The sequence below is a fragment of the Ammospiza caudacuta genome, chromosome 5 (genome assembly GCF_027887145.1).
Source record: "Ammospiza caudacuta isolate bAmmCau1 chromosome 5, bAmmCau1.pri, whole genome shotgun sequence".
NCBI lineage: Eukaryota > Metazoa > Chordata > Aves > Passeriformes > Passerellidae > Ammospiza > Ammospiza caudacuta.
The window spans coordinates 7,772,554-7,915,805 of record NC_080597.1 but is presented as its reverse complement, the minus strand read 5'-3'; the positions used below and the strand labels follow the sequence as shown (position 1 = coordinate 7,915,805).

The 143,252-nt window shown below is 42.4% G+C and overlaps 6 protein-coding genes across 9 annotated transcripts; 4 read left to right on the top strand and 2 right to left on the bottom strand.

Annotated features, from left to right (window-relative positions):
• The first annotated feature begins 7,648 nt into the window (after positions 1–7,648).
• On the top strand, positions 7,649–11,540 carry LOC131557515 (uncharacterized). Its single transcript, XM_058804816.1, has 2 exons — positions 7,649–8,424; positions 8,835–11,540. Exon 2 carries the CDS (start codon positions 9,678–9,680, stop codon positions 11,295–11,297), a length of 1,620 nt encoding a protein of 539 aa, XP_058660799.1. The 5' UTR covers positions 7,649–8,424; positions 8,835–9,677; the 3' UTR covers positions 11,298–11,540.
• Positions 11,541–23,387: 11,847 nt separating this feature from the next.
• Positions 23,388–45,941, top strand: LOC131557559 (zinc finger CCCH-type antiviral protein 1-like). Of its 4 annotated transcripts, none has more exons than XM_058804885.1 (16): positions 23,388–23,668; positions 25,517–25,649; positions 28,239–28,491; positions 28,599–28,709; positions 29,081–29,149; positions 30,102–30,188; positions 31,142–31,222; positions 31,743–31,844; positions 33,221–33,344; positions 34,538–34,703; positions 36,274–36,394; positions 36,948–37,044; positions 37,457–37,535; positions 42,132–42,262; positions 43,412–43,563; positions 44,140–45,941. In XM_058804885.1, exons 1-16 carry the CDS (start codon positions 23,388–23,390, stop codon positions 44,493–44,495), a joined length of 2,343 nt encoding a protein of 780 aa, XP_058660868.1. In that variant the 3' UTR covers positions 44,496–45,941. The 4 variants fall into 4 exon arrangements, with proteins under 4 accessions (XP_058660868.1, XP_058660867.1, XP_058660870.1 ...); XM_058804884.1 differs by having other exon boundaries at positions 37,454–37,535; XM_058804887.1 differs by lacking the exons at positions 42,132–42,262; positions 43,412–43,563; positions 44,140–45,941 and adding an exon at positions 39,005–39,391.
• A 1,003-nt stretch (positions 45,942–46,944) lies between these two features.
• TTC38 (tetratricopeptide repeat domain 38) lies at positions 46,945–64,405 on the bottom strand. Its single transcript, XM_058805367.1, has 14 exons — positions 64,215–64,405; positions 60,352–60,429; positions 59,826–59,907; positions 59,300–59,471; positions 58,161–58,334; positions 57,248–57,323; positions 56,068–56,187; positions 53,911–53,970; positions 52,800–52,838; positions 51,969–52,050; positions 51,006–51,171; positions 48,922–49,081; positions 48,580–48,653; positions 46,945–48,122 (listed from the first exon to the last, which is right to left on the bottom strand). Exons 1-14 carry the CDS (start codon positions 64,236–64,238, stop codon positions 48,029–48,031), a joined length of 1,401 nt encoding a protein of 466 aa, XP_058661350.1. The 5' UTR covers positions 64,239–64,405; the 3' UTR covers positions 46,945–48,028.
• A 161-nt stretch (positions 64,406–64,566) lies between these two features.
• PKDREJ (polycystin family receptor for egg jelly) lies at positions 64,567–78,465 on the top strand. Its single transcript, XM_058805215.1, is given in 7 exon segments — positions 64,567–70,522; positions 70,690–70,753; positions 70,755–70,857; positions 70,860–71,004; positions 71,433–71,951; positions 74,300–74,370; positions 78,397–78,465. Coding segments are annotated over 7 exon segments (6,927 nt in total).
• Positions 78,466–79,596: 1,131 nt separating this feature from the next.
• CDPF1 (cysteine rich DPF motif domain containing 1) lies at positions 79,597–87,348 on the top strand. Its single transcript, XM_058805214.1, has 3 exons — positions 79,597–79,709; positions 81,798–81,909; positions 87,205–87,348. The coding sequence occupies exons 1-3, from the start codon at positions 79,597–79,599 to the stop codon at positions 87,346–87,348; spliced, it is 369 nt and encodes a 122-aa protein (XP_058661197.1).
• Positions 87,349–90,124: 2,776 nt separating this feature from the next.
• PPARA (peroxisome proliferator activated receptor alpha) lies at positions 90,125–123,441 on the bottom strand. Its single transcript, XM_058804720.1, has 9 exons — positions 123,339–123,441; positions 122,981–123,135; positions 120,557–120,679; positions 106,564–106,808; positions 104,567–104,727; positions 103,482–103,620; positions 100,896–101,098; positions 97,652–98,099; positions 90,125–97,475 (listed from the first exon to the last, which is right to left on the bottom strand). Exons 4-9 carry the CDS (start codon positions 106,769–106,771, stop codon positions 97,228–97,230), a joined length of 1,407 nt encoding a protein of 468 aa, XP_058660703.1. The 5' UTR covers positions 106,772–106,808; positions 120,557–120,679; positions 122,981–123,135; positions 123,339–123,441; the 3' UTR covers positions 90,125–97,227.
• Between the last annotated feature and the right edge of the window lie 19,811 nt (positions 123,442–143,252).

Below are 143,252 nucleotides of genomic sequence, written 5' to 3'. Positions count from 1 at the left end.
CAAGGTTAATCATCCAGTGCTGCAGAACCCCAGAAGGGGCAATGTGTGTATCTCAAACACTGACAGCCTGATGGCTGTGGAGCCAACCAAGGATTGCTGGAAATAGCAAACAATAACATGCTGTGGGAAAGAACAAAGTGTGGATAGCAAAGGGGGCCATGTGGAGCTAGGGCAGCACTTCTCTGGGCCAAGCACCCTTGTTCTGGCTCCTGGAGAGAAGCACAACACAGCACAGAGCAAGCACAGGGATGAGGCTGAGTGGTCATGGAGTGTAGGGAGGAATCAACACCAACAAGACCCCCTTAGCCCTCCTACCCATTTCAAGAAGGGTCTGAAAGAAGGGACTGTGCCTGAGAAGTAATTTGCACAGAAAATAAAACTCTGTCTTCAGGGTAGAGAAAACTTATCTATAAAAAGGTATCCCCACCAATCCCAAGCAGCGTGCCCCAGGACCCTGGGCATCCCATGGGCTGGATCAATGCCAGATCTCTTTCTCTTTCCTCCTTTTCATCTTACCCCTTTGTCCAACCCTCACTGAGGTGTGCTTATATAGTAGCTCAGGGACTAACCTACCAACTTCAATGCCAAAGGTGTAATTTACTAATGTGTTTTTATGTTTTTGCAGACCCTCTGACTTTCATTGTTGCTTTTGACCATGAGCATCTATGAATCTTGGGTGCTCCCTTCCCTTATGGGTGGGATGTCACAGGTGCATGCAAACTGTGTCTTACTCCCAAGAAACATCAGTAAAATCAGGTGAGTGTAGTGTCCCCAAGACACTGCTGGCATGGGATAGCCAACAACATCATTGCTAAGGTCACCCCTCCAAGCCAGCCTGAAAAAAACTACAAGCTCTTAAGACATTTAGCTATATAAACATACATTAAAACCTTTCCAAGAAATGATAAAATCTAAAGGAAAATTGTTGGAAAAGTAAAAACTTTAAATGTTGATTCCAATTTTGTGCTGCAGGTCTAACCTGGTCTATGTTATGCTGGCTTGGTGATTGTCTGCATGCCTGAAAAACATCACTGCCTAGTCAGAGTTAAATGCTGCAAGGATGTTCCCTGTCACTTCAGCTTTCCAAGAAGAGAACATTGGTAACATTTTTCAGGTAAAATGCTGATTACTGCTACATCATTCTCAGACTGAATTTCTGCGTCTTGGAACAGTCAAGATGTTTCCAGGAAAGGCTTGCAAACAATTATCACACTCTTGTGCTCCATCAGTCACCCACAGCTTAGCAAAACTTGTGGGACACCTTTTACTTTTTGTGATATCCAATTCAGACCAAAACTTCCAGTTTTACCTTTGTTAGTCAACTATACTTCATATTTCATATTTGCCCTTTCCTGGAGGCAGAATTATTCCAAAATAGATGGAAGAGGATTAAACAAAATGTGAAACCTTTATCACTTCTGAATGTTGCACATCAGTAACTTGTGCTCTCCCATAAACAAATGCCTGCCTATCACAAAATAATCAAGCCCAAAGTCTAGGAAAACTGTTTTCAGCCAGGACCATGGGGATTTTATAATAAAGCACAAATTGTGAATGCATGTTAGTAGTATCAACCTGGAAGACACTATTTCTGCACAGTCAGTGCAAATGGCTTTATGAAAGTCAAGAAACAGATGAATGGGCATTTATTATTTACTCTTAGGAGGATCAGCAATGAGTTGCTAAGTGTTAGTTACTGTTTTAAAGTTTTGCTATTTTATATCATGTTAATAAAATTTATCATTACAAACACAGTCTCTCATATGCCAAGAGTGCTACAACTCTGCTAATCCCCTTTTACAAGTCACTTGTTTCTTCATTTCGTTTATGTCCTTATTTCCAAGAATATTGCAAAGCCTCTGGGGCAAACTGCTTCTTTCCTGGAGCAGGAGGATGGATTTGTTCAGTCCTTAGCATTTGTGAAACAGAAGAAGTGCACTGACCAAAGCCAGGAAATTCAGAATTGATGTGCAAGGCAAGACTCCAATTAAAAACTCCTCATCTACCTATTCTCAATCCAAGTAGCTCATTTGACTCACCTTCTACTGAGAAAAGGTTTGTATCTTGCTTGATTAACACCACACAAACAGGAAGAAATGCCAAAAGTGGGAACTGCACTGTTCTTAGCTTGGGTCAGTGAATCAGGAGGAGCTTTCCATATGGGGAGTGCCCATTCTCTTTCTTTTTCTGTACCTTTTTTGTGTGACCCTACCTGGTATTGAGAGGACTAAAACACTGTACAAACTTTTAAATTACAGATTTGGATTGTTCTGCTATCAATTTCTGTATTTCACATAATGTATCGATTATGTATTTATGTATTTCACATAATGTATCAATTAATTGATACATTAAATTAGGAACCAACTTCCCTACTACTTTCCTTGCATGCTTTGGACAATCAGCAAAATGTACTTGTAAGAAATCTGTCTTTTCTTTCTCTGAAGCACTGTATATAAGAATATCATTAATCTCCTACTACCAGGGCAGGTTTTCCTTCTCCATTTTCAATATTCTGATGACTTTCACTAGTTTCTTGGTGTTTATACATACAAGTTGATAAAGAAGAGTCTTTTTCTCAGAATAGTCACCCTTATTATCGCTTCTTTAATTTTATATGAATGGTAAAATAACTACTGAGAAATATTTTGGAGCCTCCCATGTGTCTTGAGAAATCAAATATCTCTGCATTGCTCTGAAGGATATTGCTACTATTAATATAGTCACAGTATCACCTCAATGCAGGTAAGGAAAATAATCTCTATTGACTTTGAAGGTGGCTAATGCATTTGGAACAATATATTCCATTAATACACAACCTACTTATCTGATAACAGCTAAAGATACTGTGTTTGCTGAGAAAAGACAATACTTAATCATTAAGCATCATTTAGAATATGAACTATTTTTAAAACTTGTTTGGTAATAGCAAGAACTCTACTCTCCTTCCAGCTGGTACTCCTTTAAAACAATTAATTGCAATTTTTCAGTCTCCTCTGTTTCAGATCTGAACTAGTCCTTCTCTACATTACTCTGTGCCCATCTAAAATCCCAGCTGGACTGAATGCCACACAAGCTGTGGGCAGTGATGTTTCAGCTGAGCAGCACAATCTGAGACAAGCAAGGGGCTGCCCAGTGAGGAAGCAAGTGCATGAACACAAAGCCTTGTGATCAGGATTTGGAAGATCTGGTTCAACTCCAGGCTAGACTTTGAATCTGACATTAAGAAAGACACTTCCCCTACCTGAGGCACAACCTCAGCTGGGATAAACTGCTGTAAACTCACAGCATCCATGGTGCTATGCCAGCTTTACACCAGCTGCTGAGCTAATCTCTTACCTCTGAATTCCCTCATGTCAAGTGATGGCTTTTTCTGCAGTTACTGGGGCACTGCTTGCTTTCTTTGTCCCCAGGTACATTTTTTCCTATGAAAACTGTAACCTGCTTAAGGGAAGAAATTCCTTTTCCTCTGTTTGTACAAGACACAGCACAACACTTGAGCTGATCTTGCCTGGGGCCTCTAGGCTTTATAATACTGGTTATTCTTTAATTCTAATTAAATATCCTTAGCCTTTAAGAAAGGAACAGTAGCTGTCCTTTAGTTTGTTTTATTTAATGGGCTGTAAGAAAATAAGTCTGGAGTCTCAGAAACTGGAGGACAGCAGAATGTAGGATTGGTGTAGATGACTGCATTTTTGTTTGCCCCTGTATACTGACAAAATATACCCCTCCAAGGAGTATTAAAAAGCTTCAAGAATAACTATACTGGATGCTCAAGCACACTTTAAGGCAGACAGCTTCAAAACTCAGTTCAGCAAAGGGGGAACCAAGCCACAGCCAGGTTAAATGACTCACCCAAAATCATGTGCTGGTGGTGTGTCTAAGGAATGATGTATCCCAGTGCTCTCCATCAAGTCATCAGAGGCTTTTGTGCCACTCTGTAGGTGCCAACAACATTACCTTGGTTTAGACATAAAATATTCAGTATCCCTGCTCACTAGAATGAATGAATGAAATGATTCACCCATATTTTAGGAGATCTTGCTGTATTTCCATAAAAGGCCTTTGCTACTGAGCACAGGTGTTGTCATTGAGCTACCAGACCCACAGCCTTACCTAAAACCAGGATGAACTCCCTGCAGACGATCAGTGAATTAATGCAAAGTGTTTGAGTTCCATCTAGTGGTTACAAACTCACCAGCAGATTGTTCAGCCTGGAGGAGGCTTAGGGGAGAACTCATCACGGTCTTCAACATCCTCCTGAGGAGCAGCAGGGGATGGGTACTGATCTCCTCACTCCCAGGACAAGACTCAAGGGAATGGCTGGAACTGGGTCAGGGAGGGTCAGACTGGATATCAGGAAAAGGTTCTTCCCCCAGAGCATGAATGGGCACTGGAAAAGGCTCCCCAGGGAATGGTCACAGCCTCAAGGGTGCCAGAGCTCCAGGAGTGTTTGGACAATGCTCTCAGGGATGCACAGGGTGGGATTGTTGGGGTGAGCTGTGCAGGGCTAGGAGTTAGAATCCATGATCCTGGTAAGTCCCTTCCAATTCAGCATATTCTGTGTCTCTCAAATGGGTTGTTCCTATCCCCTGCCCTCTCCCAGGGGCCCAGAAGCAGCTGGGCAGCCAGGACATGATATGCTTTTTCCTATGGCATCATCACCTATTTGTCGTTTAATTTCTGACCAGTCTTTTAGCCTTTGCCTTTCTGAGGCATTGACACCCAGAAGCATCACAGAGGAGAAAAGCTCCAGCCTGGTACCACAGCTGTGTGAGACACCTGGCCCTGAGAGTGGGAAAGGAGAATAGGAAGATCCAAGTGCTTTGCACTGACACCATGACATGTGGTGGGTCTGATTTTAAGCAGAGAACAACCCAGAAATGTCGTGGATCTGATTTTAAGCAGAGAACAACCCAGCCCTCCCTATTGCTCCTGACATTTTATGTCTTCATTCAGCTTCCATCCCTTATGACTGGAAATTTTGTGGATTTTTTTTAAAATAATCTAAACATTTACTTTATGTTGGAGTTTTGCTTCATTTTCATTACCTTCATCAATCCTTCTCTTTACACTCTTATAATTTTCCTCTGTTATTAGCTTTCTCCACAGGCTCTAAGTCACAGTAATCTTTCTCAAAAAGCTGCAAGCAACTCCTGCTGATTTTCAGCATCCCACTACTTCACAGCAAGGAGGATTACTGGAAAGTAATCCAAGGGGCTCAAGAGACTCACTATGCTGTCTTCACTGTACTATCAACTCTTGTGAATTCAGGCTTGTGCTAACAACTGCTGCAGTTTAGGTAATGCTTGTAAAGACCACCTGGGAGAATGAGCCACTGGTAAAAATGGCTGCTGAAAAAAAATCTCCATCTTCAGTGGGAAGAGTTTTTACCCCATATCTAATTAGAAGATCTTTTGTTTGTGTCTGTTTCCTCTTGTCCTTTCCTTGTGCATATTGAGAGTCTGGATCCTTCTTTCAGGTAACCATTTGCTTTCTCCATGCTTTTCATAGTAGAACACACAGCAAGGTCTCACCTTCACCTTGTCTGTCCCAGGCTGGTCACGCTGAGCTCTTCCAGCCTTTCCTCACTTGTCACGTGCCAGAGCTTCAAACAGCTTGGTGGTCTCCCATCACTCTTGTGCCAGTATGCTGTCATCCTTCTCATCCTGGGGAGCCCAAAATTGGGCACAGAACTCCAAAGGTGGTCTCACCTGTGCCAAGCAGAGAGGAAGGATCAGTTCCCTGGGTCTGCTAGTTACATTGTCTAAATCATCCCAGGAAGCCAATGGGCTTTTTGCCACAAGCCCATTGGCTGATGGGCAATGGGTTGTCACAGACATCTTTTATGAAAAATCCTTTCCTTAGGATTTTTTCCTCCTGAGAAGCTGAGAGACCTCAGGAACAAAATGTAAACATTGATTATCTGCTGCTGTGGAATGCAACAGGTGCATCTGGGATTGGTCTCATAGAGTTGTTTTTAATTAATGGCCAATCACAGTCAGCTGGACTCTCTGTCCAAGCCACAAGCCTTTGTTATCATTCTTTCCTATTCTATTCTTAGCTAGCCTTCTGATGAAATCCTTTCTTCTATTCTTTTAGTACAGTTTTAATGTAATATATATGACAAAATAATAAATCAAGCCTTCTGAAACATGGAGTCAGATCCTCGTCTCTTCCCTCATCCTGGGACACCTGTGAACACCATCACAACTGGTTGTTCACTAGGAACCTGTGGTAATCACATATCCTCTGAACAGAGAGAGTCATAGCTGTCCCAGGATTTTCCTGGGAAGCTGTGGGAAACTTAGAGAAAAGAATTAAAATAATTATTATCTCTCTTTCTGTAACTGTACTTTATAGATATGGTTCTCCAGAGTGTGCTATTCATAGTTCACCAATAGTGTGAGAGGTTTTTACTTTGAGACCAGTCAAGTTTCACCTTAGCAAGTCACATTATAGAAGACACACTACCTTCATTAAATTGCCTTCTGATCCACCTTCTGAAGACTGGAGTCTTTCATTCCATCCCTGACTCCACAGCATCAGGAACCCCCAGGTTTTTTTCTGCAGATCTGCTGCCCAGACAGTCAGCCCCAGCCTGGATGTTTGCAAGGGATTGCTCCCTTCCAGGTTCAGGACTTACAGTCACTCATTCAAACCCCCTCACAGGGTTACTGTCAGCCCATTTACCCCCCCTGTCAGATCCCTGTGAGTAACAAGCCTAATTCTCTGCAGCACCTGCTCCTCCCAGCTCCACACAGCTTGAGAAGGGTGCACTCCCTATTTAACAGGATGGTAAATGAATTTCCAGGAGAGTTTGGTCCATAATCTTCTAAAAGACTGCAGTTAGAACTGAGGTTATACCCACATTCAGAGTGTTTCAATATTACTTCACTTGAAGTTTGCATTAAGTTTTCCCCCAGTAACTCTGCTCAGAAAGGTTGAGAAAAACATTACCCAGAGCTGAATATTTCCCTTTGCCTTTTCCTACTACCAGCAATCATGAGAATGCCATTTGCATTGAAAAAAAATTGATTTTTAGTTTAACTCTCTCAGCACAAGGTCTTCTCTGGCTGACCTGTGCTTACCTAAATGATTTTCACTCCTGACTATTACAGTGAGGTCCTTTCTGTGTGCTTGTGTCCAGCCTTGGAAATGACCCAAAGCAGCACACCTGCTAAAAACAAAAATTTGAGTGTACACAGGGAGTGTTTGGATCAAATACATAAATTATCTGGGAGGCAGGTGCCCCCAAATTGATGATGTTAAAGGAGATTTTCACCATCACCTGTATCAAACAGATTTCAGGGAGCTTTTTCTGAACAAAGCAGTGGCATGAAAAGAACAAAAATAGAATCATGAACATTTGTAATAACTTGTTATTACAATAGCTGTAAAAGGCTTTTGTAAAGACATGATCCCCACACTCTCCTCTATAAATTTGAGAGAGATGGATTTGATGAGTTGGCTGTTAGACTGGGTAAGAAAGTGGTTGGATGGTCAAATCCAGAGGGTTGTAGCCAAGGGCTCTGTGTCCCAATCGATATTAGTGGCAACTGGTGTCCTTCAGGGCAGGAAGTGTCCTTCCTTCCTTCCTTCCTTCCTTCCTTCCTTCCTTCCTTCCTTCCTTCCTTCCTTCTGAAGCCATTTATTATAATGGTTAATAGCTTCTGAAAAATAAAAGAATTAAAGACACTCAAAAATATATTAAGGGAATTGCAGCAGTTAATAAATAACCTAAAATACACTTTCAGGAAGATCTTTGATCAGATACTTAGGTAAGGCAATGTAAAAATACACTCACAATATTTGGATAGGTAATCTAAAATACACTCACAGAAGAAACTTTGGAATTAGAATATTTGAAGAAGAAGAAGTGGAAGCCAATAAGTTAAAGTGACCTGCCAACCCGTTAGGATCAAGCCAAGTATAACAGTTACTTCAGCTAAGTCATGGAAAAACATGCCAAGGATAACAGGAAGAAGACCAAATTAGGAAAAGCTTAAAATTTAACTGAGGAAGACCAAGAATTCCCAGAAGACTCCGCCTGCCTATGAATATGCATGTAATAAATGATGTAATCCTTGTTTAAAATTGTATAAAAACCCGCTTTTGCGGTGCATAATTTAGAAATCCATTTCGTGATTTCTCCGACGCGTCGTAATAAAATACCTCCTGCTTATCTGACTTAGGCTGAGTCTCTTAAGCAGTTGTTCTCGCCTTTTGGGGCAAATTCGGCATCATTTTCTGGCGACCCAGATGGGACCAGACAGGAGATCCGGGCCCTGAGGTCCTCCCGGGCCGGGTCCGGGGTCGGGATTCTCTGGGCGCCCCTGACGAATTTTTGTCAAGAAGAGACCCCCCCTGGACTGGCGCCTTGGTGGACGGAGGGTTCCCTGCATCTCCTGCTTCAATTAAGAGGTATTTTAATTGTTTATTGGTTTTATTGGTAAGGAAACGGGGGTCAGACGTGACCGCCCGAAGGGAAAGCTGGGGGACGCCCCGGTAACGAATCCCATTGGGTTGCTAGCGTTGGGTTGCCAGGGTTGTTGCTAGCATTGGTTTGCCAGGAGATTCCCGGCATTGTTTTTGTAAAGAAAAGGACAAAAGTCCTGCTGAAAGAAGTGTTTGTTTATCTTGGTATTTTTTGGTCTGTATGGGAAACTGTTTTAACATTGTGCTTGATGTTGTAATACTGTGAATTAAGGGTTAAGAACTGAAACTGCTATCTGAAGAGGTCTGTCAGCCGGTGATCTTTTGTGTCTGTTCTATGTGTTTGTTGCAAAATCTTACAAAAAAAAATATTTTGCTGCTCTCTCTATAATTTTTAGAAGAGAATAAGTTGATAGATATCCGGAAGAAAATTGTGACCTCCTGCAATTGTTACACTGTCTACGGTTGCGATTGCACGAATCTGGCTAACCGGTGTCTCACGGTCTGTAGGTGACCTCGCGTGACCAAACCCGGTAACAGTCTGTTCTGATATAGACCATAAGGTAGGAATTCCTTTATAAAGGTGCGCGTGTATGGTTGAGAGTGAATAAGATGCAGCATCGCTGCGACGCGAGAAGCCAGGACAAAAGCGACTGAAAATTGTGTGTGAAGTGTTAAACCAACACAGGGAATAACTATGGGAAGTCAACAGAGTAAGGACGTAAATATGAAAACCCCCTTAGGATGTATCCTAAAACACTGGAAGGACTTGGGAGGGATCCCGGGGGGAAACATAAGTAAAAAGACACTCCTTAAATATTGTACGCAGTGGTGGCCGTTGTACAAGTTAGATGACAATGAGAAATGGCCGCCGGAGGGAACAACTAATTATAATACTATTTTGCAATTGATGCTTTTCCTTCGCCGACTTAACAAATGGGACGAAGTGATGTATGCTGACATGTTCTTTACCCTAAGAAATAAACCGGAGTGGCAAAAAGAGTGCGGGGTAAATGTAGCACCTCAGGACCCCAAGGGATAGTGGAAAGGAGAGCGAAATAAGCCTGTGGGAATACCATCCATTCGCCCCAGGACGGGAAGGGCCTCTTCCCAGGCCAAAGGAGGAACAAGGGGATCCTAGCCCCTTAAAGGAGCTGGAATGATGGTGGAAATCTAAGTTTGGGCACAGTCCTCAGAAACTAGATAACACTTGGGAGGAGGATAGTCCATTAAAATCGGGGATGGACAAGAGGGAAAGCAGCCCGCAGGGACCAGATAGTCCACAGGGGTCGGGAAGCTACAGGGATGCTGACAACCCACCCAGATTAGAAGTTGAGAGGGAAGAAGGCAGCCCACATGGAACAGAGAGTCGAGGGGAGACACGCAGCCTCCCCGAACTAAGTCCATATGGGGATGGTAGTACACCCAGAAGTGGAGGTTTTGGGAAATCAGGTACCTGTAGAATAGAAACTAGCACACCGAGGACTGGGGATAACTCACTGGGAGGCAACGTCTCTAAGCTAAGGTATAGTGAGAAGAATGACACTGAGACATGCGAAAGGGAGGCAGAGAACAACTCACAGAAGCTGAATATAATAATTCAGATAGAGGATAAGAGAGATGGAAGGGGAACAGAAGATGAGGACAGTAGCCCGGAACAGGATAGGCGCCGGCAGATGCGGGAAGAAAGGCGACAGATGCAGAGCGAGGCGCGGCTGGACTGTGTAAACCATGCCAGGGGGGTAGTAGGAAAAGAGTTAACAGAAATAGAAGGTGAAGATGAAGAACAGGGAAAGGGAAAGAGAAAAGAGAAGAGAAAGAATAGGGAAGACATTGAGGCACAGGAAGATCCTGGGGAAGGGACTAGTCATTCGTATTATACCAGATCTGTGGCACGGAGGGAAGCAAAGCAAGAAGAGGAACGGAACCATACAATAGCTCCTCTCCGACAACTTATGCCAATGGTAGGAGAAAGGACCAGGGTAAAGGTACCGTTCTCCACAAGTGATCTGAACAATTGGAGGGATGAGGCAAGGAACTTCAGGAGGAATCCAGAGGGAGTAGCGAAGAGGTTTGAATTAATGGCAAAGAATTTAGATATTGATTGGGAAGATATAGAGGTGATGTTGTCAGAATTGACAGATACAGAAAGGGAACTCGTATTGGAAACAGGAAAACGACATGCTCAAGTATTATCAGGGAGACTAGAAGATAATTTCCCCAGCAGTAAACCAGAATGGGATCCGGGCAACGAAGAGCACTATCGACGATTGGTACAGTACAGAAAGCTGATAGCGATGGGCTTGCGTAATGCGATCCCTAAGGCTGTCAATTGGTCGATGTTATATGACATTAGGCAGGGAAAGGATGAGACCCCGTCAGAGTTTTTGGATAGACTTAGGGCAGCCATGAGACAATACACACCCCTGGACCCAGCAACGGAAGAAGGGAAACAACACCTGTTAGGATTAATGATGGGACAGAGTAACCCAGACATCAGAAAGAAATTGCAAAAGCTTGAACATCCAGAAAATAAAAACCTGGAGGCCTTGTTGAATGAGGCATGGAAGGTATATAATAATAGAGAAGTTGAGGAGAAGAAAAGGGAGGACAGGAGGATAGCTCGAGTAGTGGCTGTGGCAGTGGCAGCTCAGAAGACAGGTTGCTCGGAACCTGGAACCAGGGGTAGGGGTAGAGGCTACCCGGTGAGAGGGGGAGGAAGGTTCCAACCCCACCCAGCTAGAGTAGGGCCAGATCAATGTGCATACTGCCTACAGACGGGACACTGGAAACAGGAATGCCCCCAGTTAAAGAGAAGGTTAATGGTCACCACTACCACCACACAGCAAGAAAGTGAATGAGGGGGACCGGTGGGCCATACCCTAGCAGACCCACTGGTTAAAATGGAGCTAGGGGAAGGTAAAAAGGAATTGGACTTTTTGATTGATACGGGAGCAACCTTTTCAGTTTTAAATCAAGAATTGGTACCTAAAAGTGATGAATTTGTACAAGTTGTGGGAGCAACAGGCCAACCAGAAAAGGCTTACTTTTTGAAACCTATCAAATACAAAATTGGGAAACAAATGGGAATACACCAGTTTCTGTATTTGCCAAATTCGCCAAAACCTCTACTAGGGAGAGACTTATTAGAAAACTTGGGAGCTATAATAAAGTTCAAAAAGGACAGATTTGAATTTCAAGTAAAAGAAGAACAACTGATTACAGCCCTAAGCCTAACAATCAGTTGTGTGAAACCTAAACCTGAGAATCACAATTTTGAGCGAATCCTGAGCGAGGCATACCCATTAGTATGGGCTACTGATATACCTGGAAAATCAAAACAAGCAGCACCGATTGTTGTTGAACTTAAAGATGGGGCAAGACCGGTGGTAAGAAAACAATACCCTTTGAGAATAGAAGACAGGAAGGGGATTGAGCCCATAATCAAAAGGTTTTTGGAACTGGGGTTATTGGTAGAATGTGAATCGGATTTTAATACACCAATCTTGCCAGTAAAGAAACCTAATGGAGCTTACAGACTAGTTCAGGACTTGAGAGCAGTAAACGAAATAACCAAGATATTACATCCTTTAGTTGCTAATCCATACACGCTTTTAACTAGACTCAAGGATAATTTGACCTGGTTCACTGTATTAGACTTGAAAGATGCATTTTTCTGCCTTCCCTTAGCTCCCGAGAGTCAAAAGATTTTTGCCTTTGAATGGGAATCTGTAGATAAAGGAAGAAAGACCCAACTTACCTGGACGGTATTGCCCCAAGGATGGACAAACTCCCCTACGATTTTTGGGAATCAATTAGCCAAAGAATTAGAACAGTGGGAAAGGCCGCTGGGAGATGGCACCCTTCTGCAATACGTAGATGACCTTTTAATAGCAACAGTGACAGAGGAAGAATGCATTGAATGGACTATTTCCTTGTTGATTTCCTGGGTTTAAGTGGATACCGAGTCTCTCAACAGAAAGCACAGCTGGTGCAAAAAGAAGTAGTGTACCTGGGATACGAAGTCTCCAGAGGACAGCGATCCCTGGGAGCAGCTAGGAAAGAGGCCATCTGTCAAATGCCCAAACCAGAGACGGTGAGAGACCTGCGCGCCTTTCTGGGAATGACAGGTTGGTGTCGGCTGTGGATCTACCAGTACGGGATACTTGCTAAACCACTGTACGATTTGTTGAAAGAAACCAAGGATGTTCTAGTTTGGACTCCCGAGGCAGAAGAGGCCTTCAAGAAGTTGAAGCTGGAGCTAATGAGGGCACCGGCTTTAGGTCTCCCAGATGTATCAAAACCATTCTGGCTGTTCTCCCATGAACGACAAGGGATGGCCCTAGGAGTCCTGGCACAGCAGTTGGGAACACACAAGAGAGCTGTGGCCTACTTCTCCAAGCGACTGGATGAAGTAAGTAAAGGATGGCCAGGCTGTCTGAGGGCAGTGGCTGCAGTGATAATTAACATAGAAGAGGCCAGAAAGCTCACACTGGGCCAAAAGATGACTGTGTTAGTATCTCACACTGTGTCAGCCGTGCTGGAACAGAAAGGCAACCATTGGTTGTCCCCATCCAGATTCCTAAAATACCAGGCCATCTTGGCTGAATCAGATGACGTAACCATTCAGGTAACTAACATTGTGAACCCAGCTTCATTTCTGGAAGGGAGAGCCCTAGCAGAACCCATCGAACACGACTGCCTGGAAACAATTGAAGCCGTCTATTCCAGTCGCCCAGATCTCAAAGAAGAGCCGCTTGAAGGTGCGGACAACTGGTTCTCAGATGGCAGCAGCTTCGTGAAGCAAGGAGTAAGAATGGCTGGCTATGCAGTCACCACTACAGAAAGGGTAATTGAGTCAAACCCCTTGCCTGCAGGGACTTCAGCTCAAAAGGCAGAGCTGATAGCTCTGACCCGAGCCTTGGAATTGGCAGAAAACATGCAAATTAATATATGGACAGACTCTAAATATGCCTTCTCTGTTGTACATGCTCATGGGGCCATCTGGAAAGAAAGAGGACTATTGACTACACAAGGAAAAACAGTCAAACATGCAGAAGAGATTCTGCGATTGCTAGAGGCGGTCCAACTCCCAGCACAAGTGGCCATAATGCATTGTAAGGGACATCTGAAAGGTAACACTATACCAGAGATAGGGAACAGGAAGGCAGACACAGAAGCTAAATTGGCGGCCACAAGAAATAGGGAAGCGGAAATAGCGGCCCTAATACCAGGGGAGCTGGATATCAATATCCAGCCAGATTACCAAGAATCAGATCATAGATGGATTCAAAGGAATAAGGGCAAAATACTAGAAAATGGTTGGGGTCGATTAGAAACAGGACAGTTAGTGATACCAGGAAACGTGATGTGGCAGTTTGTGAAGGCAGAACATGAGAAGGCCCATTGGGGCCTAGATTCGCTTTACCAATATTTGCAGACCAGAATAGCAGGACCAAAATTATTTACTACTATAAAACACGTTACGTCCCAGTGCGAGCGGTGTCTGAAAAATAACCCGAACACAGGAACCAAAGTACATCAAGGAGCCATAAATCGAGGTAAATTCCCAGGTGAAGTATGGCAAATTGATTTTTCTGAACTCCCAAGAAAAGGGGGGTTTCGGTATTTGTTGGTAATAACTGATACATTTTCTGGGTGGCCTGAAGCATTCCCTTGTAGGACAAATAAGGAAAGAGAAGTGACTAAAGTACTGTTGAATGAAATTATTCCACGGTTTGGGGTACCAAAGAGCATTTCTTCGGATAGAGGTACACACTTCTGTGCAAAAGTGGTGAGAGCAATAAGCAAAGCATTACAAATCAAATGGCAACTACACACACCTTATCGTCCACAGGCCAGTGGGCAAGTGGAAAAGATGAATCATCTCATCAAACAGCAAATTGCCAAAATATGCCAGGAGACTAATTTGCAGTGGTATCAGGCTTTGCCTATTGCTCTGCTTAGGCTGAGAGTCAAACCAAGATCAAAAGAAAAGTTAAGCCCATTTGAAATTTTGTATGGTAGACCTTATGCTATGCAAGTTGTAAATGGGGACGCTATAGACCAAATCGGTAATCAGTATATTTATGATTATGTAATTACGGTGGGGAAACAGTTTGATAAGAATGCTACTGTGGTGATAGGGCACTAACCTTCACACCGATATTACGTATTTGCAAAAGGGTTGCCAACCATTGATACAGCAAAGCCTTAAGGGATGGAATGCATGGCTAGCAACAAGGTCTCATCATAGAAGAGCACAAAGAGATCTAGGTGGATGGATTGGCACTGGATTTGGTATATTAAACACGATAGATCAAGAAGTATTAGTGAATAAATTAAGTACCGTCACGTCGAACTTAGGAAAGCTAAAAATGCCCCTCAGTTCATCCATGCTCACATTAGCAGAAACATAATCACTTGTAGTAAAATTACTAACCATGGTAGCAAACCATACTGAAGAGGATTTTTTGAAGTTCGCTAACTATACAGGGGAACTTAGCAGAGAAATTGCACTAGCTATCCAGTGCCCTCAGACACAACAATGGGTACAATCAGTAGCGGCAGGAATAATGAGAGAAGGAACGTCAGGTATATTACCTCAAGAGATAAGAGAAACAATACTAAAGGACAATCATACTACACAATTTGAGAAGGACCACCAAGCCTGGTGGCAATTAGTAAATTTCACTTATGAGCCTCAACAAGAACACATTGAAGCCTATGTCCTCACCATTAGTGCAGCAGAGGAAAGAGCTATCTTTCCTATCCTCACTCTAGGGACAATACATCAAGATGTTATTGTCAAGCCCATAGACCATAATGTCTGGGCTAGTTATGATAATACCAAAAATAGGTGGCAATCGGTTAGCACAGAAGCATGTATTCCTAGAGGACAATTAGGCTATGTCTGTGAAAACGCTGTAGTAGAAGCGGAAGATCTATGTTTAGATGCTGAAAATAGTGTATGTACCTTTGAAATGCTTCCGCATAATAGAACACGATCACAAGTTTATTATATAGGGAATGGGTGCGCTTGTGTGAGGACAGCTTGCGATAACGTCACCATAGATAATTGCCAAGAAAAGACTAACAATACTAACTTTTGTGTATGCAACTTCACCAAGATAGTAGGTTGTGACTTTCATTATACTGTCCCAATAACTACTCAACAGCTAATTAATGCAGATTTTGACCTATATCAAGAGATACCGAAATTACAAATAGGGATGGACGTCGAAGTCCTTAAAGCAATGCTCACACATCCTAAAGTAAGGGAATTAATACAAAAGGTAAATCAAACAACCAAACGAATGGTATGGCAGGTAGAACATAATTCAGAAAAATACAGAATGTCCTGACTAAAGTAGAACAAGTAGGCCAGCATCATTGGTGGGATATCTTTGTAGGATACTCCCCAACAGCTACACAAGTCTTTAACTATCTGGTGCACCCAACGCTAATAATAATCATAGTTCTGTTACTATTAACTCTTACAAATATTTGCATGTGGTGGAGACTGAGAATTATAATGAGAAGAACCCAAATGATCTGGGCTATGGTACGAGCATATCAGCGCCCTACAGGGTTAGAATTTGACGAAAGAATTCGTAAGTAATAAGAAAAGGGGGGAAATGAAGCCATTTATTATAATGGTTAATAGCTTCTGAAAAATAAAAGAATTAAAGACACTCAAAAATATATTAAGGGAATTGCAGCAGTTAATAAATAACCTAAAATACACTTTCAGGAAGATCTTTGATCAGATACTTAGGTAAGGCAATGTAAAAATACACTCACAATATTTGGATAGGTAATCTAAAATACACTCACAGAAGAAACTTTGGAATTAGAATATTTGAAGAAGAAGAAGTGGAAGCCAATAAGTTAAAGTGACCTGCCAACCCGTTAGGATCAAGCCAAGTATAACAGTTACTTCAGCTAAGTCATGGAAAAACATGCCAAGGATAACAGGAAGAAGACCAAATTAGGAAAAGCTTAAAATTTAACTGAGGAAGACCAAGAATTCCCAGAAGACTCCGCCTGCCTATGAATATGCATGTAATAAATGATGTAATCCTTGTTTAAAATTGTATAAAAACCCGCTTTTGCGGTGCATAATTTAGAAATCCATTTCGTGATTTCTCCGACGCGTCGTAATAAAATACCTCCTGCTTATCTGACTTAGGCTGAGTCTCTTAAGCAGTTGTTCTCGCCTTTTGGGGCAAATTCGGCATCAGCTTTCCCTATTACACTGTGTTTATCTCAATCCAGGAGTTTTCCAGGTTTTACCCTTCTGATTCTCTCCCCAGTCCCACTGGTGAGGGGTGAGTGAGTGGCTGCCTGGGCTGGCTGCTGGCTGTGGTTAAACCAGGACAGAAGTGCCAGGTTTCTCTTAGTGTTTTAGTAGGGCTGAGGAGGGTCTGTGGGATGGGGAAGAAGCACAGCAAATACTGCCTCGAAAGAGGGTTGAGGATTAAATCCATTTGAGATTAAGTTTAATACTGAAACCCTTTGGAAATGTAAGTTTCAGGGACAGTATCAAGTGCTCCCTCTCGATCAGGAAGTTAACCTTGAAAATAAAGCAAGTGGCCTGTGTTGCCTATTGCTGATGGCTGATTTGAAAGGCATGTGAAACTACAAAGTCACAGCCACTGTTCAGGTCATGAAGAGAGAACCACCTCCAGGAATAAGGCCAAGATGGTAGTGCCTGTGGTATGCTGTTTCTTTGTTGTTGAAGGCTATGTAAGAACCTTTTCTTTGGGCATATTTCCCCATATCTCTCCCTTTCCTGTGAAATTTGAACCAATGAAATGATTTTTAAAAAGCAATAGAAAAGAAGAGGTAGGAGGAGGAGTTTGCCACGTCATAGCTTTAGAGAAGTAAATTGATAGTTCTGGGTTGGTTTATGCTCTAGGCGTGGATATTGGCATTCTCAGGTTGTCAACAGATCAGGAGGATAATAAAACTCAGATCCATAGTTGAGGTAGTTTCAGGACTGACTGATAAGGACAAAAATAATCCAAACATTGAGTCAGCAATATATTACCATCTTTAAACAGTAGATAATAATGAATCAGGCAAATTGCACAGTAATTTGCTTATATTTATTTGTCTTTTGTTCTTTATCCATCCAGTTCCAGTGAAAACATACATTTCTGCATTAATCCATCCAGAAATCTGAACTACTGGCCTGAGGAGTTTTGCTGCATATTTTGTTGGAACAATATTAACAGTATGGAGCAGTAAAGTGAAGCACTGCAAGCAGAAAGAAACCACAAATGCAGTCTTGGCAAGCAGGTTCTATTCTCCACTTAAATACATTCAAGAAGGGTTTTGGATCAGGCCTGAGTAAAAGCAAACAATGAAATACTGCTGGATTTATCCTGTTTGTTACTATGTTTCGCAAATGCAAATGCCCAAATGCTTCCTTAGCAACTTTAAACAGAACCAATTTGTGTGAAACAACACAACTGGGTGAGGCAAAAGGGATCACTGTATGAAAGAGTCCCAAAATGGTGTTATTTTCATGGTGGTTCCAACCTCAAGTATCAAGCCCTTTGCTTAAAGTTAGAAACCAGTGTGGCTAGACTGCTGTAACCTCTTGGTACCCTGTAAACCTTTCTCTCTGGTGGCCTCCACTTGCAGCTGTAGTATTTCCTGATTTGCCCTGACTCTGGTATTCAGCTGACTTTGTAGTAAACCAAATCAGCTTTCAGAGACTTGAGACTGCAATATTGATTGGTATGAGAAAAGTATGAATGGAAGTGGCTGTACGTAAGCCCCAGAAGAAACAGCAGAGCAAAGGTAAAAAGAATGACCTGTGTTCAATAACCAAAAGCACAGCTTCAGGCAGTAAAATTGAGAAATGAATTGTTTTTCTCCAAGTGGAAGTTTTGCATTCTGTAGCATAGACAACTTGTCACCAGAAAGTCCTACCATCTGACATGCTGGACAGGAAGATACAGCACATCACCAATAACATTTATTTCTTGTTGGTTCAACTGGGAGCAAACCACAGAACATGGAAACACAGAAAATTACCAAAGTTCCACGATGTGCATGGAGGCAGCAGCAGCGAGACTGTGAAGCACAAGGATGCCACCACAGTCAGTGCTGGGTCCCACAAGCTTTCACAGGCACTTTTCCCCTGCCAGTGGAAAATAACACAAGCAATAACAAAAGGGTGTGGTGGTTGGTGCCCATCTACCCTTTTGTTACATGCAACATGGATCCTGGTGAAACCAGCACCCCTCTGGGGTTGTGAGTATGGGGATTTGTGAGCAGAGTTGGATAAATGGAATGAATGTGAATGAAAGCTGGGGAACTGAGTGAAATGAATGCATACCTAGATGCAACTTCTGCAGGGTACAGATGGATTTTGAAAAATATGTGCCTTGTCTGATGTTTCTGCAGTGGAAGCGCAGGATGTGGTCACACACTGGATTCTGTGGAGCTGCCTGCTCTGTGTGAAGTAGAGGCTATTCCTGCTCTAAGGTTGATGCAGCCCAGCTACCCTGGTGGCTCTGAGGGCATCAGCAGTTTTTCCCTGCGGGAGATCAATAAACTATGCAGAAACACCCTGGAATGATGCTGTCAAACCGGCTTTCCCTCTTTTTTCTAGCAACTTCTTCCTCTTAATCCTGACAGCGTCTTCAGGACTGAGCGAGGCGGGATGAAGTTGGTTTCTTCTGATGAGTGAGCAATGAATTCTTTTTCTCTGAAAGATTTAGGTGTCCTGTGGCTGCTAGCTCGCTGAGAGTACCTCATTCCTCTCTTTTTAAAAAAGTATCTTACATAGCATAGTTTCTATCTTAACATTATGTTAGAACCTAAAACTATATTTAACACAGTACTTAAGAGAATTAATACAGCATTACTTTCTAACACAACACATATAATATTCATTTTAATATTTGCAAAAAGCCAATCATAAAATATGCATTTTTCACACTCCCCTATTTCACCCCTAAAATCGCCAGGCAGGATGCAGAACATGCGGGGGGAATCGATGGGAACCACAACAGGCTGGGGTTTGGGGGTGCCCCGGCATTTCGGGTTTCCATAATTTTCGAGGCTCCCTCATCACTTTTGGCGGGTCTTAAATAATTCTTGGGGTGTCGCAGTCATTTGCGGGGAGGGCTCGCTTAATTTTGGGCAGTTCCCCTGTCATTTTGTGGGGATTCCCGATCATTTTTGAGGAGTCTCAGACACAGCGGCCGTGCTTTACGGCAGCGCGGCGGGGCCGTGGCTGGGCTGTACGGCAGTGTGGCGCCGTGAGGGGGTAACGCGCTTTACAGCAGCGTGGTGATCCAGGTGGTTACCGCCCAAAAAGCCCTGAAAATTCATAAATTCTTAGGGAGGGCGTGTGTGTAAAATGCTAAATCCTGTTAAGTTTCTCGTTTATATATATATATGAACACATAATAGTAATAATTTATATAAAAATTGATTTAAAAATACCACACACACACCCTCCGCCCCCCCCCCCCTCCCCCGGTACCGTATTACATACAAATTTTTAGAACATAAGAACTCCTTAAAAGATCCATAAGGCTGGAAAATGCAAATAAAACTTTTCGATAGATAAGTGAAATTAAAATTAAGGGCTTGAAAATGTGAGAATTTGTGAAGGAAACAGAAGTAGCTCTTTGTGGTGAGGAGAGGAGGAGCAGAGCAGTTGCTGAGCGTCATGAGGGGAACATTGAGGTGATCTGTAGGAGGCAGGTGGGGAAAAATTGGGAGATAAAGATTGTGTTGTAGAGAAAAAAAGAATAGCACACCTTGTTTTTATTTTGAGATAAAAACAAGGTAGTCATGGAGAAGTGGGGAAGGTTTGGGTGGTAAAATTTGATGTAATCTCTAGGGGAAAGAATGAAGGTAAATGAAGTTCTTAGTAGAGCACACTTTGGGGATAAAAATTGAGATAGGTTGGGAAAATGGGAAATGGGTAATAGTTGAGCTAATCTGTAAGGGACAGAATTAATTTATTTTGGGGGATAAAAGAGGTAATCAGGGCTAAACTGCAGGGCACATAATGAATACTTTGGAAGGACAATCTGATCTAACCTGTAGAGGATATTTTGAAGAAAGATTGAGACAATTAGGTGACATTTTGAGGGTAAATTTAAGGTTATTTTTAGGGGACAGGTAGGGAAAACCTAGGGGTAAAACCTGAGGAAATCTGTAAGGCACAGAATGAACTGGTTTTTTGTACAAGTGAGATAACCTATAAGGGACAGAATGAACACCTTGGGTTTAATATGTCAGGTAGTCAGTAGGGGATGGAAGTAAAATTGGAGTAATCAGTAGGGAACATCTTGGGAGAACAACCTGAGGTAATCAGGGGATGTTTTGGGGATAAAATCTGAGAGAATTTTCTCAGGGACAGAAAGAACATTTTTGAAGGAAAAGCAAAGGTGGATTGTGAGGGGGAGCAGAGGTGACGTTTTTGAGACAAGTGCTGAATTAATATAGATGAAACAAAACCAGCTTTTATGAGTGCAGAATCTGGGGCACTTTAGAGAGAAAATAGAGCCTTTCTGAGAGAAAGTAGGGGACTGAATATTTTGGAGAAGAAATTTGAGGTAACCTGTAAGGGATAGAATGAGCATTTTGCAGGGAAAATTGAGGAAATTGATGTAATTTATGGAAGGCTTTGGGGTCAGAATCTGACTTAATCTACAGGGGACAAGTATAGGACATTTTTTAGGGAAAAACTGAGGTAATGTGTTGGGGAGAGATACATAATCTGCAGAGGGGAATAAAATTAATATTTAGGAATGAAATTGAGTTAATTTTTTTGGAGAGAATGGAAATATTGAGGTAATCAGTAGACGACAGGGAAAAATTTGAGATAAAATTGAGATTATCTCCAGGATAGAGAATGGATATTTTGAGGTAAAAATGACAAAATCAGTAGTGGGAAGGAAGGAAGGAAGGAAGGAAGGAAGGAAGGAAGGAAGGAAGGAAGGAAGGAAGGAAGGAAGGAAGGAAGGAAGGAAGGAAGGAAGGAAGGAAGGAAGGAAGGAAGGAAGGAAGGAAGGAAGGAAGGAAGGAAGGAAGGAAGGAAGGAAGGAAGGAAGGAAGGAAGGAAGGAAGGAAGGAAGGAAGGAAGGAAGGAAGGAAGGAAGGAAGGAAGGAAGGAAGGAAGGAAGGAAGGAAGGAAGGAAGGAAGGAAGGAAGGAAGGAAGGAAGGAAGGAAGGAAGGAAGGAAGGAAGGAAGGAAGGAAGGAAGGAAGGAAGGAAGGAAGGAAGGAAGGAAGGAAGGAAGGAAGGAAGGAAGGAAGGAAGGAAGGAAGGAAGGAAGGAAGGAAGGAAGGAAGGAAGGAAGGAAGGAAGGAAGGAAGGAAGGAAGGAAGGAAGGAAGGAAGGAAGGAAGGAAGGAAGGAAGGAAGTGATGCCGAATTTGCCCCAAAAGGCGAGAACAACTGCTTAAGAGACTCAGCCTAAGTCAGATAAGCAGGAGGTATTTTATTACGACGCGTCGGAGAAATCACGAAATGGATTTCTAAATTATGCACCGCAAAAGCGGGTTTTTATACAATTTTAAACAAGGATTACATCATTTATTACATGCATATTCATAGGCAGGCGGAGTCTTCTGGGAATTCTTGGTCTTCCTCAGTTAAATTTTAAGCTTTTCCTAATTTGGTCTTCTTCCTGTTATCCTTGGCATGTTTTTCCATGACTTAGCTGAAGTAACTGTTATACTTGGCTTGATCCTAACGGGTTGGCAGGTCACTTTAACTTATTGGCTTCCACTTCTTCTTCTTCAAATATTCTAATTCCAAAGTTTCTTCTGTGAGTGTATTTTAGATTACCTATCCAAATATTGTGAGTGTATTTTTACATTGCCTTACCTAAGTATCTGATCAAAGATCTTCCTGAAAGTGTATTTTAGGTTATTTATTAACTGCTGCAATTCCCTTAATATATTTTTGAGTGTCTTTAATTCTTTTATTTTTCAGAAGCTATTAACCATTATAATAAATGGCTTCAAAGCCAAGGCTGCACACACAAGCAAAGCAAATCAAGGAATTAGTTGCCTGCTTCCCAAGGCCAGGCAGGTGTTCAGCCATCTCCAGGAGACCAGGGCTCTATCACATGTCACCATGGGCTGGGATGACAAATGCTGTAACTCCAAATGTCCCAGCCTTCCTCCTCCCAGCTTCCCATGCACCCCAGCACCTCTCCAGCATGGCAGTACAAGGAGTAGAAAAGACCTTGGCCTGTGCAAGCACTGCTCGGCAATAATGAAAACATCTCTGTTATCATTCCTGTGTTTGGGACAAATCCAAAACACAGCCCCACAGCAGCCACTTGGAGAAAATGAACCCTACCCCAGCCAAAACCAGCACAGCTTCACAGCCCTGCCACGACACTCAGCTGCAACCAGAGCTAATCAGCAGCTCCCTGCCAGCCGGGAAGAAAGAAAAGTAATGGCATTGCCACATAAATTAGTATTAGAGTCATTTGTGCATGTTATGTGTTTTATCCTGCTTTATATGCTTAACGCTCTGCACTGGATTCGTGTTAGTGTAGATGCAAAAGTTAGCAAGGTGAGGAAATGTGGCTGCCTCATCTTGGAAGTGTTGTGGTCTAGTGGAAGGAGACTCTGCCACACGTAGGCGCCGGAACGAGATGATCTTTAAGACCTTTCCTGCCCAAGCCACTCCGTGATTCCGTGATAATAACAAGGAAACCTCACAGTCCTTTCAGGCACTTCTGGCATTATTTACTTCCCGTGTGACGTTCAGCCAAGAAGGCCTCGATGCTGGGCAGGTCCCTGCCCCCAGCCGCTGCCCCGCCCGTGCCTTCGGTTTCGATTCCCGTCGAGCGCGGCCGAGGGGCGGTGACGAGTCCCCGCCTCGCTCCTGCTGCTGTTCCCGCTCCCGCCCCGCTCCCGCCTCAGTCCGTTCGCGTCCCGTCCCGGGCGGAGGAGCGGGATGTGCGATCCGGCCGTGTCCAGCTTCCTCACCCAGACGCTGTGCGCCCATGGCGGGCGGCTGGGGCTGCGGGAGCTGCAGGAGAACGTCGGGCTGTCGGCGCCGCAGCTGCAGGACACGCTGTCGGCGGCGGGCCCCCGGCGGTTCCTGCTGCTGGAAGGCGGCCAGGTGGTCCTGGCCGTGACGGACGCGCGGGTCTGTGTCCGCAAGGAGTGCGACGGCTGCGAGCGGCTGCACCTCTGCAAGCAGCACCTCTTGGGCAGGTGCCACCTGGGGCCCAGGTGAGCGCGGGGGCGCGGGCAGACCCCGATGCCCTCAGCCCCAAACCTCTCACACCCCCGAAACGCCTTCACATGCCCCCTAAACCGCCTTACACCCTGCAACCCCCATGTCCCCCAAACCCCTGACACCCACAGCCCCCTCCACACCCCACGCCCCGCTGGATGCGCCCTCCCGCCCTGGTGCCCCGGGAGGAGCGGGCAGGAATGCCCTCGGATCAGCCGTGGGGGATCCTTGCTCCGAAAGGACTCGTGTCCTGCCCCCGCCGACGATTTGGGTTTTTTTTGTTTCTTTCCTTTTTGTTTGTTTAAATCTGTTCGTCTCCGCACGCGTCGCTCAGCCCTTCCTGGCATCCGGGTGGAATTGTTTACACCTATTTCTCAGAAGGAAAAAGCAAAGTGCTGACATGCCCTCTGGTTTCGCTCGAGAGAGTTACAAAAGTTGAGTTTTGCTGGAAGTCATTGCTTGGCTTGTGGCCCTTTCTTTTGAGAGGCACTGTTTGATCACCCAGGTGCATCAGTCCCAGTTTCTGGAATAGGGATGGGCAGGCCTGGCAGCCTCTTCTAGCCACAGGTGGCCTAAGGTGGTGCCTGGTTTAAAAAACATGAAGGAAACCAAAGGCAAATGCAGAAGAGCAACCAGCTTTGCAACTAGAAAAATGGATCACTGTGCACTAAGATCTGGATAGCATGGAGGTGAAAAGCCATGTCTCTCTCTTATCATTAGGATGATAAGATTTTCTTATTTTTTGTTACATTACAGACAATAGAGCAAGCTCCCATGGGGTTCACTGTTGGAAATGCCTTGTGTGCAGACACTCATGATGGATGACTATGTGTGAATTAAAGTTTGCAATGACGCCATTACCTTCATAATGATCAGCCATCCTGCCCTCTCAATAGCACAAAGTATTTAAAGTCACTTTGGTATGCGTTAAAAATCAGTAAACACAGACACACCTTGGAGCAGACACACCTTGAGGTAAAACTGTCATGAGGAGACCTTTAGGAGTTAGCTAGAGGCTGAAAGAGAAAGGGAGAGACTTGAATCTGGTAAATTAACAGGTACTTTCACTGGTTGAGTATGTCTGATCTTAAAGCTGTATCACATTATGTGTTGAAGAGCGGGACATGAGGAAGCTGCATTTTACTGCAATAAATTAATGCACAGACTGACTGTATGTCTCTGTTACTGATTTGTTGTACCATTTCAAATAGATGAAAAAAAACCTGCAATCTCCCTCTCTAATTCATACTCATCAGACTTTTGGCTTTGTAAGTGGCAGCAGTGACTTCATTATTGTAGCTTGTTTCCTTAATCAAAACTCATAAGTTAAACTTTCTTATCTGTTTTTGATTTTTTTTTTAATAAAACATCACAGCCACTGAAGATAACAAAATATGTTGTTTTCAGCTTCACTGTTGCTTTTGTTTCGTGCAGACTCTTGCATGTTTCTCTACTTGCCATCCCTAGGACAACAACCTTCTATGTTCACAAAATGAAGGCTGCTGTAACTTCTGGCAGTTTTGGTGTACTCCTTTAAATTTAACTTTTCCTCGGGTTGTTTAGGTCATGTGACTTGACTTGGCTCTTCCTGGAGGCAAAGAATGCCTGGAGTCAGCCTGCATTGGAGTTTAAAAGGAGGAGGATGGGGTCACCACACTTCACAGAGGAGTTCTGCTGTTTGTCCATCTTCTGGCTAATTACAGACACCATCTAAATGTTCAGAGACTCTCACCAAGCCACGTTTCTCTCATGGCTTTTCCCAAGTTGTACATTATCTGAGGTTCTTCTGTAAATCAACTTGACTAAAGGAGTACATATTGATATTTTTGTGTCTTTTCTTGCAGCTCTTGTAAGTACTCGCATGACATCATGAATGCAGAGAACAGGAAAGTTCTAAAAAATCATGATTTGTCTGGCCTCAGTGAGAATGAGCTGCAAGTCCTGCTTCTCCAGAATGATGCATTCTTCCTCCCTGATGTGAGTTGTACAGGTTTCTTAAGAGAAAGTTTTCATTCATTAGGAATGGGAGAGGGCAAGAGAATGTGGAGTTCTGATCCTAATGTCCAGCTGTTAAGATATGAAATGGGTTTAGTCAGAATGAAGGAGGAATTGGAATGGCAACGTAAAACAACAAAAAGCCAGATCTGTGAAAGGGCTGTGTACTTACAATAATTTAAAAACCACCCCCACAGCAGTAAAACTGTTCAATAAGTACCCAGAGGACACATCTGGAGAAGGCCCTGTCATCTGGGATGTGTCAGGAGCAGACCTGCCCTCTGATAGCAGGAGGTGGGCAGCAAGGCTACAGCCTATCTCGTTGCCAGCTCTGTTATCCCAACAGGATGGCCATAAAGCTGCTCAAAACAGCAAACAGAAATGTCAGCAGCTTCACCAGAGGTTTACAGAAGGTGAGATAAGCAAGAGAGAGTTGAAAGATCACAATAATTGTACTTGCTTACTGAGTTAAAGGCATGACCAAAACCCAGTTTGTTGCTTCTTCTCTGAGATGAAGACTAGGAAGTGAGTGCCCCTTTCCTTTTCCAGTCCACGTAGGCCTGCACAGGTCTGCACACATTTTGGTGCTTGAGGGTGTAAGAGATGAGAAGAACCTGTGAGAAAATGACCAAATGACTGCAGTCAGTTTTGTGTCAAATCTGGCTCTTCCAAAATGCAGGGAGTTTTTGTACACTGGCTTTCTACAAAGGAATCTTTGCCCAGTTTGTATGCCACTCATTGAGTTTGTTAAATTTGGCTGAACATTCCATTCTGGTTCAGCATGTGTGTATAAGGGCAGTACTCTCTTCAAGGTATGGCTGTTTGAAAGTCAGTCATACCTTGTTCCTGGTGAAGAAACTACCAAAGTACTGCCCTTGTCTTTTGCAGGTTATAATCTCCACAGATTTGTTGACACAACAGTTCTGTTGTTTCTTTGTTCCCCACTGTGAAAGTGCTAGACTTTGACAAAGCAGATGTTTTTTTCTTTTAAATTGTGTAGTGTTTTAAAGTATGTTTTACTGGCAGACTGAAGGAATGTGGTGGTAAGCAAGGAGAATACTAATTGTTCCCAGTAGTGAGCAAATAGTAGAAACTGTTCTTGGTTGGTATTACCCTTCAGTGATTAATAGAAATCTGTTCAGCCCTCACCCCTGGCAGGCATCAATAATTACCAGTAATTGAGCACTTCAACTCCTATCATGCAGTAAAATGGCAAAACGAAGAGAAAACTGAGATCAGTGAAGGCCATTCATAAACCTGAGAATTTGGAGGTTGGATGTAAAAAACAGTTTGGCTGTTTCCTGCTTAGAAATGCTGACTGGTTGTGTGTGCCATGAAGACATGGCATGTAGGAAGCTCTCAAGAAAGAGGACACTTTGGAATTCTCTGACTTGAACTGGGGTTCAGAGTAAGAAAAACACAACAGCACCACAACATCAGGGGTTTTCACACTTTCCCTCACCTCTCTGGGTCTCATATTTTGTTTTTGTTTTGGTTGGTTTTTGTTTTTGTTTCTTGGCCGGTGCAAGGGGACAGTGTGCTTTCTTGATGTAGCTAAGTAGTGGATTCTCCATTGTCATGGTTTAAGCCCGGATAAGTACCATGCAGCCACTTGCTCTCTCCCACCCTGGTGGGATGGGGAGGAGAATTGGAAAAGAGGTAAAACTTGTGGGTTGAGATAAGGATACTAAAATAATTGAAATAAACTAATATATAATAACTGTAATGAGAAGGAGAGAAATCAATAAAACCCAAGAGAAACAAGTAGTTCCCAGTACAGTTGCTCCCACCCACTGACTGATGCCCAACCCATCATCCCTGAGCAGTTGGTGGCTCCTGGGAAGAGGGATTTGGAGAAGACCTGTGAGTGTCCCAGTGTGACATTAGGGCTCTCTGCCACATCTATGTGTCCTCCTCAAAGAAGCTTTCTTATTACAGGCTGCTCTGGGAGCAAAACTGTTACTGTGGTGCTTAGTGGTCAATGTGAAGGAGTTTTTGGTCTGTAATTTGATCCCTCATGATTCTCTGTGTACCTCTTTTTTAGTGAATAGAGGAATAAAGAGTGCATTGCTTTTTCCATATGTACTCTAATCTCAAAGCAGTTTCCTTACAATTTTGTAAGCTCAAATCTTCAATGCAGGATAAGCTTTACAAATAAGTGCAAATTCAGTTTCAGCTCCATGAAAAGATAACTCATTTGACACAGCAAACATGTTTTTATGGAGATATTTGTTCTTTGTTGTTCATTATGCTATAGGGGTTTTTAAAGTAGAATAACTGTAAACCAGTCTTTTATGCAACTGTTTTGCATCCATTTTATGCATCCATTTTTGGCACTCCTAACCTTGTTGAATTGGCTTTTCTTGGAAACAAAACATGTACAACTTCAAAGCTGAAAATGCATGAGTCAGCTTAAAATACATGCTCTTCTGTGCAAGAAATCTGTCTGGATTAAAGAAGTCACTGTAAACACATGACTTTTAATCACCATTTTTCTGCTGCATGCCTGTAGGACAAACAAAAATTCTAATTTTGCTTTTCCATTTCTTATTGTATCCTCTCCACTTTTAGACCTGCCAGTTATACAACAAAAAAGGTTGTCACTGCAGTCATCAAAGCAACTGCAACAAGCTTCATGTTTGTTACTATTTTCTCAAGGGGAGGTGTAAATTTCCTCAGTGCCTAATGTCCCATAACCTCTTGGATGACCATGCATTGAGAGTGTTGGAAACTGTAGGCATTGATGGGAAGATAGCTTCAAACTTCCAGGCCATATGTGATTACAAGCATATGGAATTCAACAGGGAACCAAAGAAGGTGTATGGTAAGTTGCAAGAAACAGTGGTCTTAATAATGATTTTGAGTTTGATAGAGGTAGAAACTGTTCTTGCCTTACCTAGCTAAACCCTACCATCCTTTTGATGCTTTCAGTACACAACAACAGAAATAATAATTTGAAAAAGCCAGTAGTTGGAAGGACTAAAGAAGTGAAGACAAGTTTGGAAACAGTGCAGTGCATGCTGGATGTGCCACCTTCAAAAGGTAAATACCTAGATAATAGTACCAACTGTTTCCTTGTGGAATCAGCTTTTGTATTTCTCTTCTTGCAATATATACACATTTTTTCCTCTCTGCTATTATGCACTTGCAAGAATGGAGGAAGTCATGGCAGAGTCATATGGGAGGGAGAGCTGCACTTTTATTGCCTGAAGTACTGCATTGAAAACAGCAGTTGAGTGTCTGGCAATAACGGTGACTAGCTGGGGTTTGTAACTGTAATTGCACCTCTGTGGTATCAGCAGTGGAATGCTAATGGAAAATCACATGTGTGATGGACATAATTCCTCACAGAGATTGGGATATCAGCTGGCTGAGCAGCCCAGCAGTGCTGCTCATTCAATCTTCTCACACAGGTCCCAGTAGCACCGGACCTGCCCAGAGCCGAGACCAGTTGCCAACAGGAGCAGGAGGTAAAGATAAAGGTATGGATTGTTTCTCACCCTCCAGTCTTGAGACCAGTGGTTTTCACTGGGCCTTGATTTCACACAGCCTGACAGATCCCACTGGTAGTTGAGTGCAGCAGCTTATGTGTGTGCCTTGCTGAGTGCTGAAATCCATGGTACCAGATGGCCAGCAGAGCAGTGTTGGAATTTCTGCCCAAGCATTGTGCAGTGCTCTGTAACTGTCCTGGACACATTTTTCCTTCCTAGCAAGATGACAGAATCGTATCAGTGCATGCAGGATCTTTCCTTGCCTTCTGTCCATAGGGAATTACTACAGCTTTGTCAGTAGAGGTGTTCTCTCGATACACCTTCCAGTGAGTGAATAGCAACTTGTAGATCTCTTGTTCTTCTGGGCAGAAGGACCTTGGCTTTAAAGCTTGTCAGAGTCCAGTACTCTCTGGAGTACTGGAGGTTTTTTAGATATCCCACACATGGATGGTGTAATGTTTCATATCAAATCACACGTGTGATTTTCCACACGTGTGATATCCCAATTCTCCACAGAGATTGGGGTATCAGCTAGCTGAGCTTGTGGCCCAGCAGTGCTGCTCATTCAGTCTTCTCACACAGGTCCCAGTTGTCACTGACATATTTTATGAAAAATCCTTTCATTAGGATATTTTTGCCTGAGAAGCTTCAGCTTCTCCATGTTTTGCTGCTTTGGAATGTGATTTGGAGAACTGTTCACCCAGCATGTGAAATTGTTTTTACTTGATGACCAATGACAGCCACCTGTGTCGAGGCCGTGAGCAGTCACAAGATTTTATTATCATTCCTTTCTACTCCTTTCAAGCCTTCTGATTAAATCCTTTCTTCTATTCTTTTAGTACAGTTTTACAATATAGTTTTCTTTTAATATAATAAATATCATCAAATAATAAATCAGCCTTCTGTAACATGGAGTCAAGATTCTCGTCTCTTCCCATGTCAGGGTTGTCTGCAAATTCAACACCCAGTAGCACCGGACCTGCCCACAGCCAAGACCAGCTGCCAGCAGGACCGGGAGGTAAAGATAAAGGTATGGATTATTTACAACTTTCCATTCTTGAAATCAGTGGTTTTCATTGGGCCTTGATTTCACACAGCCTGACAGATCCCACTGGTAGTTGAGTGCAGCAGCTTATGTGTGTGCCTTGCTGTGTGCTGAAATCCATGGCACCAGATGGCCAGCAGAGCCGTGTTGGAATTTCTGCCCAAGCATTGTGCAGTGCTCTGTAACTGTCCTAGACACGTTTTTCCTTCCTAGCAAGATGACAGAATCGTATCAGTGCGTGCAGGATCTTTCCTTGCCTTCTGTCCATAGGGAATTACTACAGCTTTGTCATTAGAGCTGTTGTCTCGATACACCTTCCAGTGAGTGAAGAACAACTTGTAAATCTCTTGTTCTTCTGGGCAGAAGGACCTTGGCTTTAAAGCTTGTCAGAGTCCAGTATTTTCTGGAGTACTGGAGGTTCTTTTAGTTATTCCACACATGGATGGTGTAATGTTTCATATCAAATCACACGTGTGACTTTCCACACGTGTGATATCCCAATTCTCCACAGAGATTGGGATATCAGCTAGCTGAGCTTGTGGCCCAGCAGTGCTGCTCATTCAGTCTTCTCACACAGGTCCCAGTTGTCACTGACATATTTTATGAAAAATCCTTTCATTAGGATATTTTTGCCTGAGAAGCTTCAGCTTCTCCATGTTTTGCTGCTTTGGAATGTGATTTGGAGAACTGTTCACCCAGCATGTGAAATTGTTTTTACTTGATGACCAATGACAGCCACCTGTGTCGAGGCCGTGAGCAGTCACAAGATTTTATTATCATTCCTTTCTACTCCTTTCAAGCCTTCTGATTAAATCCTTTCTTCTATTCTTTTAGTATAGTTTTAATATATCATTTTCTTTTAATATAATAAATAAAATAAAGTAATAAGTCATCCTTCTGAAACATGGAGTCAAGATTCTCGTCTCTTCCCATGTCAGGGTTGTCTGCAAATTCAACACCCAGTAGCACTGCACCTGCCCACAGCCAAGACCAGTTGCCAACAGGAGCAGGAGATAAAGGTATGGATTATTTACAATTCTCCATTCTTGAGACCATTGGTTTTCATTGAGCCTTGATTTCACACAGCCTGACAGCTCCCACTGGTAGTTGAGTGCAGCAGCTTATGTGTGTGCCTTGCTGTGTGCTGAAATCCATGGCACCAGATGGCCAGCAGAGCCATGTTGGAATTTCTGCCCAAGCATTGTGCAGTGCTCTGTACTGTCCTGGACACCTTTTTTCCTAGCTAGGAAGGTGATGGAATTGTATCAGTGCATGCAGGATCTTGCCTTGCCTGCTGTCTCTAGACAATGAATATGGCTTTGTCAGGTCTCTCACTGAGTCTCCTTCCAGTGTCAGGGCTTACTGTTCAGTCACAAAGCCCTGACTTCTCTGTTGGGTTGTATGAGAGATGGTCAGACCCTTAAAGTGCTTGACTTTGCTACTGCAAGGATTTGACATCTGTGTTATTTCTGGGATGAAGTACCAAATGCAGAATCTTTCTCCTAAAGCAAATATGGATTGTGATGTTCTTTGCTGTAGGGAAAAAGAACAGTTCCTCTGATGAAGCTTCAAAGGACAACAAAAAAGATAACTGTGATGAGATCTGTTTGTTCTATGTCTGGAAGTACTGCAGAAACAAGGGTAAGCTTTATGAAAAGTTGTTGAAGACTTGTCTGCAGAGGCACTCCTGCTCAGTGGCTCGGGCTAGTGGTGACAGTTGTGCCTCCTCAGTGGTTTCTTTTCTTTCCAAGTCATTAATAAACACTGTCAGAATTACAAACATAATCAGAAAAAAGCCAAATGGTATAGTTAAACCCTTTATCCTCTGGATAATCCAGCTTATTTCAGCCCTTTTGATGGGGGCAGGCTTTGGGTACGTTTCTGTGGCAAAGCACTTTAAAACACCAAAGTCGATGAAGAAGAAGTCAAGTCCCAAATAAGAAAGATGAAGAAATGCCTTTAGTTTTAGGCTAAAATTCTCTTGTAAAACTATAGAGAAGGACTCTTTTTTTTCCTATAACACTTTAAGTATGAGGAAATGAAAGTGTGCAAATTGTAAATATCAAGCAAAAACCTCCATACTAAAGTAAACAGGTATTAAAGTAGCTACAATCCTATAAGAAGTTTAAACAGAAAAAGATAGATGAGTGATAAAGATCCTGTATCCCAAAGAAAGAAAAGATCTCTAGTCCTGGAGATAGATAATTTCAGAGATAGATATTAAGAATCTCTGCTTTTAAACAACTCATCTTTAAACCAATACCCCATAAGATGACATAGCCCATAAACACAACTGTGATAAAATTTATAGAAAATGAGAAAGATTTAATGATTACAATTTCCCCAAACAGATGCTATTTGTAGAAATTAAGAGCCACAAGCGAACTATTTTCTTGTAGAGAAGGCTCCATAAAATGAACAAGTAAACTAAAGAAAAACTATTCTAGAAGTAGTAAACTAACTAAAAATTTTAGGTTTTGTCTCTCTACATTATCAATGAGAAAAAAAAGTTGTAAAGGGAAGTGTCCTAAAAATTGTGTTCTGATTCTTATTGCTCTTTCTTTTAGTTACTATTAATAAATTTCTATTTATTTTCTATTTATACCCTTTTAAAGTTTTCAGCCTATTTTACTTTTCTCCTAATTCTACCTCACAAGAAAAAAATAAATCAATACATTCTAGTAAGTGCACTAGTAATTAACCAACACTAAACCAACCACACTAATTAGTAGATTAACCAAAAAATCTCAAATTAGTGAACCAAAACCACTACAGGTGTCTTTCAAATAAATTTGGCAGTGTGTATATGTCTATATATATATATGTTGCTTTTCTTGATAAGACTGCAGAAACACACTCCCCTTCTGTTTTCAGCACTCTGTCTTCATTGCTTATACCAAAGCCCAGGAGAGAAAGCCTCAGAGTATAAGAGATGCTGGTTCTATTTTGGTTTTTTCTTGTCTTGCTCTCTGTGTTAATGACTGCAGAATTCTTGACTATGTCTGATTTCATTACAGATAGATGCCAATCTGTTCATTACCATTTGCCATATAAATGGGAGGTACATGATGGGCTGAACTGGAAAGAACTTTCCATGATGGAGGAAATTGAAAAGGCCTACTGTGACCCAAAGAACAGCAGGTGTAGTAATGCTGGACTCCTTGCTTGGAGTTTTGTGATTGAACCTGTGTAGGAAAACTTGTGTTTCCTTCCTAAAGATAGATGTCTTCTCAGCTTCTGGTTACTGAGCCTCTCAGAAGGGAGGATGTAAAAATAAGAATTTTTCCCTTTAGAAAAGCAAAGAAAGAATGATTGCATGAAAATCCCACTTTAGTTTTGTCTTCTAAAAGTAACAAAACTATATCTTGCATGTAAAACTCTGTACAAGGTAAAAAGCCAGTGTTTAAAATACTAGAATTTCAGGTCATTAATCAGTTTATTTACAGTAATGAAGTTGGGCCTTTTGACAACATTTCAGAGCTGGTCCTTCTCTACAGCTGTTTCTTTCCTACTACAGCTAATATCTGTAGTACCAATAATAGTAATCTATTATGTACCTGGAGACATTTTATGAAATGCCCTTTGTGTAAGCAGCCCATTTATTTTTTCTTCTTCTTTAATTCTATTTTAAGAGTGTGTTTTCCTTTTAGCTCCTTTCTGAAAAGTCCCACTCAAAGTGACCTGGCACCCCAAGTTTGGCTTCACAAAATAGTATTCTAGTTTTGGTCCATGCCTCTTGGGGCACCAGATGATTTTGATTGGCAGTTTTCTGGAGATCACAAGCAATATTCCCAAGAGGAGGCTGCCATCAAAGTCTTCCTGCCTGGGAATTTAACTTTTCAAGCCTTGCAGGAGTAAGAGCCCAGGTGGCTCCAGTGATGAATACAGTTTGCAGAACTCACAGCTGTGGTTGCTGTGATTGCATCCTTTGTAACCACAGAAAAAGAACAAAGTTGATAGGCTGCAGTTGTTTGCTGGCAAATTCAGTCACACACTTTGCACGTTCTGCTTTTGTACTGAGAAAGACTGTAACCACACCTAGTTACCACAGAAGTTCCTTTTGCCTCACTGTACTTGGAGCCTGACATTATCTGTAAAGCTGGCAGTGCCACATGTGATTGAGGTGGCATTTGGTGTCTCACAGGCCAGAGTTCACTTCTGAAGCTTGGAAATGGCTTTCAGAGCTGCCACGTGCTGTGGGAAATAAATACCCCTATTTCAGATCTAATTAGGTGTGGTTACTTTATGTTAAAGAAAAGGCACCAGCTTAAACTGGGGATGAGAGGATAAAATATGCATTCCTAACTAGAATAAACCTGAATTTGTCCTTACAGCTTTCCAAGTAAGAACATTAATTTCCAGACAATGACCTGCTCTTCTTCTTTGGTTCGACGCCTCTCTACACCATCATCAGTCACCAAACCCACATTCCTGCTGACCACACAGTGGATTTGGTACTGGAAGAATAACCAAGACAAGTGGATTGAATATGGAGAACCGGTGAGTTCACATCCTGTGCTTTGAGTCACTTCTGCAGGAATATGTGGGGCCTCTGCATCCTTTCCCCTTTTCTCAACAGCATTAATTAAGCAAGTCCTTGTGCTTGAATTTGACAGTAAGGTAAGGCAGTGAAGCTACATCTGTTCATAACAGATGTGATTTACAGTATAGCAGCACAAATGGTAGAACACAAAGGTGATCCAGGGCTTGGAAAAGTACACAGAGAAAGGTGCTGGCTAGAGCAGAGTTTAAAAGACTCAGAGTAACCTCACAGAGTACTCAACCTCAAGGAGTGACCCAGGTCCAGGAGAGATCACAGCTGTCCAGCTGCTCTTTAGCAGGGAGAGCTTGCAAGGAGCTCACTCAGGCTTTCCTATCTGTGGAATGAAGTGGTTGGCTCATAGTGAAATCACAAGCAAAGTAAAAGGTAAGAGTGAGACTCCTTACACCTGCAATTTTTTTGTTCCTTGGCAAATTAAGTCTTGGAAGAACCACCTGCTATTCATGCATTAATCACATCATCAGTGTTTGTTTCCAAGCTCATATGCATCAATGCTCACCATGTCACCCTGTTCCTTTGTGGGTTTTTAGACTAGAAAAGTGTTTAGACTAGAAAAGTTCTTGGCCTAGGCCTTTGCTTCCTTTGGAGCCTGAACCAAATTACTTTGGTTTGATAAGGAGTTGAGTGTACCCATCACAGCCGGTTGCAGCTCAGCCTCACCCCCTTCCCTGGCATGGAACTGGGCAGAGAGTGAGAAAACTCATGGCATGAGATAAAGACTGGGAGTTGCTGCCAGAGCAGGGATTCCTTCTCTGCCTTGGGAACTCTGCTCCCTGATAACAGGGTGGCAAATGCTCACACTCAGTGGGATTTCCTTTTCAGGCCTGAAGGTGAAAAATGCTAAAGCAAAAATGTGTGCACAAGCAAGGCAAAGCAAGGCATTCATTCCCCTCTTCCCTTGGACAGGCAGGTGCTCAGCCATCCCAGGGAAGCTGGGCTCCATCACAGCTCACAGGCTCTTGGGAACACAAACTCCATCTCTCCAAATGTCCCCTCTTTCCTCCTTCCCCAGCTTTGTATACAGGAGTGATGCTGTATGGGCTGGGATGTCCCTGTGGCCAGCTGGGCTCAGCTCTCCTGGATGTGCATCCTCCCAAGGCCTTGTGCCCCCCAGTCCTGTCCCTGGTGGGGTGGGAGAGGAGCAGGAAAGGCCTTGGCTCTGTGCATGCCTAAACTAAATAATAACTGAAACATCCCTGTGTTATCAGCACTGTTCCAGCACAAATCCAAAACAAATCCACAGCCACTACCAGCTACTGTGATGAAATTTAACTCTACCCCAGCCAAATCCAGCACAAGTTGTTACAGGAATTTAAAGTTACTAATTATTTATTTGTGTTTATGTTACAAATATTCAGTAATCAGCCCAGGCCACCGTAATTCCGGGTAGATTCCTTGTCATCCTACACTTGGCCTCTTCTTTCCCTCTACCTCAGCTAGTTATCCAGGGTTTAGTCCTGACTGTGATACTTCTCATTCCCTTCATTTTTTTCTCTTCTCCCCACAAAGGAAGAAGGGACCAGCACGACTTCACCATCTTCTGCTATTATTGAGAATTTGTATCAAGCAGATCCATGTGCCATTGTACCTTTCCAGGCTGGCCAACATCAGTATGAGCTCAATTTTAAAGGTAGTAATTTTAAAGGTTCTCGTCTACAGCTATGCAGTGCTTCATAGACTCTTGCAAAGTTTTCCAGCTTTTAGAAGGTATGACTTCCTCTCCTGACACCACCAGTTTCACTTACTGGAAGTGAGGTAGTGGTGGCCCAGAGCAAATTCCTCACAAAAGGAACCTTCCCCCCTTACTCATTGACACTCTCCAGACTCACATCTGACCAGAAATGTAAAGGTCCATAGTCTTCACATAAAGTCATAGTAAACTTTAAGGAAAGTAAGTTAACACTATAGATGGTAAAAAATACAAGTTAGGCATCTTCCTGCTGCTGTAGCAATGTTTAAAGAGCACTGAGTGGCTTGAGGGAGCAAGCAGGATAGGCAGAGGTTCAGTCACAGAGATACAGGAGAGACAGGAACCTTATACAGCCTGTGTGCAACTACTCTTCAGCAGGTAGAATTGACAGTGAATATGCAGTTTTCATTAAAGGATGACTGATGAGGACAAGATGTCCCTGTCTTGTAGACTTATTCATAACTTTTTTTCCTTCTCTTTTTTTCTCCTCAAGAAATGATTCAGACAAATATTCATTTTAAAACTCGAAGACAGGTTTGCAGGCGACCAAAATACGTGTCTTCTGAAGATGTGCAGAAGATAAAGACAGGGTAAGTGCTCTTTAGGTTGTTGTTTCATATTTTAGAATTAATCATAAGGCAAAACTGGTCCCAGTGCTGGCAGTAATTGTACAAAGACACAAGTGCTGCTGCTGAAGCCTGTCCATGGGACTGAAGAGCAGAAGCTGTGTCACAAACTGCAGTTGTGGTGCCCCACCTGCTGCCTGGGGTACAGATTACTGCAGGTACTCCAGCCACAGCTGTTACTTATAAAAGCAAGTGCAAGAGGCCTGTGGTGGTTGAGTGGCAGCATGCAGAGCCCAGCCTACAGACTGAGGCTATTTCCCAGTTTCTTTGTGGTCTATTTTGTTAATTATTAAATACAGGGATTGGCTAAAGAGGATGCTCCGACTGGAGCAGTGCTAGAATTACTAACACTTCATTTCTCTCTGTTTGCAAGCAGCCAGAGGGATTCTTCTATTCCAAATCAGAGCTGTCCTAGTCACTGGGATGCATCTGCACTGCCTGACTTCGGATATAAGGTATCTTTTTTTTCTCCCCTTCTTGTAATTCTGATGGAAAAGCACAGTTCAGAGTTTAACTGAATCAGCTGTAATTGTGTGGATGCTAAAAAGGGACAGGAGTAATTTCTTGGGTGGGTTTGCTAAAGATCTAGGTGATCTCCCAGGGGCTCATGAAACAGGTGCCGAATTGTCTTGAACTTCAACTGCATTTCAGGCATTTATCTACATACCAAAAACTCAGAACTCCACACAACAACAAGACCAAAACTCACTGAGTTTGAGGCAGGAGGAGGTAAATTTGGATTGGAGATTCAGGAAAGGAAATCTCTGTATCCTCCAGTACTGTCACATACATCATGGATATGAGTGCAGACCTTGGCCTCAGGAGGTGCCAGAAATCAAGATCTACAACCATAAAATAAAAAAAACATTGCAGTGATGTCTTCCACAAAACAAACCCAACCCCTATCAGCCCAAAGTCTGTGTTCTTATTTAGTCTACCAAGACCAAAATGTGTGGGTGTTTTTTTAGATTTCTAGGTCCTGCAGTCCTTCTGGAAGAGCAGCAGTTTTGGAAGTACTGCAGAACTCTAAAAAAAAAAGGGCTTTTTTGTGTTACACGGGCCTTTTGTGTAGTGCTTTGAGAGGTTTTCCTTGTTGACTGTGTCACAGGATCCTGTGTGAAGCTGACCAGGTTGTGTTGGCACAGATGCCCTGGGGGCTGAGGAGCACCAGTGTGTGGCTGTGTGTCAGTGTCAGGGTGTAGTAAAGCATTTCACTTAGAAAAGAGGAGGAGTGTTATGTTGATATAAAATCACCATTTAACAAAATTTGATAGTGAAGGAGGCAGTGGTTTAACAAGATTTGATAGCAAAGTACACTTGATTATTTACTGCATAGACAGGGTCAGATAAAACTGCTAGAGAGACCCTGCTGTTGAGTCATGACTTTCATAAAGAAAAGATGAAATAATAATGAGTGTGTGGGAATCTGGCAGGCAGCCCATTTGAAGATTTGCCTGTGATACCTGGAGCCCAGTGGAAGTAACAAAGGAATATGCTCTTCCCTTGGCTTATCAGCATCTTAACAAAAAAGCATAAATTTTTCTAAGAGTGCCAGAAAGGCAGGTACCTCTGCTCTGTTCAGGTCTCTTGAGCTGTGTGTACTTAAATTGCTTCCCATACTTGCTCTGAAAACTTGTCTGAATTTTAGTTGAGTACATGTGTTGGGGTGTTTCTGGAGTCACTGGGGTGAATGTGGAAAGCTTTGGAATGCAGTGCACAGATCCATAGTATCTTTTGGTTGTACCTGTGGGGATATGTGAGTAGAAGGAGCTCAGTTTGGCACCTAAGAACAATCTTTTGAACCTGTGAGTGCCTTTCACAGGAAAGGAAAAGTGACAATGCCCATGATACCTGTTGGCACTAAAAGTGAAAGCCTGAGCTAGATGAAATCTTTCTGTGGGACCCTAAGCTTGTTTTTTTGCAGTAGGTAATATTGGGAGTGGCTGGGATTCTGCATGCTTGTGGTGACCATGTAAGAGCTGACAGCTCCAACTCGATGAACTGCCTTCTCTTCAGACATTGACAAATAATCCTGGCAGAATCTGCTGCGCTGGAAGTGATCCATTTTTAAAAGGAACCTGTGAGATAGGCAGAAAGTCATCTTGGCTTAAAATGGGAATCTGTGCTTTGGTAACATTGCTTATTTTTTGAGTATTGCTATGTCTTAATCTGTAAGTCATTGAGAATGGTTCTGTAGAAAGAAGTGTATAAAATGCACAGTGGGAATTGGTAACACTGTTTGGGAAGTTGGCGTGACTTTCTCCTGTCTTTGTTTTCACAAAGTGGAATTAGTAGTTTTTAAATGTTTTAAAGGAAAAAAAAAGATTTTATTATATCCTGAAACTTCTTGCTGGGTTTAAAATTGTGTCTTTAATGTACAACTGAGAAAATTGTGCACTGGATATGTGGTTTCCTGTCAGTCTTTGTGTGGCTGATGTGCTGCTGAATCCTGGCTGTGCAGGCCAAGGATTGCTGCACTGCACCAGGCACAGGATGCAATGTGGAGAGTGAATGTCCATTTTATAGATGTCACTTCTGGTGGGGTCATTGCCACCAACCCTGCTCCTTCCAACAAACACCCCAGTGAAGCAGAGCTCAGGGTGTGAGGCTACTGCTCTTGTGCAGTCATACACTGGTGGGAATTGCTGCCAGAGCAGGGATTCCTTCTCTGCTTTGGGAACTCTGCTCCTTGATAACAGGGTAGCAAATGCTCACACTCAGTGGGATTTCCTTTTCAGGCCTGAAGGTGAAAAATGCTGAAGTTGTGTAGTTATGCCATATCAACCTTGAACAGCACTGTGATGCTGTGATCCTTTATCATCACTAGAAGCATCCTTGGGGAAATAAGGACAAGCCCACAAAGATTTCATGGAAAGGAGAACAGCTTTGTTGTCATATAAAATAAATAGAAGTACTTTTCTTACAGGATCAGGCCTTGTGTAAGAGAGCTGACCCTCTCTTTTACCTAGAAAGGTTTCAGTTCCTCAGGAAGAGATCAGAGAATAGAAGAATCATAAAACAGGCTGAGTTGGAAGGGACCCATTGGGATCATTGAGTCCAACACCTGGCCCTGCACAGGACACCCCAAGCATCACACCGTGAGCCTGAAGGATGCAGCAGAGCAAAAGTACATTTGTAGTTGAAGTGGGAATTGTTCATGTATAAATAAATTTGCAGATGACACCAAGCTGAACACTGTAGGTTACACACCTGAAGGACAGGGCTATACAAGGGGATGTGGAGGAAGTGATCCATGGGAATCCAATGAGGTTCAACAAGTACTGGTGCTGCACCTGGGCCAGGACAACCCAGGCTGGGGATGAACAGATGGAGCAGCCCTGGGAGAAGGACTTGGGGGTGCTGGTGGTGAGATCTGGACATGTCCTGCTCCTGAATGCCCCTTGTGCTGAGCTGATCATTTACAAGGGCCTGGAGTGACAAGACAAGGGGGGGGTGGCTTCAAACTGACAGAGAGTAGGTTTAGAGTGGGTATTAGGAATAAATTCTTCCTTGTGAGGGTGCTGAGGCCCTGGCACAGGGTGTCCAGAGCAGCTGTGGCTGCCCCATCCCTGGAAGTGCCCAAGGCCAGGCTGGATGGGGCTTGGAGCAGCCTGGCATAGTGGAAGGTGTCCGTGCCCTCCCTGGATGGGCTCTAAGATCCCTTCCAACCCAAACCATTCTGTGATCCTAAATAAAACATGTAGTAGTAAAATACAGAGACGTGATCTTCATCCTGTAGGTGATGGTGAGCAATTCAGGCCGTGGTGCCACAGACTGTGCAGTCAGTACTTGCATATCCTGGTTGTTTTATGTGCTGTGCTGTAAAGCTTTGGAAAATGCTCCTGTATTGAGACATGGGAAATTTCACTCAAGTTTTTAAAGGCTTTTAAATAAATTCAAAGAAATAGTTATTTCTTGTGCAGCTGATCTTTAGAACACTTCCCTGTGGGTGATCTCCTCATCAGTAAGTACTTAAATGTATCTGTGAAACACAAATTTTATCCTACCTTATTTTCTCTCTAAACTCAGCCTTCTAAAACAGGGAATTTCTGCCTGGTAGGGTAAGATGTTAGTTTCCTTGTTACCTTTTAGGATGGCCACAGCTTTCTTGCTTAAAACACTTTGGAATGTGGGATGTTGGGATCTCACTTTGTAATCTTGAGTTCTCACTTGGTTTGAGTTGTGGTAAAGTGGAAAGTATTACACCTGATATCTCCAGGTGACATCAGCCTGCCAGCATCACACTTTTGCAGTTTATGGAGATAAATGTTGATTCTAGAAGATAAAATACATGAGTTACTTTGGAGAAAAAATGGAAAATTCATGCATGATATAAACAAGCAGAAGAGCTCGAGTAATGTTTTAATTATGTTTTGCATTAAATTCTCTTTGGGAAAAATGAGCATTTCTTAATGGATTTTTAAACACAAATGTATGGATAAATAAATAAAAAATAATGGCTAAATAGACTTTGGGAAAGGAGATGTATTTGTTTAAGCAGGTATTGGAAGTCACATTTGTTTAGAAATGTAGGGTTTTTTTTTGAAGTCCATATTAAAGTGAAGCTAAGTTCTAACTTTGAAAAGGTAAGACACTACAATGCCAGGAAGGTATTTATGTTTTGTTTGTTTAATCTTCAATAGCTGAAGCTCCCACAAATGTCTAGTTACAAATGATGCTGTTATCTAAAATCTTTTGTTCTTAATCAGCTTTAGGTATAAAACTGACACTCTCTGGAATAATCTGTCAAATTTTCTTTTTGCAATTTCTGTTCCATTGAGATTTAAAGTTGCAGGTGTCAACTCCTGGAGATGATAAACCTTTCAGCACCCTTCCTGAAGAGAGGTGAGGTTTCCATGCAAAGCAGGAGTGACAGACTGATTTTCTTGGTATTTGGTTATTCATGTAGTCATGACCTAAAGCATTTAATAACTCTTCATAAACAGAGTTTGGGGCCCTTCTGAAAGTGCATCTGCTGGAGTTAGGCTTCTACATGTTCCAGACTCACTGCAGCCTCATGCCTTTTTTTTGCTTTGGTTTGTATTTTATAGGCTGTGGTGATCAGCAACACAACCTCTGAATACAATGAAATAAAGCAGCTGTTTCATCAGACTATGAAAAATTACAGCATCCTTAAAATACAGAGGATTCAGAACCCATCCCTCTGGAAGGTGTTTCAGTGGTTAGTACTCGTTTCCCTATCCTTATGAGGAAGCAGTCTCCAAGAACAGGTTGTCCTGTATGTGCTTTCTAGGAAAGAAAGGAGGTTGCCACCTGTGCCTTGACATGACTGGTATTTTGTTATTAGAATTTTGGGAGTGAGATTGGTGTCTGAGGCCTTCCACAGAATGCCATGCTCTGTGGGGAGGTTCCCTTTGCCTGGCTCCTTGGAAAAGGGGGAGAGGAGCATGGAGAGAAAGACATGCATGATGCAGAACTGGGATGAGGATACCTACAGGGATGTGGAACAGTGATTGTCTTGGGGATGGAGCAATAACTGCTTGCTGCATGTGTGCTCTGTGTTACACATCTTTATCCATTAGAGTACATGAAATACTTAGAGTAAAGGCTGCTTGGGCCTTTTTGTTCCAGTCAGATTTATTTCAGTGGTTTTGCTGAACAAAGTCAGTATTCACTGAGAAAGAATCCTTGTGTTTTAACTTGATGATCTCTGAGTTCCAGAGCTCCTTTCTGGTTTTCAACATCTGCATCAGTGATACTGAACACTAAGTACATAGGCCAAGCTGGATACCAGCAGATTAGAGCTGGAGTTCAAACATGTTCAAGTTAGTTTGATGTAGGATGAAGCTGTTGCTTAGAACAGTTGTCTAGTTTAAAACAAGAGTTAAGTATTCAAGGACTGTATGGAATGGTAATGGAGTAGAAAAATACTGCTCAAATAAATGCTTTCACCTGCAAAATTACGGAATCCAGAAAGTTATCAGCTACTGATTCATAAAACCTTTTTATCTGGCAAAACATAAGAGACTTCAAAGCATGTAATAGTGCATATTTCTTCTCCTCCTCCAATGAGGTAATCAAGCTAAGCAGGCAGAGTTTAACATTGCCAAGTCCAGAGGATGATGGAGTAATTTGGGTTGAAGAGACCTTAAAGCTCATCCAATCTGCACAGGACAGGGACACCTTCTACTATCCCAGGTTGCTCCAATCCCCGTCCAGCCTGGCCAGGAACACTTTGAGGGATGGGGCAGCCACATGTTCTTTGGGCACCAGAGTATGTTCACAGTATGTTCTCAATGAACTCAGTCCATTGCTCTAACTTTCCCTTTTCTTCCATGGTTCACATTCTCCTCCCCTTCATTTTTATCAGGCAAAAAGAAAAGATGAAAAAGGAAAATGGAGGAAAGGAAGTGCAGGAAAAACGCCTCTTCCACGGAGCTGACGTCGCCTTTATGGAAACGATCTGCAGTCAGAACTTTGACTGGAGAATTTGTGGAAGCAATGGAACTAACTATGGGAAGGGTATGTAGAAAGTGAGATGTCTGCTGAGACTCCCCTGATAGTGCAGCAGTCAAAGGTTCTGAAGTCTTTAACTGTAGGAGAAAAAAACCCCCAAGAATTGGTATTATGATCCTTCTGAAGAGGGCCAGGATTTGCTTTGAGTTGGGGGTAAGTCTTCTCACAATGGTTAAGAGCATTAGTGATTTGGGATTTGCTGTAGGTGGCATTTTTTGATGTCTGAGATCATAATTTGAACTTACAAATTGGTTTGTATGGCAGGGAGCAGAGGGGTGTGTATGCCCTCAGTGTGATCTTGGAAGGTCCTCATGTTTTCTTGTCTGTCCCTCTCATCAGAACACGCAGACCTGTACTGTGCTTATTTGTACAGCTTTTAAAAATGGCTCCTGAAATAGCAGATAGTGAATGAAAATTACATAATGCAATCCCCTCTTGCAAAAATTTTGGTGGCATTCGTTAAACGAGTAAGAGAAGTCCTGAAAGTTGAGTCAGATACCTCCTGAAAACCCATGGGATGCTCAGATTGTGCTGTCACTGTACAGATTCTCCTCACACCCACGTTTCCATCTCGTTTTCTAGGAAGTTACTTTGCTAGAGATGCTTGCTATTCTCACACCTACTGTCAGACCACGCTGCAGGGACACTCCATGTTCGTGGCTCGTGTTCTGGTTGGAGACTACGTGAAAGGCAACGCCGCCTACGTCCGGCCCCCAATGAAGTGTGCTGCCAAGCTGTGGCTGTATGACAGCTGTGTGGATAATGAGTTCAATCCTGCTGTTTTTGTTGTCTTTGAAAAACACCAGATTTACCCAGAGTACATCATAGAGTATAGAGAGGAGAGAATAAGTGTGCAGAAAGACACAGGAACAAGTGCGCAAAAAGAGACAGGAACAAGAGGGTCTAGAGAGCAGGAAAGAAAATGTGTCATATCTTAGAGGAACGTGGCAGTTTGTGTCCATCATCTTGTTTTTCATATTGCAGGTGTTCTACTTAGTGACTTTTTTCTTTTTAATACAGTTCTTCAGAATGTTAATCCAGTTTCTGCATTGAGGAGGGCTGGCAAAGCAGATGTTGCATTTGTTGTGACTGCCTTATCTTCTCTTCCTCTCTTAAACGAAACACAGACATTTTGATAACCATAGAAAAATCAGAATTGTGGCATGGGAAATTGAATGTTATGACTGCTGTGAGCAAGTAATTGTAAATGCATAGTCTAAAAAAATAGAGAGGACTTCTCTTTGCAAACAGTTAAAAGAAAAATTAACACTACAGTAGTTTTAAAGGAAGCTGTCAGGTTTTTAGTAGCCAGAAATTCTTTTCAGTGCAGAACTCACCTGTTCTTGATCCTCTCATCTATCATTATTATAAACAACTCAGTGTAGGTAATAATGACTTGAGTTTGTTTTCAAAGCACTGCTTGTTAATGCTGGTACATGTTTTGAGTTAAAATGATAAAAAAAGGAAAAGCATATTGTAAATCCATGTTGTTAGTTCTCGAGAATTTTCATCTGTACAATGGCAGATGGATCAGAAAGCTGTTGGATCAGATTCTTTGTGGAAATGAGCAGTTACTTGCTGTAACCTACACAAAAGCGGAGCTCAGCCGAAACTGTGAAAGCCACCACATGTGAGTAAGCAGATACCAAAATGTGGTGGTTTGGCTGCAACTAATGGCACAAGGACATAAAGGCTGTGTCCCAAGGAGCCAGGCTTTCCAGTGGGTGTGTCCACGTAGCACAGTAGGACAGGAGAAATTCCTTAAGGATCATGGAGATGTTCTGTCCTGTTTGTGCAGTAATTTTCGTTTTTCAGATTAGAATGGGACCAAGAGAGACCACTTAGGTTCTCCTGAGGCCAGTGGTAGAACTGCTGTCCCAAGGTACCGTCTGCATGTTCTGCTGCCCACTTGCATGGGGCAGGGTGCTGACAAGTGAGGGTCCTCTTTCTGATTTGGGGGTGATCCTGGGTCAGAAACCTCTGCAATTTCTACTGGATGTTAGCAGGGAGTCTGTAGGTGGATCAAACTGAAGGCCCTCTGTACAAAATGCCATATTCAGGCAGTTTTAGCTGTTCAGAGGGAAGCTGGGACTGAGGACAGAGGAGCAGTAATTTTTACCTTCAGATAAGTTTTACAGAAAGCCAGTAGCCTCTAAGGTTTTTGCATCTGTGATAGAAATCTGTCAATCGCTCAAAGATAGCAAGTTCTTCCCAAGTAGAACGGAAAAGATAAATCCAGAAAATCTTACTGAAATTACTTAAAACTAAATGAAAACACGTGGAGAAGATTTTATCACTTTTAAAGATCTTTCTTTCTCGTTTGCCTGTAGAATTCCTGAATTACTGAGCTTGCTGTATTTGCAAATAAACCCTGTGTTCAGGCACTTTCAGTGTGCAGTTTGTCTTTACATAAACACGGCAAGACTAAATATGCTGAGTGAACAAGCCCCTGCCTGCATTCCCTGTGTTCCTTTGGTGTTTCTAAATCAGAGAACTATACATGTGGACTGCCATGGTAGGGTAGGTGTTCAGCTAATTGCTAAGGAGAGAATATTTCTGTATGTTAACTTCCTAACTAGGAGATGTTTAATATTAAAGTGGTGGGGCAGTTTGGTTAGATTTCATGTAATTAAACAGCTGCTCTGAGCAGTTAATGAAGTACTGAGAGAAGGTGAAAGAATTAAGTGAGGTAGTGGCAGAACTGTTGGCTTTAAATCTCAAAATAGTGAGGTACTGAGAGGTTCTAAGGATGCACTTCTTTAATATGCAGATGAGTAACTTTTAAAGACTCTAAATCAGGCACCTGGAGAAAGCCCCATGCCCGGATGGGGAGGGTGCCAGTGAGATGCTGACAGCTTAGGATCAGTCCAGAGCACCATGCACAGAGTGAGGACACAGCAGTACAGGAACTGCAGAGCTGTTCATGGCCCAACCCACCCTGCAGCAGGGATGGACGCAGCTCTCTGGTGCACAAGGCTTTGGCTTTTCCATCAGAGGGCTCGACTGGGGGGGAAGAGCTGCAGTCTGGGTAACTGAGCTGAAGGGGGAGGGAAGCTGGAAAATGCATACTCTGAATGCAGGAGGATGAGAGAGAAACAATGGTTCACCCACCTTGTGGCACCTCAGCCTCCTCCTAACGCTTGGGCTGTGACCTGTGCAAGCACAGATGCTGCTGCTCTCCACTGCTGCGTGCTTCTGGCCACTGTGATGGAAACAAAGTGGGTGCACACTGCTACACATCTATGAAATTAGGCTGAAGAACACATTTAAAAGCTTCACACATGCAAAGAAGTCATGTACTTGCTTGCTTAACAAAGATCATCTTTGACTTTATTAAAGCAAAGCAGACAAAATTCTCAATCATGTTCTATTGAAAGTAGAGCTGTTATTGATTACATTGATCACACTCTGCATAGCCAGCCAGAGCTTTCTCAGGCTTTTGTTCCTTTTAAAATTTGTTACATTCCTCTAGTAAAAAGTTACCTGTCTAAAGTCGTTGTCTGAAGTGCACTTTTAAAAAATAATAGTTAAAATCCACTGTAAGGTGTCCCAAGTGAGTCATCCCCACCATGGCTGAGCAGACAAGCTGTCTGCTGAACAGCACGCTCATCAACCTGAACACCTGAAGGCAAGGAATGCAATCCCTTACATGGTTTTATTATTCTTCCTTTAAAAATAAGCTATTTCTGCATCAGGGGAGGATTGGGTAAAGCAAAACGTCAGCAAAGCACTTCCACCTCTTGTTCCACGATGCAGGAACTCCAGGAGCAGGGCAGGGCCAGCTATGGAAGTGCCTTCTTAGGTCAAAAGGAAACTGTAGGACAAGGCTATGGGACATGGGGAAGAGCCTGAGCTGGACAGGAAGGAGGGGCAGGCCTGTGAGGCCAGGAGAGCTGGGAGAAAATTTAACATTTTATGAGACAAAGTTTAAAAATGTACACGTGGAAAGAGATCCTGAATGCAGAGAGATCTGTGACTCCTGCCTGTATGGGCTGGAAGATCAATATGGAATTCAGTTCATGCCTGTACTGGTTCTGGCCCTGCATCTTCCTATTAGCTTTATTTCAAAGCTCCCTTTGAATTACCTGAGCAGCTAAAATTCACATGTAGGCCAAGTTAACAAACTGGGCCAAAGAAGGACTGGAACCCAGGCACTGCTACTGCACTGTGTATAATCAGAGTCAGAAGGAATGTTCAGGAAAACATACCAGAGCAGCAGTGCCTTTGGGATGCTCCAGAAAGCTTTGTCAGCAAGTTTTGCTTGCATTATCAGCAAGTTTTCTTCTTTCCTTGCGGAATCATCTAAGGCACAACCTCCAGAAATGCAACAGCTGTCTTTTTTTAAGGAAATAATTCTCAAATCTTTTAAGCTTGAGTACCTCCCTGAATTCCTTCACAGCACCCCTGCACTCCCTGCTCCCAGGCTTTGTGGGAAGCTCCTGGCTCTTCCAGCTGAAGCTGGAGGAAAGCCCTATGCCATGGAATGCACAGCTGCTGCCTTCCTGATCAGTCGCTCGGTCATTGGTGACTTGGGTCTCAGCAGGTCACGTTCATGCAGGAGACACCTGGGAAAGGAGAGGCAGGAGGGTGAGCAGTGGGTGATAAATGTGTGTTCTGCCAAACAGGCTGTGCTCTGTGCTGAGGGGCAAGCACACGTGGCAGAGCACATCTCTGACCCCTGCAAAGCAGATGTCAGCAGTGGCACTGACTGCAGTTGCAGTTTACACAAGGTCAACAGGCTATAGTTGAAGACAGAACCATTGGAAAATCCAGAACCATTGAAAATCAACTACCCTTGAACATACACAGATCATCCATCCAGGCTGAAAGACTGGACTTTTGGAATTGGAAGCTATTGTACTTTTTATCCTGGCTAAATGTTGCTACATTTAACACAAAATTTTAGCCTGAAATTTAGTGGTTTGAATACATTCATTACTTCTTACTTTTTGAGTATATTCATTACTCCTTACTTTCAGCAACAGTGCTACTTCCACAAATATTATCAGGGGAAATACTCACCTTGCAAGGTTTTGTTTGGCCTTTGATTTAGAATTTAAAGCAGCATGAATCAATAACAGGCTGAAAACATCTCTCTGGAAAAAAAACCAGCAAAATACAAACTAGTAACTAATTTATAATGTATGGCTCGTTACAGTGTCTTGGTTACCAAACTGTTAAATTCACAGGAAGGAATCAAATCAACATTAAAAATAAATATTTGCTAATAAGTGTTTGCAAACAGGATTCAGTCACAAGCAGAGTTCAGCTTTTCAGTGTTTGACTGAATGAGGTAAGTGCTTCATGGTGGCTGCTGAGAGGGGATTGAGTCACATCAAAAAGTCTTTTCTGGATCTGCTTTACCTGAGCATCACTGCCTCCCACTTGGACGAGTTCGTAACGGATTGGGTAGAGCAGATCTACAGCTTTGTCACAATTCCCATTTTCAAACTCTACAAAAGCCTGGCACAGTGGCAGCCCCAAATGAGGAGCCAGGGAAAGCTGCTGGTCTTCATGAGGTGCTCTGTAGAATGAAAAAGTGGTTAACTTCCATAAGCCAAAGCATAAATAGCTATATTTCAATGCCAGTCTACCCCTGCCTGCAGACAGGTTTTTATTTTTTTGTTACTGTACAAAGCCTGATGTTTTAGGTACATGACTTAGATCATATCTTTCTGTGTGGTTATGCTACTTTCACCTTTTTGTTACTCATCCAGCAATCAGTTTTTATCCTCCTGAATGCACCCACAAAAGGCACAAGCCCAACCCATCCCAGCTCTGCAATAAACAGTTTGGGCTAGGACAGTAAGAAAACTGCAGTTTCTCTTGTGCTGACCCCACCAGAACATCCTACTGCAAGTCCTTTGTCTGGCCACATGTGGCCACCAGTCCTTGCACACAGCTCCCAGTCATGACCTTGCAAAGCCAGCTCCTTCTCACATCAGGGTTACAAAACTTCCTTTTCTTTCACTGGGCCAGCCTTCATTTTCCAGGAGACAACACTGCCCTATGTGCTTATCATTCCTTAAACAAACTGTGGCATCCTAGAAAGATAAAAGTGCACAAGAGATTTGAAGCAGCTTGAGACAGCCAGTGATGAAAATGATGGAACAACTCCTCATTTCCACGTTTTGTCCAGCATTTCCATGGAAAGGAACCTGTGACACCAACCACCAGAGAGCGCCATGGGACACTCGACAAATTCCCAGCAACTTTCCAAGGCTAAGGCCAGGCAAAAATCCGGGGGCAATGCCGGATGTTTGTGCCCAGGGTGTAACGCTGCTTTCTTAACACATACAAAACGCCTCTGGGCTATCATTTATATATTACATATTTTTGATAGATGTAAATTAATCCAATTATTAATACAGTCCCTTCAGCTCACAGCCTGCTTTCTCAAATAATGAAATGAAGCTTTATAATTTTTCAAATTGCAGCTAAAAATATACACATGTATTATTAAGGCTGAAAGTAGGTGAAAGGAAGCACTGGGTGAAAGAATAAGCACATATGAACACATGTTCATTAAAGCCTCTGGTGGACAGTTTTCTATACTTTATATATCCTGACATACTTATATAAATAATAGAATAAATAACAAAAAATATTTGCTGTTTTCTACTTTAGTTAAATGAGACATACTTAGGCTTGCTTTGAAATTATTTGTTTTTATAAGTATTCTTAAAAGTTATAGTATTCCTCAAAACTACAAATAGTCAGGAACGAATAGAGACAATTTCAGGTTCTCTTTCCTTCCTTCTTTTTAAAGGCAAAGGAAGCAACAGATGCTTAAACAGAGGAAAAAAGGGTCTAGTAGGGGGAAGAAATTGCATTAAAAGCATCTATTTATCAACCCCTTAAAAAGATAAACAAGGCAATTCACAGTCATTTAATACCTAAGGGAACACAAAACCTTCATTGTTTGGATGCAGTACTTGAATATGTAACTTTTTCAAATAACTTAATTTGAAAGTGAAATATTCTAGATTATTACTTTAGTAGTACTTGAAACCTAATATTCTGCAGATGGACTTGACAACACATCAAAGAGTAGCCATTAGAACATCACTACCAACTAGTGTTCTCTTATTAATCTTTTTAACTAGAGCAGAAAAGATCCACCACAGCCAGCTGACATATCTTGTAGAATGTTCTTATTAATACACTTTACTCCTTGTCTGTAACACAGCTTAGTGTCACCCCACTAAAAGGAAACAGACAGCAACTGCTCAGGTGATGTCCATGACCTCAAACACAAAAGACTTCTGCTCAACAACATGAGGAACCCCTCTAGACATTAACTCAATAAATAGATAATAATTTGGATCTAACTGGAGACATGCTAAGGCAGGGAGGAGCATGTTGAAGCTTCAGCAAGCCAGAGACATCACAGCCCTGAAGTTCAGAGGGCTTTTCACTGAGCCCAGTGCAGGAATTCCATTGCTTACCTGGCAAGTTCCTGCAGAGTTGTTAAAAGTTCCTCAGTATTTTTGTGGTCTTTGGCTCCAAGGAAAGACATCAAGTAGTGCACATCATTGAACAGAAGAATGTGATCCTTGGTGTGCTTCTTTGTAACCCCAAGCAGATCATTCCACCTGTCCCCAAGCTTTACACCTAAGAGTAAAAAATACTTCTCTCAATAACATTGCCACATGAGAAGGTACAACTCTGCAATTACTGTCAGCCACTCAGCATAAAAGGCATTCCCACTGAACTCAACATTTCCTGATGTAGCAAAATGTATGCAGCAATAATGCTCAGCAGCAGTCTGCCTTATGTGGGCCAAGAGTTTCTTGACTGTCAGGAGTTTAAAGACATTATTTTAGTCTGCATTGTGTGAGCTTCTGGCTTTATTATGAGATTGCTCATAATGTTTTGGTGGTGCTGTTCACCATGAACCATCTGTAGGAATCACAAGACAGAGTGAGAAGATGGATTTAATACAAACCCCAATACATCATTAGTGTTTTAGCAGAACAGTGTGAAATACTGTCTGCCCATCATGTCCCTGTCATGAACCTTCGTGTATAAACACTGACTTAAAAGGGGAAATGCCACTGAGTGAGGGGAGTACAAAAGCCAGGGGCTGATAGGTCCATACTAACTATTTCAATGAGGATCAAAAGGGAAAAAAAAGAATGTGAGTGGAAATTTACATCCAGAAAGTGCAATGGGTTTTTAGAGGCTTATGCACTGGAGCTGTTATGCCACACTGGCATAGAAAATTGAAACTTTTGGTAAGAATAAAGCTTATGGACATTAGGAACTTCACACTGATGCTTTTCTCAAGTTTCTTCTGAAACACTGATCGAACTTGCTGTGTAATTTTATTGAAATACTTCCCCAGCATGAATGGCAGGGGAAAGGAAAAAGAAAAAGTTATAAAAAAGAATGGCCAGAGGATATCCTACCTTCCAGATGAAGCCTGTACAGCATTGAACAGTTATCAACTATATCCAGGATGCTTCCACTTGCCAGGCACACAGGAGCAATCTGTAATCACAAGTACTCATAGGATGGCCAAGTGATGCACTAGAATCTTCCTCAGATTATCAAACTTATTTTCACAGTTCTAAATTAATTTTATCCTTCTATTAATTCAAAATTACTTGTTTTGTAATAGTCCTAATTCCATTTTTCTTGAATAAAGGAATTTGCAATGACAGAAACTTACATGGTTTACATGTGTTGTTTTTCTCAGTAAATATGGAGAGTCACCACAGTATTTTATTTTTCCAAAATTCTGCCATAAATATTACTTCACTGGATCAATGTTAGCAGATAGAAATCTGCCCAGCAGCTTTCCTAATGCTTGCAGTATTTTTACAATCCTTAAAAAGATGTGCTATGTTATCTAAATTGATACTGCTGATTTACAAAGGTTGTTTTGAAATCCAGTTGACTTTGTACCTAACATGCAAAACCAGTTCTTTGTAGAGGTGACTTGACTAATTTACCTTTGAAAGGTGTGAATAAGAAACATGGACAGAATGGAAATCAGTACCACTGTAGCTCTTTCAAGCACTCAAACTATGTAACACTCAATCCTTGGGGCATTTTCCCCAGAAGTGTTGAGAAGCTGTTTCCCTAAAAGCCTGTGGTAACAGATGTGAACAGTATTTATACACAGATCATGCACTGTGATAGGTTTCAATGTCACACAGCAGGAAGAAAGCACACATCATCATCATCACATCATGATCTTGCATGATCTCAGTAAAGATAAAAAGGCCCCTACTCACATGCTTGTCATAAATTGTCAAAGCAGCTTCATATTCCCCCTGGAAAAGCAAAGGAGGACTGTGGGTTAATGTGCAGACACAGCAACCAGACACAAACACATTAACAGGCACCATAACAGCTCCTCAGGACTGCCTGATCAAAACGAACCAAGCCAAAGAAACCCTGAGGTATTCAAAGCAGAAAAACCTGGATTTAGTAGGCAAAATGATCAGTGTGTTGAGGTTCCATCTAAGAATAAGAACCAATACTGGCACAAGTTGAGCAAGAAGGAGACACATGGAGATATTGCCTCTCATTCTAATGTTCCTCTCACAGATGTTTGCAAAAATCAGTGCATCCCATGGTGTATGCAAAGAGATGGGGAAAAATGGTTTTAAGCAGCCTTCAAAAAAGTTAGGTAGATAGGAAGTGACAAAATAAAATAAACTGTTGGACTCCTGTGGAGAATTATGTTCCTCCTGTGTTACTCTGCCTTCTGGCCAAAGGATGCTGCCTTCAAGGATGCCACATTTATCTCCCTATTAAGCTGAGCCCCACGAGTGCTAAGCATTAAATCCAAGGAAATTCTGACAGGCTGGGTAAAATTTCAACCATTTCTAAAGGCTTTCAATAGTAAGAATTAGTAACAATAATTGACAATAACAGCATTGGCAACCCAATTTAGAGATTATGGCCTCTTTTTTTATAGTCAGCAAATTTTTGGGCCAGAAAATGAGTACTGAATTTGCTAAGAATTCTGTTAATTTTTGTCTCAAAATTAGAGATCTATGTTCATCTTGGTATCAAATAACTGTGCTAAATGTAATTAGTGAGACTACTGGATCTTCAAACATGCAATAATCTCAAAGCAATATTTCAACATTCTTAGAAAGATCCTGAAAATGCTGACCAATGCAATTAAAATTCTCAAAATAACAGTAATAAATAATAATAATAATAAATAATGACAGTAATAAAGGACTATGCCACTTTGTAAATATAGAATTGTGCTATTTTATAAAAACAGCCCTTCAAATAGCTGAACCCCCAAGAAAATGTTAGTTCTGCCTTTTAAAGAGCTTTAGATGACTTATCTAGACCTTTAAGCACATTTATGAAAATATCTCATACCTTTTCAATGTAGTATAAAGCCCAGTGCCAGTAATTATGGCAAGCAAGCATATCACTGCTCTGGAGAGAAAAAAAATAATTACAAAATAACTCCCCTTTCCAAGTTATCTGGTCAGATTTCTGTTTCCTCCTTCAGGAAGACTGAGTACTTCAGGAGACACAAAAGAGACAAGAAATTTAAATCAGCTGCCAGGACACTTTCTCATTTGGTACACTTGTAGCTACTCAGGGCAACATCTCAAACCCAAGGTTCCCCCGCATCATTTAAGAGTTTCACTTGGATGCCTCAGAACTCACCTTTCTTCAGCACCCTTTTAAAAAAAGAAATTTAATCCACATCTCTAAGAAGAGTAAGATTTGTCTCATCTAAAATTTAGGCATCTTGTCTGAAATAACCTGGCCAGATAGAGGAGAGAGAAGGATATGGAGGCTTTATTCATCCCAGCCATTTAGAACCTACCTCAGACAAAGAGGAATCACTTTTTAAACAAGTTTTACTACAGGCTCCAGAAGCTGCAAGAGATGCCAAACACACTGGCAGCTCATCAGGTGAGATGAATTTTTGCTGAACTGCCCCAATTTCACACTGTCCTTTCCAGCTGGCACCAGAACTTCAAATCCCCTTCCCCAGCCTGCAGCTCAAGGCAATTGCAGCTCATTTTTGTGAATGCATTAAAAACAGACAAATGTAATTCCATAATCCTTTGGTGAAAATTAAAATACCAGAAAGGTTCACCCCTCTCCTCTCACTCTCTCCTGGTTCTGTAGTTAAACTTAATGGTCTCACAAGTGGAAAAATCATCTTTATTGTCATTCTGACAGCTGTAACAAGCACTTTCAGGAAGCACAAAGGTAAAGGTTCCCAATAAATGTCAGGGCTTCTAAGATAAACATTCTGGTAATCTTTGCTTGTTTAATATTAAATCATAAACCAAACCCAAGCAGCAGAAGCAGTTATGTGCTTGGCATAAACACTGATAATATCAAGTTGAATATCATACTGCCATTCCAAATGTCATACAAACAAGATCATGGAATTACCTGAATAAATAAAGCATAACCTTTTCCCTGCTGCTAAATCTGAGTTCTAAAAAAGATTCAACTGCTAGAGACAAGTGGGCTTGCACTTGATTTTATTTGGATAAAGAGTAAGAATCACAGAGACATGCAACTATTTTAAGAACCAAGAGTTTAAAAAAAAATTGATCCAAAAATCACTGACTGGGGTTTTTAAGGTACCACCCAAACTGTCAATCACTGTTTCATTAAAACTAACATATTAAAAGAAAAAATGCTTTCTGGGATGTGACAGGTGTGAACTTCAAGCAAGAGTTTTCTGTCTGCACTTCCAAGCCCACTATCTGAATGCTAAACTTAAAAAATGAAACAAGCACAAACCCAGCCTTTCTAGTCTCACTATCCAGTCCTGCTCTTGGTGTGAGGTGGGACAGCCAGCTCAGATGACTCTAAAATAGACTCTTGTGGGTTCTAGCAAAGGCAAACCTCCCAGCTCCCAGCTCTCAATATAACAGACTTAATCACTGGGTAAATGCTATCAAACACAAAATAAAACTTAATTTACAGCAAAGAACCACATAACAGACTAATTAACCTGTTCAGTACTCTGAAAGATGGTATCAAACATGTTGGATATATAAAGGTAACTGACACACTAGAAAGCAATTAGTACATTAGAAAATACATAAGAGCGTAATTTCTCTTTTCTTTGTTCTTAAAATCCCCTCCCCCTCCAGAAGCAAACAAGTATTTTAGTGTTTTGAAACAGTTGATTTAACTGTGTCATTTTTCATCTCATCTTAGGTCCCATGAGGAGATTTAGCCAGGTCCTTCAAATGACTGACTGTGCATACATCAGCCTTAGTAGAAAGCCTTTGAAAGGATCAGTGGTCACTTTACTTTTATAAGCACAAACAGATCACAAATGGGGACAGTCACATCCCTCATAACATGCCACTTCTTCCTGCCTCTTGCTTAAAAGCTGCATGGAGAGTAGCAGCACCTCAAAGGAGGATTTCCTCAAACGTGCAAACTCTGCATTGATTGTAACAGGTCTGCAGGCCTGACTCAAGAACTTGGCTGCAGGAATTAAAGAAAAACTAAAAATAGCTTCCTCAGAGATGCCACAAAAACATTTACCTTCCAGTTCTTTTCTGTCTCCTTCATGAATTTTAAGCCTTTCTCCACCTCAGCTTTCATTTCATTTACATGAGCTATGGTATGGACAGACCATGCATCGGTCTGATTTATAGCCAAAGCCTGTGAGAGAAAAACAGGAAAACACAATGAGCCTTACAAACTTGCAAATGCAGACATTTATCACTGCTTATCTAGAAACAAGAGACTACTTTTTACTTGCTGCATGTTAAGTACATCCTTGTACCACTCCAACTAACCACAGTCCACAAGTCTGATTTGGACAGAAAAGGAAGAGAATGTTTCTTGGCTCACTTCACTTCCCAGTTTCTGCTGCAGGGAGATCAACACCTGCAAAACTTTAAAACACAGGCTGTGATGATGACTGTGAAATGACATCTATTTCACAGACATGCATCAAAGAAAGAACTGCAGGCACAATATATTCCATTATATAGTGCCTTGCAGATATTCCTTTTCCAAAAATGGCCAATTCCTCTTCCTTGGCCCAAAACTCCCACTAGGCTTTTTGCATGTTGCAAAGTTTGTCATGAACCTAGTAAAGGTCAAATTTTAGGGTTTAGTCTCTGTTTTCACTTTCAGCAATTTGATGTAACAGAAGTTTTGCCAAGAACACCCATTAGAGATTAATTGTGTCTGAGACTCCTGGAGGACAGGGATAACCCTGAGGACTGGAGAAAGTGTAATTACTATCTTCATAGAAAGGAAACAGGCTGGCTGACACTGATCCCCAGGAACATTGTTACAGTTAATTGTTCAATAATCCAGGAACAAGCATCTAGGAAAACAAAAGGGAGCAGGAAGCCAAGCAGGAGTGATTGTTAAGAGCAGACTATGTCAAAACAATCCAACATTCCTTAATAGGAGCAAACAGGCAATTATACATGTGGGAAGCAGCAGGTGGCTGATATGTGGATTTTATAGGGGTGTTCTGACCCCATGTGACAGGGCATGCTCATAAGCAAGTGAGGGGAATACAGCCCAGTGAAACTGCCTTGGTGGGACAGAGATGTGAGAAGAGTCACCACAACAAGTCTCACAAAGGTCTGTGAGCATTTCCATGTGAGCTGTATCTCTTTGCTGCTTTGACTGACAACTGGCAGGAACCAACACCCTGTGTGAGAATCCTCAAGCCTTTCAGCACCAACAGCAGGCAGTTTACCTCATGGGCAACCTTCTCAGCACGGTCATAAAGGTTTGTTTCCACAAGTCCAAAAGAGTAGTAGCCCTTCACATAGCTAACAGAAGGGGGAAAAAGAACACATCATCCATTTATAACAAGGTTTAGTCCAGGACTGAAAAAACACACTAGAAAGAGCATTTAACTCAAAAAAGTCCTTGCAGAGCAATTTACAACAAGGTTCGAGCTCACAGGATACAGAACTACCGAGCTAATTCCCAGGGGAAATGAGTGACCCTGAGACACCAGTATGGCAAACAGAGACAAGATGCACATCAGAATGGACATTTCCATCTCTGCATGAGATGGAATCACCAGCTACACAGAACCAGCTGCTGATCTCCATAACAGCTGCAAGATGCAGAATTAAAAGGCTAGAAGTGAGACACTGCTGTCACCAAAGCTATCTGAGCATCTCCAAGGTAATCTACATTTTCCCCAGTGCCCACAAAACACCAGGAGGATACTTTTACATGAAGTGGCCCCTTAAAACTAGTTGTAAATCATCCAATTAAGCCATAAAAATAAAGAAAAATTAGGGATGTTATGTGTACCTTATTGATTTAATGGATCAAGATGAATAGTATTTTTATTGGAAAAAATGAAGAAATTTTACCACTGCTCTGGGTAAGGACATGATTTTATCCTATGTATTACACACCATGTGCTATATTTGACAGCAGTGAGACACAGCTCACTTAGGAAAAATCCCTCACCAACAGTGTCAAGAGGGATACATGTTCTATCCATGGTCAAGTCTGATTAATTTCTAGACTCCTGATTTTTGTCTACAGGTCTTGTTTCCAAAAGATCTCAACTTGTAAATCTGAACTTAAAAACCACATAGTCCTTGCACACCAGGTAAAGAGCAATTTCCAAGTGAAGCTTGACTCACCTGCTCAGAGGAACATCACGAGTCCAGAAAGGATAAACACGAGCAACAGAATCTCGCATTTGGCGTTGGTACCCCAGGTAGAAATAAGTGTCATGGGAAAACTTGAGGGCTAGCAGGTCAGTGGGGTGGCTCTGCAGAATCTGCTCCCATAGCTCACAAGCTTTTGGAAGTTGGCTAGAAATAAAAAAATTATTTCCATCACCAAAGAAGGCACACACGCCTGCCCCTACTGTTAGTCCTGAACTCAAACTATGCTGAAAAATAGAAAATTCAGCACCAAATGACTTATTCTCTTCCTTGAGGGAATTCTTTAGTCTTTTTTAAGATAATAATAGGATTATCTTCATTTGGCACCTTCTGAGAAATCTTATGAAAGAAATCGTGTTGGGTTACACCAAATCACTGTAACACACAAGGAAAATGAAACAAGCTTAAACCATAAATCTAAAACTTTTCCTCCAGGGCTGAATAGTTCCTAGAGGGACCCATCATAATTAATGGAACTTTGTATGTATAAAGACACCTTCTCTCTCCTTTTGTAGGAATCAAACCCAGTGGCAGGGCCTCAGTAGCTTACTCATTTCCTTTGCTGAGATGGGAGGCAAACCCATGCTTGCCCAATTGTTTGGCAAACAAATAATGAGAGTGAATCATTAGCCCATATGTTCTGCAGTTCATACAAATTTATCATATGGAATGAAGCAGTGTGCCTCTACAGCACACAGTGTGACACTCTTATCTCCCTGTTTTACAGGGGAAATAGGTTTTGACATAGGGAGACAAGAGAGAGAAGTCTGTAATTTTGTGTCTGTGCATCTGAGTCTGGACCCTACTTGAAGTAGCCAAATACTTCATTTCCTAATTCTAAACTGATGGATCTGTTGCACATTTTAAACTTGGAGTACTTAATGCTAGGAAGTGGTGGCAATAGAGCACTTTACTTCCTACAGTGCTGCTCCCCAGCTAGACATGGCACTTGGGGTGGAGAGAGAAATTCAGGGACAATCTGTGACACCCCACCCTGGTCCTTTGCTAGATGTCAGCTACCATGACACACCACCACTGCCAACCTTCAGTTCTGCCTGCAGCAGACAGAGGAACTGTTCCCAGTCCCCTGAGCGGGGTGGCACAGGACTCACCCCCTGGCAAACACGTCCAACGCTGACACATGGAGCCTCTCCCTCTCTGTCAGTGGCTGTGCCTTGGAAAGTGCCACCATGGCTGTCACGGCGCTGCCGAGCTCCCTGTCGAGCCTCACGCTCCTTCCAGTGCCAATCAGCTCTAAGCCATTGGCAAGGACGTGTCCCATGGCTGCAGGAAACAGCACAGCACCAGCTGAGCCCACAGCACAGCCTTCAGCTCCACAAAGCACCAGAGGAGCTGAGCATTTCCAATAAAACTCACTTGTGGACACAGGGGTCCAGGAAGCCTCCCAAGCCTAAAGTTCTCAGAAGGTTTTCATGACAGCCACTCAAATATCATGTGAAATTAAAAGAAAAAAACACCACACAAAAGCATTCTGCCTGCTCTACAGTTTGAGGAAGTTTTACAGAATTCTATAAATTATCACCTTGCCCTTGCATCAACCAAGTCAGTTAAATACCAAGACAACAAGCATTAATTAACCCAGCATTTTCCATGCTCAGAATCAAAGGTTATACTCACTAAAGTTTGGATCTGCTGCTTTTAGCTTGGAGAGACATCCTTCGATACCTCCAAGGCTCTCATTATTGGTCCAAGTTGCATACTGTAAGAGAGACAGAGAAAGACAGGGTGGAGAAATCCTCTATGGTAAGGAGGATTTTTTCTTTTTGTTCTCACAGACACTTAAAATTCAACAGCAAGGCAAATGACTAAAAGACAAATGTTGCATTTGGGAAGGTTTAGTGTAGTAGAAAACCAGAAAAACTGGGGTTTAATTTAATTCAGTCACCAGCAGAAACATTTACCCTGGAGTTCTACAGGGCTTTTGGCTGATTTGTTGGTCCAGGTGGAATGAGCTCACTGGCTGAGGTTTTCACCACAGCTGCAGCATCTGGTACAGCCCTCTGCTAAAAGGGTTTCCTGCAGCCAGCTAAAGGCTGAACTCCTGTGGTGGCCTCATTTTGAGGCTGGGAGAGGAATTTAAATATCAGCTGCAGTAAAGAGTGTTCCATGCATGAATCCCTTCAAATCCCATTTTCAGTCATACCTGTGTGAGCACAGCATCAAAGAGCTTACAGGCTTCATTGCTGGTCGTGGACAGGACAAGTCCAGCATCCTGCCAGGCCTGCACAACAAACAAACACAAACGTGCTCCTGTTACACCCTCATCTTCCTGACACTGACAGATGCTCACATTGATGGGTTCTGGTATTTTCATCAGCTGGGCACTTCTAAAAAGAAAAGCTGGAAGTACAGTGTGAGGCAGAAACAAACCTTTTGTTCAGTTGCAGTTACATTAACACTCAATTAGTTGGAGCTAAAGAAACCAACAATTACCAAGAAAATCAAATAGGTTGCCCAGCACCATTCTGAACTCATTAGAGCTGCTGGTGAGTCCCTCTGCTACAGGCACACCTTGTGTGAAGTAGAGACATGGTAAAATAAAACCCTGTTCTCCTATAATCTCTAAATCTGTAAATCCTATAATCTGTAAAATCTTCTTCAAACAATAATGTTCTTCTGAATCAACTTGCAGACCAAACAGCCTGGCAGAGCAAATCCACTCAGTCTCTGGAGTTAACCAACTGAAAATTTGGATCATTTATACACAAGCCTAACAACAACAGGAACATGGGAAATGGATAAAGCTAAAAAGCAAAACAGAATTGGGCTGCCATAGTTTCTAGCAAGATAACATGACTGAGGCACAACATCTCCTGGCTGGCTGCTGGCAAGTGAGCAGAGTTCATTTGAGAAGCTGCCCCAATCACTCCAGCATTACTTTAATGCAGTACACAGAATATGGAGGATAGATTACTATAAAAAGAGACCTGGGGCAAGCTAATTCAGACTTCTCCTAACGGGGCTTAGTCCTTCCTGATGCTGCAAGAATTCAGCTCTTCTCATTTTACACTTTAAAGCATTTCCTAGCTATAATAATCTGTCAAAAATTTTAAGTAACCAGGCAAAGACAACTTTGTTAATATATCCTAAAGCTTTCCCACTGTGATTGGATTAAAGGCTCACATTCCAACAGCTAAAGCAATTGAGTCTTCAAATTACATGCCTGAAGGACTAGACCTGAATCTAAAATTACCCATTTTCTTTACAATTCATACTATATCCATGACACTGAAACTGGCTGGAATAAACTTCCTAACACAATTTGAAGCACTAGGAAGCAAGCATTTGTTATCTGCATAGGACACACTCTGTTCTGTGGGTCTGGTGAGACTTTGCAACAAGGTCTTTCTTTATCCATCATAATCATACATATTTATTAATACATGCTTCTTATCTAATACACAGAACTAATTCCTAGAATGAATTTGCATGCATCTTCCTCCTATGGGAAGTTCTTTTCTGGCCCTGGAGAGTCATAAAAAGGGGTCTCTGGTGGACATATTTACAGAATGCTTTGATATTAAAAGTGACCTTTCCTTGAACTTTTTCTTTGGACATGTGCTGCTGTTTCTGTGTTACGTAACTTGCCAAAAAAAACACTGCAGTCCTTCTTATCTGTTTCTCCACTGGTTCCAGCCATGTTTATAATTCTGTGTGCATACCTTTAAACCTTTATCTTTTATATATATATATTTATAAATATACCTTTATAGGTTTATATATACCTATATAAAGCTTTACCTTATATATATACACATATATATACCCCCCTTCATCTTTTTTTGTCAGTTAGTCTTTAAGCTCTATTCAGCAACCTCAAGGGAGCTGAAAATTTTTATTCTCTATGTCATTTATCATCCAGAAAAGGAATAAAGAGAAAATCCAAGCAGGTAGCAAGGTTAGGCTTGCTGCTTACTGGCTGTCTTCCATGGTGCCCTGCAAAGTAGGCCAGGAGCCACCCTCAGCATCAGTCATCAAAAACAAGCTTCCTCTGGAGCAGGACTCTACATCACTGCCTGTTTCACTGTTTTACACAACAGCCTGAGGTGCTTGCCAAGCAGAAAATGATGTCCCATTCTGAGGGGACTTGATGCAGATTCACAAAAATGGAGAAGTCTGTGTGTGAGCACCGGAACAAACCAGCAGAACAAGGGTTAGTGGAAAATGTGTCTGCCTCTATCTCTAAGGACAGTGCTGATCTAGCTGAGGTATGTGCTATTTCCAGCCCCTCTGGAAAGCCTCTGTCCTGCTATGGCTGCAGCCCACCTGACTCACTCCTCATTGGAAAACTCCCACTCTGGCAACAGGAGAATGGCAGCAAGACTGTGTCACATCAGGGATGCCACTACTGTGTGCCACTACCAGCACATCAGGACAATGGGCTACAGGGCAGAACCACGCCACAGCAGCTTCTGGCTCCCAAGAGATGTAAAAGATGTACTCCAAGCCTAATCTGTCATTGCCAACTGAGAGCTGAAGAATTACTGGAACCACAGAAAAGGCAGCACCCCCTGTCCCCTAGGACATACATAAGGGGTCCCGCCCAGACTCGGGACACTCAGGTCCTGGGGCTTCTCTCTAGTGAGATTTCAGACTGTTACTGAAGAAATCCAGGAGGGAGTGTGAGTGGGCAAAAATCAGCCTCAAGAATCTGTAAGGCTCATCAGCTCCCCTTCCCACAGAGGCTGCCTTTTGGTTCTCTTATATTGATCTCCCACAGCCCTCTCTCTAACTCCGAGAGAGAGTCTTGCCTCTTGTATTAGACAGTCATGGCCTTTGCTCTCCTCACTGCTTCTTGGTGAGACCAAAGCCCTGTCCTTTCCCCTGCTCTAAGATTAGAGTTCAGTCATGAGATCTGGCAACTGTTTATTTGTATTTTCTCCCCTGCTAGAATCTTAGCTGGCTTTCAGAATTGTGCTCTCCGTGGGCTGCAGTCGGCACCTGCTGAACTCCTTGCGTGACAGATCCCCAAAGCTCTGTCAGTCACGCACCTGTCTCACGCAATCTTCGAGACTTTGTTTTAACCTGCCACTGCCCTAATTAACCAAAACACAACCATAAAAGGAGTTTATCAGAAAGAAAGCATTCAAATTACTTAATCAGTAAGCAGCTCCCGCAGGTTGCACCCTTTGACCCGCGGCTGATTTAGAGTTAATCGAAGGCCTGACTCACTTCTGAGGCCCACGGAGGGGGCAGGTGGGTGCCGTGGGAACAAGACCCAGAAATGCTCACACATGGCTCTGCTTCCCCGGTAGAAGAGATGAGTGCAGCGACCCTTCTTCCCCTTTCCCAGATCTCAACAGCAGTTTCCCTCCTCCGAAACCCACCCACCGGAGTGTATGAGGCTGAGCTCTAGCCACAGTGAGCCCGCCGGCCGGCAGCCTCCGGGACCCCACGGAGGCCCCCGCCACCCGTGGGCGCAGGGCACGGGCAGGACCGAGCCGCCCTGGCTCGGCGCCTCAGCGGTGCCGTTCCCCCGCAGCCCCTCAGCGCTGCCCTGACCTTGCAGCCCCTCAGCCCTGCCCTCACCTTGCAGCCCCCCATCCTGCGCTCACCTTGCAGTCCCTCAGCGCAGCCATGGTCCCCCCGCCGCCCCCCAGCCCTGCGCTCACCTTGCAGTCCCTCAGCGCAGCCATGGTCCCCCCGCCGCCCCCCAGCCCTGCGCTCACCTTGCAGTCCCTCAGCGCAGCCATGGTCGCCCCGCAGTCCCCAGCCCAGCCCTCACCTTGCAGTCCCTCAGCGCAGCCATGGTCTCCCCGCAGTCCCCAGCCCTGCGCTCACCTTGCAGTCCCTCAGCGCAGCCATGGTCGCCCCGCAGTCCCCAGCCCAGCCCTCACCTTGCAGTCCCTCAGCGCAGCCATGGTCGCCCCGCAGTCCCCAGCCCTGCGCTCACCTTGCAGTCCCTCAGCGCAGCCATGGTCGCCCCGCAGTCCCCAGCCCAGCCCTCACCTTGCAGTCCCTCAGCGCAGCCATGGTCCCCCCGCCGCCCCCCAGCCCAGCCCTCACCTTGCAGTCCCTCAGCGCAGCCATGGTCCCTGGGCAATCTCGCCGCTCCGACGCGGCGGGGGCGGGGGCGGGGCCGCGAGCGGCGCGAGCGGCGGGCGGTGCGTGCCGGGTGCGCGCGGAGCCCCCGCGCCGTCCCTGAGGGACGCAGGCCGCAGCTCGGTGGCGATTATTGACCCCCAAATCTTTGTTCCTTCTTCCGGCCCGGCCCGATGTCCGAGGTTAAATAGCGTTCTCACCAGCTGCCCTGCGGAGGAGGCTGTGGTGCCCTCGGGCTGGTGTCCCAGCCGTTGGGCCACCCCAACGAGCAGCCCCGGCAGGCCGCGCGTCCTCCGCCCCGTCCCCTCTGGCCGCGATGGCCGCGCTCCTCCTCCTCCTCATGCAGCTGCTCGCCTGCTGCCGCCGGGGCTCGGTGGCGTCCCCTGTCCGTCTCCAGCCGTCACCCCTGCGGGTCAGCTGCCCGGGCCCTCACGGCCAAGTCTTCCAGCGGCAGGACAACGAGCACAGGGTGTCGTGCCTGTGGAACAGCACCGTGACCCTGCATTACCAGCCCGCCCCAGGAGCAGTGCTGGAGGTAGAGGAGGAGGGACAGCCGCCATCCCCACCTTGCTGCCTCTGGTACCTGAACGCGGCCTTTCTGAGGAACATCTCACGCTGGTCAGGCCGGGTGGTACTGCAGACAGAAGCTCCCTCGCCCGGGGCCTCCAGCCTTGTTACAGTGCAGTGCTCCTCTGCCTCCTGCGCTGCACCCGAGTGCTTTCACCGCAACGTCAGCGTCGAGATGGCGGAGCAGGATGTGCGGCTGTTCGTGCTTTGGCCGCAGACACGCGTTATCCAAGCGTGGCAGCCCGTGGAGCTGGGCTGGTGTGCACGTCTCAAGAGCGCTGCCTGGCAGTACCGCTTCAGCAGCCGGGGTGGTGTCCCCTCGAGCCTTCTCCTTCCCAGCAGTGAGCACCAGGACACAACATCACCTGCTGTCTATCCAACAGTTGAGTTGGAACAGACCTGTGCCACCTACTACAGCTACCGCTTGACTGTGCGCTACAGGCACCCCGGGATCCACGTTGCTTTGGTCAGTATTGAGCAGATGCCCCACATAAGCCTCAACCTCTCTCTCAAGGTGGAGCCTGACTTGGTGCATGTCCTCAGTGTCAGCTCCAAGCTCCTCAGTGTTCCTCAGCAGCCCCTCAGCTTGTCCTGGTGGCTTCAGCCCCTTACCCTGAGTATACTTGCCTACAGACTGGTGGACACACAGGCTATAGGAGGGTGGCTGTGCTCCTACAGTTCATTTACACTGCCAAGCAACTTCTGTGCCATTTCTACACCTCAGAGCCTGGATGAGATGGTGGTGGCCAGCGTTTACTTCCATGTTGAGGGAAAGAGGTTTGAGGAATTGATGGGGGAACTGCACCTGCTCAATGGTACCCTGAGCTTAACTGCTGGCAAAGAAACTCCCATACATGTCAACCTTTGTCCAGGGAAGACCAACAGCAGCACTTACGTTTTCAGGTACAACCAGGGAACATTTTACACATCTAAAGACAACAACAGCACTTTTTCCACAGATCGTCCTAACACACACACTGTGTTCTACCAATACAAGGAGCTCTCCTACTTACTCACCATAGAGTTTCTGGCCTTACAGTGGTACAAGTTCAAAATGTACCTTTATATGAATCAGAAGAGGGCTTTGATTAGGTCACTGGCAGAAAGAGACCTTGACGTCCACGTTTTCAGCAGTGCCCGTCCTTCTGTTCTGCAGAACTTTAGTTATTTAGTGTGGTTTATCCCTACCCAACATCCAATGCTACAGTGTGAGTGGACCTTCTATCTGCAGCTTTTTGGCACAAAAAAAGACCATATTGTCCAGAGTAGCACGTACACATACAATGACCACGTAAAAAATGCCACGCGTTTTGTCCGTCGCTCTGCTTTACCCTTTGATGCAGAGAAATACACGGGGTTTGTGGCAAAAGTGAACTGCACCAGCAGTGCACCTATACCGGCTCTTTTAAGTGTCAGGCTCAACAACCGTACTGCAAAAACCATAGAAGCACCAGTGGTTTGTGCGCAAAAAAATTGTAGGATAGTCAGGTGTTGGATTCAGAGACCTACTCCCAATTCCAATATCTTGTACAAGAAAAGGGCATTAGAATTTTTCCTCTTTGTCAGGTTGGACATAGAGTGCGACACTGGCATATCTATCAAGCCTCAGTGGCAAGTCTATCCTGCTACGGACACAAAATCTGACCCGGACTGGTCAAACCCAGTAGACACTTCTAACATGTTTGGTGTGAGAATGATACATTTAACTGTTGCCGCTAATAGTTTAGATTATGGGTTGTATCTGTTTTATTTCACTGCTGAGGTAATCCTAATTAGGACCTCAACAGTCCTCAAGGCCCATGATATGGTTTATGTTCAGGTTGAGAGAGCTGATCTAGTGGCAAATATCTCAGGAGGCTCAGTCCGCACAGTGAAATTTTCTGACAGATGGACTCTTGATGGTTCTGGATCCTCTGATCCTGATGCAGCGGAAGGACCAATGATATTTACTTGGTACTGCACTAAAGACTTTGCAGACTATAAAACCATGAGATTCAAATGGAAAAACAGATGCCATCCATTGCAGAAGGATTTGAGATGGGTAACATCCTCAGGTCCCATTCAAACAATACCACCAGAATACCTCCCAGGAAGCACCTTATACTACTTTCGCCTGGTGATTAAAAAGGGCAGAAGGATGGCTTATGCTGATCAAGTTATAGAAATAGATCCTGGCCCTCCACTCATTCTGGATATTAAATGCATTGAAAACTGTGGTGCCAGTTTAATTCCAACAGAGAGATTTGCCATATCTGGAAAATGCTCAAACTGTAAACCGAGCAACAAGCCACTATATTACTGGTCCCTTTTTTCAGACACCTCTAAAGAAATTGATTTTGATTGGGCTTCCAAAACATCAACGGGGAGGTCTGGGGCTTACCTGTCTATACATGCTCTGACTTTCATGAAGCCTGAATATCCAACCTACGTACTTCACTTAAGTGTAACTACCTGGGATGGTAGGTCTGCATCCTTCAGAAAACCCTTTGCAGTAAACACTCCACCTAAGGCTGGCAGGTGTAACATCAGACCCCGCTACGGGTTTGCCTTTCAGACAAAATTTGTTGTTAAGTGTAGAGGATTTTCTGACAGCCATTTACCTCTGACATATAAAGTGATAGTAGCTTCCAACGTACCCCAAACTACCACAGTAAGTTCTGTGGTGGAAAACACATTTGGCACAATTCTGTACTTTGGTTCTGAGCCTAAAACTCCTCCATCTTTTCTCCCACTTGGAATGCCCTCTCGTTGGTACCGTGTGATACTTCATGTTCAAGTCCGTGATGCGTTCAGGGCATTTACCCAGGTGAGTTTACGTGCCTATGTGAGGAAGCCACACAGCACTCAATCCCTTGTACGTATGTTTCATGACCTGCTGGATTCAGCAAGCCATTTAAGCGTGTCCACATCTGCTCAGCAGCTCAGCGATCGTCTTAGAGGTGGTTATTTGATTTATCTTGCGGCCTCACTCTTAAACTATGTTAAAACCACACCAATTGTCCAGCTCCCCCAGGCTCACCTTCGGGAAACTGTGGTTAAAGCAGCCTTGAATATTTCAGTAAATAGCATCATGGAAATCAACCAAGTAGTGGCTGTTATTTCTGAAATCACAGAGTCAATTGAGAAAATGAATGTTAGGTCACAAGACCTTGCCATTGGGAAACTGACAGAAGTAACGGGAATTCTGAAGAGACAGAGGAGTCAGATCAATTGGTCTGAGGGAGCAGAAATTCAGACCAGTGGAATACTAAGATGCTTGGCCAATGTCCTAAGAGCTGATCTTCTGCATCTCAAGAATGTCAGTGCAAATGGAATTCAACATGTTTTCTCCATCATGGAAGGTGTAACAGAGATAGTTTTCTGGGGAAAAGTCCCTCAAGAAATAGAAACTCTAATAGAAACAGGACACTGGAATATCACTGTGAAGAAAAATGAAGCCTGGAACATTACAAATTGTTTGCCTGAAATAGATACCTGCCACAATTGTTTTTATCCAATTATAAGAAAAGGAAACGTTTCAGGAGTGGCGCCGGACACTGTGTTTTCCACTGCTGTTTTTGATTTTGATGAGAGCCCCTTCCCATGGTTAGGTTACACATCAGATATTATATCAATGGTCATGGGGTTTAAAATGGCAGAGACTAAGACTGATGGGGATCTAATTCCATTCATGCCTGAAAGATCAGACATTTTTCTTGCCAGGAAAGGTGGAGTTGCAACTTTTAATTTACTAATGGGACCCGATAAAACACAAACTTACACAACTGGAGGATTTCTTTTTGAGATCAATGAAACTGCCACGAGTGTGTACTTCCAGATCAAGACAAAATTAAAAGTTACTTTCAAGGTGCTGATATTTACAGGTACCAATCTTAGTGACGCTCAGCCCGTGGCCTCATTTATTGCTTTTCACAACAGGAAAACAATTGCAAGTGAAAATGAGACAATCATTGATGACTGCAGCGTTAAAGGTCCCTATATAGTCTGTCTCCCAAAGTCCCTGCTGGAAAACATCATGCAGAAAAGTGGTGCAGGTGCTCAGAACATCACTGTTATCTTGGAGACACACTATATCTTAAGGTACCCAAACCAGAAAATGGTGAGCATATACATTTTTAATGACCAGTGCCTATTTCTGAATGGGATTGAAAGTGAGTGGAGCCAAGAGACATGCGTGATTGGTCCCCTGACCAACTGGGAGCAGGTGCACTGTATCTGTGTCTCCACACGATACCGCAGGAGTGTGTCAGCCCTTGCAGCACCCAGCATCAGCTTCCTGGCAGCCAAAGTAATAGTTCTTCCCAACACAATAGATCTGGGGAGAAACCTGATAGCAGACATACCTAAAAACCCACTGACCCTCGTAACACTGCTCTGTATTTTTATCATCTTCTTGCTTTTGTGCTGCTGGGCTATAAGAAAAGACAGGACTGAGAGGCAGATCAAGTACATTATTGTTCTGCCAGACAATGAGGCCTCTGATGATGGGAGCTTTTTGGTCACTCTGTACACAGGCAGTCGCTGTAATGCTGGGACCAAAGCAGAGGTTTTCCTGCAGCTCATCGGCCAGTACGGCAGGAGTAAATTCCGTTGTTTGTGGCACCGGCCTTCTCCAGCTTTCCAACGGGGAAACATTGATTGCTTTCTGATAACTACTAAAAAAAAATTGGGAGATATTAGTTCCTTCAAGATCAGGCTCAATAATGAGGGCAAATCTTCAACCTGGTTCTTAAGCAGAGCTGAAGTTGAGGACATGTCCACCAGGAAGGTCTGGTTCTTCCTGTGCAGAAAATGGCTTTCCCTTGACAAGAACCATCCCTCACGAGCCTTGAAATTTTCTGTCACAGACCCCCAGACACCTCTACCCAAAGCTGACTATTTCCTTATTCATTTTAACAGGAGACTGACAGAGTACCATCTGTGGATCTCAATTTTTGCTCCTGTTAATGCTGGGGCTTTCACCAGGTTCCAAAGGTTGTGTACATTTTTAGCAGTGCTGTTATTCACCATGCTTGTTAACATTATGTTCTTTAATGCTGAAAAGGATGACGAAGCTCCAATATACCTGAGGTATGTGAGATCAATAGCAGTAGGAATTGAATGTGCTTTGCTTACCCTCCCTGTGGAAATGTTAATAATTGTCTTATTTAAGTATTCCCAGAAGGATCCTCCTCCTGTTGTGACTAAGATGTACCCAAAGGTAGATTCTAGGTACTGGAATAATTGCATAATATCTGAAAAAGATGCAAATGTAATTGACACACAGGAGGAGACGACACCTGAGAGTTCCCCTGAGATGGGTAATAAGTCCCAGAAGCCAGGTTCCAATATCCTAGAAGGGAGCATCTTGTCCAAAGTAAGGAGACTAAGCACGACCATCAGGCGGCTCCGCAAGATCCCGGAGAGTGAACCCTTGCTGTGTTGGTGGTGTGTCCCTGTGGCCTGGGTCCTGGTTCTGACCATAACCGTGCTCTCATCCTTCTTCATCGTGCTCTATGGCTTGTCCTATGGCTACCAGACTTCCCGGGAGTGGCTCATAGCGTCTGGAACCTCCTTTCTTCAGAACGTGTTTTTCAATTCAATTCTGAAAACCTTAATTTTCACAGCTATAAGCACAATTCGCCCAAGATACTGTGAAGATATCAGATGGGTAACTCGGGAAAAGCATGTGGAGTTTAACTCACCTGAAGAAACTCAGAGCACAGGTCCTCGAAAAAACTCGGAAGATACCGGACAGGCAACTCAGGAAAACCCTGTGGAAACTAACTCAGCTGAAGAAACTCAGAGCACAGTTCATCCAAGATACTCTGAAGATACCACAATGGAAACTCAGGAAAAGCCTGTAGAGATTAACACAGCTGAAGAAACTGAGAAAGATACCTGAAACTTGCTGATGTCAGAGGCACCAAGCAATATCAGCATTTGGAAGCTGATGAACGAAAACTTGCTGAGAAGGGCAAAAATTAAAATAAATGCACTTATTTTCATGAAAGTTTTCATCCATCACCTTGTCTTTTTATCACTGCTATTGAATTTCCCACTGCATATTCCACTGAGAATGCCAACAGTTTCCACTACAGCCAGTCCCTGAATAGAAGCTGCTTTCAAAATACTTCTCCCACCCAAGTTCTGTGGCTAAGCATGACCTCGCTTCTCGTGCACTATCAACTCTGCCCAGCTCGCAGAGGTGATGCCCGTGTTGAGCATGGCTCTCACCTCTGGCTGAGCACATACTGATGTAAGAGCAAAAAAAGAAAAAAAAAATACCCCGAGGGCTGGAAACACCGGCGTGTCCGTCCCGGGACCGGGAACGCCTGGGTGTCCATCCCGAGAGCTGGGGACACACTGGGAACGGCTGGGTGTCCATCCCGAGAGCTGGGGACACACTGGGAACGGCTGGGTGTCCGTCCTGAGGGCTGGGGACACACTGGGTACGCCTGGGTATCCATCCCGAGAGCTGGGGACACGCGGGAACGCCGGGGTGTCCATCCTGAGGGCTAGGGATACGCGGGAGCGCCTGGGTGTCCATCCCCCGGGCTGGGGACAGAGGGGAACGCCTGGGTGTCCATCCCGAGGGCTGGGGACACGCGGGAACGCCGGGGTGTCCATCCTGAGGGCTGGGGACACGCGGGAACGCCGGGGTGTCCATCCCGAGGGCTGGGGACACGCGGGAACGCCTGGGTGTCCATCCCGAGAGCTGGGGACACGCGGGAACGCCGGGGTGTCCATCCCGAGGGCTGGGGACAGAGGGGAACGCCGGGGTGTCCGTCCTGAGGGCTGGGGACACGCGGGAACGCCGGGGTGTCCATCCCGAGGGCTGGGGACAGAGGGGAACGCCGGGTGGTCCATCCCGAGGGCTGGGGACAGAGAGGAACGCCGGGGTGTCCATCCCGAGGGCTGGGGACAGAGGGGAACGCCAGGGTGTCCGTCCTGAGGGCTGGGGACACGCTGGGAACGCCAGGATGTCCCCAAAGCCGGAGCAGGGCATGAGGGAAGGCGGGAGGCGTTCGCGGGCGCACAGCGCCCCCTGCCGGCCGCCTGGCGCCCCCTGTGAGGGAGCGGGGAAAGGAAACCGGGAACCGGACACGAGAGCGGGAACGGGGAAAAGGGGTAGCCCCGGTAACTGGGTGGAAAGTGAGCGCTGGAGGGAACTGGAGCCAGCGGGAAACAAGAATCGGGAGGGAAACAGGAGCTCGAGATGGAGCGGGAAATGGGGGCTTGAGGAACCGGGAATGGGGAGCAAAGGGAGCTGAGGAGGGACCGAGGAATGGGAGACGGGGCGAAAGGAATTGGGAGCTCCGCGTAGGGGTGGAAATGGGGACCTAGGGACAGCCTGAGGGAGCTGGGAACCGGGAATTGTGGGGCAAAGGGGGACCGGGCGGAGAACGGGATCCGGGCGGGGGAACCGGGAGTGGGGGACTGCTGACGGGGAGACACTCACAGTTCCCGAGCTAGAAGTCGCTGTCTTCCAGCTCCAGGCACCTTTGAGCCTAAGAAGTGGATCTGTGCATTAGCAGGTAGTAAGGATATAGAACTATATTCTTACAACTGAAGTGGCATGCTTTATGTAAACAAAATTTAAGACCTTCATGCTTCTGGGTGCCATACCAGAAATATTTTCCACGTGCCTTAACTTCCCGTGTTACAATAAAAGCATTAGTGATACCTCGTCTCACTTTGTGTCCTGCTTCAAACACAGTCTGTTATCTCTACGAATATGACAAGGTTTTGTCAAGAGCCACATGAAGGCTCCCTTGAAAGTTTTATTCTGCCCAGATGCAGCAGTCTGAGGTTGTTCAGACCAAAGATGGTTTTTGTTTGAGGAGAGTTGTAGGAAACTACTTGGATTCTGCTGATAAAGGCACTTGTAACAGAGATGTGCTCCCCAGGCTGGTTGAGATACCAAGCTCTCTAGCCTGTGCATCACCTTTGCACTGATCTGTTGACTAAATCAGTGTTTTTACTACTACAAAAATCACTACACCAAAAAAGGTGTTACAAGCCCCAAAATTCCCAATAGGCAAAACCTGAGATTTGGATTAAGAAAGGAGCAGATTATCTATGTGGTTGCAATGGTTTGGGCTTGTTTATTCTTCAGTCCAGGCCTGGAAAAATCAAGGAGTGGCAAGTGGTTTTTGCTCCTTTTGTCAGAGCCTGGTGAAGACGTCCTCACCTGCTCTGTTTTCTTTTTTGCTGCCCATCTAACACCTGAACCATGCTGCCTCCCTTGAAGTCTGCTTTTAACTGCAGGCCATAATAACTTTGCACTACATTTTCTCCCCCAGCTGTTTGTTCATTTTGTCATAATTTTCCCAACATGAGTGAAGTAATTACTCATTAACCATGCTTGGAGTCATGTGTATGTGCAGAAGAGAAGCACACATTTAAATGTGGCATGAAACATCAGAGTGTTTTTAAGCCTTCTCTTCCTAGACCTTTGAAAAACTTTGAAAAACATGGGCAACGTACAATTTCTGTCAAGACCCCATCAGCTTTGCTGCTTAATTAGCTCTACTCTGAGCCCACACTTTCTTTTTGGACCTCAGTGAAATCCTGGTCAGACCTGTCTGTGTGTACTGGACAGACGGAGATCTAAAGCCAAAGAAAAGTTTATTAAATATCTGTGACATGAGGATGCTGCCAATTCTTAGTGAATTTTGAGCTGCTTGGGTAAAAGGTCAGAACTGTGAAAATGTTATGTGTCTGCCTTCCTAACATGGGACCCAGGAGGAGCAGTCCACTCTGGTTTTAGTGAATTCTAGGATCCACACATCTCCAGCCATGATTACATTTGTCATATGAGAAAAAGCCATTTTTCTTCTGTTTTACCTGTGATGAACAGAGAAGTAAATTTGTCCAAAAGAACTTCTGGAAGGAAAGAGCATAAATATAGACCCTCTGGAGAACAGACTGTGCAGGGTACAGAGCATGCACAAAAGGAATGGCCTGGCACTCAGTGATAAGATAGGTCGTCAGTTGTCTAAGAACAATATTTCTCTGTGTCCTACAGAAAACCGTAGTTCTTGTATATGTGCCTTGATACCTGTTTGATGTATCAGGTATTGAAAGAAGTGCAGCTTCAGTACCTGCATGGTTTTTGGGCAAAGTAATCCAAGTACTAGTTGGGAAGCCAAGTCTTTTGACAGGGGCAAACAGAGTAACCTGAAAACATTGCTAAAAATTCAGGAAGTCTTGTGCCTGCCTGGATTCACCTTGTTCCATATTGCTGCTTGGCTAGAAGACAGGAATTTGACACAGGTGTATGTCAGGAGGTTTGGAAGCTGCTAACTCCTGACTAAAAGTCTTCATAACCTCCACTGTAAACTGAAACCAATGAAGGTTTGGTTGGTGTGAAGGTGTGAAACAAGGAACTCTGCAAATGTTTTTGACAATTCCCAGCAAATGTCTGGGAAAAGAACTTTTGAAGGGTTGGGTGCCAGAGGATCTCTCTGCTGCTTTTCTGTGCTCACTGTTCACACCAGATGGGATAACAAACCTTGAGGAGCATGTCCCAGAGGAAATGAGCATGGCTGCAGAAGGTGTGCTGGGCCATGTACATGCAGAAGTTTTAGGCAGGGACATGCCTATCTTTATTCCCAGGCTTTCTTTCACTCCTCTGGTAGTTTTGTTTGCTTTTCCTTCTGGATAGTTTTGTTGGTGGTTTCTTTTGGGTTTTTTTTTGCTTCATTCTGCAGTTCCCAACTCGAGCTCAGTCCTAACAAACTGAGAGCTGCAGTCACACTTCATTGGAAGAAATTCCCTTTCCCAGGTATGTTAATGCTGAACATCTTCCTGGTCACAGGAGAAATTTGGCACCAGCTCCACAGCATGGACATTGTCACATGCAACACCATGTCGTGGGGCTGAGTCTTTCCTTATAGTCCCAACTTTGCTTTCTGTAGGGAGATGAATCACTGGAGCTCTATTTATTCCTTTTAGGATTATGTCCAATGGCAGTGACTTATTTCCTGAAATACTGTGTTAGCCTCTCCTCCTGTATTTCCACAAAATCTTGGTGTTCCTATTTTTAGACTCTGTTGGAAAGTATTGCACTAAGTTTAGGTTGTGCTTAACCAAGCTGATACTTTCAGTGGTACCTGTGTGGCCATGCACTTAACTTTTTTTTAAGGACAACTTAAAAAGTAATGGTGATCACTTATATATTAATAGAGCAACTTTCTCTTCCCCACTATGGCTGTTAATGTAACAAATTTCTAATAAGGAGCTGCAGTGTGGAAGGGAGACAAAATGAGTTCAGAACAGAGGGTTACTATTGCTGTAGGTTGATTTTTTATCATGGTTGAACCAGAAGGAGATTTAATGAAATCTGACCTCAGGTCTGTTTTTTCCATTTTGGCAAAGAATAACTGTTCTGTGATCCAGAACTGATGATCACTTCAGCAACACTTCATGTTTGGATCTCTTGTGTAATGGATAGATGATGCCTTGTGCAGCCTTCCTGTGTGAACCTTTACCTTCTCACCTAATTTAAGATTCTTACTAAATGCTGCCTAATTTAGAGTAGGCATCTCTGAGTAAGGGGCACTTGGGCTTAGTTTTTGTTGAGTGTTGGTTTCTCAGCTTTGTGAAATCCTGGATCTTAGGTATAGAGGCCTTTATACCTAAGGAAGGGGTTTGATTTGCCTGTCTGTGTTACTCCTCTGTCCCTACAACTGTTCAGAAGACACACTGGCTTTCACATCTGTGACCACCTAGACTGTTTATCCTGCTGCTCTGTGTCCCATGGCTAGAAGGAAGCCTGCAGGGATCTCTGTTCCTTCCAAGCAGAGAAAGCCAGCACAACTCCCCAGCCTGGGGGAAAAGGGTGCTGCAACAAATCAAGGTTTAATTCAATCAAGTGATCTTTGGGAGAGGGAGTAAGGATGAAAGTTCTGATTGTTCACACCTTGTGAAATTGCAGTTCTGGGCTAATTCATGCTGAACCCAAGGTAAGTCACCTCAAAGGAAGAGCAGGGAGGCAGCCACAGGTGACCTGAACATGCCTTCAGGGCTGTAGCATGAAGGAACAGGAGGAAGAAAGTTGTTCACCTGGGGATTAACTAGCAAGTCAGAAGGTTCTACTGTTTTATCTACTGCCTGATCAATTAAGCAGCAGATTTTCTGAAGAAGGCAAAGTTGCTGGTGCTGAAGTGTGTTTAAAAATCTGTCACACCAAACACTGACACATGCCAGGGTATGGACTGCCCTTCTACTAGAGAGCATTCCTACATGTAGAAAATCGAGTTGTGGATATTTTAATAGATTATTGTCATCAACAGTGAATTCTGCAGGAAAATCCTGGCAGGTAAAAGAAACAAGGGTTTCATAGAAGAGGATTAAGGGTGTGTCAGTGTTGGTTTTATCTGACAGCCTCTCAAATCAAAGTCTGCATCTGTTTAAAGGTACTTTGTTTCTTCTATGGTTTCTCTAGTTTATCAGTGACTCAGAAATACAGGAGTCTCCTGTGGAGTATTAAGAGGGGCTTATCCTATGCATTGTAAATACTTGTGCTAATGAGGTTTGAAGCAAAGAAAATCAGATTACTTATCTGTGCTACTGCCACTGACCCTGACAATTTAAGGGTGATTTATGATTTCTGGCATGCCTTTCAGGCCTCTGAGCAGTGTGTTCCAACCCGAATTGCCCTTAAATCTTTAGGAGTCTCCAGAGAACTGGACTGAGAGCCATTTCCCCATGTCTTTATCAGGTATCAGTTGCAGAGAAACACTCCTTCAGCACTACCCAACCTGTGCCTTTCTTTTACTGCAGTCATTTCCTTACTATGGCACTGAAATCTGTGAGCTTCACCTTTTGCCAGGATATGTGAGCCAACCTCACACACATCCTGCAGCACTCTAGGCTTGACCTAGCATGTGGAGCATGTTAGTTCAGTAGCTTTTGTAGAGCTTGTTGGTTCAGTGGTTACCCAAGCATGTGGATATCTGTGTTCTTTCCAGAAGAGCTGGGCATGTGTGTCAGGTATAGAAGTGTTAAAATACCTTGTGGCTTCCAGTCAGAGTGGAAAGTGCTCAGGCAGAATTCAGTTCTAGACAAGCTGTTGTCAAAGACCTGTCAGCCAGACAGACTTGTGATGTGATACTGGGAAATGCTGCTGCTTCAGAACATTCCAAGGTGAAAAAACCCCATAGTGGTAGCACCTGGTGATGGTTTGTCTGCTTGTGACCACAAATTTGTCTGTCATTACTAAGAAGGGACATTTTCCTCAAGAGGTCCTTTATCCTGCTGCTGGTTTGCTAGAGAGAAATGAGTTCTCACTCTGCTTCACATGTCTGGAGGGCAGACAAACACCTGGCACACCGTCACATCCTGCTAGGATGGCATGTAGTGCCAAACCAATGAGCTGACCAATGTGATAAACCTTTGTCTGGCTCAGCTGGGTTTATGGCATAAAGCCATGGTTATTCAAAGCAAATGAACTTTTTGGAAGCCACTCTTTGTGAGAAAGTGCATCTCAGGACTTGTCTGCCTGGCAATTTAGACTAAAGGTGTGAAGCACATGCATGAACTTGACATAAAATATCTTTCTTCAGAAGGAAATGTCTTTACTTTGTTGTACAGCAAACTTTACTTTTGAATGTGAGCATTTAACTCTGAACTCTGTGCATTCATTGACCTCAGCTTTGATTAGGAACCTTAACTTTCCCAAATGCTGATGTGTAGACATGCTCTCAGGACAAATGATGTTCCCAGTGAAATAAAACTTGGTACAGCTGCTACCAGTGACTTGTAAGCTGGGAATAAGATGGAAAGCATCATAAATTCATCTGTGCCTTGCAAGCAGGATCATATGCTTTTCAACTGGCATAGCCAAAAATGTGTTTGCACATAGATATCATTCCTTCCCAGTGGTAGGCATTGAACAGATTCTGTTCTACATGCCATGGTCTGTGAGAGAGCAGGTGTTTCTATATCTAATGTGCTTCAGCTCTCAACCCAGGGCTGTTATTTTAACTTGGGATCAGGACACATTCATTCCAAAGTCTATGACCCTCACTGCCATAAATACTTCTTTTTTTGTTGTTGTGGTTCTTGGTGTTTTGCACAATTTTAAAGAAAAAATCAGCATTATAGTCTTCTCAATTTGATTCAAACGACTTTCCATACTCTACTTCTTTGAGGTTAATGATTTCTCCTTTTTAAGGGAGACTGATTACAGAAATGCAGGGTTCAAAAAGCAGACTTCTTAACTGAGTTAGCTCATAGTGTGAAGAATCTGAATTACAATATACAGGGAGAAGAAATGGGTAGCATGTACATGTCATACAACTAACTGACAAATCTGAAAGCACTTGAGTTAATTAAATGCTCTCCATCATCCCTGTGAGGTAGGGAAAGCACATCATATCCAAGGGTCATATAATTTGTGAAAAAATAGCTTCCTAAGGTGTTCTCAAGGTGAATTTATTTATAAATCCAGTGTCCAGCCCCATTTGTGTTACATCTGAAGAACTCTGTGCTACTGAAATGCCAGGAATGGCTGTGGAAAGGCTGGTGGTAAAGGAGTGATGAGCTAAGGGAAATTATTTCCAAAATTAGGTTTCAGGGTTTAACAGGCTAGGACTTTCTGAATTGGATGCCTGTCATGAAGCCTCTGAGGATCTCCCTGTTCTTCTGGAGCATTAGATGACAAGTAGTCCCAGCTCTGCTTCACCTTGCCCCTAGTTCACCTTGTCAGCAGATGGCTCTGAGGATTCAGTTTCACTCTCTTGGGCAAGCAGAAATAGCAGCCCACTGTCACCAAAAGAGGGATGTGCAGGTCCCTCATCTCAGCCCTGCCTTTCTGCTGGTGCTGCAGTTCTGCCTCTCACCTTGTGCTACTGTTAGCAGCTGTTGGATTCCTCTGCAAGCCAATTGAGTTCATTAAAAGCAATAAGGGGAAAAATACTGGAAGAAGAAAATGAAAAAGTTTGTTGTTTTTTTTTTTCTTACTGCATTAGTAACTAGTGTGATTTAGTAAGACAGAAACCACGGAGCATGGTGTTGGATACCAGAAATATATGGGTCTTCTCTAGGAGGATGAAGCAGTCTTCTCCTTCTGCCTGTTTTCATCAAAGTTATAGTATCTAAACTCTTTTAAAGGTGACTGCTCCTTTGTCCCATGTGGCTGGAATGGGCCAACACCTTATCAAAGTATAGGATGATTCCATTGGCCTCATTTCCTTAGAAAGCCAGATGGGAACAGGGAGGCAGGAGTAAACTTCCAAAACTCTATTCCAAGGTGAACCAGAAGCAAAGAAAAAGACACAGTCTTTTCTTTGCAAACACCTTCCTGGTACCTCCTCCTGAGTGAGGTCCCAAACCCTTCCCTGGCCCCAGTTTGAGGGAGGAGATGGGCATTGCAGAACTGGCTTGGAATTCTGCATGGCAGCAGATAGGGAGCAGTGTCCTGGGAAGCACTTAGAGTGTGCAGACCTCAGCTGAGCAGAGGGTTTTTGGGATCACAGCCTTGTGCTTTGTCACCAGAGTTATTTCATGGATCTTCCAAATTAATAGGTGAACTTTATAGTTAGGCTCCCAGTCTGCAGTTTATAGACCTGTCTAAGGAATTTGAAAATTTCACTGGAACATGGGAAATGAACTTAATTTGGGAGAAAATACTTACTAATCAAGGTTTGCAATTGTCACTTTTCCTTTGGGTTTTAATTTGCAAAGCCAGATGTCTCAGGTCACTTTAATCTTCTTGCAGATATGTTCCCAGCATTGCATTTTGAGGCTAAAAGATTTTTTTGTGTGTGTGTTTCTTGCAGGTAGCTTAAAAATGGATGCTCCCAAAGAAGTTCAGACAGCAGGAGAGTTCAGATATGAGCTGTGTGAGTTATCAGCGTTGTACACAAATTATGGGCAGATGTCACCAAACTCTCACTCAATTGTGTAAGTGCCCTCTGAGATCACAGACTTCATTTCTGCTAGGAGCATTAGAATCCTTGCAGTGTGCACTACATGAGTTCAATAATGTGCTCTACTGACCCTGAACATGAGGCTTGGTGCTTAAAGTGATCTCCTTTTTTCCAAGGGGAAGGAATGTTAAAAATTGTCAGTGCTGGTAGGAAAAACAACAATAAGTTTTTGTGCCCTGCTTCAATACCATGCAGAAATCTGTATTTAACCCATTTCCTAGCCTCCCTGACTACTCTACCAATGTTTTCTTGCTAGAACACTGCTGATTGCCAGCCTGGTATTTCTGGGAATAGCCCTTCCCTCACTGAGCCTCCCTGAGCTGAGCAATATATACACACAGCATGAATGCAATATATATGGCAAAAACACTTATTAGAGCTCTCTGGCATGATGTGGAGTTCTGACCAGCAGTGCTTTTTGTGTGGATTGGACAATCCTTTGTCTGACCATGCAGCATCAGGGTGTGTGAGTGCTCACAATGTATTTATATTTTCAGGGACCAAAGCCTTTTCTATCTCTGCTAAATAGGGATAGTTTGACCAGGAATTATGCAGTTACAGCTTTGCCTGCAGACATTAAACTCCCCATAAAATAAAACACTTTGCTTTAAATGCAAGAGTAGCTTGGTGGAGGCCATCATGATCAACAATGACTTGTTCAGGAATTCTCTGGAAGTCAGGCATGTACTCAGCATTTCAGCCCAATAAGACTGTTCAGTTTCTTAAAGAATGGAAACAGCTGTTAATCACCACCTGCTGGGGCTGTTGTCCTTGGGCAGCTGTCTTTTTATCATTCCAAACCCCACAGTGCTACTTGTTTTCTCTCTCCCACTCAGCAGAGCAAAGGCTCACCTTTGATCAGGTCCATTCCTGAAGGGTCTGAATGTGAATCTTAATTTAGGTTATCCAAAATCAGAGTTAACACCCAGCTTTATTTGGATTGCTCAGGTGCCAAAAGCAAAAGAATAATGCTGAAGCATCACACTTCTCTAGATGGCTTTAAGAAACAGCTTCACACCCCATCTTTCTTGGCTTGCTCACATCCCAAATGCAGTGCTGCAGGAAATGTGCTGGACAGGGGCCTTTGTCAAATGGCTCTGCACTGATGAGGGCTGGGAATCCTGCAAGAGGAACTTTGCAAACACAATCCTGCCTTTGTATCCCAGGGGCTTGTTGACAGGGTGATCTGCCATGATAAGATGCCTGATCTTTCCTAACAGTGGAAGGCTCTGGGCAAATCATTTTCTGTTTGAGTGGACAGAAAAAGGAGAGAGGAACACAGTGCTGGACACACTCCTGCACACACTTCTGTGTGTGTGGAGACAAGGAGAAGGCAGTACTAGTTGACAGATTACCTTTTATCCATATTATTCCCATAATCCAATTTTTACTTAAGCCCAGGAGGAAGCCTTGCTGTGTGCCCTGTGCAGACAGATGCTCAACTGGCTTCTGTATTATTTTGCCTGGAGCTCCCAGAAAAATAAAGCTTTAGTTTTTCCCAAGCAGGTTGCTAAATTATTATTAAATGCACTCCCTCAACACCCTGGAGCAAGTAGTACAGTCTGTGACATAAAGAAAGCACACTGGAGGTGTCTGTAAGGCTCTGTGCTGGTAGCTTCTGCTCTCAGGAGCTGGGGACCTCAGCTTTACAGCAGCAACATAACCAAGAGAAAAAACCTTTGTGTTTCATACTCACATGCACACAGCTTTGGAAGAGAACCTCTGATTAAAAGCTGTGCAATTGAAATGGTAACTTGACAAGGTACTGAAGATACTGAAGTTGGCCATGCTAAGGAATACCTGTTACAAAAAATGGAAGATAGTTAAGGTAGAGCATTGAGAAAAGCTTAGTAAGACGACACTGACAGGCTCACCAGTTGCTCTGCTTCTGGAAAAAAGAAAGGAAGTACAGTGTAGGTCTGAAGGCAGCTGCAGAGTTGAAGGTTTTGAAGAGAAAAGGAGCTGCAGAGCTGCTGCATTGCCTCATGCACAACAGCAAGAGGAGCAAATCAATTACAAGTGTGAAGTATACACTTAAAAGGCCGAAATTATTCTTTTGCAGGCTTTTGCAAGAAGCCTGTGTCATGAGGGATCCTTTCACCCCTGGCAAGGACAAGTTCCTCATCATTAGGTCTCATTGCAGTTTGTGTAGCAGAGCAGTGTGTGTTGGTACAGTAAATAACAAGCAAAACAAGCTACTTCAATAATTTCTTTTTGTTCCAGTCCCGGTGAACTGTCAGAGAAAGATCAAGCAGCAAAATCCCAAACAATCAATTTTTAAAGGAAACCATTTCCCTTTGTCCTACTAGTATTTGCATGTTAATTGCACACAATTGTATGTTCTTGTGGATTCCACCAGATGAAGCTCTCAGTATTAAATTAAAATGATCAGCATTGTGAGTGTTCTACTTACAGATAAGCACAGTCCAGCCTCTCAAGCACAAGGAGTGCTCTTTTCTACTTTCTTAGCACCAGGAAATGTAATAGTATAGATCACACACAGTAGTAGATTGGGGTTTTTTTTCCATAAAGGGAATATAAATGTCCAGGGATTATTAGGTTTAGATTCACAGCACAGGGCTTCATCCTATTTGCAAAAGTTAATGTTTAAAGTGAGCAGGGAAGAGAGTTGTACCATGCCATGCTTGCTCTCTGAGGAAGAATGAATTTAAGTAGCAGCTGGAAGGAAACCTTAAACTGTGAAATCTGAGTGCAGTCCAGAAAGGTGGTGTAAAATTACTTGTCTTAATTCCTTGTTCTCAGTGCAGAACTGGCCCCTTTGTTTGCTGTGAGTCTCAGATTTTGGGAGTTGGGCAGGCACAGCCAGAAGGATTCTGGCACACTTGGCTCAGTTTAGTTGCTATTCTGACTTGTGGCAGGCAGCACCAAGGATGGGCTGAGAGGAGCATGCAGTAACACCTTTCTCCTGATTGGGTTTATTTCCTTGTTAAAGAAACTTCTTACCCAGGTTTGTCAGGTCCAATTTCAGGAAAAAAAGGTTTAATACTTGAATTGTGCAGTAGCAGGAACAGCTCAGGCTGCTTCCTGTGGGAGGGGCCCCAAACCCCTGGGCTTTTATACCCCTACAGTCTGTGCACCTGATCCCATGGGGAAATTTGGGTCTGGGGTCTTCCTGCTGCTCACTGGCTCCTGCAGAGTCTCAGGGTGACCAGTCCTCTCCCAGACTGTGATGCAGGGCCCTGAGGCCTTTGTTAGGGCAGGGATCTGTGCCCATTCCTGGCATGGGGGCTCCAGTTGTTTCCTGCCATCCATGGCACAGTGTGCAGCTGGCATGGGAGCTACCTGCACTGGGAGTACTTCTCAGCATCCTATCTCTGAAGTCTCTTCTGACATTTAAATGACTGAAAATCACCAAAAGTGACTGCAGCTCAGAAGGTTTGGTTTGGATTTTTCTATTCTGGAGCTACCAGTAGGCTGTGACTAGGTGAAGTGCCAGCACTTTCTGGTTGTGGCCGTGGTGGCTGGGCTCAAGTTTCCAGAGCCAGGTTCTCAGGGCAGTTGTGTGGAGGCAAAGCTGATATGAGCAGGACCTTCCCTGCTGTCCCTGCTGTGGCAGGGGCTGACTCCCTCCCACACAGCCCAACGAGGAGCCAAGAGCAGCTACTCAGAGAATTTGGGCTTAGGGGCTTTATTCCTGCCCTGACATGCCAGGTTTATCCTTCCTTTTTAACAGCAGAGGAATTGGAACACAGACACATCTGGGACAAACTTGAGCACATTTAACTATTCTCATTCCCAAATCAAGTCTCTTGAATTTAGGGAGGATTCAGCAGATATTTCCAACTGTCAGAAATAGAGCATTTCAGCCTCTCAGGGTCTTTGCACACACTGTGATTTTCTGAATGAAGGTGGGGCTTTTTCTTTGAAAAGATGTGTTTGTTTCAGTTAACCTAGGCCTTGGCAATGAATGGAAGATACTTGCAGTGAGCTAATAGAAGCTTCTAATCTTTTTGAAAGTCCTGCTTATTTTGCCTGTTGTGGAAATCTGTCAGTCATTTGCTGCTTGTTACCTGAGTTTTCAAGATTCCCCTGATGGTATCATTCAAAGTAAAACATTGATTGTAAATAATTGAGAATGAATTTCTTACCAAACTGGCCAGGCCAGATAGTGAATCACACATATGACTATGGTTTCAAAACGAATTTAGCAATACTGCTTAGGTAACATTGAAAGAGATCTGCAGAAATGATAATTAGTGCTTTAAACACCCACACCACAAAGTAAGCAAACACATACTATTCCTCTTCATGTAAGAAAAATAAAGTTCAGAGAAGGAAAAACTTATCCAAGGCAATAGAGAGAGACAAAGGTAGAATAATATCTTTGTATTGGCTGTGATTCCTGCTTGTGCTTGACCCAAGTACATCAATTCACTCCTGAACTGAGTTAAATGTTAAAACATAGGAATTGAAGCTGAAGAAAATTATACTTTCTTGGGCCTCTTTGCAAAGAAGCTGGACCAGTTGGAAAGGTTTTAGTGACAGGTTGCTTTTTAAATTGTGGTAATTCAGAATAGAATTAACCTAACATGTGGCAAAATTAAGACTTTTCTGACCTTGAGAGACAGATCAGATTTTAGGGTTTTCATGAGACAACCCATGCCAGCTGAAGTGTATTTCCTTTTATTGTGCCAGTAAAAGTCATGAATTAGAGCTGTTCTGTATAGTGTTCATAAACTTAAATATCTCCAAATATCCTCTGAAGCTTTACTCAATTTACTTCAATCATTTTGTAGCCTGTATCACCCTGCTTAAGTCCTTTATCAGAGTGCCTTGGTAAGTGCCATTAGTTCTGATCCAGCTGGGAATAATTCCAATGATTATTTGTAATGTCTTAAAACATGCCAAAACCACACAAAAAGGAAGATAATAAAAATGCTTTTAAACGTCTTTGGGCAGGTTGAGTGCCCTTCTTCCTATTACTCCTTCAGAAAAGGGGAGAGGAAATTATGTAATCTGACCATATTAGTAATTTAAAATAGTTACTTCTGTTTTATTGCAACACTTTCTAAAGACATGGAAAAAAGGTGGCTTTTGGAGAAGAAAGGAGGAAAGGGAGCAAGTTTCATCCCTTATTGCTCACCTCAGCAGAAGGTGACTGAGCACATGATTGTAGGCATTAAGTGATAAATGTAATACTACAGCTGCTTCCCACTCAACTTCCAGTCATGTGGGGTCAGCCCTGGACAGGGACAGGCAGAGCCTTTCCTTTACGTATTGTGGTAGATACCATCCCTATATATATATTACTTTCAGCCATGATTCATGTCAAAACAGAAATAAACTACGGCAGCATGCTTTGGCAGCAGTTTTGCCTGAATTGGACTATTAAATTTGGAATTGAAATGGCCCCCTCCTGCCTTGGTCATGGAAGGGAGAAAACACGTTAAAGAATCATCTGATTAAACACAGAACTGTATCAGGATAAGGGTTTAAAAGAAGGGCTCAATTCTACATGGTAAGTTTAATTTGTAGGGCATTGAAAGAAAAATTAGGCTGAAAATCCCAGGACAGAGAGAGCAGGACTATGGTTACATGCTCAGGGGTTCATAGTCATGATTTCTCCAGTTCCTGGTGGCCAAAATCTGCACTAACAACTCGTTTCAGCCAAAAGAATGCAAGCTGAGCACCTGTTTTACCTGTGAGGAGCTACATTTTGACAGTGGGGATCCCTGCCTCTCCCCCCCTTTGCCATGGCCCAGTGGCCACCTTTGGGACATTGGGGCCTGTGTGCCATTTGGCAATGCAAGCAACAATAGCCAGGCCAGCTGAAACTCTAATCTCCCCCTTTAAACTGGCAGCTTAATGTATTAAGGATACCAAGAGACAAAAAACAATAGGCTTGGAGGTTGTGCAACTGAAATCCACTTTCAGGGCTTTTCAGAGACTGAGGCCTCACACTCATTCCTGAGGATGAAGGGCCTGGCAGTCAATGCAGAAAAGGACAATAGATGAAGACAAGTTGTTCCCCAAGCTTCCAAGTCACATGGAAGCAGGCTGATTGTGATTTTGATATAATTATCATCTGAGTCTGCTGCTAAAACCCAGATAGTGACATAAGAAACAAAAACAAGGAGAGGAACACAGGGATAGCCAAGCCTAGCTCCCAGAGAAAGGCCAGCTGCAAATGACAATGGCAAGGGGAAAACTCTACTATTTAGGTAAGACCCAGGGAATCCATTTGTCCAGTTCTGTCTAAACTGATGTCTTTATTCATTCTTAAATCCCCAAGAATAATCCATCAGCAACACCAATTCCAGCTTACCCATGAAATCCTATTTGGAATTTGGTGATCAGCACATCAAGAGAACCAGGGATGTCAAGTCTTGCTGCAGAGCAAAGGAATAATACATTAATTAGTTTCTCTTCCAGTTGTCCAAACTCTGTATTGCAAATACATTTAAATGTTCTGTCAGTTTTGCTTCTTTCTATTCAATTACTAACATCCTGTTACAGCTCCAGGGAAAAAAAAATATTGGGTCTGTATGAGCTGTGAACAGAACAGGGATAGCAAAAAAAATATTTGTGCACAGCAGCTTTTATATTTTACCACCAAGAGTTCAGAGGAGAGCCACTAGCTCAAGCTTTAGTACCAGGTGTGGTTCTAGGTTTTAACCAGTGAGTACATTTATTGAGGGTAAGGGATGAAATCTCACTTGAATTGTCTCAGATGAATGGAGTTCATTTAACTACTCTGGTTATTGGACAGCTCTGTGATATTGATATAATAGTGATACTTTTTAGTAGTCTCCTAGGACAATACAAGTGCATGGGTTAATGGAAATAAGAATAGGTTTTTGGGAGTTATAGAAACGATGGTCTGTTGTGAGAGCCTCCAGCACTTGGTACTTGTGTGGGTCTTTAGGCCATTTTTGTGGAGATTGGTGAGGAAGAGTGTGCTGAGGCTCCAAGTCTCACACTCCATTGCAGGAATTTGGAAGATCTTCCCAAGAGGTAGAAATCTTCATCAAGCAAGACTTAGAGGAAAACTCTGCTGTTTCAGTAAAACCCATGGGTTCTCTTACACCTTTATTCACTCTCCAGGTATAATCCATCAGCAACACCAGCTGCAGCTTAGTCATGAAATCCTATTTGGAATCCAGTGAGGAGGCCAGGAAACCCATGCATGGTGCTGGAAGGAGAAGGCAGCTTAAGGAGGGGTGTTGCTATTCCCTGTAGCAGGGAGCTGGTGAAGGTCACTTTAATAGGAGCAGTGGGACAGTTGATTTGGGGGTTTTATTTTTCACCCAGTTGGCTCTAACCACATGTTAGAATTATTGAGTAAGAAAAAGTTGTGAATTGCTGGAATATTTCAGCCCAGAAGAAGAATAATTCATTTTAGTAGAATTATAAATATAAATGCAGTTTAATGAGACTGGAATGTAAGCATTTCCATTTTGTGTAGTAATGCTAGTTATTTCCTTACAGAACTGTTATTTTCTTCACAGAACTGTAGTCTGTTCTACTCCAAAAGTTTCTGCCTCCCCTGTATGAAAGAAAACCTGAAGGCCTTCCCTTTGGAAATACAAGAAGACATGGATAAAAGGAAGCCCCAGCAGAAATCCTGCAAAAAAAACAGATACGAAGCATAAATCTTGAAGGTCCAAGAGTGACAGTTCTTTGGCTGGGGTTTCTCCTCTCTGCTTGGAGACTATCATGTTGCTCCTTTTAAAGAAGTGACCTTCATCAGCTCACTACTACTGGAGAGAGCAGCACATTTCCTTGCCCTTGGCCTGGGTTCAGACATCCCCGTGCAGCGCCCGCCGCGCCACGGAGCTGATGAGAAGCCAGAAAAGAGGCAGATGAGCCTCCTGTCACCATGTGGAATGCTTGCAGCAAGAAACCAAACAGCACAGACACAGGAACCGTGTCCAGGTTTCCACATTTGCTATTTTAGTGCCTTGTGTTGCTCTTGACACTCCCTACAGGGTTACGAAATTCCAAAACAGATTGGTCTGGCTTAATTCAGAATATACCCAAGCAAGTCAGTGTACACCAATTGTTAATCTGGCAGTGCTGGCCTGTAAGATTACATAAGGCAGGGAATTCAAGTCCAAAATAAAAGTGCTGTGAGAAAATGTCCTAAATATAATACCTACATTTCTCAATATGGTAATCTTAGTGCTATCACAGCATTGAGACTTGAGACTTTGAAGGTTGGTGCTTCTGCAATCAATAAAAGTATTTAGAAGTCCCTTGCACTTGCAGTCACTTTTCACTTAGCCTTTCAGTCCATGTCAGCACAGCAGCTGGAGAGGAACCTGAATACATTTGGCTTATGCTTTACAATAAAGGTGACTTCTTTTTCACTTTCAAAGCAGTTAATCTGGAAATAGAAAAGTTCCATTAATATGCCCAATTCTTTCCTGAACCAGACAAATAAACTGCAGCTGTAATAGGGATGTCAGAAACACAGTTTCAAGTAAAAAGGTAAAAAGTTCAATGGAAACAGCAATTTGTTTAGCTCAAAAATTAGTTTCTTCAGTTATCTCTTTTGACTGTTCTTAAGATTTTATGGTGGCTTTTATGTAAAACCCAAGTCACATGCCTTGAGGATACATCTAGAATGTTCCCTAATCACAAAATCACCTTTTTTACTCAAGTAAATGCTGGTCATTGCATCAGAACTTGTTAGTGCTTTGGTGAACATCTCTTTTTTCCAACACTTCCATCCATATAATCCATCAAAAATCCATCATTTTAGTAGAATGAACCTGTGTTTGTTAAAAGAAATCAACATTATTTCAAGGAGTTGTATTGAAGTATCCTAAAATCTTTCTTTTTTCTGAACTTACTATATTGGTGCTCTCTGATCAGGACTGAAATTTCTTGCAGTGACTGGAGGAGCAATACTGGACCTATCAGTGGCCTTTTCAAGCCCTAAGTGCTTTAATAAATAAAATATATGTATGTCTTTAAATGCAGAAAAAAAGATCCACGTTATGAGGCAACATTTCAGCTTCCTTTTTGCAGTTACAAAAGACTACACTTTCAGGGAAAGTGATACTAAACTTATGTAAGATGGGTGGTGTTATATTTCAGTTTCACATTAGGAACACTGTTTAAAAGCTGTGGTGTGTCTGTATCTGTTCTGTATAAACACCAGAGCATGTCCTGTGCTAAACCCACAACTGAAGAGAGCACTTTCCCACCTTGGAATTGAAGTGTTATAATCAAGCTCCCAAAGCAACATGGTTACGTGAGACCACAGGATATGTTTACACCAGCAAACCTTGAAATATGTTTTTTCCTGGATTTCCCATTGTTCATGACAGATTGTACTCCTAAAAGCAGGTTTTGAAAGCCTCCCTAGTGCAGTTCCAATGTCAGTGAGCTTGGGATCTCATCTCTCTGACCTGTTTTCCCTCCTGCTCAGCTTCCTCTGTGCCCTTTTAAGGCACAAGCAGTTATCTCATTTATTCACAACCATTATATTTGCATTTACAATATGACTGAGGAGTCATTTAAAGCCCTCAGAAATTTCCATGCCTTTAAGAACTTGTTATGTTGAACTGAAGGGTGAAAGGACTCAGGGTTAAAAGGGAGCAGAACCGCAGAGCAAAATTATATAATATTTAATTTGGCTCAGTACAGCTCAGTTATTTATTGTGCAGCAGGGAAAACCAAATCAGAGATGCCTCTCCTTCACAGTTACCTGGCAGTGAAGACCTGGTAGGTGCAGAAAAGCCAGCAGGTACCACAGAGGGACAGCAGATATGTTCTGGCATCTCTGGTTTATGCTTTAGGGAAAGGAGACTGCCCTACATTCCGCTTGGTATTTCCTGGAATGACAATGGATTATTATCTGTGCCCAGCTGTTAGAACTTAGTTATCCCACATTCTTGTATTCCCACTGAACATGAGCATTATGGTCTCAGTATCATCATATTTTGGTATATATGTGATTTCACAGCCTGAATGATACCATGGCCAGCCTCTTCTGCTCTTCATGGATGCACAGCCTTTACAGGTTGTTTTCATTGGGGTCTTCAAGTACTTTCTGCTGCTCAGCATCAGGTCTTCCATGCTCCTGAGCACAGCTATGAAGAAACCGGAGTCTTTTTCCTCTGCTGTAATTTTCACTTCAGCACTCTGTTACCAGCTGAAAATATCCCCAGATTCTGGAAGGAAAACAACTACCTGTGACATACATGCCTGATTTAATTGAAGATGTGGTCATTGAATTAGTCAGTGCTGCATTTCACACAGAAGTGCTCTTGTTGAATTCCATGGATGTCTCAAACCAGCCATACAACCCATGAGAATGTGAAAGATCACAGCTGGATGATGGATGAACATCAAACTTATGAAATATATATAAAGAAATGTATATGCAACGTCTCTGGGTATGTTACACAACCACTCCTGCTTCAAAAGGCATCTAACAGAGCACAGGGAAGCATCAGTACATGAAGATGCTTCAAATAGGCTGCCTTCTGAATGTCTCATTGCAGTGAGTTCCTTTCCTGGAGATAAAAGATCATCACATGTCATTAAATTCACTTTTAAAAATATTTTATTTTTTTAAAACCATTAAGGCAAAACCGTGTTTCAAATTAAGTTGGTTTACATTCAGTCTGAAAGGATTAAAGCACATAGGTTCCTACAGTCTCTATACAAACACTGTGAATTCAACCTCTTGTTTATAAAGAAGGCAGAAAAAATCAGAATGTAAAAAAAGAAAAAAAAAGTTTAGTTCAAGTTTTTTCATCCTAGATCAGTAGGCTGGTAACGTTTGAGAATGCATCATCGTGTGTAGCTAGATGTGACTTCAACATTCACAAGTACAAGATATGTTGTCCTTCCTAAAAATCCCTGTGAGACCAGGGCATCCATTCATCCTTGGAAGTGTCATTTGCATTGTTCTAACAGAGACAAACTTGGGAACTTGGCTTGAATTAGTGGTTTTTACTGGGAAACAAGCATTCCATGAGAATTAGGTTTGACTATTCCTTGCAAGAAATGTGCTCCTTCTACGTTCTGTATTTACTGAAGTCCAATGTCCCCAAAACAGCTGACTGGAAACAATAACTATTTTGTTTTCTCTTTAATATTGATATTTTGATTTAATGAAATACTTGTTGGCTCTATTGATGAGGGCTTGGCAACATTAACGACACTGTGCTTCTTTTGTGTCCTAAGAGACACAGATAACAGACCATTTAAAAGGCAAGGAAGGGTTTCAACATCCCGGGGCACTTAACCTGTGGTGCTGCATTCCTAGAGAAAATTCTGAGCAACTGTTTTAGGAGCTGTGGAACAGCAGGAGCTGCTCAGGAGAGAGGTCCCCTGAGAATCTGCTAAGCCAGACTTTGCCAAACCACTCTGAGGTTTCTGGAGCACACTGAAGCATTGGTTAGGTTCATTACTACTAAAGCAGTAACTGAACCATGCAGGTTTCTGCTCTGCCCAAGGGCCAGGGCACTGTGATTCCATGGAGAGAGCTGCTGTGTGTGTGGGGATGAGCCATGGGAGCCCTGCAGGTGAGCAGGGGTGGCTCAGGTGAGTCACCTGCAGGAGGGTGGTGACCTGCTCCCAGCTCTGCAGCACGTCCCACACAGGCTGCTGGGTGACACTGCACTCCTACACACGCAGGACTGCTGTGTCTCCGAGATTGCAGTGGCTCAGGACTTCCCCATCCTGCCAATCTCTTTTCTTTCACGTGGAAAGAATGCCATGAAACTCCTGGCATTGAACACAAGGCTGGTGTCTTTACCACAACAGGGATCACCTGCATACCCAACGTGAGAAAATACACCAAAATATTACTGCTACTTCAAGTACCTCATGCTTGATCTTGCAGTCCTTATTTAAGGTCCAGCCTGTAATCAGATCAGTCTCTTGTGCACGCTGCCTATCCCCTGGCAGAAGCAGCTCATCTGCAATTGAGGTCCTTGCAACAGGAATTCTGTTTCGAAACATCCGCAGCAATGGAATCTGGCGAGACTGACGCAATAAAGGAGCTCAAGAAAAAAACACAGCCCAGCTTCAGAAACAGAAAAAGATTTAAAAAAACCTGTGAGCACAATAGGAAAAAGAAAGGAGGAAACAGCCTTCCTTAGGGTGGGCTCAGTTACACAGTGGGTTTGTGTCACATGAGGTGACAGGGTAAAGGAAGTGGCTGCAGGTCAGCACAGGGAAGTCCAGCAGAGCTTTTGCAAACATGACACAAACACCTCAGGGGACAACATACCTGTGTGGTGACACTGATGAAGTGAAAATGCCAAGTTGCAGCAATTTGAGGAAATAAAGTGTTACATGTTACAAATAAAAAGCAAGTAAGTACAAATGATAGCTAGAACATTTGTAATAGATTGTGCTTGTGTTACCTACTGTGTTTGGTGATTCACACAGCAAAATTTAAGGTAGATACCTTTGAAATGTACCTTATTTCCTATATCAGATTTCCTTAGAAGGATGCTGTAGGCACAGACTGTCACACCTGCATGTACCAGACAAAGAATCCCTATGAGCAGACTCTGAATTCTATTTCAAATCCCTCCTGCAGGGAAGCCAATAATGCCATTTCAACGTTTTGTTTTGTGCTGCCAAATCATGTTTGAAATACATCTATAAAAGCAGCAGGTTGCCCTCAGGGAGATGGCAGGGAATAATCCTGAGTACACGTTGTTATTCCCAGTGAGCCACAAGTCAGCTCCACAGAAAACACCAGCATCGGTGCACAAACCAAATGCAGCTTCTTTTTAGCTCTTTTCAAAGGAAAATGAGCTACCATGCTGCAAAACAAAGATGAACTCAGTTCTACACATGGTTTTTCCTATTGGTGAACTTGAGTTAAAAACTCAATTTTGGGATTGCAGCTATTTCTCAACTAGACTTTCTTTTATTAAAATTAAATAAAAGGAAGTCTGTGTTCTATGTGAAAATATATTTTAAAGTTTTGTTATAATGGTCAACACCAAACACTGATAACTCTGAAGAATTTGTGATAGTTCTTCACAAATGATACAGCAATAAAGACCAGACAGGAATAAATAACAAATTGTCTTTGACATCAGCCCCTTCATTCTTAGCCCATAAAAGGAAATACTTCCTCACTGTACAAAGGGTTCACAAGATAAAGTATGTAACAAATATTTAAATTAAATAATTTACACATTTTTCTTTAAGCACCTCTGTAATTAATTTAGTGAAAGTTTATACCTTGCATTTATATTCTTGTATTTTAAAAATTGAAACATGAAGAAATGGTATTACATTAAATTAAAAAAATCCCACAACACATAACAATATCAATAATCTTAGATCAAACCCACATATTATTTAAATCTCAAGTAAAAGAAGGAAAATAAAGCTGATTAAACCTAAATACAAAAATTATATGCAACTGATTATCAGGAAAGCACTTGGGACAGAAGCAAGCACAGATACCACGCTCCACCTTACATTCCAACACTTCCTAAAGGACGAGGGGTTTCTGAGAGGGACCATTATTTGCAGACCTTATGCTTAAGCAGTACCATGACAGCTGCAAATGCATTTGTCAAATGCAGTTGCAGATTTTCAGTGAAGTCCCAGGGAGCTTTTAGGAGAGACTGAAACTGTTCCTCTGCAGCCACAGCAGGATATCCCCCAGCTGCTCTGCCTCAGATGGGGCCCAACTTTGTCCAGGCTTTCCGTCAGCAATGAGGAAATTCAAACTCAGTCGTATGTGACCCAGCTCTCGTGATGAATAAATCTCCACAGGTTTCAGCAGTTTGAATAAACAAACAAATGTTTGGATGCTTATTATAAGCTCTTTGATGTGCAGCCCTGTGCCAGCTCTCTCATGAGAACAGGCTTAGTGCAACTGCTGGTATTTCCGAGATCTGCACGGGCAGGAATAATGCAAAACTCTGCTGGCTGGCAGCACTTCAGCTCTGCAGCAGCTGCTGGAACCAGAGCACAAAGGCACATGGAAATGGCAGCTAACACAAAATGTGCTTTCTTTAAATGCAATGCAAGGTGTCGTTGCTGTAAATGGAAACTTTCCTATCAGGTGACAGTTTGTGTTTAAAGCAAAAGTGGGATCGGAAATTTTGGAAGGTACAAAGTAACTAATTTTTTTAAACAGCAGCTTTAAAAGAAATATTTAAGGAGGAGAGAAGAATGAACCTCAGATTTTCCCTAATACTTGGCACAAAACCTTCCTTTTCTTCCCCCCTTCGCTTTTGACAAAAAGTACCTAGGGCAGCAGAACAAATAAATAAATAAATAAATATTTTCCCTCCAAACAATGCTCAAAAGTGAGTAATCTGTAGGTTTGCTGAAAACTTAAGCCCTACCATTGTTTCCCAGGGTATTTCTCTATCCATCTGCTGTCTCTTGCCTTGAGCTGTTTGTGGGGTCTGGTTGCTAACCAGAGTTCTTCCATGCTATGACAGTAAAATGAGTTATGTTGGCAAGAATCAGATCCAAACTGTACCTGATGAGCCAGCAAATCTTTAATCCATTTTAATCCTAAAATCTGATCAATTTGCTTTCCTCCATAGATGGGGTATTTAAAATATTAGTTTATCTGCACATAGAGGAGCTTCTGAAGTAATTGGTCAGAAATACATCTGAGACTATTTTGCATTCCAAATTTTAAAAAAAGTGGACATAAACTGAGTAACTTTAAAATCTCCTTGGCCAAAACCTGCTGTAGTCATCTCCTGAAGGAGCAAATGTAATTCCTTAAAAGCACAATGTAGAAATGAGAAATTCTTTTGCCCATTAATTCTTGGGAAGGGAATTGTGTGCCCTGTGCCACTCTTTGAAGTGACTGTGGGAATGTGCACGGGACAGCAGTGTGGGCAGTGGAATCCATCCAGAATTTTAGGCTGTGTTAACATCTTGTTCATATTTCTGTAATTCAGAGATGTGCTCTCTTTTTTTCTTTTTTTTTCTTTTTTTTTTTTTTCATTCAGGGTCTGAAATTTAATTTAAAACAGAAATAAAACCTTTAATGTCCAAGGAAGTAGTCAAAAATTTCTTGCTAGTTATCAAATAACAAAAAAATTATTCACTTTTCTCATACTAATAACAGGACTTTGTTACAAGCAGCTGCTAAAACTGCTAAATATTATATTTTTCACTGAGTTACTCTATTTGCCATTCTGTATAGCTTTGCTGAGAATTTAAGTATTTATTATTAATTTTCCATGTTTTAAAGTGTTACTAAAGTGTTTTAGCCACTTTTGAGAACAAGAGCTGGAAAAATAGTTATGCACACTGACGGTGTCTGATTTTTCCTGAGAACCTACAGTACACTTAAACTATGGGATACAACTTTGAAATTTGCCCTTTGCAAAAAATCTGACCTTTGGGGGAAAAATATTTCAAGTTATCCTTTTTAAGAGGATAAACTAACAGTTGGCTCCTACAGTTTCAGAACAGCATCCCAGAATGGCTGTTATTTTGACAACTTCTTGCATCAGCAATATCTCAGATCAATTATTTCCATGGCCCAAACCCCCTCAGTGAAACAGGGTTGGCTGGAAGAATAAAGCAGCAGCATTCCTAAAATCCTCTAATTCTGAGGGCACACTGTGTGCTGCTCTGGGACACAAAAGGCAGCCCATTTCTCATCTGAGGGTTCCTGGCAAGACCAACATTCCTCTCTGAGTGTTTGAGTGTTCTTCCTGCTGGCAACAGGGAAGGGGAGGAAGTTTTGTGCACATGCAGTTACTATTTCTATCCTGTCCTAGATGCTCACCAAATTTGAGGCCTGTGCTTCAATATTTTACACTAAATATATCTGTAATTATCTATAACTTCTGCCACAATCATTGCCCAGATAAACCCCAAAAAGTTGCCTTTAAATCTGTAATTTTTCCAGTGTCCAGCTGTGCCTGGACAGAAACAAGCATTGCCACTGAAATAGGAATGACAAGGTGATGTTCTCACTTCATCACTCAATCCTTGCAGTGAAGATTCTGGTGCCTTCAAATGTGCTACAATAAAACAAATACAAAGTGTCCTCCTGTGCCACTGAAAGCTTTACTGTAGTGAAAATGCTGGCATTGCTCCTGAGACCTCGTTGTTGTGAAACAGAAAGTAAAATTATGTGGTAATAATGCGAGGTTACTGTATCAAAGAAATGAAAGGGAAACAGCAGAGTGCCTGGCATGCAGCTCTGGGCACTTCTGGGCAGCTCTCTGAAAAGAGCCCATGAAGAGGCAAAGTCAGGAAGCCATTTCCTTGTGGCTGCTTTTGCAGCAGGAGTACAGCAAAAAAATCAGTTTACTCCTAGGAACACAATAAACTTACTCTCAGCTGTGCTGCCTTCCACTCCATGACACAGTCTGACACCTACAAACGCTGCTCTTGGTGTTACCGTCACCTTATCCACAAGGACAAAATCTGGTGAAAACAAGTACCAAATACTTCTATCCATGAGGCCAAAGAAGGAATAGAAATATATCCAAGTGGGTAAAAAATGAAGCAGTGCATTCATCAGAAAAGCAAACAGCTCCAAACAATTATACTGCCAAGACACTTAGAGGAAGCCAGTGCCTTTCCTATCCAATCATTCCTTTGGAGTCATTATCACTGCAGTAGAGTGCAGTATCCTTGATGAAAAGTTAAAATTCTTTTTTTTCCTAGGGTAGGATCAGATTTCTCAGTCTCTCCAAAACTCTTGCTAATTCAAAATAGTATTTTTATGTCAAAACTGTATCCTGAGCTATTACAAGTTGTACAAAAATACAGGGTATACAATCTCTTTCTCATCAGTGATATTTTCACATTTCCTTAACAGACTTTTGAAACAAAAAGGTCCCATCAGTTTATCTTGTTTACTCTTCAAGACACACCTGTTGGAGCATCTCTGCTGTCTTTTAGATGACTCTTTGGATTTTGTTTAATTTCATAAGAGAACTCTTTTAAACCTGCTCACCCTAAGTATGCCAACATAACAGTAGATGAAGCTGTACATCATTTCATGGAATTAAAGCAACAATGGATGAAAGATCTTTCCAAATTTTTAGAAGTGTATGGACAGTAATATCTAGCCATTTGCTACACCTAGACTGAATGCTTTAAGAAAAAGTGTTAGCTGGTTCTCAGTAGTTACCATTAGGCAAAAGTGCATTGTCTTTCTGATTGTGCAGATACCTGGAAGGAAGGTGCTGAATTTGTTACATTAATACTAAAATGACTAAGCCAAGAGGAAATACAATTTTGTTCATTTCTGTTACTTAACATTCTGATTTATTATACAAATATGTATTCCTTACCAATCTTCAAATTTCCAAATAAAAGAACCATTGTAAGACCCTTCATTGAGCACTCTGACCAGTATTTTTCTGCAGCACTTTTTCAAAAGAAGACAAAAGATCCCAAACCAAAAGAAATGTAACACTCCAGTTCCCCAGTTTTAGATTTTTCCTGCTCTGGGCTGAGTGAACAGCCCATAACTGTACAAGTAGTTTTGCTCCCATCTGTATTTCTCTGTCTTTAAATATTGTGGAAAAAAATACTAAAAGTCCTTAATACATATCCCTGTAGATTTCCTGTAGTAAAGGGTGTAAATGTGCATCAGATTCAGTCTTCTTGATTATCTGAACAAGCTGAGCATGCTCTGTGACCAGCTGTCGGAGATCAGCCATTTTTTGGAGAAGTTTTGGGAAGAGGAAGGTGTCATCAGGATGGTTGTTTTGCAAGTGAAGTTTCAGTACATGCACAATGCTCTCCTGCATTTTTTCAATGTGTCCTACATTTACAAGACCAGGACGATCTGTTCTCAAAACAAGCAAAAGAATACATGTCATAATTTTATAATGATTCCTCAAAGTGTAGTTAGTGGTAGAACTGAATCTTCCAGAGGACAGAAGCTTTTCCATTAAAATTTTTAATTCACGAGAGGGAAGTATTAAAATTTACTACCTTAGAGAACAAATGGGTCATGCTTACCTCCACAGCAAATAATGGCAGCAACAAAAAGGGAAATATCGCTATCATCCAAATCCAGTGCATTGAATTTCATTGCAAAATCAAATTTTGGCTCCATTATATCACAGAATGGCTTTCTCAGGCTTTTCAGGAACTCCCGGGTTATAAATCCATTCCCATAAGCCACCAGCATCCCGTCCTTGTTCATCACAGAGGCCAACATGGCAAATATGGCTTCATACACCCCATACTTCAGCAGTGTCACCTGATCATTCAGGTCCAGGCTGGAGAAGCCAGGGATGGATTTGGCAAATTCTGTGAGCTCTGTGACAGTCTCCACAGACGTGCACTGGCAGCAGTGGAAGATTCGAACCTCTGCTTCCTTGTTCTGAATCCCATTGGCCACCAACTTTGCCACCAGGGTCTTCTCTGCCATACATAAGGTATCCATATCATGTATAACAAATGGCTACAGAGAAAAAAAACACTAGTTCAGTCACTAAATAATGGTTATTAATCATTCTCTAGCTAAAAAATAAGAATTTTGCTAAACTTTAACTTCCATGCTATTCAGTCCTCAACTATCACTTTGTCATCAAGACAGTGTTTGACAAACTGCAATACCTAACAAGTCAGCCCTGCAAGCAGCAATGCAAATAGTCAGATGTAAAGATGTATGGCATATCTTTAATTTAATTTCATCTAATAGTTACAGTGAAGCTCCAGCACTCCTGTGCTTGGGATGCACAAATCCATCTCAGAGCCAGTCCCAGAGGGTTCACAAAAGACTTGGATTACCTTGTCCAGAAGTCCAGGTTATTCTGCCTACACTCCTATTGATTCCTAAACTAACTACACTTGATGCACATCATGATGCTTTCCTGAAGTCCCCTAGGGGGAAATTACAGGCAGTAATTTCAATACAGGGCAGCATATTTGCTTAAGAATGTAAACCCTGCACTTCTCTTGTGTTTTATTATCAGATTCTCATAGACAATGTCCCAATTGTCCCAACTTTCTAGCTGCAGTTGGTACTGAGTCATCTCCAAACAGAGAATCCTACTAGAATGCAAAGCACAAAATCCCATAATCCCATTTGTTTTGAAAGGTACATGCTTTACAAACAGATGAGCCACTCTCTTAAAACATCATTATCAAAAGCAGCATTCAGACTTTCTTATGAACAATCAGAACTCAAAAATATTTTGATATATATCTGCAGGGCAACAACCAAAATGAAGTGCAATCCACTAAAGAAAAACAACAAACCCCAGTTGCTTCCCAGCCTAGCAAACTCACAGCAACTGACCTTGAACAGAAACTCAGTTCCACACACACCAAGCACCTTCCTTGTGCTGCTTTGCTCAGCTCAGATTAAACAGCATGGGGAACACATGGGTTCTGTCAGGAACTCAGAGGATTCACTTGTTTCCTTCAGAAAACTGTCCAACAGGTCAGGTTCCTATGGTTTTCCATTTTAAAATGTTTATGGCTACTGGACATTCCATCTCACTCCAGCACAGTTACACAGAGCAGAACTTTCCATGGGAAGGTGGATATGAGTGGAAAGTGGCAAAGCAAGAAACACAACACATCTCTAAACCTTTAAAAGACGTACGCTATCTTATATACTTAAAAAAAAAATTATCATTTCAGGATGCAGAAAAGAGGCATGGCTAAGGACTTAGGAGCTAAATTAAAAAATGACACCTTGTCATCATGAAAAATGCTCATTCATTCTGAAATTAATTGTAGTGGTGCCAAAAATTAGGATTCACTGAAATTAGCTGTTAATACACAGTTCTGAAACAGGTGGGTTGCTAACAACAAAAAACCCACCTTATTTTAACATTTGCTTTTCTGCTGAAAAATCAAAAGAAAAAGAATTTTTTTTTCTTAAGAGAGTATGAAATAGTCTAAAACCCCTTTGCTCTTCCCTGCATATGGAAAAAATTGACAGCAGCCTGTTTGCAACATCCTAGGGCTGATTCTTCATTGATTTTTCTGTGCATATTCAGCCAGGCATACACGTGCTGGTTACTGTTGGCTGGTCAGTCCCTTGGCTGTGGGACACATTCAAATACAAGAACCTGGATTAGGTGCTCTAGGATCCATCCCTGCATGTGTGACACAAGCTGTGGCTTATGGTTCTGATACAGGGTAAGAAGCACAAAACTGATTTTCTGCAGAAGCCCACTCACTGAGAAGCTAAAGGTGGTATTTACTGTAGGCTCATGTCAGCCTGTACCCCTAAAATGTTTAAGCCTGTGCCTCATTTTACACACCTCTCAGTGCAATGAAAAAGGCTGGGATAATTCATGTGTCTCTCTGCTAATGCAGAAAGCTGTAGGCTAGACTAGACTAGACTATTATATGCCAAATTCCATAATGCAGAAGACAGCTTGCTTGCCATTTTGATAACACTCATCCCCACACTTACATGGTTTTCATTATGCCATATGTAAAGTTTCTTCCCTGCACATTTTTACTGAAACTGAAGTTACTGATAATATAAGATAATTACCTTTTACATAAAAGTAACATAGATCACAGCAGAGCTTTAATAAATATGCATAAAGTGAAACAAGAAAGTCCTTACATTGATTATACTCTCCCATGCACTACTAAAAAAAAGCAGTTGATCAAATTAGGTAGACCTTGGCTAAATTACCCTGAAAGAAAAATAACTTCTACAGCAAATGTGTCTTCACAACCTTGCTTGCTTCTGCCTTTCAAAGGAACCCTACAGAAAAGACCAGGAAGGCTGGGTGAGGAAATGGCCAGCACTGTGAACAAAAAATTACAAACTCAAGTTTTCTTTCCCCTCCTGCTATAAATATTATTCTGATTAAAGGAAAAGTCATGCAGAGCACCTGTACACGCTACAAGCTAATAGTACTTATCCTGGCATTTGTGACAGAAAAATGCATTTTTTTCACTGTCATAATAGGAAAATAATTTTGAACCTCTTGAACATATCAAGAGGTATTCACATTCAGATATCACTTCATTTTTTATTAAGAACAATAATTTAGGGTTATGAGTTTCATTTACAAGGAAATCACCTGATTTTCCTATAGTTTCTTATTATTCTGATAGTGGTTAAAAGCAACCATATTTACTACAGATATTTCCTTTGAATATTTCATGTCTGTATTACCATGATATTTATTTTCTAAAAGATTTGCTAAAGTGTCTAGCAAATTCTTACAATCACTTTATACACCTGTCAGTTTTATTTTAAAGTAACAGAAAAAGTACTTACTGGATTGTTATTGGTTTTCCCTGCAAGGATGATCCTAGCTTTAACCTTGTTCATATTGAAGTTTTTCAGGTAGGCATCATGAATTCTTTTGGCAAGTGATTTGAGATCTGCCATTTCTGAATCTTCTACATAATTTTCACCTGTCAGAATTTCTGCTTTGAGCTTGGCCTTCTCAGACCTCGGCATTCGTCCAAAACGTATTGCTGATGGGAAGATATAATTGTAAAACAAGCACAAATTATACAAGAACTTAAGCCTTTTACCATTGCTGATCAGAGCAGTAAGATTTTTCTGTCTAGAAAAACAGGTAGAGGTGAAGAGGTGAAGACATCACTCCCTTCCCAACACAGTCAGTGACTAATATGCTAAACTGAAGGAAATCAGGTGTTTCAGAACAGAAAGTGCTATCTGCAGTGGGCTAGAACACATTCCTTTTCCCTTCTGCATTACCTAAATATACTTGTATTTTGTTTTCTCCTTACTGAGTTCTACAACTCCCAGTGTGAAACTCAAAGTCCACCTTGGGAGCTCTTAAAACACTAAACAAACTCGTGACAGGAGCTTGGCAGAAAGCACACACATGAGCTGGAGAGCTGCAATGGAGCCTGAATCCCACTGCAGGGGCATCCAGTTCTTCACTCAACACATCTGTACTGCCAGTGGGAACCCCAAAGACCTGCATTTACAGCTCAAAGGCAACAAAGTCTCCTCTACCTTCCACACTCCATACTGCTTTCCCAACAGACTAACCCTTCAGGACTGGAGAGAACAATCTGAATATCCAATCCAGTCATTGGGATATTCTTCTGAGAGGCAGAAGATGCAAGGCTAAAACACCTCTGGGTATGGAGGTCTCCTGGTTTTTGGGCAAGTGGTCTTGCCACTTATGGGCACTTCTTCAGTTTCAGTTTCAAGCTAAGGCAGCCCCATTTGACCCTTGGGAGGTGTGCAAGGGTTTGAGATGGCTCATACAGTGAGTTGCTTGTACTGCATTTCAGCCTCCAAGCAGTGAGGACAGGACCTCACTGCTTACACTGACCAATTCAAGGCATGAACACCATCAGCCCTTCAAGGTGCCCAGGGATCTTCGCACGACATAAGGAGGTGACTCTAGGCATGGTCTGAAATACAGCTGTGGATTCAATGGAAGCCCAACAAGGAAAGCCTGTTTGGAATCTGGCTTAGGTGCTTCCTTCCCCTTAAGGTGGTCACATCAACATGTTGAAAAAGTGGAACAATACCTGCTCTAAACTAAAACTTACAGTTTTAAGACCTTACACATAAGTGTAAATTCAGTTGAGTGCTTTTCCTGAGAAGTATTGCCAGCAAGTCAGCAGTCATTCCCTTTCCCACATGTTTGCTGCAATAAAACTGTGGCTATGCCCTTCAAATGGAGCACAAGGTGGCCACAGTGTTTTTAGTAGGATGAAACAGCTTCACATGGATGTCAGTTCCTGCCAACCAGCACTGCTCCCTGCTCAGCTCCCAGCCTGAGATGTCACTTTGTTGCCCAGTACACTTTTTGAGGATGGTTATGCCCAGTCTTGCAGACACTACCAACCCTCTTCCAATGCACCTCAATCTCAGTCAAGGCTCACTACAAGAGAGCCAGGCTCCAGCAGAACCAGAGGGTAAACTCTCCCAATGCCTCCTGCTGGGACTCTAGACTACAATGTCACAAGCAGCTTCCCCAGTCATGTTCCCATCCCAACTGCATAGTTTCCTTAGGAAATTTGTGTCCTAACCCACAGCTTTTCACCTAACCCAGTGTTTTTACCTACTTTCACCTTGCACCTTCCCCCAGGTTCAGCCTGGACAATATCAGAGCCAAGCAGGGAAAACCACTGTCATCTGGCCAGGTGAGATGTGCTTCTCATGGCTTGGCCTCTCCCTCTTCACTGGTGCTGCTCAGCAAGCTCTGTCCTGCACTGAGAACTGCCTTGTGGGCTGAAATTGGTCTGTAAGCCACAAGCTTGCCACTCTTATCTTAAATCACTAGCACAAACAACAATATAACTTTTAAACTGGATATCTAAATGCTCTGAATTTTAAACCATTCTGTTTAACAAACAACCTACCAGATTCCTTTTGCACAGTCAGCATAGACCTTTGCCCTCCCTCCCCACTTTCTGAACCATCTGCCCAAGAGCTGTTGCACTGTAACCTGAAAAATAATGAAGGCTGCTTTCCTACAGATTTCTATCCTACATCACTCCCTCTCACAATGAAAGCAGTTGTTCTCCTCCTACTCTTCTACAAAACCCTTAATCAGAATTCTTCCAGGATTGAAATTTGTTTCAATGGCAGTACTGGTGCCAAAGTTCTGGGGTGAGGAAAGCAAATAAATGAACATTCATATGGACAAAATGAGACGTAGTACAACTGTGTAAAGCTCATAACAGCACATTTGGCAGCTCTGTATCAACCACATGAACCCACCAGGGAAACTGGCACCCCCACAGCGACCTATCCCATAAAAAATCTGAGGTTCAATTCATGTGTGTGAAGTAAAAATGCTATCCAAGTGCCTGCCTCCAGCAGCAGACTCTGGGTAGGAACAAACAAATGAAGGGCACTCTTACCTACCATTATGTGACATTCCAACTGAAAGGCACTTTTGAAAACGACAATATTGGCACTTGTTACGATTTTTTTTCTGAATTTTGCAGTTGCGATCACATTTATCATAGATGAGTTTTAAACGAATTGTTCTTCTAAAAAAGCCCTATAAAAAGTTTGAAAAAAACAATATGTAATATTAATGAGTGCTGATTACTAAGCTTCAATCATACAGGTAAAGTTCTTTTTTTTTCTTTTACCATTTATTTTAGAACAGCCTCTACCTCCAATGCTCTTTCCAGGATGTCTCCAGTCTGCAGTGCAAGGTTGCTCACACACAGGGACAGCAAATCCAGAGCCATCTCAACATTTTGTGTCACATCACAGAGCAACATGTCATTTAGGCTGTGGGACACACCTGGCTAGGATCTGGTTGCCCATCTCTAATAGATATTCTGCATTATTCCATAAGATTTACATTCAAATTATCATACTGACATGATGCATGAAAGAAAGCTGTACACAAAGACTGTTATTTCTCTCATGTTACCTTCTAATATAGGAAAAGGATGGAAATCTAAAACATTAAAGGAAAAAGAAAAGAATCTTATAATTCATGGGTCATATCATCTCAAGAATTATGCATTAATGATAAGAGTAATTTGTGCTAGAGACATGCCCTGGCCCCAAAACTACAAGAAGTACAAGACTCAGGGATTCAGGCAGCATGTGGTGGAGGTGAGAAACTCAGGATTTGTTGGTTTTATAACAGGAATGTGTTAGACTCCTCCTAGCCATACTCCCAACACAAAATGGTAGTGGAGCAAGAAGGTTTTGATTTTTTTTTTGTCACAGTTTAGTGTTTTGTTTTAGTATTTCACTAACTAATCACAGAAAAGCAGCATTAAAATTAGCACTGTGAATTGCTCCTGCCTGATGAAGGTCTGAGTTATGGTATCTGCATGACTTACTTCAGAAAAAAAGACCACAGACAGGAATTGTAATGGCTAGAGATATAGTAATGAAACATTTATATATCAAATGTTTATCTTCATATAAACATAAATAAAGTAACATGATTTAGGTTCTTAAGAAGAAAATGATGACTGTACCTTACAACCTTCACAAGCATGTACTCCATAATGGTAGCCTGAGGCTTTATCCCCACAAATTCTACATTCAATGTTTAGTGCTCCACTGGATGATTCATCTATGCTACCTGGAGCTGTGGCAAAATTAATGGATGAAGGACTGGATGCTGGTGAAAGGGTGTCTAAAACAAAAGGAACACTTCATAAGCAAGATTGATACAATTTCTATACCAACAATCACACAAAAAATGAGCTTATTCTAAAAATAATCTTGTGTTAATAGTTATTAAGTAAACTAACAGTTTAATCATAATTCTTTGAAAAATAATTCATATTTCCAGTGCAAACACAGACAGAATACAGGGTGTACCTTGCTAATTTTGATGTGACATGGGATGTCAAAAAGGAAAAGGCCTTACTGAAGTGACTCTGGCAACAAGAACCATTTGGGTGATAATGGATCCAATAAATACACACCACACCACACCACTGCTCTTGGCAGAAAGGTTGTGCACAGCTCATCTTGGATTTGCATCTTCCATCTCTTGTGCTGCAGGGATGAGCAGGGCATCTCTTGTGGCAGCACCACAAGAGACACATTCTTACCTCACTCAGATACACTTCAGATACATGTAAGGACTCCTGACATTTGAAAAGCTGCTCATAATTTTAAATGACAATCTAAACTGAGGGCTGAAAAGCAGATGGAAGAGCCCTGCACATCAGCAGAAAGGCTGAACAGATGTTAAAAGGAAGGTAACACAAATGCCTGATTCTAAAATAACCTGGCTCAGATATTTTGTGTTTTTCTTCTAATGGGTAAAGCATTTCTGAATCCTACAATGAAATAAACTCACCAGACGTGCCACCAGTGGATGAACACATTACTAAACAAACACGTTCCAACCTTAATTATTTCAATTAATATTTCCACCTTGTTTGAGGAAAATATTTTCTGAGGCCAGAATTTCTTTTATCTTCCATCTTGCAACTTGCACCACAAGACTTCAGCAAATTAATGGGTGTGTTATTTTAACAGACAGATTAAGAAACACTCATGAATGTAGGTCAGCAAGTATTATGTTGGAAAAAAAAACCTTGGCACGGAACTCAGAGTCTCCATTGCTAGTGCTGCCAAGCCCACAGGCATCAGAGTCATCAAGAACAGCCTAAACCCCAGGATTTTTTAAAAGTGCTATTTCATTTTACTTGCCTTATGGAATTTGAGCCTTGCAAGCTTACATTCTGCATGTTCTCTGACCACAAAACCAGCACATTTTGCAGTGAGCACGGAATACTCCATGAGAAGGTGACAGTAGAAGGTGATCTGAATTATTGTAGGCCTTGTACACACCTACACTCAAATAATTGTAAAGCCCCTGAAGGACCATGTTAAAACCAAATACACACATAAAGCACATTATAACTTTTCCTGTACAAGGCATCTCTCTCATGAGAATGTCTGCAACCAAAAGGGAACAAAATCATAGTTCTAGAAACATTCCTTCAGTCCATAGTGCCAGAAGGCAGCTCTCCCCATTCCCCTCAAACCCACACTGTTCAATTGCCTCAGTTCTACTATTCCAAGGTGAAATAGGGATAACAAGCTGGGAATTGATCTAAAGTAAGAACCCCCCAAAACAAAGCATAATGCAAACTAACCAAAAGGTTAACAGTAAACTGCTTCACATGGTCCTCCTGCTAAAAGACTTGCAAACACCCAGATTCAACAGGAAAACCTTACTGAGAACTCCAGTGTCCTACAGCACTGCAGTGATTCCCACTTTGATCTCCCAAAGCCTCTGACTAAAGGCTATGTAACTCTATATTAAATCATTCCTCAGTGATATTTGTCTAATATATTAACTTTAGCCTTAAGTATTTTAAGATTGTGCCATAATCAGCTTATATATTTCTAGTGTCACTTCATCATAAACAATAATTACAGCATTAAAGTAGTTATTAATTTCTACCATTCTATTTATAAAAGAAAGTTTTATGTTAAACCAAACTCTTACCTGTTATAACAGATCCATCAGATCCTGGACCATTTCCCAGTGACTGGAATTCTGTTAAACTTAAAGCTCCAGAACTATCATCACCTAGAGACTGGGACAGGTCTTGAATGCTCTCCATATCTTGTAGGAACTCTCCAGATAAAGGGCTGTCTATATCCTCCTCCTCCAAGGGAGTGAGGGGATAGAGCTGGTTTTCAGTGTCCACCATTTTGATCAAGTAGAGCAGTCACTTAAACCTCTTTATACTGGTGAAAGAATAATTAAAAAAAAACCAAAACAGATATTAAAAAAAAATATTTGAATCAGTTACAGCACACTGAATACAGGATTTCTAATACAAAGTGAAATATTATTCAACATTCTGTTGCTCTGGAAGCTTTATGCAACATGAATCATCAAGAGCACAGGGTGGGGAAAATTCCCCCAAAGACTTCAAGATGAATGAAAGTTATGACAAGGTCAATCTGTAGATGGTTGTTTTCTCTCCATTGTTGAGAAAAGTGTTTCTACAGAAGGCATTATGCACTTCCCACCAAAACTTATAACAAACATCAATATTCTACTCACTCTTCTTGAGCAGGAGAAATAAAGGCAATGCTGTCACTATTACTAAGTTGCCATCTCATTCTACCAGAAACATTAGTACAGATCTATTTGCACAATTTCTCAATTTCTCTATTTGCCCAATTTGCTCAATTTCAACAGGATAGTTTTATCCAGAAAAGGAAAATCATTTCTATGTCACATAGTGCAGCAAGCAGGAATATGTAGGAGAGTTAGTATGTGAATTTATCCATGATTTCCAGTTACAGACAACAGGGATGTTACGGTGCCCACTGTGCTGGTGGGTGAGAGCTGGACACACAGCAGGGAACAGCCCAGAAACACCTGGAGCTAACTGTGCTGTTTGCTCTTGGTTATCTACTCACATCCCTGACATAACCAGAACATACTCAGAAAAGAGAAATCCCTTGTATGTAATTTGTGGAAATAAAGTTAAATTCCTATCTGTGTGATATATCTATTTGGTGATGGGGGGAAACAGAAGGATTGTATTCCTCTGCAGACACTCAGCCCCAGGATAGCTGGGGAGGTTCCACTAGGCACTGGGCTTCTTGCACCCAGTGTTCCCTGCTGAATCACATACACATCTCTCCAAGTACCACTTCTTCATCCAGCACACATATTTTGAAAAGATTAAGAGAAAACTGAAGTCTACCCTCAACCAAAATAGGCATTATCTGTCAGGAAAGCAAAGGAAAGGCTTGAGAGCTGACCTCTGGACATGGCAACAGCTGCCTGGTATCCCCCAAACCACACCATACCTTTCCAGGTCTACAATCAATATGTAAAATTCAGCAGCCTTTTTAGTTAAATTTCTGTAAAAACAACCTAATAGCTAGTGAAACATAAATGGAGTGCTTCTTGTTTTAACTATTAAATTACATACCCTTTTGTACTTTCAAACACTACAATTAAATTACAGCTGCTTAATCATTAGCACACTTGTCAATGATTAACTGGTACTTAAGCAAGCATGGCAACAACATAACAATTTCTGAAGACTCAAAATATACTAATATTCACAATACTGACAATTAATTGTTTTATAAGCACAGAAAATCTGTAAGTAATATGCCTAGTATTTATGCAGTACAGTGCCTTCTGGCTTCTCTTGTGTTCAGTGCATGTTTGCACATGCATATGCTTTCACTGGCAGGTTTCACATAAGATGCATTGATCCTTGCTTGAATGAAAAAAAAACTCCTAAAATAAAAAAGGGTAATGAGTATGAAGCTCATTTAATATTCACAGAAAGAATTTAGCTTTACAAAAAGCCCTGTACATGTTGCAACAGTAGATGTAGTAGATGCAGCATGATGATTCCACTCAAAGATCTGTGTCTTCTAAGTATTGATAAAAATTCTGTGCCACAAAGACATTGGCAGAGGATTTTCTCAGTTTCCCCATACCATAATTCAGTCTCCATAACCCCTTTCTTATCCCCAAGTCACACAAACCAAAAACAAGATAATGGAACATAGAATAAGGACCCCATTTCATGTAATTATGGTTTTAAGGTCAAACAGGTTTTACTCTCTCACATCCTGTTATCTCTGAAATATGTCTATTTTCACAAGAAGTCCTTTCCCACCACCTCACTGTGAATACCCACTGAGTAACTTACCTATCAACTTGAAATCAGTCCCAAAGAAATCAGTCAGATTATTAAAGAAAAACACCTCAACATGCAGCTATCAGTTACTTGCTTCATTTTTGGCAAGGGATGGAGGGATACTAAACCTCCAGCCCTTCCACATTTAATACTTGCCTCACCAGGGATAATCTCTGTAAGGAAACAGGTCTCTGAGATGCAAAGGTCTCTGGGAACAGTAACAAAGTCTGATCTTTCTGCATAAACAAATTGATCGTGTAAAGGGCTTGCTTGCAAATACCAGGGTTAAAGTTGAAACAGCCATTACCTCTAGGTCATTTGGAGAATGCTGGGGTTGAAAACAGCACATGTAAACTCGTGATTGCAATAGATATTTTTAGAAAACTTCACTGGATAGGAAGAGCCTTGAATATGTAAGAATGTACATATGTAAGAGCCTTGAATATGTAGAATATTTCCAATATCCTGATTCAACACAAAAAATAGAAAACAGATTTGGTACCTACAGTGTGACACCCAGACTTCCACCCGGCAAAGGATGCATATTTTCTAATTTATCATGTGATAATTTATTCAATTTTCATAGTTTGTAACTTTACATACTTGTATTATTTTTGTTTTTAAAAGTATTAACAACATAAGTCAGAGAACATTTTCTATGCATGTGATGAAAAATTTTTGTAAGCTACTCCTTCATCAAGACTGCCAGTTGCACACCCCATCTTCAAAAACACTCACCCAGAAAAATGTCATCATTCTTCCCTTTACTCAGCTGTACTCCAAGATACCATATGCAACTTATAGGTATCCTTGCCTTCAAAAGAAATCAAAATTCACATACCCTAATTTTGAAAACTGACAGCAAAGTTGTAAAGTCAGGATCTTAAAAGTCACATAAGGAAAAATTCTATGCAAGTTTGATTTGAATTCTCTCCCCAGCCCCATGGCAGGTGAGTGAGCAAGTGGGGCTTGGTTGCCTCCTGGGGCTAAGCCCAGCCAAAATGACAAAAACAACATGGAAATTTTTTTGTTTGTTTGTTTATTTTGCTCAGCCAAACTCAAGGAGAACTTACTGAGCTAGGAAGCTTTGTTTCTTTGGACCCAGGATTTTCTGTGCCAATGGATTTTAAATTACATTGGCTAGTGTATGTTACAGATCAGTGTCTCTGAACAGGACCACTCAAACCCTCCTTCACAATGTTACTAAACATTTCAGCTGATTTCTAGACCTTCAAGACTATATATTCACTATTTCCCTTTTTCACTTATGTAACACATTTATTATACACTAAATAGTTTTAGAAATTTGTTTTGCCAAGATTACTGTTTAAGAACTAACTAATAACAGGGCAGCAACAAAATTATTCAGGAGATAATGAAACTATTTCTTTCAAATATCATACCCTCTCACTTTCACACAACAGATGCAGTCACTAATGGAAAAAAAAACTACAAAGAGGAAATTAATTTTCAGCAAACAGAAATAAGAGAGGTAATTAATCTCACCTAATGTCAAACAGCTCACTTAACATGTTTGGGTTGAGTGGAGCTCAATGGAATTTCCAGAGCCATGACTGATCTTGGAGGCCATGATTACACACTAAAAACGAGGTACTTTTCAACCCAACCACTTCCCTGATCCAGTTCACTGCAAAGCCTTACAAATATTAGCGCTGGCTCAATGGAGAGAGTAGAAATAAGCAGCTGGGAAGAGGGACACACGTGCTGCATGGCCAAAATATAACTGGAGCCTGAACCCCCTCTGCAGACTCCAGTGTGGACAGGCTGGGTCTGCAGAGCAGGCACTTGCACTGCCTGAGGTGAAGAAGCCAATGCCTCTTTGGTCTCCTGTGGGAGGTGAAAACTGCTCTACAGATCAGACAGCACCTCTATTACATTAAGGGGTATTACCATCTTTTGGCAGGGCTGTGGAACTGTCATGCAGGCTGCTATGTGCACATCCCATAGATATTCACCTTCCAGCTGTAAAATTGCCACTGAAATCCAGTAATGCCTGAAGATCCAGGCACTTACTCTGAGGTGACACAACACGATCCAAAAAATAAATTACAAAAATGAAATTAAAGTTCCAGTGCTGGAAACTCAAGCTGAGAGTAGAATCTAGCTCAAAGAAAGACTTCAGCTGCTGGCAAAGAATAAAGCAACATCCCAGCATCAAGTGGCTTTCTAAAGGAGAATTTTGAATTCAACAAGCCCCTCAAGACCCTGGTAACTAGGAACTCTGTTCAGAACACTTTATGTTTACACTGGCTTCATATTAGACAAGAAAACAGATTGCACCATATCTCATGCACACCATTAGACAGCCAGCCTGTACCAGACAGCTGAGCTGCAGACCACAGCTCCTGGGTATGGGTGCAGTAGGATCTGAAGCCTGCGTTTAAAGGAGCCCCTGCAATCCCTCTGGCAGCAGGAGCCACACTTGGTTTCATCAGCAGCAGGACAGGAAGGTTTTGCAACCTTTGCCTCCAGGCTCCAAAGACAAGACTTACAGGTCTGCCACCTCAAGTTTACACCTATCAGCAATCATGCTTGCTTTCTTCCACACAAATGGATGCATCAAACATGGCATTAATCAAATTTGCATCAAGGCCCTTCTGATAAAGGAAAATCCCATATTGTAAAGAGGGCAGATTGAGGTGTTGTTTAAACTGCCTTCAAGCTCAAATAGGTTCAAGTCTGCAGAGAATGCCACCATGACTGAGATGTTTTGGTTGTTTGGTTTGTTTTTTTCTCCTCTAAATGTGAGGTCTCATATCCAAAAAATAAATGCTTTGGAGGTTTCTGTAACTGGGAATAGGAAGACTTGACTTTTCTGTCTAGTGAATGCTGAACTGAAACTAGACTCAGAAATAGCTGCATGTCAAAGTAAAGCTTTCAAATCTCTTTTAAATCTATGTCTGCTGAATCCTTTAAAGAGCTGTCTACTCAGAACTTCAGCATAAGTCAAGAGTAATATAAATTAACAAACCATATAATACCATACTCAGGGTTATTGAAAAACCTGTAATGTTTTCCTTCAATTTACTGTTTTCTTCAAGAAGTGTTTTTGGAGGGGTCTTTGTTGCTTTGGGATTTTGTTTGTTTGCGGGGCTTCGGGGATTTTTTTGTTGTTGTTGTTGTTTGCTTTGTGTATTTTGAGTTCCTAGGTTTTTGTATTTTTTAACTACATTATAATTCAATCTGAATTTTAGACAGTACCAAGCCCAAGCAAGCACTGACAAAGACTCAAGTGAAAAACTTTGTGTTAAAAAAGTCTTTCGTCTTGCTTCAACTTTTATAGTCCAGATACACGGAAGGCCTAAAAACCTCTCAATTTGTAATGGTGTCTGTTTCCATTTTTATAATCAAACTGACTATCAGCCTAATCTATAGAATCAATACACTACTGTTAATATGGTTTAAAAAAAATCAGCCTGTAAAGCAGTATGAAGGAAGATTATTCAGTTTACATTAGTTGTTAATGCACTTAAAGCAAATATTCATATTGCAGTTCATAATATCCAGTATTTTTGAGGCATAACCACTGAAGAAAGTATATTTTATTAACAAGAGACTCAAAAGGACAAGAAGAATTTATTTTCTGCCAGAAGCTAAGCCATGGCATCATCTTAGTAACCTCTATGTTATAGAGCAGTCTGTGTTCTCTGCCATGTGCTGCCTCTCAGGCTCACTACAGTTCCACCAATGCTGCTCACAGCTCACCAGAACTTCTACTGAAAACCCCACTCCACTGTTACATTTACCACTTTGCACTTGCAACACACTCCCCCTTTTCCTTTCCCCTCCCAAATGAATCCCCAGCTTTTGCTCTTTATCCAGTCCAGTTCAATGTCAGCTTCTCTTCAAGTCTATATTCCAACAGACTTGAAGAGAATATATTCCAATATTCCAGTCAAATTATTCCACGCTTGAGGAAGATTCCAAAGTTTACATGTGCTATTCACAACAGTTTGTGCTTCTAAGTTCTACAGATTCTAAAGCCTCTGTGACAACACCTGGCAGGCCATGGAGCTGAGAGAACACACTGCCACACATGCTGGGTGTGTGTGCTGAGCACTGACATGTGGAGACCACAACTGCTGAGAAATGCAGATCTGGTGCATCATCTAAGAGGCTGCTCCTGCTGCATGCACATCAAAAGCTGGGCTCTGATTTATGACTGATATTGGAACCAAGGAGAGGTCACATTCAGACAAACACGACATACATGTATTTGCTATTTGATCCAAGAGCCAAGGTCACGTTCACACAAATGTGTCATCTGAGTGTTTGCTTTATTTTTATTACCCCCTTGATGAACTTCAAGTTATTTTACTTTCCTCACATGTCCCAAAAACTCCTTGCCCATTTATTTGGTGTGTCCCAAAAACTCCTTGCCCATTGACTTGGAAGTTGCCAGGTTTTTCCAAGTTTTGCAATACTGTATAAATGTCTGATGAGCTAATTACATAAGCCAAGCTTTTGAATTGATTAACAGTTAGGGACACCTTCATTTCAGAGATCAGAGCTCAGATTGAGGCTAAATCTGGTTGCATGTATGGCTGGAATTAAGGGAATTAAGAAAAAGGAACAAGCCAAAAATCCCACAAAAACTGCATCTTATGAACTGCAGGCATACATGAGATGCCCTAAGCCATAGTCAGGTGTTTTTTTCCTAAAATTAATACATAACAATAAGTTTGAGTGGTGAAGTCAAAGCTGATTACAACATGTCCAGCATTTACAAACAGCCCACGCATTTGCCCCAACATGCTGCTCACTGGGAACCAGATCCTTCAGACTAAATTGCAATGCTGCAATTGTTTCCTTACACATGTGATTACTGCATCTCAGGTTATGAAAAGTGTGTGCTCAACAATTTTCTAACTATGCCCTGATATTCCACTGAGACCTCATTTGTTGAAGGACACAGACATCAGAGGGTAACAGGCAAATAGAAATTGCATTTTAGAGTGGTGCCTAAATGATTATCTCCAATATAATCAATTCTTGTAGTAAATAAAATGTAAGTCCCTCGCTAAGTCTCTTACAGAATACATTTTCACTACATATGGTAAAAATAAACTTCATAAGGTAACAAATCAAAGACATCTGTGCAACTGAAATTGTCAATTAAAATTATAATCTAATATACACAGATGCAGTGCAAGGCAAAATTTTTGGCTTATTGATGGTGCTGCTACATAAACCTCTCACTCAGAAGATTTACTTGCTCACATGTTTGATAAAAACACCCAAAACCAAATAAACCCACAAAAACATAACATACATGAATGTTTTGTCAATGAAAACATCATAACTTTTACAAGCATAACTGTCTAGTAACTCCTCCTTACAAATGTGCAAATTCAGACATACTATATTTAGGAAAAGAAAAAGCCAATTGCCACTAACTTAAGGTGAAAAAACCACTTGGATGCACTTTCTGAAACTGATGGTATTTCAACAATATTTAGGGTTCATGTGTAAGTACAGATAACTTCAAATGTTCTTACAAAACAGGATCTAGAAATCCCTTTTGGCTTTTATCTGCAGACTTTATGTGTGATAGCAAGTGGTATGTATTCTTGATAATAACATATTCTTTAGTATGTTATCACAACATATATATATATAATATATATTATAACATAACATATAGCAGTAACATACTGTTTTGAAATTAGAATGCTTGCTGTGTTGTAAATAAAAATACTTGTCTTTAGCTGAAATGTTATAAAAGAAGCATAAGAAATAATGACATTATCTTTTGTTTTCTGAGCATATTTAACCTTCCTGTATTATTTCAACCTTGCTTATTCTTCAAAAGAAGAGCAATGGATTGCTCCTATGACATAAATACTTCAACTCATTCATAAATACAACAACCTCATCCAAGGCCATGCATTATATATGACAGATGCCAATTAATTTTGAGTTTATTGACTGGCAATGAAATTTTTGCAGCTGCATGTGGTTTTGTGAGTTTAAATAGCGCCATAAAAGTTTGGGAGCACTGAGGCAGTGCCCAGATTTGAGAGCCACCATTCACACAGGTGTTTACTATTGCCCACATGGCACCCCCAAAGCATCACAAACACACTGAGGCTGCTTCAGCCTGAGCTTGCTTGTTCCCCTGTGCTGGCTGGAAACTGAGAGCCAAACAGAACAGACAATTGCTGAATTCACATTGCATCGCTTCTTCAGCAGGGTCAGTAATGTGTTTTCCTTTCCTCTTCCCAGCCACAACTTCCATGAAAATGACAGAACTTTAGTGCCTTTGGCAGCCATTACTGCTCTCTCTAATTTGAGAAGGTTTGTAGGTTCAGAATTATTGGGCTGGGGGCACAGGACAGCAGACATACTGCATAACCTGACAGGTAACTAGACCACAAGAGTAAGAAAACAATCCTGAAAATTGCTCTCAGTTTTGGAGGAAAACTCTCTTCCAAGACTGATCTGGACATTTGCCTGCACCACCCCCTAATTCCTGCAGACATCTTAATGGCAACATTCTTCCTGAATAAAGAGCTATTGTTTTGGAACAAAACTTTCAATCTGAAAGGAGAAGAAAATAAGAAAAAGATAAATTGAAATTACTTAATTCAAAAATTTGAAAGATGTGTTTAGCATATTGATTTAAGATTGTGAAAAGTTCCATTTGAGTCTTACCTGCCATTTAATGATTAGGCCTTGCAACCTCCCATTTTTAGTGGGACTAAATTTTGACTGTGAAAAGTTCCATTTGAGTCTTACCTGCCATTTAGTGATTAGACCTTGCAACCTCCCATTTTTCGTGGGACTAAATTTTGACTGGATTTTGACTTAGACAGATACAATTTCTCCATCTGACAAACTCCCAAATTTTGCCACACTGATCTCATTACACATGTCCTGCTCAGAAAAATAGAAATAAAAAAGCCCACAACTTTGCATCTGTACCTTTTTCTACAAAAGCTCTCCTACTTAAGACCAGTATTCCTTTAAAAGAAACATGAACTTTCTTAGTTTTCTCTTTTCATTGGTAGCTTAAACTTCTGGCTTGGGCTCCTTATTTTTGGCTCAGGACAAAAGACAAGTTGCTTTGGTATGTGATACTGCAATTATTGCTTCCAAGATCAATAACAACAAAAAATGTTGTTCCAAAAAATGTATGTTTCTTCCTCAAGAATACCTCCTTTCAGTCACCAGCTCACTCCCCATCCCAAATCTCAGGTGACAGTCCTTTTCAATATTCTTTCAGCTGTCTTTCCCTCTCCCCTCTCACCCATATGAACCCATCCCAAATCACCTCCTTCACCCCCTTGGTGCTCCAGTCTCCCATCTCAGCTCCTCCAGCATCTGCACAGCTGCACCCCCCTCACCATCTGCAGCTCCTTGCATGATTCATCACCAACCATAACAGACCAGGATTATTCACTGGCTGAAAAGCTACAGTGGAATTTACATCTGTTTCTGGAAGACATTCAAGAAGCCTGAATTCGCCTTCTTAGCAGAGAACACCACCACTGTGTATTTTCAGTGGTTTTATTTCCCTGATAAACTTTATTCCCTTGTGCAGACATAATAACATGACTTATTTGATAAATTAAATTCAGCTTAGCAGAGGGATTTATATCCTTTAAAAAATAATGACCCTCACAAAATGTTACAAATTTAGGCCTCTTCTGCTTGCAAGTGTCTTTCTGAAAATTGAGTCATTCCAATGGGCTAACTTTTACACTCTTCTACCTGCACATAAAAATCCAATGTCATCTGTAACTAGCACCTGAAGTTTTTAGTTCACTTATTCTTTATTGTTCTAAAATTTTACTCATTCATTAGAAATACTTTTCCTCTTGTTGCTCAGCTATTACGTTTAAGTAAATAAACAAATGAAACCTGCTAAAAATAAACTAACTTCAATTTAATGTCATGCCACAACTAGAGTGGAATGCAAAACAAAATTCTTTCACTTTTTCTTGCTGGGCTTTTTGTTGGTTTTGGTTTGTGGTTTTGCTTTTTTTTGCTAAGAGAAAGGCCTTCAGTTTTACTCTGACAATTCAGACATCCCTACCTTTAAAAGTTTTTCTTTGTGATAAATGTATCACACAAAACCAAAGTTTACACTGAGCTAGTGTTACTGACAGGAGCCTTGGCAACAGGCATGAATGCAATTAATCTACATTTTTTGGCAAATGGACATCAAGTGCTTGTACTTGCAAGCTCCTGAAGTGTCAGATAGAGGATATACTTGGGACACATGACTTCACAGCTCTAAATCAGGTCACTCACTACAGTGTACAGATCACAAGCCTCACACTCCTGCGTGATCAGAAAGTGCCAAACTATACCCAATTGTTTTCCTGCATGATCAAAAAGTGCCAAACCATACCCAATTGTTTTCCTGCCATGTTTTCCCTGCTCATCCTCTATGATGTGATGGGTATCTGGTGCCCAGTTTAACAGCAATACCAGCACTGCTGTACATCTGCCACCCCACTCCTTCTAAGCAAGAAAGCATCTGAACTGCAGAAAGGTGGAGGAAGAATATGAGTCCAGTGGAAGAGCCAGGAAAATAAAATCTCTTTTTAAAGCCATGTATGTATTTTCATATTCCAGTTTTACTTCACTTTGTAAGGCATTTCAGCTGCCTTGAATCAGACATTGCAAGAGCAGTTATGGGGGACACAGCACACAGTCCCTCTCCCAAGCAGAGTTACTGGCTGCAAAATAAGGTTACTTTAAGGGTACCTAGCCAAGTCAGCTTAAGTAACACACATCAAAAGGATGTCCCTTCAGTAGCTCCCTGGCACTGCCGTGTCCCTCTGTCCTTCCAGCCACGCTGCTCCCCGGCGCCTGCGCTGGCTCTGGCGCTGCCGGGTCCCGCTGGCACCGCGAATGCCCCGGGCCGGAGCTGCCCCGGAGCCTGCCCGACACCGCTGTGGCCCGGAGCGGCCTGAGAGGCTCCCAGGAGAGCGCCCGGCCGGGGCACTGCTCGCTGCTCGCTGCTCGCTGCTCGCTGCTCGCTGCTCTGCCTCCCTGCCTCCCGACACTCCGGGCCAGCTCCGGGAACAGTCCCTGGCCGGTTTAATTCCCCAGCGCAGACGCAGCTCCATTCACTGAATCGGTAACACAGGAAAACCACGGACAGCTACAGAGAGCTGAGCAGACCCACCGAGGGGCAGCAAACGGGACGGACAGAGGAGCACGGATGGGAGAGGGAAAGGAGCACAGATCAGATCCAGCCATGCTGTGCAGCCACACTTCTTGCTGTAGCCTGTCTTTGCAGGGCTGTCAGGAACCACCGACAGAGGACATTCCATTCTTTTTTGCATTTATGTGTTCATTCATACATGCTGAAAATCAGGTGCCCAGAGCATATATTTATCCTGAAAATATTGGCCTGTTTATGCACAGTTTCATCTGTACATCCCCAGCACAGAACCACAGGTACAGCTGCTGCTTTGTTCAGAGGCAGTAACCCTGTGCTGCTTGTCTCTCACTCACCTAGGTACTAAAGCTTGTCTCTTACTTACAAAGCTGCTACCTGATTTGATCACACTGGCCTGCTTAACTGCACACAGCATGTGTGCACTTTATATGTATATATAAATATATGTAGCTATATATATATATATATATATATATATTTACATATTTTATGTGTATGTATATATATATATATATATATGGCTATTTGGTAATCTTCCACTGAAAACTGCCAATGAGCCAACAGTCCCGTGGGCTGCAATTAATTGTATTTTAATATCAGAGTGTAGGAATTAATTGACAGCTGTACTGGAGGATTCCTCTGCTCTGTTGGACAAAAAGCCACCAGGCACTAATTAACAAGAGCCTCCAAAGCAGCCTCCTGACACAGCACCCACCTTCTCCCTTCTCCTCCCCTGCACATCCAATTGGTTGCACATTATATTCTTCAGCCTTACTACTCCAGGGAATGTTTTCCACACCTGTTGACTAAAGATGCCAGAGAGTTTGGCTTGGTTTTGTTTGGTTTTGTTTAATGGGAACCTGCCCCATGACTGCAGTGTCAGGTACTTTGTACAACTCTTCCTGAAGCAGTAACACTGACAGCAGGCTAGCAAACATCATCAGTAATTCAAGCCTTCACTTTCAAGTAAGGTTTTGCAAATAAAACATGAGCTGTTCTTACCTTCTGAACATTCATGTTCAGTGGTTTGCTCTGTGATTTGTTATATCAATCATTTCCTGTAAATAATTTTTAAAACAAAGCAGGCATGTAGCACTTCTTTGTGTAACAAAACAAAACAAAGAATGGCAATACAAGCCTGTATTCAGGTAATAGAACTTACTCAGCATAAGAGTGCTGGATGTATGGATATACACAACAAAACAGTAAGATCTGCCTCCAGATCTTAACCACAGGCTGTAGAATAGTTTCAAATGATCCACTTTTATGATTTCTTTTGTTGTTGTTAAATGTAGATAATATTAAGTCATTGCAGAATTATTTTTCCATTTAAAGTACATCAAACTCTAAACCATTCACCATGATAAGTTCTCTCAGCTGCAGAATGTTATACACTCAAAAATGAGCAAGGATTTGCACAACCAGCACTCCAAACAGCAGCTCTGGTTTCCCTCCACATACTTCTCAACAAAATGAAAACAAACTCATGAGATACAAAAATATGAAATATGAAAATATTGGACTAACTTGCTTTCACATGTATTTCATCTGTCTGGAAACATGCCAAAGAGCTGCACTACCTCAGTACAACTCCAGCTCTCTGCTCTGAGTTCCTCAAGGCAGACACATTTTGGAACAAGTTTCTTTTACTATTTGGAAAGATTTAGGGAATAATTTCTCAATTTATTAATCTTTTAAAACCCATGACAGTGTATCAGCATTTTTAGAAAGGGATAGGTAATTTGCCAAATGCTTGTCAATCTCTCCTACCCTTAGTGTTTCCACAGGCATGAGACAACTTGAACTTAAACCAAGAAATTTAGATGAACACAGCACCACAGGACAAACTATGCCTCTTTTGTAGTTTGCATCTTTCCAAAGTATGAAATATTTTAACACCTTACACACATTTTAAGACTTAGCAAAGCCTTAAACACAAACCAGTCATGTAACAGCTCCAGCCTCAGTCAGGATTAGAGTGCCAGGGAGCCGTGGTTTATAATTTATAGTAATCTGTGCACGAGAAGATTCACTGGACACAGAAATTACACTTCTTAGATATTTAAAGACACGTGCAATGCACTTATAAATAAATATTGTTTCATAAGCAGAAACTATGAGAAGTGGTATGAGGAAGTGGAGTCAGATTTGGCAACATCTCAATGCCACATGCAATCTGGTCACACAACAGTCTCACATTACTTGAGTATCTTTACAACACGTCAAATATCACACTCTTGGAGAGATTTTAGCTTTGAGCATTGTGATGATGAAGAGCCTAACTTTACCAGGCTTTCCACCTCAGTGAAGGATTCAGCCTTCTACTTCATAAAATGTCATTCAATGTTTAATTTAACAGACCTGGTCCTTTGAAATGCTGAGCACTATACTTCTAAAATATTAAGAATTCAGAATTCTACTGACTAGCACCTAAGACAGCAGCAGATATCAGACTATAAGGAAGATATCAGACTATAAGATATCAGACTATAAGATATCAGACTATAAGTAAGTTTGACTTTGCTCTCCTGACTGTACTACTATTTTCTGTTTATCAACTATTTACTGCCACTACATGCTCAGATTTCTTTCCTTGTCATTTGACTATACATTAATCACTTTTTACAGAGATTCTGTGCCCAGTCCATGTATGTACTCACCCCTTCAAGCAGCATCTTGCAAGGCTGAAACAGAAGTTGTTTTCCAGAATCTTTTCCCCTTCCATTTCATGTGTAGATTGGTGTTAACAAGGAGTTCTTCATCAATAAAAAGCTGCTGACATTCTTAAAAGAAAAAAAAAAGTGTCAATAAAATTCCCCAGGGCTTACAATACTGATTTTGCATAGCTATGATGTAATATCACTTAAGAAAAATATTTCTTTATGCTTCTTCTGAAAAAAAAGCTTTCATTTCTCTTGGGCTAAGATAATTTTTAAATGATTGAGTTTTTTTAATATGTCCCTAGTTTTACAGCTGGACCACACTGACATCTAGCTAACTAGGGAATATAACTGGTATATCCCAATATAATTCAGATTTTTTTCTTTCATACTAAAAGAATTCAAAACCACTCAACTGAGAACACTATGGTGACAGCCCTGTGCTATTTTAATTATCTGTTATAGAGTAAAATATTTTTACTTCTAAAGTAAAAGTATTTACTTCTAAAGAGCATTCTCACAAAGTCTTTCTGTGGACACCTTTAGAGCAGTTACAGTTTCCAATGTGCACACACAGCCCCATGAGATGACTTTGCAACTGACCTTTATTTTGAGGATTTACATCTCAAAGGTAGAGATTTTGGTTTTATATACTTTATAAGGTCTATATATTTATAAAAAAGCATATGTAGCTAAAAATATCAAACAAATTAGAGCTGCAGAGAGGTTTTGAAAAAGTGGATTTAAAAAATGTTTAAAATCCAAAATTATGTAAGAAAATATGGTTGTACATTTAAGAAATATGAATTCAACTTCATTTGTTTTCCAAGGTAAGTATGGTGTTCTCTGCTTTCCCCCTTGCAAAAATATGACATGTGCAACAGAAGCAGAAGTCAGAACCCAAATCTCATCAGGAAAGCTATAGAAAAGTAAGGACAAGAATAGAGCTGTTTGTAATTCTGAAGTTCAAGCTGCTTCTGAAAAAATAATAAGAAAAGTTATGTTTCCTTGGGACAACAGTGAGCATTAGAATCCATTTTTTAGAACAAGATTAGCATCTTAGGCCATATATCCTACTCTCCTGTAGGACATTATTGTCCCTTATATTTTTATAATACTCTGCACACGAAATATTAAAAGCATAACAGCACAAAATCACAGCTGAAGTGTAACCCTCTCTCCATGGTTTAAAATTCATTACACCCTTTATGAGGACTACAATATTAACAGAAAATGAGGACACTAAAGAACTACTTGGAAAGCAAGTGACAAACCCACAAGGTGTTTCCAGCAGGTAGCCAAAACTCCCCATGCACCTGACTGTAGAGGATGACAGTCAATATAAAGCACCAACAGCTTGATAAGAATGTTTTTTTGGACCATGCTAAGAGTTCCTTCCAAACATGGGAAAAGACAGGAGGCATGCAGTCTGGGGAGTTCCACAAACCTCTGGTAAGGTCTGCATGCCCTCATCCTTCCCACACACTACATTGTATTACTTGAAATTCCCAAAGTTGCCACTCAAAGTCACTGGGAGCTGATGGCTGCTCATGCCAGCCAACAGAAGTTACGGTGCTGGTTTGGGTTCAGCAGACGTGTGACCACATCACATGAACCACAAGTGCCTCGGTTCAGCACGAGACCAGGTAGCAGCCTCAGTGCTAAGTCAGTGGTTCAGAATTTACAAAGGAAATCGTTTTTACAGCTGATCCGTTTTGCTGCCTGCAAAGCAAATTTTAATAGGTGAGCAGTGCCAGATGCCAATGAGAAAAGTCCGTGCATGTTCTGTAATACAAGGAGTTTGACCACGATTTTCCTTCACAACAAAACTTATGCAACACCTTTATTAGTGCAGTACTACTAAGACACCCAATGCCAAAAGTGCCAAACATTATCATTCCAGATAATCCTGTGTGACGAATCCTGTGCTCATACTTCCATCAGAGAGCTTAGGAACAGCTTCCCGTGTCATTGAGTGAGACTGGGCCAATCCTAATATGAATACAAGGCAACACCTTTTCGCACTCCTTTCCTTTGTTACTCCTGGAATGCTTTTTGAAAAGCAAGTATCCAGCCCCACGGGGACAACCAAGAAGGCGGCAAACCGCAGAAGCAAGCCCCGGAGGCGTTCCCAGTGACCTGTTCCTCGCCCTCGGGACAGAGGACCCTCCTCTGCCCAGCCGGCCGGGAACAGCACAGCCCGCCGGACCGAGCCAAGCCAGCAGCGGGCACCTCCAAGCGCGCACTTTCTGCCTCGTGCCCGAGTTCATTCCAGGTTAAGGGCATCCAGATGTTCCATTTGGGACACATGACAGTTGCCAACCAGCCCCTCGTGTGACAGCCCCTCGCATTACCCCCTTCTCCGTTCCCACCTCCAGCGCCCTGAAATCCCGCTCCCCGTGAGCTTCCCGGGAGTCTCTTTACCTGCGCCGGGCCGGCTCTGCCCGTCCCGCAGCCCCTCGGCCCCGTTCCCGCAGCCGGGCCAGGGCTCCGCTCCGAGCGAGCAGCGGGAGCCGCTACAGCATCTCCCCGGGCCGGCTACCTCCTGCTGCTGCTGTCCGCCGCCGCTCGGCCGAGGGCTTCACACCGCGGCGCCGGAGAGATAAGTAACAGCGAATGGCAAGGGAGGGGAGGAGAGGAAAGGACAGGTCATTAGCAAAGCCGCCGCCGCGTTAGCGAGCCGGGGGCGTCACCCAACCCCGGGCGGGCGCTCCCGCCTCCTGCCGGCGCCCCGGCCGGGACACGGGCACCGCGCGGGCAGAGGCCGCCCCTAAGGCAGTACCGTGCATCGCTGCCACGGGCCGCGCAGGGCGGGGCCGCGCCGAGCCGTGTCCCCGGCTGCCGGCGGGGAAGGAGCGGGAGCGGGGAAGGAGCGGGGAGAGAACGGGAGCGGGGCGGGAGCGGCCGGTGACAGGTCCCGGAAGTGAGGTCGGCACACACCTCCCGCCGCGGCCGTGCGCCATTGGCGGGGCGGGGGCGGCCCCGCTCCCCTCACACCCCTCACTGCCCTCACACCCCCCACACTCCTCATTTCCTTCGCTCTCTTCATTGCCTTCACTCCGTTCACTGCCCTCACACTCCTCACTGCCCTCATACTCCTCACTGCCTTCACTCCGTTCACTACCCTCACACCCCTCACTGCCCTCACACCCCTCACTGCCTTCACACCCCTCATTGCCTTCACTCCGCTCACTGCCCTCACACCCCTCACTGCCTTCGCTCACTGCCCTCACACCCCTCACTGCCTTCACTCCGTTCACTGCCCTCACACCCCTCGCTGCCCTCAGTCCTTTCACATCCCTCCCACCCCTCACTGCCTACATTGCCCTCACATCCCTCTACTGCCCTTGAACTCCTCAGTGCCCTCACATCTCTCGCTCCCCTCACTCCCCTCACAACCTCCCGGCTCCCGTTCCCTCCGTGCCCCCGCATTTTTACCGGCACAGGGGGCTGAGCGGGTCGAGCCTGAGCCCCCCGGAAGTTCGGTGAGGGGCGCATAAAGCCCCGCCGGCCGGAGGGGCGGCCCGGCTGCCTGAGGGCCGGCGAGGAGGGGCCGTGGCTGTGCCCATCCATCTGTGCCCTACGAAACACTTCTCAAAATCATATAAATGCGTGCTTGCTTTCACGTTTGCATTCCATGTGGGGAAGACAAAAAAAACCAACCAACCAACCAAACCCAAAATTTAATCAGGAATCTCACTTAATTAGTGAGCTGAGTAGTCAATGGCACAGTACTGGGATGATAAAATAAGACTCGCTTCAGATGTTTCCAATGGGAAGTTAAATGAGGCCTAGACAGGGAAGAGAGCACTGTTTTGGTGGTTGGTCCATACTACTGCAGCAAGCACGACACTTAATTCCATACATTTCTCATAAATTTGGGTTTGAATAGCAGAGCACTTGGTGCAGAAACAGCAGTAACAGCAGAGGCTGAAAAGCCCCCAAAGGCATGGCTCAGGACCAGCCAGCAAAAGGCAATATTGACCATGCAAAACAGAAGCTAAATAAAAGCCTTATATTGATTTAAAGCATTTCAAACAGTTTCAAACTGGTTCTGGTCACAGTTCGACTTCTCAACCACTACAGCTGCTCACAGTCTGTCCCAAGCTGGCCAACACCCAATGCCACAAGAATCAGTTGATTTAGCAGGCTAATTCCCAGTTTAACACCTACATATTTCACCACAGGTGAGGTGACATAATGCAAGTGCTGCAGGAGAATTTTCTAGAGCAAGGTGTTGGAATGGATGCAGGCTTTTGCCTGGGGAATATGCACGTTTTGAGGCACTTGCCACAGCTGCCAGTGAGAGGCATGCCAGGTTGACTCAGCTTTTTATCAATACCTCATCTTGCCCTGACTCATGCACAAGCGCTGTCCCAAAGGCAGTAAAACACAAAATATTTATTGGAATTCAAAATGAGTTGTGGGTTGTTTCCTGTTTATGAGCTGTGGCCTCCTCAGCCCACACCAAATGTAGCAAGCTCTGTCTGCAGCAGGGAGGGCTGTGTCACTCCAGGCATGGAGGAGAGCTCTCTTAACCCCTGTTCTGGAAGTGATTCTTCTGAAGAACTTGGAAACATTTTGTCCATGAAAATGACTGGTGATGCAGAAAGCGGTAAAGGAGGAGAATCTATTCCATGTTTAAAATATTTGCACACGAGACTGTAGTAATTCCTTTTGTACTGAAAGAGCTTTTAAAGTGTAGATTACTGATTTGATTGTGTAAATATCACAGTTCAAATCTTAATCCCATACTAAATATAAAAATCCATTAGCTATTTAAATGTGCAAGCTTTTGGTAATCAGAAGTTAGATTATCTACTAGGTTTTTAGCTGGAATAACCTTGAATTAGTGTTATATTCTATTAATATGCAATAACCTTATTACAACTGCCTAAGAGCTCGACAGTTGTGGAAGAAGCAGCCAGATTTGTGCAGTTGTTGATTTTCCATCTTTCCAGCAGCCAGTTGGCTTTGTCAGAGGTCTGCACAGCCGTGCACAGCATTTCTATCACAAAACATTTTCATTTACAAAATAGAAATGCCTTTTCATTTATTTAAAGGCCAGATATGGAGTCTCTCGTAACAATTCTGTGGGAGCAGATGAGCAGCTCCAAGGCAGCACAGACTCATTCACAAGTTGGGAGGACAGACCATACCAGGGAAAATTGGCAGCGCCTTCACCACCTCCTCCAGCCACGGGTAGAATGCAGGAAGTGGCTGACCCTGCGCTCAAATATTTGCTGTGGTTTCTCTTGCTGGTTTGATGGTAGAGATTTTAACAGACAATGGGCCCTGGTTTTGCTGGGTCATGGTGAAATATTTCCACTACAAAGTTGGTAGAGCCATAGAGCCTTCCCATTTGAGTATTTATTGGAAGTGGGAACTGCAGAGACTCGGTATCGTAGCCAGCACTTTATCAGTGAAATAGCATACATAGGGTTCTGCTTCTCTGTGAGTGCCTACTGAAGCCTTACAGAACTAACATGTACTAATGGAAAATTAATTACATTAATATTTGGATCATTTTTATTAAAAGAATAGAAGAGCCTGGACAATCACAAAGCAACAAGTTTTATGAGCAGAGGTCACTAGCAGAAGTCTAGAAAACTGCCAGAGTGTAATTTGATTCTTTTTCTGTATAACTTTGTGCATGCTGGATCCTGCCCCTTTATGCCTGGTCAAAATATGTCAAAGCCAAAAGTTCCATGTGATAATGAACAAGAGAGGATTAAATCTGATTTATTTAATATACACATTATGCAAATCATTGTTAGAAGCACAATTCTCTCTCATTAAATCAAGCCCCTTAAAAAGCCCCAAACAACAGCCAAGAAAACTGGTGAAGCAGAGGACACAGTGAGATGTATCCACCCTGAGCTTTCCTTATGAAGCTCTTTCTGAGCACAGCAGTCTGGGTACAGAAATATCTGTGCTGCTTTGTTTTGCTGTTGGTTTTAAGTCAAGCTGGATTTGAGGGCTGGTTGTTTTTAGATGCATCTCTCTCTCCTGTATTAGAACAAAGCTCTAAGGCTAAAGGTGATAAATGAAAACATTTAGATAAGTCACATGAGACTCATCTGCCTCATTTTACTATGACAGGTTTGGGATGGAAGCAGGATGCAACTTACAGGTTTACACAAGCCTACTCTTCCACAAAACTATTTAGACATTCAATTAAAAAAAAAAATCTAAAATGAGATTATATTTCCCAACAAAATAAGCAATGAAGCTGTTACTTATATTTAATTTCTGTTAGAGATGTTCACCATGCCATCCCATCTATATAAGGTATAGCTCTGGTCATCCAGATAATCTCTTTTTATGTTTGAAAGTTACTTCGCTCATTACTCTTCACTTACTGAAACAATTCATAACTTGTCAGAGTGTCAAGATCAAACATTGCAGGTGTCCATTCATCTCTTCCCATGTCAAAAAGATTTCAGAGCAGTTGCATGTAAGATCATGGTGCTTTAAACTTATTAACACTTCTTAAGACAAAATGTTTAGAATTTTTCTCATTTCTCTTTATGCTGCTGCTGTCATTGTCACTATGGGTTTTCATGACACGATTGCCAGCCAGGTTGAGAACTGGTGAATTAAGGTTTTTTAGTGTTTACCCCCTCATCATTATTACAGCCAGTGTGATTCATTTCTTTGTTTTAATAAAAAAATTCTTTAAAGAAAACTATTAGCAGAGCAAGCACCTTTCTTGCTTACAGGAAAGCAGGATGTCCCAAATCTTTTTTCTGAGGGGGAGCCCATGCTGGATGGGGAGGAAGCAGAGAGAATTACTGACTTGAAAACACCTTATGGAAATAAGCAATTACTATTAAAACTCAGCTGTGCTATTCTTTCCCAAATTTGCCCTACCTTCTCATCTGAATAATTTCTCTCTCCAGTGAAATATTCCTTTTCTATACATTTCTTTTTGTGCTGGACACTGCATTACGAGATTCAGCAGGATTTAGCAGATTTATTTGTCCTTTTGTTTTTGGTCTCCAAGAACTGCAAAAAATCAGTTAAGGTTAATATAATAAATGTATACATTTTTAGAAAACAAATCACTGCTTGGTATCTTGAGCTGGGGAGAAGTTTTGTTATTCTCTTTCTGGGGTGGATTGCTCCTTCCTTTCTTTGATGAATGTGGTACTTGCCATAGTGTGACTGAGGGAAAAGGTTTCCTCCTTTTTTGGCAGATTTTTCCCTATTATCCTCGGAAATAAATGTACTCTTAATTTAATTGTTTAAAGCATTTTAATTTATTTATCCCTGTATTTCCAGTCCTTTGAACTGAATACTATTTGAATGTTTTCTGTTTCAAAGAAAGAGCTTCTTTCTGATCCAGGTTTCCCACTTTTGTTTTGTTGGCTCAGTGAAGCCTTTTTTGCCCCCTTTCCCCAGTCTCAGTTTCCCAGCTGGTGTTTTATCCATGTCACTGAGATTCTCTTCTTGGGTGATGTACTTAAAACTGTCCCTGTTGTCCCCCCATAACGGTGATTCAGACCTTACTCACAAGTGCCTATTGCAACACATCTTTTGGCCCTCGTTCTCCCCTGTCTCCAGCTAACGCTAACAACTTTCACTGTCCCCTCTCAAGTCTCTTTTCTATTTACGTCAACTCTGTACCCCCTTCGATGTCAGCTTCCAATTCCCAACTCTCCTTTCCTGTAACCTCCGGTGCACTCTCTACTGTCCTTTACCAATGCTGCAGGAAACTGCTCCTTCCCTGCACAGCCTGTACATGAGCATGACACAGCACAAAAAGAAGCAAGACAGAATGTTTGGTGGATTGTGTTTCCTAATACAATTATTAGCAATTTCTGGTTGGTTTTCTTTTTAATGTGTCCTCCTATGCACCTCTGCAGTGTGTATTTATTCCCTTGCATGCCTTGATCAGCTTATGCTGGCACTGGTCAATTTTCCCAGCATCAGTGCTTATCTATCCTTGTCTAGCTTTAGTTGTACCCTTAATGTAAGTTGCAGAAGTTCCTGGGCCTTCACTCGTGTTTTATGCAGATTTCAAGAAGGAATTGCTGTGAAAATATCAGCTTGTCCTAAATAATTTTGCTTTGTAAATAATTCAGTCCAAGTGCAGAAATGAAAACTGAAGTTGCAGCTTCTGTTTGCCTCCATACCCTGGACACCTCACGCACCAGAGGTGTAAGCACACCTTTAGCAAGGTGTGCAGTGGTTGCACAGGCTGTACTGCTGCCAGAGCACCCAAGGAGCTGCAGTGGTTGTGCACACATTGTACGACCTCCAGAGCAGCTGAGGAGAGGCGGTGCCAATCGTGCATGTGTGCTTGTTTTGGTGCAAAGTCCGGCGGCTCCTGAAGGGGAGCTCAAAGCTAAGCCGATTTGGGTTTGTTTGGTTTTAGCTGAGGCAATCAAAGGGAAAGTACAGGCTGCTGCCGTTTCCAGAGCTGGCAGCATGTGGCACACAGTAGGATATTCCCGGCTGGTAGTGGTGCTGTGTGTCCACACCAGTGCATTTTCCAGAGCTCATCTAATCACAGATTTGCAGTTCTCCAGGGTCCTTAATGCAAGCATTTCCTTTCCCTTGTACTGCTTGTACTTATCTCCTCGAGAAGAAGGGGAGGTATTTCTACTGTCAAGTAAAAATGTTGAGTTTGGGTGCTTTGGGTGTGTAAATGTGAGACTTAGTCAAAGCAATTAGCTGAGTAACCATTGAGCTTAGATTGTTTTCCTAGCCGGTTTGCAGGCTGTGATTAACACCTTGCTGTGATACACACCCAGCCCTTTCCAGCGCTCACAACTGATACACCGGGCCTCAGCCACAGCTGCCTTGGGATGAACAATCACACAGCTCATTTCGGGACTCTCTGCTCAATCATTGCACATCTAAAAGTCACACTTCAAAACAAAAGCACAGATAATGGGGTTGCTGCTTTGTAGGTACCAGTTTTCTTTTAAACTTTGACTGTGCACGTTCTTGCTCACATACCTCTCACTGCTCTTCACACTGAGCAGCTTTGCTGTGTGAATAGGAGCTGCTCATAACCAAGTCCTGGACAGGTTTTTTTTAAAGCAAGACTGTACTTCTAAATTGTTTAAAGTGTTTGATAAAATAATTTGTACACAAAATGTTAAAAAACATAGAAGAGGGAGGTCAGATGAGAGTTGAAAACACTTTGTTATAAGATTAACAACAAGCTCATTATTGGCTTACCCCAGGCCAGCAAAAGAAAGGTCACAATTTTCTGATCCTGTGGCCTCAGAAACATCCCAGCATTGAATGCTACCTTATTTGTCCTCATGCCATGCTGCATCACTCCTCAATGTTCCCAATTCCAGCTTTTTGCAGGGCTGTGCTGTGAACCAGATCAGGGAACCTATTCCACAGAAAAATAGTAGAAGATAGCAGCAGAAAGTAAAAATAACTTCATTATCTAATTCATGGCATGTGCCTCACATCCAGGAGGAGCACTGGCTGAATTTTGGTCCTTTACACTACCCTGGAAATCAGCCTGGCACCAAACCCTGGTCCAGCCTCACCAAGGACATGGAAAAGGCGACTGTGGCAAGGAACCTGAGGGATAAGGAAATAGAGGGAAGAGCTTCTTTCAGTGACTACAGGGAATCCTGGGAAAGGAGGTGATTTTCAGCTGGATCACGAGGAGCCAAGCCAGAGGATATCTGTTGGAGTGTGGGCAAGTCTGGCTTGTTTGGGCATAAGGAATGTAAACAGCAGCAGGAGCTTCGTGGGGAAGGACGTCATTGCAGCAACACGAAAGCATCAACTGCTAACACTGTATTTATCCAAACCGTAAAGAACAATTTTAAATAAGAAGAGGTTTCAAAGCTGTGTTTAGCTGGAAGATCTGTGTGGGAGAGGGGTGGATACCTTTGGACTTTGTTAATAATTAAGTGGAGGAGTGTGTTAAAGCCTATGGAATGGACAGCATGGCAGTAAAAATACCGTGACTCATTGAAGCTGGAGGTTAGCAAACAGTCCCAAGTAAACAAAATTGCACATGACAGATCCTTGTGTAGCAAGACCCATCTCTCCTTAGTGAAACCAAGACTGAAATGCTCCATTTGCTCCTGAAAACCTCAAGACCTTGTCAAAACGATTTGATGCTGAACGTGCAAATAGAAATTGTGTTCAGAACTAGATGAAAATCAAGCATGTTTTCTAAGCTAGACATCTGCAATATTCAGCATATTTTCCAAACAGTTTTTCTCTCATAATAATCCCCGAGTGAATGTCTTTCCAGTTAAAAAACCCAAAAAATGTGAAGAAACTGTCTTTTTCATATCAGTTCATTCACTCCAAATGCAGCAAGAGGCAGAATAAAAAATTGGATATTTGGTTTAAAAGAGGCAAGAACAAGAATTTGTCTAAGGAGCAGCCTGTGAAGTCTTCTTTTCTGTGTACTGTTGTTATCAGATATTTTGTTTTTAACTGAATTATTTCACAGGTTTTCCCCCATTAAAAAAAAAAAATTGTTACTATCTTTTGCATGTCTTAATATAATTCTCTCCCTTTCTCCCTTTTTACCTCCTGTTTATGTCTTGAGGTACATTTTGCTCTAGAAACTGGCAGACAAAATCCATAAGGTCTGAATGTAGAGCAGCAAATACACCAAAGCTGGTCTCCTGCCAGCTGCCTGCCTCTCAGGGTGCACACACACTGGTTATCTAGCTTCATCCTTTCTACAGCCATAGCTGGAGACCCCAGAAATTCCCAAATGCTGACAACAGGACAGGCAGATCACTGATGCCATTCTGGGAGCCTCCAAGAACAAGAACAAGAGTGTTTAATTAGAGCTGTGTCATATAGTTTTTCACCCATTTTGAGTTGCTATCTGACAGCAGTTGCCCTGATTACCTAATTCATCTGTGTACAACTCTGCAAATATTTGTTAGAGAACACAAAATATTTGCTGTTTATCCTGAGCTTCAGCATTACAAATGTTTGTTTTTTCAAATGTTTCTGATATCTCAGTATTCCTCCAATTTATTTCTATTTAATCTGCAAAGAAAAAAGATCTTGTCAATAAGCCTGCCCTGTACATCTCATTCACATTTACACTCTGGGAGTTTGCCTCTCGGAGCAGCGCAGCAGGTGAGTGCCCTGTCACCGTGCCACACGTCACCAGCCGTGCCAGGGCACGCGGCCACGCGCAGGAGGCCCCAGAGGCCGCGCAGAGCGCGAGGGACGCGTGGCACCGCGCGGGGAAGGCAGGGCGCTGCTCTGGGAGCTCAGGGTGACTGAGGTTACACCAGCCAGCCTGGGGTGTGCTGACATCACCTGATTGCTTGGCCCTGCAATTACAGGAGCTGTGCCTCCTCAGATTTTACAGTTAGATTAGCCATTACCTGTGACTGTGCTCCAGCACCAGCCTAAGTAAAAACAAACACAAGCCTCTTGTTTTTTTCTTTTTGACCCAGTAAAACTAATTACAACACAAAGTGAAAAAGTGATTTTTTTTTCTTATCAAGGGCAATGCCATGGGCTAGTGTTCAGAGTGGACACTGAGTCAGGAAGAAAGCCTCAAAGCCAGGTGTCACACAACTGCATTTCACGGTGTTCTGGCAGCAGAGGAGCTTTTTGGGGTAATATCAAAGTAGCACTGCTGAAAATGGAAAACCACATTCCCTCCTCCTACCCCTTCTTTCAGGCACAGGTTCCACAATTTACCCTCTTTGGGCTTTAGTATTCATGTCCTTTTTAAAACCCCCCCAAAAGACTGGCTAGTTATCTGCAGGTCAGGGATTTGCATTGCCTCAGCTGGGAGCCATGGAACAGCAGAGCAGGGATAAGGGTGAGGAGAGGACACTGGGACAGGAGAGAAGGGAGATATTCCCCCTTTCAGCTGTAAGGTGTTGCATCAGTTCACTTGTTTGTTAAACCATACTTTGGAAGAAGGTGGTAAAGGCCATATCCTCTTTCTCCAGATATTAAAAAACAGATCAAAGAGTGGTTGAAATCCCTGGTGGGTTGTTTGGTTTCCCATTGCATGAGTATTAGTTTTATTCCTTTTATCTTTCCCCCATCTTCAAACCCCTTGATTGGATCAATGTCCCTCTTCACAAGCACACACTGTTCTCGCCTGCTCTCTTTGTATCCTTCAAGAGAGGATACAAAGGATAGCCCTTCAAGCCCTATTTCTTTTGCAAACTTTGTTTTTCCAACTGGCCAACTCTTCATTGACTACTTCTAAAGTAATTATACTTAATTCTTGCTCCTGTTTACCTGACTATTCAGTTCTTTGGGGCTAAATCTTACCATTTCTCTCAATTCTGTTAAGTGCTGTTTGCCTGTACATAGCTAAAGGTCCTATGACATTTTAGCAACTTTGATTTGCTCTTAGAGGAAAGACTCAAGTCAGTCATTACCCCACTATCAATCCCATGAACTGTATGCACAAAAATATGGTTTATTACCCAAATAAAGGTAAACTAGACATTCAAAAATCAGAGTGGAATGCTGGTATCAAAATGTACTTAATCCAGACCCAGTGAATCTCTGATTAAAAATAAAATACAATGATGATTTTTTTCTCCTAAACTCCAAATCCTTGGAGAGTCCAAGTGGAACAACCAACCATTTTTTGTTGTTTTTTCTGTCTCTAGTTCTTATATTGGTTTTTCACTCCAGAAATAAAAGCTTTACAGCTGGTATGTATATTACACTAATGATGTTTTGATTTAGAAATACAGCTAACAGATGTTAAATTAATCTAGTCAGATTTGAGTTACCTTTGAGACCTGGCTACAGTGTATGCTTCTGGAAGGTACGCACATTTACTTTGTTCCCATGGCTCATGAAAGTCAGGCTGTCTTTGGATAAATGATGATTTCATGTTTTTCTCAGCTATCCACTCATGTCCATAAATTTGAAAGATGTGTATTGTGCTATCGGAGAATGTACTTTGAAGGCAGTTTTAGATTTGGTTGCTAATCTGGCAGCCCTGCTTTTCTCTTCTGTAAACAGTGATAAATAGTTTCCAGTGGGCCTGAATCCAGCAAGGCTCTTCACTAAATAGCCTCTAGGTTGAGTTACTTTGGAGTGAAAAGACAAACCCTACATTAAAAGAAAAGTTGATAATACAAATGTATGAAAATACCTAATGCTTCCTGCAGTATGTGCAGTTTTCTGAATTTGCAGAGCTGATCTGCCTTCATCTGCTCCAGAAGAACAGCAGGTTGTACCCAGTGCAGTCTGTACCTGACACAAGGCTTCTGATAAGCTCCTGGATATCAAAAAGATTATTGAACGAATATGTTTGATACAGTAGGCTACTATTTTATACTGTTTTTCCATTCCTTATCACAAGTCATGATAGCACTAGTAAAAATTAGGCTATTCAATTCTAAGGCTTTGCTGCTCCAAGAGAATAAAACTGTACTTTTAAACAATATTCATGTGCCTCAGGAAAAAAGCCCACCTTTATTCTCTGGATTAATCACTTGGAGCAATGTGCTAAGTATACTGAGCTGTTCTTTTTGTGGAACACGAGGATCAAGCCTTTGTTCTTGGCAGCCACATCCCTCATGCCAGGCATACTGGAACCCACCGCTGGTATTTTTCGTTCCTCATGGAGAGCAGAGCTCTGCTGCAAAAAAAGGGGCAGCTCCTCCCACAGTGGTTCGTGCTACAGCAGCAGCAAACTGCCAGGGAGAGCCTGAGGACACAGGGTCACAACAGAGGTCACAATGAAAGCCTGATGTGGCAGCTCTGCTCTGCAAACGCCACGCTGGACTTGGCACCTACATCAATTTTCATGGGTGGTATCCAGATTGAGGCTCAGCAGTGACAAGCTGGTATTAAAAAAGGAAAATAGTGAACTGCTGAGATATACCAAATGCAGAGACATTGAGGAGGAAAGAAACAGAGGCCTTCAAATTGTACTTTTTTGACAGTGAAGAACTCTGAGAGGTGAACTCTGAGAGGAGCTGGGAGGCAGGATGGCTACTGACGTTTCCACCTTTTTGTCTCTATCAGTACCCTGCACCCTGTCTACCCCACACCTTGGGAGCATGTTTTTACCTATTTCTGGGGGGTGCTGTAAGAGAATAATGTGGTTATTTTTGCCTTGCCAGATTCACTGGTGTAGAAGAGAGACACAGCCAGAAAGTTATTTTATAAAACCCTAACAAACAGTAAAATTGCATTCTTGCTTTCCTCTTGTATCACTACAAAAAGCATAAGTTGTCAACACCACAAGAGTGTAGCTGATAGGAGGTCAGTTCTCCTGCACTCCACATGTACCAGTCACTTTATCCCTTTGTCAGGAATAGATGGATGCACATATTCCTTGTATATATTCACCTTTGGCTGATGTGTCTCCAAACACCTCGGCCAGAACTTACAGAGAGATGAAGTCAGCATCTTGAAGAGAACACCTTGCTGCATTTAATTTAACTCTTCCAGCATTAAATGGATTTTAAGCACTGCTTTTCAGAAAAGAAAGGACTCATAACTACCTGCAGTGGCTTAGCTTTACAAAGTGAAGTCACTCAGTGTTAACAAAGTTATTCTTCCTACTTGTCAGCAGGCACAGAAACCTCACAGGGCTGCACCCAGAACTGTGCAGACCCTGTAGAATCATCAGATTTGGTAGAATTCAGCCCTGCAGATAACAGCTGCAACTGTGAGTGCAGATCTTTTGCCCTCAAGTTAGTGAAAATTTGATATAACAGGTGATCTTTTAGACTGACCTTTTAACACTCAAGGTATATACATGGCTTCTCTGCTAAATGAGGATGAATGCCTACTTATTGAATTTATTTTCACATTTGCTTGATAGAACCATTCCTCTCTCATGTAAAAACATTTCTCCTTGCAGTTGTCTTATGGCATTACAAGAACACAAATAGGTCATTTCCGATAAACTATTTTTTAAAAATCCTTATAAAACTTTCTATCTACAAATAACAAATAATATCCCCCTGGAAATTACTTAAGCCTAAAAATTAAATATTTGCTGTTTAAATTTCTCTCTGGTTGAAAAGAAAGCTGTAGTCCCTCTTCTGAGCAGACAAAGCACAAGGCACAGCAGGATCTGAGCAATGTAGTCATCAAAGCCACGAAACAAACCCTAAATGCAGTTTTGGCAAACCATACAGTAGCAGTTTCAAGTACTCTGGGAGTAGTTTCATATTACCAGCAGCTGGTTTAAAATAGTAACAAGGCCATTGTGCCATCCTCTAAAATAATGTTTCTATCACAACAAAAATATTTGCATGCAGTAAATGGACATTGAGTAACTGTGGACTTCTGTACCGGTGATTGCACTGTGTAAAAACAAGGTGGAGAGAATAGAAAACACCTGAGACAAAACTGCTTGTTCCCTTTCCATATTGCTGCTTAGAACAGCAGCCACTCACCCTTTGAACAAAGATAAAAAGACTTACTTCTACCAAAAACCCAAAGCCTACCCTCCCAAACCTAAATAAACACAGTTCTTCCTTATTCTTAATGTGTATGACTGGTAATTCAAGTTTTTACTCTTAGATTATTTTGTTTTTCCAGTTGTTGATAAAGTTACATCTCTCAAAAATTTGGAATTGATGTGCTTTGAGTTTTTTGATTATGAAATTTTATACCACCTCTCACTCTGTTCCCAATTCCAGCTTTTTGCAGGGCTGTGCTGTGAACCAGATCAGGGAACCTATTCCACTGAAAAAAAGTAGAAAAACTCTCACTCTGTCACAGTTCTAAGACATTGCACTGAAGATCCCCTGCAATTTTGCATGAAGGGACAGATTAATTAGCAAATTCAAATTATTTATTTCAAACACACCTGGAAAATATTTTGAAAACATAGTGATGCTAATGAATAAAGTCTGTGCTCTGGGACATATTCAATGATTGTTGTTACCATCAGAGAAATCTCTGTAAGAGAATTTGCTGCACTCTGAAAGAGGCAGTGAAGGAAAGAACAGGCTTTGAAGATCATCTCAGTGTGGTTGACACAAGATGTTCTGTATGTCAGGTGAAATACATTTTAAAATGAGGTTGGATACTCTCCAGGTTTTTTTGTGGAGATGTCTCAAGAGAAAAGCTTACAAAACCAGAAGTTTCAAGTGTTGGAATGGCAGAGATGCTTGGGGCTGATCAGGGCTGCATCCACATAGCCTAGAGCTCTTTCTTTGCTACTGAATGGTTTCTGACAGAAGACTGAACCCAACTCTTTTATTGAACAAAGGAAGGACAGCAGATGATTTTTTATCTCTCCTACAGAAAGCAAAATCCCTGCTCTTGCTTGGATCTGTGGAACAGGGGCATGCCATGGGAACACCTTTGTGAAAGAGAAGGATAACGGGGAAGTTTCCTTCCTCGTGCTGGGTTGGGTTTGGGCCTTTCAGAAGCGCCATGAATGAGCTGGAGTTTCTGGAGCTGTGTTATCAGGAGACTGCAACTGCTGCTTGCTAAATACCCTTGCACATGCCTTTGGCCTGTGGATCTATCCCCATAAATTCATTTAATACATCTCCCTATGGAGATGTGCAGTTGGGAGGCAATAACTTAAGTGGGGTTCTCTGATGTCACCACGCTGTGCTGGCTTAGTTAACTTAAATAACATCTCATTTTAAGCAATTAAATTCTTGTTTTTTTCTTAGGCTCTTGTTTCTTAGGCTCTTGCTCAGAAAATCATCATGATCCTCCATAAAATACATAAGTATTGATGAAATGAGCCTACATTTGGACATGGAATGATTGCTCTACTTGTGTTAGCTTCTATGACTTTTCACTGCATTCACTGTGAAAGACCCAACCCAATTAAATTTTACATTTGTATTTTTGCACAAGGCAGCAATATTGACCGTGTAGTTACTAAAGAACTTGAGAGCAAGTTGGAAAAATTAATAGAACTATTCCTAGCCATAGGAATTGCATGTGTGCCAGGAAACAAGCAAAACCTGATTTCCCAAGCATTTTTGTGGTGGGAACTTCAGCTGGCTACATCCTCTCCCCCAGTTCCTCTAGCCCCATGTCCTCAGCTCGTGCTGCCTGTCCAGCTAGCACTCACTTTTGCAGAGACCAAAAAATTGGTCAGGCAAACACTAATTGTGTGAGAAGAATAATCATTACAGGTAAAAATCACAGCAGAACCTGCCCTATACCATTCCAAATCTATGTGTACTGTACCTAATCATTATTTTCATCACCATTACTGATAGCTTCTCCATTGGTTTTGGTGCAGCACCTGAATCAATGAATGTTTTCTCTGCCTTTGTTGGGAAATCCCATCTTTGTATTGCAGATTTCTCACCCGAAATCGTAACTAGATTTTAAATGTTGTGATTTGTGAAGAACACATAACCGGGGTGTAAATTCACAGTTCCTCCTTGCTCTGATTTCTAGTTTGTTTTCGGGCAGGCTCGTTTCTAAGCGAGCAGCACGAGAGGTGATTGATGGCAGTGAGGAGAGCGATAAACACCTGACCTCTAGTGGCAGCTCTCCGGGCTCGGTGGGAAGGGAGAGAGCTGGAAATGTGAGGGAAAAGGGATTATGGAGTAAACTGGAACTATGAAGTAGAGTCTGAACTTCCATTAGTTGCTTTGTCAGTTTTTGTTTAATTATCTTTTCTACTCCAATCTCGATTCAGAACCCAGGGCATTTCTCTATCTGAAACTCTTCTTCACGTTTATCACTATGTTTAAGAAGTGTGTGCATAGTCTTCCAAAACAATTACAGCAATATCCTAACAGATTTTATATCTTCATATAGAAAGCTTTTGGTAAGTTTGTCACTTTGGTTGTTCCCCCCGCCCATGATGCACACACAATTATTCAAGAAGCCCCTTTGAGTCCTCATTAGACTTCATTCCTGCTCCTCACTGACACAGAACATTTCCCCAGTGAAAATACACACTTCACTATCAGCACTCTGGACATCAAAGCTTTTCTTCTCATTGGGCTAGAAATTCAGCAGCTATTCCATAAACAAAGGTCATAACCTTGCTAATCAAGTGGTTAACCCAAATATTAAATCCCCTCATGGAGAATAAACAGCCTTGTTTTTAACCCCTGTAGGATTAAATTTCAAAGTGCTGGCTTACACAAAATTTCTCCTAAGCAAAAATCCATTGTCTGGAAGCTGTGGTTAAACCTACTTTTCATGACAGCTGTGTGAGGCCTTCAGACCACCAGTACAGTCTGTTAATGTGACAGTGGCAAAGCTGCAGCAGGACTGGAGCAATGGCATCATTATTTTCCAGCTGGAGTTAGAGTAACTCACTCTTATTTCCTGAAACCATGGTGAAAATGAATCTACATATCACTCAAAGAATTCTGTACATTAGAAACAAGTTGATATGGACATATGAAGAGATGATTTCAGGAAAAAAACCAAAACAACAAGCTGTGCAAATACTTTGGCCCATTTAAATGATCACATTAATTGGGGCATGGTGGGGTAAATTTGGGGTTTCCTTATGGCTTACAAGTGCTGACTTGAGAAGGGCATAGAAACAGTGTTATGCTGTTTAATGTTTCTCACAAAAACCATTAAATTATCATAATTATGTGCAAAAATCTTATTATGTTTGAGCCATTTATATGTTTTCTATTTAATAAAAAAATCTGATATATTTTTCATCTCTGAGAATTTGATTTTTCTGCCCTCTGTTGAGACTAGTTCAAAACCTCCTTCCTTATCTTCAAGGTGCTCTGGCACAAGCCCGAGATACCCAATGGCTTGTCCTGCACAAATTGTCAATGTGAATCAACAAAAAATAGATGTAAATTTAAAGTGAGTATAATTCAAGCATATATAATTTCTCTATGGACACTCATTTAGGAGTCAGCTGGCCATAATTACCTTAACTTAATTCATGCTCAAAATGAATTAAACTGAAGTGAACGAATGGTTTATCAACATGGGAGAGACACTGTACAATGAGCTTGGTGTGAATTCACAATTCATCAGCTGCTGTGCTCTGACTTCCCTTGTGGAAATGCAATGTGCCCTCAAGGTGCCTTTGTATGAGGTAACTTAATTTTTTTAGGGGGAAAAAAAGACTATATATGGAAGTGTGGGCTGATTGATGGCAGGTGCAGAAGTGATTGGATTTCAATGGTGCTAGGCTAGAGAAAAGGTCAGCATACATCATCTGTGCAGTTGAAGTTTCTCTGCCATTTTGGGACCACAATATGCTATGCTACGGGACACTCCTATGCTATGGGGTGTGTTCTGAACTGCAGAAAGCCAAACAGCATTTTTTATGTTTCTGTAGCAGGGGAACAGCCAATTAGTACCAAGTACCTGGTGTACCATCGCCTCATATTTTTATTCACTATTCAGAAAATCACCATGGAGGAGTGCAGAAAAGCCCAGGCCATTTCTGAATGAAAACAGCCAAAAGCAGCTACATACTAACATTTACACTGTTACCCGGCTGGATTTAACTTTACTGACTATCTCAGTATTAATTTCCCCCTAAATGACTTCCCATCTTTCTTTATTCATTAGATTTAACAGCATTTTCTGTTAGCATAAGCAAAGCAGTGAGAAATATGGAGAAATATCCCTCCTTGCAGTACTCCTTTAAGTAACCAGCATGGTCAGGCAGTCTGTGACATTATTATCCAGTTAGGAAAACATCCCTGGCCCCATTCATTCAGCCGTTCCTGCTCATTTTTCCAGGCACAGAACGTTTGTGCCGTAGCAGGCCTTGTCAGATTTGGAGCCCTTCCAGTACCTGATGAGCATATTAACAGTGCTCCCATTCATGGCCCAGAGCCTGCCAGTTCCATCTAATTTTAGGGAAGTTGCTATTTATAGTTGGATGGCTGTGCTGGCTCTGGTGAGAGCCTCGCTGCTGCTGGGCGCGGGGGGAATTTTATTTTTTTGCGCTGTTTTAGTTGGCACAGGGAAAGTTCATGGTTGTAATTTACCCCAGCCCAAAATACTCTGCCATCCTCCCCAGAGAGCAGCGATGCCCTGCCTGAGGATTTACACCAGGAATACTGTGGCACTGTAGGCTGCCTGGTTCTCATCCAGTTCTCTGTGCTGTGTCCAGGCACAGGTGACCCAGAAGTCAGACAACAGCACAGAATCACAACCTTTGCTAAATTACTACGTGCAGAAAGGTTTCAAGGTCCAAAGGATGGGGGAGAGGGGGAGAATGTGGGCCCAAATCTCTCTGTGCTCTAACTCCTGTAGTACAGGTGAATTCCTTTTGCCTTGTTCCAAAAAGTACATTAATAGCAGCAGTAACAATACCTGCCTCTGTAGCACAGGATTTTGTCAGAATTTATTCATTAACTGTGCGGGTAGTGTTAAATGTCAAGACAAGTTACAGGGAAGAGATCCTCCAATGTAGACTTGCTGGTCAAAATTACTAAAATAGGCTGCTACAACTTAGGCATTTCATTTACATACCAAGAACTAACATTACACTGTGTATATATGTACAGGTGTGTGTGTGTATGGAAAACTGAGAGAGCTGAGAGGAAATCAGCATTACAGTTCATTTTCTCTTGCAGAAAAACAGCCACATAAATTGTGAGAACTCCAGAACTACTTAATTTAGAAATACAGTGTTCAAATCATACCTAGTCTGGTGCCATAAAGTTGTATAATGACCCTTGGGAAAACATAAGTTGACCTCTTCCTATTCAAAAGATACTTCATTATGTGTTTTAGTAATTGCTAATTTGTTCCCAGTTTTATTGGTGTGACAGGATGGTGGTGGAAAAACTAAACTCACTTTTTGTAAATTGAAATTGGGGTTCAGCTCATGCTAGATTTTCAAAACAAATCCTGACTTTGGTAGAGGAAGATTTGAGTCACAGAGCTTCAGTAAAGATTGTAAAAAGTGTTTTGGCTTTTAAACACCCAAAGGTAACAGTGTCTGCTCTTGTTTGTCTGTGGTAAGGGTAATATCCATTTCCTAGATTTGTAGGAGGGCTTGCAGAGGCTGTTTACTCTCTTTCTGATGTTTTAACTTGCTGAATAGAAAACAAGTTCTGCTCATCCCTCATTCTTGTTGCTATAGACAGGAAGACTTAGAAGCTGGAACAGATATGGCTGTGAGAGTAAAAAAATAATCCTTGTACTCATCAATCTTAATTGCATTCTGGTTCCTAGTTAATTTGTGTATCATAACAAGAAAGGAACATTGAACCAGCAGAGATTCTGGTTCAGCTGAAATTCATATTCAGCCTGGCTGAGATTCTGCTGAGGCAGAGCTGAACTGGAACTGAACCAGAAAAGCAGCTGAAGAAAGAAATAATGGCATAATTCTGTGGCTAATGTGGTTCACAGGACAAAAAGTATTATTTTCCCTATTAATTTGCAGCTGACTGCAGCATGTGATAAAGCGCATGCCCCACAGTCCAGAGGCCATGGCTGGCAGAGGACTGTCCTTTCCCTGGCACTGAGAGCCAGAAATGTCTTTTAGCTGCACAGTAATGCCAGTAAGTGTTCTTCTCCCACCCTCCTGTCCAGCTGAAAACAGATATTCCAGGAAAATGAGGGGTTCAGATGTTCCTGCAGATATAAATTGCAGTTCTGCCCAATGAGAATCACAGGTAAAGCTGTAACAGCTCTGAAAGGGCCCTGGATGAACAAATATTTGTACTGGTTGGAGCACAAGTTTAAGTCAATGAGGATGAGCCGTGTGTGTTACTGGCAAAGTAACACTGAGCAGTCCTGGCAGCTGCAGGAGTATTTGGGGTTTTTTAGGGGAGTACAGAGAGGTGGTGTTAGTCTAGAGGGGTCTGATATTCCTGTCACCAGCAGCCCCAAAGCCTGCAGGGTGGGTAGAACACACGTGTGCCACTGAAAGACACAGCAATGACGGCATCTCACCCACATCTCAAAACACAACGTGGGACCAGGGGAGTGCCCACACCACAGGTTTTCCCTTGTGCACTCAGGCCAAAGGGACATCCTCCCACAGACAAATTTCCAAATGCTTTGATTCAGCCACTTCTGAGAACCTCCTCCATGCACAGCTTTTCACAAAAAATCCCACCACAGTTTGAGAGATTCTTTCTTCCTGCACAGGCTGTCAAATCTCCCTCCTTGCACTAAATCAGCCTCTCTGGGTTGCCTGTCTTGTGTGGCTTTATGTTGTCAGTTAAGCAAATTAATTATACTGTCCAACTGTTTGCATTTTACATATCTTTGCAGCTGACATGTTACTGCACTTCAACAAATTGTATTTTCCTCCATGTGCCCATTGTTATATTCAGGCCCAGTGAAGTTTCTCTCCATAAATGCCTCCAGAGAAACCTAAAACATCATCACCTGTTGCTCTGCACTGTATAAGGGAGAGTAAAAATCCCTGTATGTGGTGACCAAACCCAGAAGCTTCTCCTGCCACCATCTGGTGGGCTGGGTTTACAAGCACAGAAACTCAATGTCTCCATGCATCTCCCTGGGTTTTATCTGGCACTGGCACTCCTACTCATCCCAGCCATTTCAGAGCATTGATGGGTTAAATTACAGTGACTTTGTGGCATTATGTTAATTTAATCAGCCAGTATAAACTAGTGGCTTTTCATATACCTGTGGTACTTGAAGACTTAGTGAATTTTCCTTTATGGAGAACATCTGGCTGGTAGCAAGGCAGGGATTATAACTTCAGGGCAGGCTTTTGCTTATATGCTGAAATAAGACATTTTCCTCTACAGTAATATTTGCCTTTTTTAGCTATTTTGAGGTAAAGCAATTGCTTCCATCGTTCCTATCCCCACTCCAACTCTTTATG

What these genes read in the sequence shown, in the direction of transcription:
- LOC131557515 (XM_058804816.1), top strand. Translation starts at nt 9,678, where the DNA reads ATGGACAAGAGGGAAAGCAGCCCGCAGGGACCAGATAGTCCACAGGGG.
- LOC131557559 (XM_058804884.1), top strand. Translation starts at nt 23,388, where the DNA reads ATGTGCGATCCGGCCGTGTCCAGCTTCCTCACCCAGACGCTGTGCGCC. An exon ending in GGAACCAAAGAAGGTGTATG is followed by an intron (nt 28,492 to 28,598) that starts GTAAGTTGCAAG and finishes TGATGCTTTCAG; the next exon opens with TACACAACAACAGAAATAAT. An exon ending in GAAGTACTGCAGAAACAAGG is followed by an intron (nt 31,845 to 33,220) that starts GTAAGCTTTATG and finishes ATTTCATTACAG; the next exon opens with ATAGATGCCAATCTGTTCAT.
- TTC38 (XM_058805367.1), bottom strand. Translation starts at nt 64,238, where the DNA reads ATGGCTGCGCTGAGGGACTGCAAG. An exon ending in TTGATGCTGTGCTCACACAG is followed by an intron (nt 59,908 to 60,351) that starts GTATGACTGAAA and finishes TCTCTCTTACAG; the next exon opens with TATGCAACTTGGACCAATAA. An exon ending in ACTCTGCAGGAACTTGCCAG is followed by an intron (nt 49,082 to 51,005) that starts GTAAGCAATGGA and finishes TTCATTCTACAG; the next exon opens with AGCACCTCATGAAGACCAGC.
- CDPF1 (XM_058805214.1), top strand. Translation starts at nt 79,597, where the DNA reads ATGGATGCTCCCAAAGAAGTTCAGACAGCAGGAGAGTTCAGATATGAG. An exon ending in CCAAACTCTCACTCAATTGT is followed by an intron (nt 79,710 to 81,797) that starts GTAAGTGCCCTC and finishes ATTCTTTTGCAG; the next exon opens with GCTTTTGCAAGAAGCCTGTG. An exon ending in GAGCAGTGTGTGTTGGTACA is followed by an intron (nt 81,910 to 87,204) that starts GTAAATAACAAG and finishes TTTTCTTCACAG; the next exon opens with AACTGTAGTCTGTTCTACTC.
- PPARA (XM_058804720.1), bottom strand. Translation starts at nt 106,771, where the DNA reads ATGGTGGACACTGAAAACCAGCTCTATCCCCTCACTCCCTTGGAGGAG. An exon ending in TGATGGATCTGTTATAACAG is followed by an intron (nt 104,728 to 106,563) that starts GTAAGAGTTTGG and finishes CTTTTGTTTTAG; the next exon opens with ACACCCTTTCACCAGCATCC. An exon ending in AGTTGGAATGTCACATAATG is followed by an intron (nt 101,099 to 103,481) that starts GTAGGTAAGAGT and finishes TCTTCCCATCAG; the next exon opens with CAATACGTTTTGGACGAATG.